At 38.3% G+C, this 144,179-nt stretch overlaps 1 protein-coding gene, 1 long non-coding RNA gene and 4 pseudogenes across 2 annotated transcripts; 1 reads left to right on the forward strand and 5 right to left on the reverse strand.

Moving 5' to 3' along the window:
• Positions 1–36,377: 36,377 nt before the first annotated feature.
• LOC124974112 (uncharacterized) lies at positions 36,378–86,222 on the reverse strand. Its single transcript, XR_007106747.1, has 3 exons — positions 86,094–86,222; positions 78,183–78,349; positions 36,378–36,988 (listed from the first exon to the last, which is right to left on the reverse strand). It is a non-coding gene; the product is annotated as an uncharacterized LOC124974112 (long non-coding RNA).
• Positions 86,223–86,489: 267 nt separating this feature from the next.
• Positions 86,490–96,883, reverse strand: LOC124974098 (Krueppel-like factor 4; annotated as a pseudogene).
• Positions 96,884–97,356: 473 nt separating this feature from the next.
• On the forward strand, positions 97,357–99,723 carry LOC124974099 (lysM and putative peptidoglycan-binding domain-containing protein 2-like; annotated as a pseudogene).
• A 4,082-nt stretch (positions 99,724–103,805) lies between these two features.
• On the reverse strand, positions 103,806–104,833 carry LOC124974110 (SERTA domain-containing protein 4-like; annotated as a pseudogene).
• A 12,739-nt stretch (positions 104,834–117,572) lies between these two features.
• LOC124974111 (G-rich sequence factor 1-like) lies at positions 117,573–123,438 on the reverse strand. The gene is given in 4 exon segments (XM_047537635.1): positions 117,573–119,219; positions 119,257–120,179; positions 120,182–120,356; positions 121,777–123,438. Coding segments are annotated over 3 exon segments (1,506 nt in total). The 5' UTR covers positions 120,342–120,356; positions 121,777–123,438; the 3' UTR covers positions 117,573–118,796.
• Positions 123,439–124,320: 882 nt separating this feature from the next.
• LOC124974108 (centrosomal protein of 57 kDa-like) lies at positions 124,321–125,964 on the reverse strand (annotated as a pseudogene).
• Positions 125,965–144,179: the final 18,215 nt, after the last annotated feature.

A 144,179-nucleotide genomic window follows, 5' to 3' on the forward strand; every position in this document is an offset into this window, starting at 1 on the left:
TCGATATATTACTTTTAAATGGATGAATTCAAAGTATTAATGCCTTGATTCAAGGTGCTTATGTAATAGTTGTTCTGATAATAAATGAGGAAATATGTTGTTTCAATATAAGAATTCTAAATTTGATATATTATACTTTAAAAAATATCACCCCATTTACTCTAAGAAATCTTGAGCTTATTAAATTTCAAAACCAATACAAGATAGAAGACTTCAAATGACATTCTGTTTTTCCAGAATTAAATTTTTATTTGTTTTAAATTGACAGATAAAATTGTATTTCTTTTGTACAGTAGAGTGTTTTGAAGTGTGTATACACTATGTATACATAGTGTGTATACAGACATTGTGGAATGAGTCAACCTAGTAATTAACACATACATTACCTCTTACAGTTATTGTTTTTATGCTGAAAATACTTTCTATCCACTCAGCATTTTTAAGGAACACGACATATCATCAATGGCAACAATCACATGTTTTATAGCACATCTCTTGAACTTATTCTACCTAACTGTAATTTTGTATTCTTTGACCAATCTCTCTCCAATCCACTGCCCCAACTTCCTCACTCCTGGTAATCACCATTCCATTCTCTACTTTTAGAAGGTCAGCTTTTTCAGATTCTTCATAGGAGTGAGGTCATTATGGTATATGTCTTTCTTGGCCTGGATTATTTCACTTAGCACAATGTCCTCCAGGTTTATCCATGTTGTTACAAATGAAAGGATTTTATTCTTTTATTTTTTAAGACTAAATAGTATTCCTCTGTGTGTGTCCTATATTTCTTCATACATTCTTCTATAGGTAGATACAAGATGATTTCATCTCTTGGCTATTGTAAACATGGGAGTGCAGAGGTCTCTCTAACATACTGATTTTATTTCCGTTAGATATGTACCCAATGGTAGGATTGTTGAATTGCTGAATTTAGTTTTAATTTTTTGAGGAATTTTATGAATTCTATAATGGCTACACTAAGTTACATCATCTCTTTTTTATTAGAATTTAATGTGAGCACAAAAATTATTTCAAATTGCCAGTCCATATTTTAAAATGCAAACACATGCTTAAATACATTTGAAATTAAAAATGGCTAAAAGATTAATTTTCTTCCAGAAGTCTTTCAACCCAGCTATAAAAATCAAGTAAAAAAATTCAGTATACTAATGAAACTTGAGGTGAATCTCATGGAATTTGAAACTTGCCCTCCCCCCACCTTAGGTATCTGACATACCTTGTATCATCTGACATACCTATGAATAAGGTTATTCTTCCACAGAAAGAAATGCTAGCTTTCCTAATAGGAACCTGAAAACAAAGTTTTAGAAGAAAATAACTGACATATATTCAAGTGAGACAATTTATAAAAACAAAACTGCCTGAGACCTAATTATGGTGACATGCAAGCATCTTTTTTCACATAAAATGTTATTAATGATATTCGGTCTAATTTACAAAGACATCTGGCTAAAATGATATACTAAGTGCAATCATGAGTAAAGAGATTAGATCTTGAATCTATTTTAATGCTTTGGCACTTTCAGAATTTGTGTTAGGAAAGGTTTCAAAATTGGGATAAGAAGACAAAAATTATGAATAGTAAATAATCAATTCCATATATTTTATTTAAACAATCAATAAGACAACTAATTACTTGAATTATTTCATTTTTGTTGGCTAAAATGGTAAAAGTAATAATATTCTACAAAGTATTAAATATTAATAGTCAATTTAAACAAAGAGAAGTTGCTGAAAAATTCTGGCAGTTAAAATACTACCCTTTCTTTTAGTTAAAGATTATGCACCTTTACGCCATGTACAAACAGAGAAACAACATGTATCCCATTTGTTTACAATTAAAAAAAAAGATTATGCAATGATAGGAAAATATAACAGAGAAATGAGTGTTTCACATTAACACTGTACTTCTATTTTTAATCTTCTATTATTTCCTTCTCTCTGTCAAATAATGCAATGTTGATAACCATGTGTTGGTGCCAGGTTACATGTATGGATGAAGAACATCATTTTATCAGTCTTACAATGAAAATAAGATATTATGAACTGGGAGTTCACTTAAGTTTTAAGTGAGTTCTTTAGAAAGTTGCTATTAATATGCATATGTTTATTTTCACTTACTTCAAACAAAAACTGCTATCAAACTATTGAGGTGACTAAATATATCTGAAAGAGACCAAGAATTTGTTAATAGGTCACCTATTTGCATACTCAGCCCAACTTCAGATTTTTAGCATCCCTCGTGATATCTATCATGATAATATGCAATGGGGTATACCTATGATTTGAATAGCATTTATCACTAAATTATCATCTTTCTGAGGTTAACAGTTTACAGGGGAAAGAACATTTCCAAGTTCACTAAAAGGCAGCAAGGTGTTCAAAACTCTGAAGTCTTTGTTTTGACCCTGAGGTTTCATTTTCTATTTTTGATTGATTAATATTGTTGTCCAGAACTTTTCACTTTATTCAAGTTCAGATATCAAGTTCATTGCTCCAAATCTGTGCTTGAAAAGACAGAATCCATTTGACTTGAACTCCATCAATTTTTTCTCACCCAAATCATGCATTATCCTTGCCCTATGTGTTCCATTTTTGCAAGAAGAGACATTTGCCTTCATAACAAGAGGACTCTATATGTGTTTTTAATTCATTTTTCTTTACTAATATGAGAGTTTTGCTCACTCAAAAATCTCAGAGACAGTGTTTCACCAAGTAAAATTTTCCTTCTTGTGAATCATCAAACTATTCCTACTAACTTGCTTTTTTTCCTCAACCCTAGAACGATAGACCAAACTTCCTTATTATTAAAATAGAAAGAGAAGAAGGATTGATAGAAAGAGAGAGGCAGGGGGAAGAGGAAGGAGGAAGGAGAGAGAAAGACAGGAAAAAAGGAAAAAGGGAAGGAAGGAAGATGGAGAGAATAAGAAGGGAAGGAAGGAAAGAAAGAAGAAAGGGCTGGATGCAGTGGTGCATGCCTGTAATCCCAGTGGCTCTGGAGGCTGAGGCAGGAGGATGACGAGTTCAAAGCCAGCCTCAGCAAAATTGAGGCACTAAACAACTCAGTGACACCCTGTCGAGTGCCCCTGAGTTCAATCCCTCGTATCCCCTTCTCTCTCTCTCTCTCTCTCTCTCTCTCACACACACACACACACACACACACACACACACACACACACAAAGAAGAAAGAAGGAAAAAGGAATGAAAGGAGGAGAGAAAGAGGGAAGGAATTCTATTCTTGATTTTTCTAACTTTCACCCCCTTTGAAGACAAGGTTCATGAAAGAGTATTATTATGCATGTGTATTCTTCATTCCAATTCCCATTATCTATCTTAACTTACTGCATGCACACTGTCTTCCATCCCCTAAATTATTGAATTGGTTCACTCAAAGGTCACCAGTGGTTTCCTAGTAGTAAAGCCCTACAGATCCTCCCTCATAATCCTCTCTCCTTAAGCTACAATTGAACTCTTTTCCCTAGAAAGCTCTAACTTCTACCACACTCTGTCCTCTCTGCTGTCTATCTCTGGTCCCGACCAAGTTGTCTTCCTTACATTTCTATTTTCACTTTCCATGGTGAAGAGTTTCTACTCTGGGATGGAATGAGAGGATGGAAAAGTTTGAGGAGGCAAGTTGTGTGTACACAGAGGAAATGTCACTGAGATATGGAGTGTGAATATTAGAAAGAAGTACCCCTTTGTCTTCTATTTAATCTGAAATGTGATATTCTTGTATCGAGGATGATAGAGAACATAGCTTGAAAGTAGAGTTAAGGGAAGTGGAAAAAAATTTATCTTCCCAATGAATAGAAAACAATTAAAAAAATATGATTGCTAAGAAGTCTTGAATGTGCCTGATTTAGATTGGAAGGCATGACATCTTGGTAGTAATGACCTACAACACTGAGTAGTATTTTCAATAGCAATGTGCACAATTTCAGAGAGACAGAGAAACATGGTCAGATTGATCTTATATGAGATATTCCTCTACTGAATGCATTAGAAGGACAAGACTGGAGGAAATTAAGAGTATTTGTGACCTAAAGTGTTATGCCACCTGCAATTCCCTCAGTGCTTAACAAGGATTCTGCTGAGTAATAAAGATGTTTGCAAAGTCTCATCTCATTGGGAATTTGGGTTGTAGGCTTTCCTTCCTTGCTTACTTAGTATGTGTAGGTTTACTATTAATATTTTATGTGTTTTCCTTGAAAACAGGGGTCTTAACAGAACCAGGGCTAAACATAAAAACCAGACTTCTAATGGAACAGTGACTTCAGATTTAGTCACTTGTAATGAAATTCTGAGTAACCAAGAATGATAAGAGAAAATACAAAAACGGATTCTAGCTGCCAATCCCCTGTTGACAGCTCTCAGATGACTTGAAGCACACAGGCAAATAACTCCAACCCCATCAGGAATGATTAACAGGAACAGAAGAAATAAAGAAAATAGAGTTCCTACAGTTAAAACACCTAATGGCAATGCTTATTTAATTAATGAAAAGCCATGACATCCTGACCCAGAGGGATGCCTCTTAAGCCCCTGGATATAGACCCTCCTTTACCTCCCACGGGATATTTAGATATAAAATCAGGACATGTTATAGTCTGGTTTGAAGGTAAACATACAAGAGTACAAGATATTCCATTTCTTAAAAGATTAGGATTTACTAAATGCTGTAAATACTATTGGCCACCTATCCCCTGGAGAGAAGTTCCTCAATGTTAAGTTCACACAGTATAAGATGATATCATATTATTGTTAGCTTAAACTATCTAGCACTTATTAACCACAGCAGTAGCCACACGACTGACATTTACTCAACCCTGCTGAACTTGCCTTATCCTTTATGATTAGTTAAGCAATATTAATACATTGTATTGTTTAGTTAGGTTATCACAAGCAAGCAATTACTAAGAATAATTAGAATACTTCATTGTCTAGTCTAGTAATGATTATACAAGATTTTTTTTTTCCTTGTGACCTTTTCCTGTTCTGGAAAAACATGTGTAACTGTCAACCTTTTAATGTATAAAAAGCTGGCTGGAAAAAATAAAATTTAGAACTTAGCATCCATTCCTTGAGTCTGTGTTGCTTTGTTCTCCACCGCGCCTACTGTCACCTACTTCCTCACCTAAGACCGCCACAACCCCTGCTAGGGCTGGACCCCAGCACTAAAGCAACTGAATGTTTTACTCTTGATGTAATGACTCCTCCAATGCCTGTCCTGCCCATGAGAGGAACAGACATGGGCGAACTCATCAACATTGTCCCCCAAATGCAGGCAAGGATGGGCATGTTGTGTGTGTGCATTAATTAAAAGCATCTACAAAATGCAAGACTGTTCCTATCTGCAAGTATGGTCTCTCTTATTACTATTTTATCACCATATCACATCAAGGGGAGAGCTTTGAGACTGTTTACTTTATGACTGACTAAAAATGTTATTTTATCCTAACAGAAGACAAAACATTTTGACTGTCAGAGATAAGAAGATATCATATGTTTCTACAGAGCGCCTTAAGAGAACATCTTTTTCTCTTTCCTGAAACCCCTTTGATTTTTAATAATTTTCACTTTCAAACACTCTCTTGTGTTGGTTAATTCTCCCATGTGTGTTTAAATCTGAATTCTGTCCTCTGTATACATCTTATTGGTCACCATCAGATAAAACTCTTCTAAGTTGAAAATATTATGACATTTAATTGTGCTCTTTACTCTTGCATCTTATACAAAATTGTTTTTAGTTTTATTATTCTTATGTGTTTGTTTCTTAACTCTTTGGATGGGGAGGGGGTGATGCTAGGAATACAACCCAGGGCCTTGAGTGTGCTGGGCAAGTACTATACCACTGAGCTATGTATCTAACCCGTTTCTTAACTTTAATGATTTCAATATTTCTCAGTCAGCTCTTTCCCAGGCTTCTAACATCATTATCATAGAAAATAATATTCCACAAAAGCTCTGTTTAAGATGCTGGGAGAATCTTCACATCATTTGCATATCATCTAAGCAATAGTTACATTTCTGTTTCATTCTTTACTTTGAAACCTTGCTGCCAATTTGCTTATATCTTTTTTCTCTTGATTTCACATGCCTAAAATAGATCATTTGGTACAATTTCAGTGTCTAGTTACATCACATAGCATTATTTAACTTTTGGTGGTAACTCCTTGAAACCAGGATTCTTTTTAGAGTTAATGAACACGTAAAGGAAGTGAACATTTGAGAGTCAGCAGAAAGTGCAGGTTGAGGGTGCACAGTGGCATTAGAAGTAGCTGCCATGGGTTCCTCCTACCTAGCCACTGGGGTGCAAAGGGAACACCAGCTGTCAAGCACTTCCTGTTCCACTGTCTGCTCCTACTTCTCCTCTAAAGGGCTTTGTGATATTGCAGGGGTGTGATATCATGAGTTCCAATTAAGGAAATTTTAGTTGGTGTGCTCTAGGCTTGAGAAAGCATAGGACAGAAAAATTTCTAGGCTTTCAATAATTTGTTCCTGTTTACAGTACCATATCAGTGGCCGAGATTTGATTAGGCTGTTATTGGACATCTGTTAGTAAATCAGGCATACTTATCACATTTTGGGGCCCAGTTGGAGCTGGAACACATTAATAAAACTTAGCATGAATGTTCATAAAAAACAAGGCAGAGGAAAGTTACCTATTTCAAAAGGACAGGATGTTTTCCTTCCTTAAAGGCTTCATGGCCCTCTAGACTGAACAGAAATCTCAATGGAGCAATTCTGGGCTCTGTGTGATCCAACCACCCAAGGTCTTCATCTTATCTCCTGCTTTAACCAGCATGAATCTATCATTCCAGAAAGGCCAACCTACTCCTTCTCTCTGAACTGCAGTGGGGAACAATATCTAGAACTTCTATTTTTTAAGCTACAAGTAAGTGATTTGACTTGAAATCATGTTTAAGGAGATAATATCTGTAGGAAATCACAATACTTTTTAATGACTTTAACTTTAAAAAACAATTCTCAGGTTTAAAATCAAAGCATGACCCAAAGTTGTTATTTCACTTGATGTGATATAATTTTAGGCTTAAAGATAAATTTTCTACTAAAGAATTTATTACTTTTATGATTTTTATGAGATTCTCATGATGACCTTGCTATGCCTGGGTTTGGTTTTTTCAGAATGTGATGCCATTTCCACCAAGACATCATGTTTTATTCTAACAGGAGCTACTCTTTACTCATTATTTTACATGGAATAAAAGCAACTTTCTTAGGCTACTTTAGAATATTTAGAACATTTTTCTGCATTTGGCTAACATCTCTTTCTGTTGGGACTAATGACACTTTAACTAACTCAGGCTGACTCCTTACTTCCTGGTGAGTGAGCAGGATCAAGGCCTCAAAGGCAGTTTCAATAGTTAATGATTATAAACCGGACCACCGTCAGGGATTGGTTAACAACAGTTTCGTGAACGTGATCAGCTTGTGTTTGCCATATAGTCCAATGGGACTCTTGCCTGCATGAACCCCCCTGCCTTGCTGACCTTTAAACTGATTGGTTCCCGCCTAGCCCCCACCCTACATAAAAGCTGTGTGACTTCCTCAATAAACGAGTTCCTGCTGTGATGGGTCTCCCTGACACGTCTGATTGTCCTCCACCGGGAGGACTGGGAGCGGGTGGTCAGTCGGCCTTACCTATCCTGGTTTGACCTTGTTGGGGAGTGTCCCCTTCCTCTGTCACTGGTCAAGAAGAGCAAGGGGGCTTAAGACTCCAACATCTTTCTACTTTTACTTAAGGAAAAATGGATTATTTGGAACCTATGGGTGATAACCCTGGGAAGTTTCATTTTCTATTCTACAACTACTTTTTATATCAGGGAGATCTATGGGAATCTAGAACTTTTCACTTTGAGGAAATCTTCAATAAGAGTTTGTACTGTAAACATGGAAAGGATCTCCCTATGTTGTTAAGGGAAATAAAAAAGATAAAAACAACATTTTTGATCTTCGTATACTTCTTGTTAAGCATATTCAGTTCGAATTTATTTATTGTGCACCTAATATGTGCTGGACACTAAATAGGACACAGAAACAGAGTAGGAACAAAATAAAGCCCTTCTACTTACAAAGTGCATGTTCTAGTGAATGTGTTCCAGACTTTGGGAAATGCTAGAAGTCAAACCATTCTATGCCAATGGGGGCACTACCCATGCTTTGACCAACAGTGGTGATGTTTGTCATGTCAAAATGTTCTTGGAAGAGTCGATCTTAAAATGTCCTTGGAAAAGATCAGTCTGAGAATCACATATGAGAATTTAGAAACTGTGACTAAAAGTTCTCTTTTCTCTTTGACTATAATTCACTTTAGACCAGACTGTAAATCTGAATATGTCTAGAGAAATTTTTTGTGTTAGGGATGGTGGCCACCTTCCCTAGTGAAAACCAAAGTTTTCTAAGACTTAAGTACAAAGTACAGCTGGGCATGGTAGTGCATACAGGTAATCCTAGTGGTTCGGGAGGCTGAGGCAAGAGGGTTATGAGTTCAAAGCCAGTCTCAGCAAAAGCAGAGCACTAAGCAACTCAGTGCTAAGTGTCTCAGTGTCTCTAAATAAAATTCAATACAAGGCTGGAGATGTGGCTCACTGGCTGGAATGCCCCTGAATTCAATCCCCATTACCCACCATCCCCCAAATAGACAAGCTGATCTGGACTACAAAGGAGTCATACTTGCTCTGCCCTTGCTACTGCTGTTACTAAGAATCAAGTAAATCTTGAGAAAAGCACAAGTTCAAGAGATCACAGGGGGAACTTATGAGGTGGCATAGGCTTCATAATACCTGGTAGGAGTGATGACCTCCACTAAGGTCAGAACAATGGTAGCTGAAAGTCATCATGCCAAGAAGCAGTGATCTTCAAAAGGGCAATGGAGGACATGGTAAGGATGTGGGCCTCACGAGCAGGTAGGGAGAAAGGGACTTTAGATACTGGTTCATGATTAGCCCATGAATACTACCAGATACAAGGAGGTGGGAAGACACTGAATAGTTCCAATAATAAAGCAAGACGGGGCTCACGCCTTCAAAGACTAGACAGATGTACCATAATTTTAACAATGTCTACCTCAGAGAGCTTTTTATGAGTATCTTTTCTTTATCTGTATTTCCCAAATTACTTAGGGAGAACTTCTAGTGCCTTCTTAGAATCCAGAATATTTTAAGAAAAATGTCTACACTACAAAGTCCTACATATGACATCTGACATCTATCCCTAAGCAAGGGCTGCTGGACCTCTTGACAAGCACTTACTAAGAGGCATTTGAAGAAATACCTAGCAAGTCATTCAGTGAAAGCCAAGGGTATACCAGTGAAGCAGGCAGGAACAGAAATGACCCATCAATTCTCACACAGAAGCCCATGGCTACTCGTGTTATAGTTTAAATATTAGGTGTTCTCCAAAAAGTAATGTGTGAGATGATGTAAGAAAGTTTAGAGGTGAAATGATTGGGTTAAGAGAACCTTAACCTAATCATTGTTAATCACCAAAAAGGGATTAATAACTGGCTGGTAACTGTAGGCAGGTAGGGTGTGGCTGCAGGAGATGGGTCATTTGAGAGTGTGCCTTTGTGGTATATATTTTGTGAGCTGAGCTTAGTCCCTCTCTATCTGCTTTCTGGTGGCCATGTCCTGAACCACTTTCATCCAGCACATGCTTCTGTCATGATGTTCTGCCACACTTGATCCCAGAGCTATGGAGCCAGTCATCTATGGACTTAGATCTCTGAAACCAAGAGCCTCCAAATAAACATTTAATTCTCCAAAACTGTTCTTATAGGGTCTTTCTGTCACAGTGGTGAAAAATATTTTCATAGATGATGCTCAGCAAAGGAAGTATCATATGTCAGGTCTGTGGAAATAGGAGAGTGACCTTGGCAGTCTAAAAACCTGACACTTCCTCTACCCAGGGCCATTCCGTAGAATCAATGACACTTGACAGATCCTCCTCCAAAAATTTGGTTTAAATCAAAAGAACAGTTATTGATAGAAAATGACACTAAATAAAGGTTTATAAGGAAGAAAAAAGCGAATAGGCCAACCAGCCATTATAAGATTTGGGTGATACCATAAAATGATTTTACAAATGAGTTGTGGATTTCAAATGTATTTAAGCATGTGCTTGCATTTTAAAATATGGACTGGCAGTTAAGAATAGTTCAGCTAATTAAAAGTTCTCTGGTCTCAGTAGGAGTGTTCAAGTTCCACAAGAGAAAAGGCAGAAAGTATAATTAGGTTTCCAACCACTCTCTGTATTTTCCTTAACTGTTGGTAACTCAAATAAAAAATAATTTTAAAATAATCCCCATCAGATAAGAATGAAAGAGGGTGCAAAGTTCTGGGATTTGCTTTTATAGGTGCACTTTCTGGCCAGAACAAACCAAAAGGAGAGTCAGAGTACCTGCTACAACTCTAGTAGATATACTGTGTTGACCTCACATCAGGAACATCAGGTATGAATCTCAGATCTACTCCCCATCTCTGCTCAGAGTCTTGGTCTACAATTTTCACTATAAAGTAGATATTTGCTGGAACTGAATGTGTTTATGTTTTGAAATCAGATGTGTCTGGTTTTTAATACTGGTTCTTATTAACTTTATGATCTGAGATTCAGTTTTTTTTATCTACTACTACTTCATGAAATTTCCTTTTTTGTTTAAGATTGAATGACATACAAAGGGGAATGAAGGGAAGCGGGGACAGGAAGAGGAAAGGCAGACTTTCCTATGTTCATATACGAATACATGACCAGTGTAACTCCACAAGAATGGTAGCCTAATTAGAAAAAGGTATATTCAATGTATGTATCATATGCAAAATATACTCTACTGTCATGTATATCTAAAAAGAACAAATAAAAAAAGATTGAATAACATAAATATGGTGCTTGGCACATAGTTGATATTCAGTAAATGTGAGCTTTCTTATCCCCTTTCCACATAACAAATGAAGTAGGAGAAATACAATTCAGCATGGTACCTGGGGACACCCCACTAATTAATGTTCATGTATGATAGTTCTTTTCACTGCAACTGTATCAACATGAGTAATGGAGGTAGGAAGAAAAGATAGTCAAGATCAAACCAGAAAGAATCCTCTATCAACAGTAAAGATGACCAGAAACATTGGGAGGCACATTGGGGGTAATATCCCCTATTTTCATAATGAAAACCTCAATATATGAACTTCAGAAAGACCTTTCAATACATTTTGGGTTTGGAGTTTTAGGTGTATAGAGCACCTGCATAATTATACTAATCCATGAAAATAATAGTCACTTGCTCCATGATGGAAATATGGTATTTAAATGCAAATGCAAACCAATAAATAAATAAGAGAGGGAGAGAAAGAAAATAGTATGACTAGTTAATGTATTAAGACAGTTGTTCCCTATGTCTGGATGTGATTGGATAGTACTCACTGGTATCGATTACTTTGAATGTCAGACTTCATAGACCAACGTTTGTAGACTTTTCACTTTGTGCCTTGCATTCCCAAGGATCAAGGACCACCAAGAGAGAGATTTCTGGTGATATTAAATGTACAAGAGATAGTAGTATCTATTATCTTAAAACTATTTTAAATTAATTGCTCTGTTAGAGGTGAACTTAAAGTCTCTGATCCATGATTTATTGTATATTATTGTCAGTGTTAAATGATGCTGTAAAAACTCAGAATGTTTTAATAGAATGCTTTGTTAGAACTAGAACAATAATAATGAAGTCACTTTTATTTCTTTCCTATTGAAATGATAGACCACAGAATAAAAAATAATGTAAGTTTTTATAGGCTCATAAGTTACTTGGTGATATTTGCAAGGATATTTTTTCAAATTTATTCTTTTTTGTTATATACAACACCAGGATACATCCTGAAATTATCACAAAGGTGTGGAACTCAACCCACTCCAATTCAATCCCTAGCACTCCCCCACCATTCCCCTCCCTTCTCTCCACTGAGCTCTCTTCAAACCACTTACAGTTTACTCACCAGGCTACATCCATGCAGGCACATATGAAAGTTCATTCTGATTCATTCCACCATTTTCCCCTTTCTGCGAAGGTATTTTAAATGCTTCTATATTCTTTCTGTTGAAGTAAGATGGTTGTTTGAAACAATTTGAAGAACACACAGAAAATAATTTAAAAATTTTACCTATAATACATATGTTGAAGTTTACAGGAAATGACTCCAAATGCCTTTAAGTGTTCCCAGAATGCAGTAGGTGAATGTTACATTAATTCCAAGAAAATCAACTGCATTTTTCCAAAACATTGCAGTGGTCACATGGGGCCTTGTCTATCTCATGATAGCCAATCATCTATGAAAAAGCAGAAATCAGGTCTGAAATAACTGTTCAAAAGGGAGCAGGGTAGAGACTTGCATACCAAGGTTCTACTTCAAGGATTTTGTGTGAATTTGGATGATCCCAAGTTTCTCTCTGTTGATTTTCCAATTGTAAAGTGACTAAATATTTGCATGATATTGATGTGATTACAAAAAAAAAGAGTCTATTTGAAATGGTTTAGCAAATCATAAAATGCTTAGCAAGTTCAAAACATTGTCAAGAAGAACACAAACATTCTATCCTTTCTCAGTGCTGATGCACCAATGTTCTTAGGACCATGACCTCACCAACTGTCTAACCACATCTATAATATACAGAGACCATTTATAATGGAGTTTTATTAAATAACAGAATTTAGATTATTTTCTTTAGAAGATTTGTGGCAGTTTTGAAAGGCAAATAACAGAATCTCTCTATAATGATGGAAACATGGATTGATTTAATTCTTTCAGTGACAATTAAGTTACTCAATTCAGTTGTTAATGCTCCAGTGAAACACAGAGTTGAGTTGCTTGAATCCTGAATTTCACTGCTATTTTTATTTAGGGAAGGGTGCAGAAGCAAGGCAGTCAAAGACTAAGCAATTTACCCAAGATGGGGTCAGATTGCAACACTCTCCTGAAAGAACACCACAGTAGTGAGAATGCTCTTGGGGTTATTAATGAAACCCTAAAACCAGGGTGGGAAGGGTAGAATTCAGGAGGGAAAGCAGCACATCACTTGGCATCCAGCTCATTGCAGTAGATCAATACCACCTGAAATCAGCTGGAGTTGGGCTACACCAACAGTAAAACTGCCAAGTATGCTTTCCCCTCTCACGGTGGAGAGAAAGCACCACAGGATATATCAGGAATGGCCACATCTTGCAGGAATCTGGGCAACTGAAAAATACAACATAGGATAGAAATATGTCCCAGTGAAATGGGTCCATTACACTGAATGACAATATATCATGATGGGAGACTGAGGTTAGGATTGCTCACACCACCAGCAAACTTCCCACTATACATAGTCAACAAGCTAATGTACCAATGAAAGTTTATATTCATCAGTAATCCAACTCAAGCTGCAAAAGGGGCAAACTATGGCACTGTATTACAGGAGGAGAATCCTCTCTTCCTCCCAATAACTAAACATCAGTCTTATATAGAGTTTCTCATGTTTGAGAGGTGGTAAATGGGAAAAAGTAATCACAAAACAAATCTACAAACATTTCTGAAACAAAATGATGTGAAGTAAATTTATCACTGTATCTGCCATGTGCACTTAAAATTGTTAAGTGACAAGATGTAATAAAAGAGACAAAAGAAAACCTTTACAACAATACACTATGATTAGATTATAATTTGTTAAATGGTAGGTAGAAACAAAGTACTTAAAAAATAGGTGATGGAAGGGTAAATATGCAATAGATAAATTCTCTGTTAGCATCAGTAAAGAGTGGAGTTTCTAATGAAGAAAATTTGTGAATGCTGTAACGCAAAAAATATTAATCTATACTACAGAAATTTGGGGAAAAGAAAATAATGAAAAAATTATAATTGGGGTGTATAATAAAACACATAAGTAAATGTTTCCAAAAAGTAAAGCAAGACAAATAAGCAGGCAAATAATGTACAAAACTACAAACATAACTACTGTTTTTCAGCATTGAACTTAAAGAACTGTTAATATTTTTAGTTTATTTTTTCTTCTGTATTTACTTCTTGTAAATTTTTTTGGTATCTTTTAAGTTATCTTTGGGGTATTATAAAAGAAGAACACTACTAGCATAATTTTAGAAAAAAATAAGATTAATTTCAAGAAAAATGTATTAATATATTTCTTTCTGAATTTCTGTGATACATTCTTATGATGCTTGGAAAAAGTCTCAGAGCTAGTTATCAGCTTCTGAAAGAAGTATCTTAGACTTAGAAGCATCTCTAAAAAATTTGCTAGGCAGACAGAGATAGCACATATTATTTATTTTTGCATTTTCAAATTGACCTAAGATAACAGGGTTAAGTCATCTAAGGCATCTTAAAAGTTACTATTCAAAATATTTATATGAAGCCAGGTGCACTAATTCCAGTGACCTGGGGGGCTGAGGCAGGAGGATCCCAAGTTCAAGGCCAGTCTCAGAATTCTGCAAGACCCTCAGCAACTTAGCATGATCCTGTCTCAGAATAAAAAAGGAAAAGGGCTGCAGATGGGCTCAGTGGTAGAGTGTATTATGGTTTGGATGTACTGTGTTCCCCAAGAACTCATGGGTGAGTCAATGCAAGGTTTAGAGGAAAAATGATTGGGCTATGAGTGCTTTAATTCATTCAGTGAATTAATCCCCTCCACAACAATGGAAATAATACTTCTGAGTTTGGAATTTAGCAGACAGGGTTTAAATTCCAGTTCACTCATCCACTGAAAGACCTTATGATTGTGATAGATGGTTAATTATCTAATCTCTTCAGTCCTTAGTTGCATCATCTGACAGTAAATTTAATGAAATGTCAGGGAACTAATCACCTTTAGTTAGCTATGGTTTTCACAAGCTGGTTGGGTCAGAAAACCAAGTGATCAGTAACAAAAGAGGAGGCATGACATTTTTTTTTTTTCCCAATATGAATAAACATCAAAAAATTTAGAATAACCAATGACTTAGTTTTCTTCTAATGAAGTCTCTTACTAGCAAAATCACTCCAAGTAATGGAGGTTCAAGACATTAATAGTATGAAAAGTCAAAAGATTTCTGAAAAAAGTTTATTTGAATTAAGTTCATATACTTTCTAAGAGGACAGGGTGAAGGGAAATACTTGCAACTCAATTTTGAAAAAAAATATTACACATGAAAATACTGATTCCAAAGGTTAGAAAAGAAATGTGAACATCTCAAACTAAGACATTATAGTAATACACGTACTATTCTGACTTGAAGTAAATTATGGAAGGATACATCTTAATAAGAGGCACTTACATATTACCTATAAAAAATTCTAAGTAGCTACTTTCTATCACTTTACTGGCCCTAAAATTAGAAACAATTGTATGTATATAGTGCTACATGTTTTTAATCATAGTTACTAGGGAGGCTGATACAGGAGGATCACAAGTTGGAGGCTGGTATCAGTAATTTCACAAGATTCTTTCTCTTTATAAAAAGGGGGGTGGGTGGCTGTGTATGTAACTCAGTGGTAGACGACTTGTCTAGCATGTGTGAGGCCCAGGGTTCAATCCCAAGTGCTGGAAAACAAACAAAAACCCCACATTGGTTTAGCTCTTTTTTTCTCCCAAGTTGGTCAAAATCACTTTCATCTTTTATTTGAGTTCCTACCTAACTGGTTTCCCAAGTTCTCTGCTTATCAGAGCAACATTTCTAACACATAAATCACATCACTCCAATCCCCTGAACAGGATCCTCCAGTGACTAGAGAGTGCATCGAGTAAAATGTAAACTCTTTACAAAAAAAAAAAGAAAAAAAGAAAAAAAGAAAAAAAAATATATATATATAAATTTGTAGAGCCTTCATGGTCAGAAAACATCCTCTTATCTCATGCTTACTGTGTTCCAAGAATGCTAAGGCACATGGATATTTTTCTCTGCCTGAAATGCTATCTGCTCTTCCTTTTCCTTCCCATATCCCTTCCCTGCCACACACACACTTTACCTATTTAGAGACTCCCACCCTGTCTGAGATTTCATAATCTGGACCCTAAATATCTCTATGGCTTCATGCCTTTATATTTACCTGTACTCCTGCACTTCAGTATATGTAGAACAGTATATATCAGTATATGTAGAACTGCATGAAATGACAAGAAGGCATTCATTTCATTGCATTTATTGATTCATCTATTCAAATTTCTTATCCAAAATTTTTCTATCTGGTATTCATAGATCATAATTCATTTTTTTGGGTGGGGGACAGGAGATCAAACCAAAGGGCATTTTACCACTGAGCCACTTCTCCAGTCTTTTAAATATCTTATTTAGAGACAAGGTCTCTCTAAGTTGTGTGAGGCCTTCCTAAGTTGCTGAGGTTGGTTTTGAACTCACAATCTTCCTGCCTCATTCTCCTAAGACACTGGAAGTACAGGTATGTGCCACTGTGACTCAATTCTAATGGCATATATAACTCACATCTTCCCTAACCAATTAGGTAGAATCAGATTCACCTTCCACTCTGCTTTTTGTTCCTATTTTCTAAATGTTGTAACTATACTACAGTGCAATTATGTTTGCATGTTTGGTTTCTCAACTGTGTATGTGGCGAATGCTTTAAATACAAGTCTATTTATCATTTATCTTTTCCCTCTAGGCATCAAGGAAAATATCTTGGCAATAAATTCAATAAATATCGGTTCTGAGTTCAATTGCCTTTAAGGAGAACATATCTGGGATAAATTTTGTTGACTTAAGCAGAACCAGGCTCACTACTTTATAGGCATGCTTGATACATACTTGATAATTTCAACAAAGAATATTGCACGCAGTGAAAATACAGCTCATTTTATTAAATAAGAATATAAGAATAATGGAATTTAAATATATGTATACACTTTTTCAACCAAAGGTGGAGTCATATAGAAATGCCATATAAAAAAGAAAGAATAAAACCCAACAACTAATGTATGATTCTGTTAGTATCCCTTCTACTCTATTATAGACATATCTGAAGAACATGGTAACTTCAAAGATTCTGGTTCCTACCTATATTTTAGTCAACATATTTCTTAAAATAGGAACTTTTTTACATTATATATTTCTTATTCTAAGGATGCTCCTGATTTTTGTAGGAAACATTCTAGACCTGAAAAAAGGACCACAGAACTCACCATAAATAGGTGAGGCACACTTAATCAAAACATGGGTGTATGAAAGCTTGCTGAAATGCTTGTATGAAGAAAAGTCTAAGCCTGACCCAGCTTGAAGGTTTGACCTTAATCATGTCATAAAATGATTGTGGGCTTATCACTCCTCATGCCCAATTTTACTTCATTTTTGACATAATTTCCTCTGTTCTGAAGGACCATCTAAGTTTGTCTAAAATCAAAGCTACTGAATATTGGTTGCTTTATATCTTCACTCCTTCCTGTAAGGGTTTTAGCACACCTACAAATAGCCAAGCTAAAATGAGAGTCATCTTGTACCCACCCTTCCCCACCCTGTGTATCAATGTGATTAACAAATCCAGACTCAATGTATTTCCAAACACCCACAAATTCCTTTCTGTTCTTCATTCTACCATAAGGACCTAACTTACATTCTCAACATCTCTGACTGGCTAGGTATCCTCTCCAAACCATTATTCACAGGCTCCTTAGGAAGGCCCTTCAAAAATACATGTCTCAGTATGTAGCATCATTGAGAAAATAAATATTCCTATGACTAAATATTAGAATCAAGTCTAAAGACCCTTTGTAAGGATAACTGGACATCCTCCCATTTCATTTCACTGAGAGCCGTGTATCCTAGTTATGTCAGACTTTATCATCCATTTGTCGTCACTTTGTTAATTCACTTACTGAGTCAAGAACATATCAGGTGGCTGGGGAGATAGCTCAGTTAGTAGAGTGCTTGCCTTGCAAGCACAAGGCTCTGAGTTCAATCCCCAGCACTGCAAAACAAACAAACAAACAAACAAAAAAACACATTAGGCAGGTGCTAAGAGTTAAGAACTCTCAACCTTGAACCTTCCCTGAAGAGTTCCACGCCATTAAACCCAAAAGGAAGTGATGTTAGTGTTGAAGACTGAACTCCACATCTGATTCCCCAGGTCTAAATCCAGTCCCCACAGCAAACTCCACATCTGATTCCCCAGTCCAAATCTATAATATGTATCCTTTGTAGGGTACTTATTATCTTTTCACTTGGAGTTGCCTGATTACTAAAGAGGTGGTTAATGAAAATACCTAGGTCACATGGATTAAATGAGTTAATTCATGTAAAACAGTGACACAGGGTAGGCATAGTAAGCAAATTTGAAAGACACATCAGAATTACTGGCTAGAAATCTCAAAAATCCAAAGGACAAATGATCTCACTGATAAGCAGAGGATGACACATAATGGGGGGTGGGAGAGGTGCAAGAATGGAGGAAGGAGGGACTGTATAGAGGGAAAAATAGGGTGGGAGGAGTGGGGGGAAAGAAAAAAATAATGGAATGATTCAAACATCATTACCCTATGTAAATGTATGATTATGGAAATGGTATGCTGTTACTCCATGTACAAACAGAAACAACATGTATCCCATTTGTTTACAATAAAAATAACTTTAAAAAAATGAAAACTTGAAAAAAAAAGAATTACTGGCTAGAGGGGTACTTTTCAAACAATATACATGTGGAATTCTGATCATAGTGCTGATTCTGTTGCAATTACCCAACTTTCATGTATGAATATTTTATATCTCTCAGATATATGCACAATATAAATTGTGAACTGAAATAGCCACAGATAGGTTTCTTTGTTCAAGCTTTTCCCCTCCTGGAAGAATTTTACTTATCTTTCAAAGTCCAATTTTAATATAATTTTCCAAGTACCTCTGTTGTATTTCTATCTTATTAATATAAATCTTTAAAATACTGACTATATTGTAGGATGGTTATTTGTATCACCACTGATTCTTTTGTTACTCTATGATCTATGACCAGAAGGCTCAAATACTTTGATTTCTCATTTTCTATTAACTTAATAAACATCATAGAGTGATAGTGAAGATATTAGACTATAAGGACTCAAATTTCTTGCTGCTCTAAATATCATAAATTTTATTATTTTATTAAGAAACAATCTATGTATTAAAATTAATTGTTGCCTTTCTACCATAATTTTGGTAATACTCATAACCTGAAAAAAATGTTCATTCCCTCTGATAAAAAGAGAAAATCTAAAAATCTACATTAAGGAAATAACCACAGCTATAATTTTTAAAAATTATGAATAAGGATATTCAACAGAACATATTTAAGACTAAGGAAACCTGGAAAGAATCTAATTTACTATAAGAATCAAATTACTCTCACTAAATTAGGGCACAATCATGAGATGGATTATGAAACCAACCTAAAAGTTTTTTAGAATATATTAAATGGCATGGGAAAGGTTTCCACTACAATTTTCAGTGAGAAAAAAAAATAAAAGATACAAAAATGAATACAGATGTCCAGTAAATGGAATGAGGAATTCACAGACTGAGTTTTCCCCTTTTTGAAAACACATACCAATGAAAGGTAACATAAAAAGAGGAAGCTAAACAGACATGTTATGTTTTCAAAAATGTAAACATTTCCTTGGATCAAAAATAGTAGAGAAGCCTAAGTTAATAAATAGGACTGAAGTAAGATGATTTTGGAATGTGAATGTGGAGGGGAAGTTGAAGAGCTGAGTTTGCCAGGAGTCTGGGGTAGGGAGAGTGCACCCAGGAGGCAATGGAATCAGCCTAACTACTGGAAACCCTGCTCTGTAACTGGGCTCCCCAGCACATGAAAGGAAGATGAAAATAGCTACAGTTCTCTGCTACAAACCATGAGCAGCTATATGCCTGAGGCACCAAGAGTAGGTGGACAATTTTCCAGAACTGAGCTCTGCCTAGTCATTCACTAGCTTGGAGGCTGGATCTGCAATACAGTGTGCCCATAGGGTAGAAACCCATATCAGGGCAGGTGCTGCTGATGAAAGCTTTGGTTCTCACCTGAGTATCAAAGGCAGTTGAAAAAAAAATCAAAAGACGGTGAAGAATTAAGACATCAAGGAAAGAGAAAGAGTGAAGGGCATCGCAGTTCCATAATTCTACCAATGTAACACAGAAGCAGTCATACGCAATACACAATTAGTTGTAGCTGTATTCCAATTCAAATTTATCTATAAAAAAGCGGTTGAATTTAGCAAATAGGCCATAACTTTCTGATACCTTTAAAATCAACACAACATCACCACATAAGGAACTTATGAGTGAGCACACAATTTATAAAAATGAGTAAATAAATTAATTAAGGAATTATGCAACAGAGCATTGGCCTGTACTCATTCATCAGTACCTGTTTCTGTTGACTGAGTTTTGGTCAACTCACCTGGGAGACACTGAGTGCTTTATGAAATTTGAGTGCTTTATTATAGTCTAGATACCAGCCTCTAAAAGTTGAGCACAGTATTTACCAGGAAGATAATAAATGGAAGAGGAATTCATTTCAGATAAAACAAAAACTAAAGGGGACGTATTCATGAGATAAAGGAAAAATAATATTAAAAATAAAAATGAGAAATTGGGAGGCAAAATAAATATAATAAAATATATTAGAAATTTTGGAAACAAAAATGATAATGATTTCAAAAACTACATGGATAGTAACATAACACCAAATTGGACAAAAATCAAAGAAAATTAAAAAGTGGGAAAATAGAAGACAATGTCGAAGAATGCATGAAGATTATAGTAGAAAGGAGGATTTTCAAAATCTGAAAGAGAAGAGATGAGAAATTAGACCAAGCAGTTCCAATTTATATCAAAAAAGGAGTTGCAGGAAAAGAGAAATGTGATGACAGTTTAGTAGATAATGGCTGAGAAATTTTAAAACATTAAGAAAACCAATCTTAAAACTTAAGAGAACAAAGTAAGTTCAAAACAAGATAAAAAATTTAAAAATGTCTTTATATTATATATGTCCATAGAAAGTCAAAGATGAATAAGAATAATGAAAAAACCTATATTAGTTATCAGAAGTAAGACAAATTATCTACACAAGAATGACAATTAGGTAAGGTATTTTCAAAACTCTGATGAAAAGTATGTCAATATAGAAGTCTATGTCCAGCAAAACTATCATTCAAGACAAAGGAAGAAATTTAATTTTTAGTTAACTGTGAACAAATATTTTAACATCCACTGGATGTTTCTGTTTAGAAAGTATACTATTTGAGAAGGGGAAAAATTATATATAATGATGGAAATATAATAATTGATTAAATATACTCATAAGGGTGATCACCTATTGATTATAATATAATAGCAGTTTCTAAAGGAAATGGCAGTACTAAAAGTCTGGAAAAACATGAAAAGGAAAATGGAAGGAGCTCAATTATTAGCTGAATGTTCTAAAGCTCTTATTTGGAAGAATAAATATATGATATAATAGCATGTTATAAAATTGTGTAATTAAGAAAATGTTAATATGTATAATGAACCAACAATTTAAATAGAATACATGTATATAGTAATACACAGCTTCCAAAATTTTATTGGTGGAGTCAAGGGGGGAATAGTGAAAAAATGTATCAAGAAAACAGACAACTCATAAAGAAAATAGAATGCAAATATAAATAAATTAAATTCTCCTGCTATAAAGTAGAGAACATAAAATTGAACAAAAGTTACAAAAATTACATGTATCATGGTCCCAACTGTATAATTTATATACATGCAATACACATACCAGATAGAAATATAACAAAATATAAATATTTTTTATATTGGACTGTAGGGCTGAAGATAAACGCATTTTCTTCTTTATATTTTTCTGTATTGTCTAAGTTCCTATTTTAAACTGATGCAAATTTTAAAATCATAATAAAAATTTATTTTTAAGGGAGTATAACAAAATAGTGAGGTGTGTGCTTAGCATGTGCAAGACCCTGGATTTAATCCCTAGGACTCAAAAAAAAGTTATTTTCTAAAATATTTTTTTTCCTCTCTCAAAAATAAGGAAAAAGTAAATATCAGCAATTTGCCATTTTGAAATAAGTAGAAAAACCAAACACAGTACTATAAAATGCCAAAATGAGATTCGGTTGTCTTATTAAAGTATCTAAGCCACAACACATTATTTATAAGCCATTCCTGAGAAATAAAAAGCAAGTCTCCAAACAGAAACAGAAGTGATAGTGCCAGTAGATGGGTGACCTCACTGATCACACCTTATGATAAATAGTTGATATTTATTAGATATTTATTATATAAAAATTTTAGAATAAATGCCTTACAAATTATCCTCTTTTTAAATTTAATTTAAGTGTCTGTGTGTGTGTGTGTGTGTGTGTGTGTATGTGTGTTCTGGGGATTGAACCCAGGGACTATGTATCACCCAGGCCTTTTTATTTTTTTATAACTTATGCTAAGTTGCTCAGGCTGACCCTAAACTTATGAACCTCCTTCTCAGCCTCCTGAGTTGCTGGAATTACAGGTGTACCACTGTGCCCAGCCATTACCCCATTTTCTAAACAAATTGCCTCTAAAAAATATGGTCAGGGGTTTAAGTATTCTTAAATTTTCTAATTTGATTACATAAATAATTTCTGATAAGCTACATTGGTCAAATGATGTGAATGGTTATATTCCTGATACTTCTTTATTTCTCAAAAATTAGATTTAAATTTTGTTTCACAAGATTTCCTTCCTCATGTCCTAAGACACCTTATTTTTCTATTAAAATACTTGAATTTTTGAAAAGCAAAACATGAAGTAAATTATTTGTCATTTTTAATTCTCAGAATTTGACAGCCTGATAAATAGCTCTTCAAGCTAATCTCATTTTATAAGAACAGTAACATATAATTACATTACTTCACAAACTGTAGTTTCATTATCCCACCTTCACTGCAAGCTCCTCAGAGGCAAGTGCATACTTCTGTTATTAACATAGCACCAGGACCACATTCCTCAAAATATGTTCAAATGTGTTCTACCATCCACAGAATCCACCACACATTCTGTGAAGAAAGTGCTCTGTGGTCAAATAAATTGGAGAACTATTGCAAATGCTCTTTTGGAGAATACTGTGGGTTCCTTTAAAATTTAACTTAACCCCAGCAGTTTTTATATTCATTTGGTCATGAACTTTCTCATTTCTGTAGATCAAATTTCTACAACCTGTGGGCAAAGTGGGAGAGATACTGAGCTATCAAATGTTAGAGTTGATAGTGGAGCATATGGGAGTTTCAATTTCCTCTTTCCTCTATATGAAGTGTAACCCTCATGGTTAAAATCATCTCCTTAACCTTCTGAGCCAATTAAAAATTGCTAAGATGGTCCTTCAATATTTAGTCTTCTGTAGCTACCACATTACTCAAGAAAACACAAGAGGAAATAGTATTCAGTGGCACTGGGCTGCTTATCCTTCTGAAGTCAAATATCTATGGTTACTTAACACTTTCAGTTAGTTCCAGGTCTTGTGAAAACTTGCCATTTTCACAATTACAGGTGTATTTAATACCTGTAGAAAGAAGACATGTAGGTACTAAAAGAAAATGGGGTATTCCAAAGTGATGCACCTACCACAGCAAATATAATGCCCCTGGTAATAAAGACATTATTCCTCTCATCTGTTAAATCACTGTAAACAGTTGCACTCTAGTCTACAAGACTGAATTGTTGATCAGACTATGAGGTATTTTCTATATCCTCATAAATGTCCTATCACCACATCAGTGTGTTTAAAATTTCATAAGCGAGTCTAAATATCTGGCATAATTTTGAAGCATGATAAATTTGATAAATACTATAACAAGAAAGGTTTTATTTCCTACTGGTTTAAGATTTCACTCTTTTTCTGGGGGGTGGGTGGGTACTGGGGATTGAATGCTGAGCTACATCCCTGGTCCTTTTTATTTTATTTATTTATTTATTTATTTATTTATTTATTTATTTATTTATTGAGATAGGGTCTCACTAAATTGATTAGGGCCTCTCGAAGTTGCTGAGGCTTGCTTAGAAACTGAGATCCTCCTGCCTCAGCCTCCTACATCACTGGGATTACAGGCCTGTGCCACCACTCCTGGCTTAAGAATTCATTCCTCAATACACACTACCATAATGTTATGCAAGTATAACAAGTTTGAAAATTGTTATCATAAAAATAAGGGAAGTCACGGTAATCTTTCTTGGCTTCAATCAATGGTACCTATGTGAAAGACTCGAAGGGGGCTGATCTAAATGACAGAATTTTACCCTCTTCAACAACGGCTGAATCTCTGTGTACCCACAGCACTTAGCAATTGCCCAATATGAATCATACTGCATACAAAAGAACTATAAGCAAACAATATAATTTTGTTATTTTGATTGAAATCATATAAAAATGTCTTTGACTAGAACATGATTACAGATTTGTATCTTTGAATAAACACATCTCAAAATTAGGACTGAGTCTCTTCAAAATTTATGTCTCTATTTTTGGCTCTGGACAGGGGTAACCAGACCTCCTATTTGCATATTATGTTACAATACAAAATGAAAATGTTACATACATTTATTCACTCCCTTTCTGTATTAAATAGAGCTAGAAACAGTTTAAATAGATACTGAGGCATTCTCAACTCTATAACAAAAGTAAACCTCACAAAAAGCAGAAAAAAGGGATTATATTCAGAAAAAAAATTACAAACTATTTGCTTCAGTGTAAATCTTTATATTTAGAAATTTGAAGAATTTCAGACTCTCTTCAAAATGACAACCTTAAGGTTAAAATCATTCTTGATTAGAAATAAAGTAATATGCCCATGTGTTTTGTGACCATACTATATAATAAGATACTCTGTTTCCAGGAAAGTTCACAAGCCACAAAACCTTCTGCAAGCATACTTAGAGAGTGTGGTACGGATTATTTAGCCTTTTTTTGCAGTGCTGGGGATTGAACCCAGGGCCTTGTGCATGTGAGGCAGGCACTCTACCAAGTGAACTATATCCCCAGCCCCTACTTACCTTTTAACAATGACATAATCTGGGTCCAATGGTGACATGATAAGTATCATGGAGCACAAGCTCTTGGCTATAAAATAAAAGCAAGATGCAAACCTGATCCTGATTGTTATTCAAATAATGAAGATCCTGTTAACTAACTATATTTTCAATACAGATATTTTTTTAAACAAAAACAAAATTGACAAAACTTTTCTTTTGCAACATATCCCCAAAATTGAGTTCGATGAGGCTACAAAACATCAATTTACTTCCCTGAAAAAACATTGAGAACACTACCTTTTCTCATTAAGAAAAGCAGAAATAAAACATGTAAGTTCAAGATTATGTTACCTTTTTAAATCTTTCTTCAGTTTTCTGAGATCTTTTTGAAAATCTTCAAACTTTATCTGTGAGGCCTGAAAAAGGTCCTGCAGTTCTGGCATTGGAAAGACACTGTTCTTTTCCAGCATCCTAAATGACAAACATTACTTTTAAACAAATAGGCATCAATATTAAAAAAAAAAAAAAATTATGCAATAGCAGCAAAGGAAAAAACAAAATCAGAACAACAACAAAACATTACCAAATAACCCAAAGAAAGAACAAAAAAACTATATATCTAAAAATGATCTTACCTCGTCAAAATTTCAAAGATAATATGAAACAATATATGACAGAAGGCTTCTGCTACTGTCCTCGGTAGAAAGATCAAATAAGTAATGATATATTTTACAAATTATTAAATACATAGCATTAAATAAAATAAACTGCAGTGAACCTACAAATATACAAGATTGAAATTTTACATTCTTAATTGCCTCACTTATTTTATCTAAAGAGTTATACCTCAAGTGAAAGCAGAGTTGTTTAAGGGCAGTCAAAACTATAAATACTTTCCTAGTTTTACCCTCCTCGATCATAAATTGAGGTCAACTTTTATGTTATTTATTTAATGTTTTATTATGAATTTTTGTTCATTATTTTTATAACTACTACGATAATGAAATAATTAAATATTGCTAGCTTGTCTATATAGCTGGACTAGCAGGTACTACTGCAACTCTAAGTGTGACTTAGAATCATTAGCATGTAGAAAAGTATCATTTCAAGTAAATGGGAGCTTTTAAAATGTGAATGATATTATAATTTGTTATATCAGCGACTGAGATTGAGGAATTAATAATCATGCAGCTAAATAAGATAATGTGTGTAGTATTATATTTTTAAAAAGTGTAAAGTTGTTTCATATCTAACAGTATTCAAAAATAGCTTTTCACTTCCTTTCTAGAGGTATTGAATTTAATTAACTTTTTGCTTTGCTACAAGTTAGCAGTAGATAATTTGACTTCAAGAGACCAAATATGTGTATACGTGTATGTATTTATGTACATGTGTGTATATACATATTTTTAAGCAAAAGTCTATGATATAAACTAATTTCTCTGAAATATTCAATCTGTTAAACTGAAATAACTTTGGCCTAAATCTGTCTCCATACCTGAGTGACACAGTTGGCCCAAAGTGGTCTTACTACATAGTAATCTGAAACCTAATTTGATGCATAAATTTTCACGTAGCCTGAGTATAGCCTATATAACCAAGCAACTGAGTATCAATGCTGAACTTCTACTCAATCAGAGGCTGAAAGCTGCCCAAACAAGGCCACATAATGCAAATAAAAATTCTTGTCAATCAGGCTGTTTTTGTATATCACCTATTTTCTGTGATTACAAATACAACTCGCACTTTGGAGATGTGGCGCCTCCTGAACCATCTTTGATCTGGAATGCTGCCTTGTTCTAGAACTTTTAATTGCTCAAGTAACCTCATAAATTTTAACTGGTCGGTACTCAGATCAAGCCATGATTTTTCCTCTAATTATAAAAGAACAACTGTCCTTCATAGTTGAGTTTGACATGAGATAGTAATATATCTATTAAAGGTTTCCCTCATTAGACAAGATTTGCTTGTAAAATGATTTAAGCAACCTTTCTTTTAACTTGTAAATCAATTGAACAGCAGTCAATGAATCAATTACTGAAATATTTGTTAAAAACCTGCTGGTAGTCATACTGAACAAAATTCTAAGTAACGGTTCTGTCCATGAGGTTTACACATAAAACTGAGGAGATCAGTTACATTCATTTTAAAGAGAAAGAACCAATTCAGGAAGACCTTGCATAGCTTTTCTGTGAGGACATGTGAAATTATTTAAAAGCATTTGCTTCCTGATTCAGTATTTTATTTTTATTCTAGATTACTCCATAATTACTTAAATTAGTAAGATTTAACTTAACAGAGAGTTGAATCAAAGATGTAAACCAATACAAAAAACTCACAAATAATCACTGTTTATCTGTAATCAGGATTACTACAATATATTTTGGATCCATTTTGATAAACTGAATATTATGTTGATGTATTTATATTTCAATGTTATTTGAGAAATTTGTTTCAATAATGTGAAGTTACTAAGAAATATCTGAAAACTAACATACTTAGAAAACTGTTTTTTACAAATGTGATTTGTTAAGTCTATACATTCCTAGAAAATGTTTCTCATACATATATAATAGCATTTGAAATATATACTTGTGGTTATTGAAATAACCACAAAAATCACAAAAAATTACGCCAAGAAAGAACTATGTGCTATTTAATTTTAGAAAAGCATACTGTCTGGCATTTCATAGACACTCAATGAAAAATGGTGGATAAATACATACATATATGTATGTGAATGAAAGAATAAACAAAACCTGATTGACGAAAGAGACCAAAAAAGTCTATCTTATCAGAAAGATAACTGTATTATCTAGGAAGGACAATCCATATATTTTCACTTCTAGAAGCCAATTGTTTACTTAAACTCAGTATTTTAGAAATGTGTTCATATTTCCTTCATCGTAATGTTCTATGTAGTGATTCTTTTATCAAAGAAACATAACTCTTTATTGTCTAAGTTTACCAAATCAGATGTTAGTCTGTGACTCTGCCCATCATCTCTAACCTTATATTTCTACTGACACATTTACAATCACTTAGATAATAATTTTAAACAAACATCTGTAGAAGTAGATTAAAAAAATAACTAGATCTGCAGAGTGGCTTAGACCTTCTCATGCACACCAGTATGAGGAAGGAAATGATATGTAGAAAAGCAAGATCATCTTTCATATTTTATTTATAAATTACTTCCCTCATCTTTGTTTTGTTTTCAAAATACATTAGCTGTTGGCCTCTGTAGACTAACATGGAGAAGATAACAGGTAGATATCTAATTCATAGAAAATGATTCATCCTCACATTCCCAAAAGAAAAACAGTAGCAGCTTGGTAATGATAGACTGAAAAGAATAATTACTTTTATTTAGAAAATACTATAGTTATTCATTAGACATAAAATTCAAAATTACTCCCTTCAGGAGACATCATTATTCACAAATATGCTGTGGTTTACTTTAATCTAGCTTAGAACATAAAGAAACATTTGATCTTGGAACATAAAGAAATATTTACTACAACTGATTTATAGTCAAATCTATTACCAAACAAAACATCAAACAAAATATTCTCAATTTGCCTATATCCATTAATAAAAAATACTTCCACTGCTTTTAAAATCTTTCAACTTTGGGAGAATGTCTAATCCAAACCCATCTGCCTGTCCCCCAGTTTTATTTCCACCTTTCATGTAGTTGCCAAAGGCAAGAACCAAACCTAGAACTTGCATAATCCCTGGGCCATTTTTTAATGTCTGTAAGACAGAATAAAGAACAAATCTTTTCTTATACAAAGTTTTATTTGAATCATCCAAAATTGATGCCAACTATTCACATTATAGCAATAGTTTTGGGTCACAACCAAACTTTGTCCTTCTTCAGTAATATGTATACTTTAAGAGCAGTGTTCTCCAAAGTTAACTTTAAAAAGATGTACCAACAAGCATTCGGGAAAGCTTTTGTAAGTTGAAAGATGCCAACCTAGGCCTTTTCTGTGATGTAATTGCAAGGGAAATAAATATGGCTATAACACTGAGAACTACTACAAAACATCATCATCATCATCATTATCCTAATTGTGCCTATGTCTAAAACAATATAAAATTTTTGGCATAAATTATAGAAAGCCAAAACAAAGTTATAAAGATTCATTTCCAAATGAGTACACACTCACTTCTTCCAGAACATACTTAACTTCAATTTTCATGTCATTTCCTCTGAAGATGTCTTTGATAACATCTCTCCACTTTTCAAAAGGATTTACCACAACTAAAACAAATGGTACTACTGATTTTTGACAATTTATAAAAAAATGTTAATATTAGTCATTTTTGCCAAACATTTATTCTTCATTTTCAAAGGAATTTTTATCTTCTGTTGAACCAAATGACTTCTCATAAATCATTTGGTTGGAATAATTATTAATAATTTGTTGAGGGGTCATTCCAAAGAAATGAAGGGAAGTAAATAATACACCTTCGAGTCACATTCATTTGGAAGTCTGCTATCCAAGGGGACCATAAGAAGTAAAGATTTGGTTTTGGCAAAAGCAGTGGTAAAAGAGCTCTCCAGAGGCCAGCACACACTGGCCACACTCTCTCAATGTGGTCCTGCAGCCCTGTTTGCCAATCTGAGCACGTGCTTTGATCGTGAAGCTCAATCAAAAATGTTCCTGCATGTGGGACTGCTATCCCTCAAATTTAATGAGTACTTAGAGTAAATAAAAATTTTGTAATATGAACATGACTGAACAGAATTAAATATCAGAACTCAAGCTTCATTCACTTTGGACCAGAACCCTCTGCACATAATTTCTGTAGTAATTCCAGTGTGCAATGAATTGAGCAAATACTTTCTGAAAATGTTAACTGGAACAGGATGCAAAAGACTTGCTCTGAAAAGTGGGGGATTAATGACAGTTCATAAAGGCACCTAAGGAAATAAAGCCAAGTTAAGAGGAAAAATATAATTTGTATAAACAGATGTTAATCCTCATCTCATTCATAACAATTACACACTCAAGACACTGTTTTTCCAAATGGCAAGAGCCCACTGTAGCCTTGATGCCCTCTATGGGGCCTGAAGGCATCGCTTACTGTTCAGTTCAGGTTTGTCCAGAGACTTGGCATTTTCCTTGTCTTTGGAGGATCGGCCGTGCTTTTCAATTTTTTCCAATTTATCTGACTGCGCTCTCTGGAGAAACAAAAGCCAAATCTGTTTCTCAAAATCTGGTCAATTGTATCCCTTAGATAACGATGATCTTCATAAAGCAAAACTCTCCATATTTTCATATTTCTTAGCATCTGTTTGTAGTAAAACTTGAATTAATTCACAAGGCATTTTAAGGTGTAAATATGTGTAATACAAACCAGATCATCCCCTAAACTCCCAAATAATGTTACTGAGTATTAGTGATCTGCAAAACATTTATTCATTCAAACATACTTTAAAACAATAGTTTTCCTTTCTTGTTATTGTGGTTGTTTATAATACTCTCTAGAAAGAAAGAATGTCATTTCTAAAATCATATTTCTTATTCAGAAATCAATCAAATTAAACTTAGAAGCAATTTGATCCTTAAGTTTTTGTAACATTTTATCCTATTGCAATCATTGTGTACTCCTTTTTGTATTTTAGGGAAAGGAAAGTACAATTAAATTACTATGACATGGAAAAAAATAAATGGTTTTGATCCCTTTGCTGAATTTGTTTGTGAAACAAAAAATAGCTCCAGGCTAATTTTCTTCCTAAGTGTCTTCTTTCACCTTTTACAATGGCAAACTAAAAATTTGTTTGTTTATAGAGGAGGATCCTCTGCATTTTAAGTGTAAGATAGAAGACCTTATAGTATATTAAGAAGCACAAATCTATTTCTTTTACAGAGCATTTAGATTATTTTTATTTGTATACTTGTCTTTATTTTACAATTCATAAAGATGTTTCAAAAGAGCCCAAATTGTACATTTTCAAAATGCATTAAGGAGTAATAAGTATACTACTATTGTGAGTTTTAATCTATCCCTCAGAACTTAAAATTCCTTTGTTTGTTTGTTTGTTTAAACAGAAGAGCAACTCAGACAAGAACTGCTGCAGAAGATGAAGTCTTAATAGATTTCTAAGGAATAGGTAGGCACCATCAAAACAAAGCTGCATTCTGCTCTGTCCCGTTGCCCCCAGTTTATTAGGACTTCTCTCAGGAATATTAGGAGAGTAAATATCACCTGATTTACTTCTCAGTTACCTGGAGTCAGCCCCATGGCACATTGAGAATGTCACTTACAGCCACATTACAAAATGATCTTTTGAAAATGACAATATTCATTTTACTTGCAAACTAAAGACCAGGGTAAAATTATAAAAGAATATTAAAACTAAGTATACTGACAAGGCAAGATTTACTGCAGGATTCACAAGTCCACACTTAAATCGGGTGCAGAAAGATTTTCAATTTCAATAATTCTTTAAAAAGAAATGGGAGTTTTTATGAGAGCAGTTGTTCATCTGCTTTTTCTAAGCCTCACGTCATTCCATACCTAAAATTTCATCCAGCTTGATACAATCTGGTGAAATATTTCTACTTTTGGTTTGATTTTGTTTCTTGAACTTGAGACACCTTGGCATGGACTAACCTAGCTGGAGCTGAATGACTAGAAATCCACTCCACAGGTCCAGTAACTTCCCTCTATCTTAAAAACCAGACCAACCAACAAAACCCCCATGGGCAGCTACCAGAGAGAAAAAATGGCTAGGATAAATCAGAATAATTGAAGGTACAAAAGAAAGAATAAAATTCCTCACTATCTTCTGAACAAAATGACTTTCTCCTAGTACTATAGTCACTTCCCAAACTATTGAGCACATATGAATTACTAAGTGCACAGTCCTTTATACTCTGTACTCTACTAAGAACTAGATCTGGGCTGGGGAGATAGCTCAGTCGGTAGAGTGCTAGCCTTGCAAGCACAAGACCCTGGGTTTGATCCCCAGCACCGCAAAAAAAAAGAACTAGACCTTTTCCAGATTATAACAAAACAGACCGTTTTTGTTCACTTCAGGATGAAACAAAGCTGCTCTGGACTGACAGTATATTCTAGGGCTAGCACAACGAACTGCCATTTATCCATGTTCCATAAACTCTTTTCTTCTTATCCACAACTGTATGAGCATGATGCAGTACCTTCTAATTTATTTGTTTTTCTTTCTGGAGTCAATCTCTCTCTCTCTCTCTCTCTCTCTCTCTCTCTCTCTCTCTCTCTCTCACACACACACACACACACACACACACACACTCACTCACACAATTTCTCATTCATGGTACTATCACTTACATTAGTCCATTTTCATTGCTATAATGAAATACCTGAAGAAGGCTAACTATAAAGAAAAGAGGTTTATTTAGATCACAGTTTTGAAGTCTGAAAGTCCAAACAGCACATGCTTTGAACAAGGGATGCATGTGTGAGAGTGAGAGATCACATCTCTAAATAGAAGCAAAAAAGTGGTTCAAGGATCAGGCTCATTCCTATTACTTGCTCTGAAGAGAGCTCAGGGGTCCCATGAGAGCCCAGAATTTCCAGAAGAGCTATCCAAATCCCTTCTGAGGGCAGCTCCCTCAACAATCTAAGGACCTCTCACCAGGCTCTACCTCTTAAAAGTTCCATTACCTCCCATACCACCACTAGCTTCTGACAAATGAAGCTCTGGGAGACACACTCCAACCATGTCCAAACCATAGCAAAGATGAATGAGGAAATACTGAACCAGCACTCCTGGGGAAAACCCAGGGTTCCCCTCAGTCTCTGGAGTTCCATTTTCATCAACTGATCAACTGACTGTAACCTTTTATAGGTTCAAAAAAGCTTTTTAGAAACAAATAATTTTGAATCATTAATGCTGAACTTAACAGCCAACAACACCACAAATTCACGCATGAATAAATTTGTTTAACATACAGATTTTCCCATGAGGCACATTATGGCATTCTTATCTTAAGAGCACTAGAAGCTCTTCAATACTATTTTTAGGGGCCATTTTAGCCAGCAAAATCACTAACCAAAAGCACAAAAATGCAAAAAACGTGGCACTAAATAGACTGCCAAAAGAACACTTGTTTACTCTGTGAGAGCTGAAAAGAGAAGGCAGAATGTCACCTTGTTCCACCTAAGCTAGGAACATGCACTTTAGGAAACTCAAACATTTCAGGGCATGTCCTCAAATAACCATAAAATCTCCACGGATATTTATTTTGAAGTTACAAATATATTTTGTATGGGATTTTGTTTTGTTTTTATTTTTTTTCGTACTTGGATTGAACCCAGAGACAGTTTACTATTGAGTTACATCTTTTATTTTTAGACAGGTTCTCACTAATTTGCTTAGAGCTTCTCTAAGTTACTGAGGCTGGTCTCAAACTTGTGACTCTCCTTGCCTGAGCCTTAGGAGTTGCTGGAATTATAGGCATGTGCCACTGTACCTGGCTTACAAACATATTTTAGTGTGTAGATAAATTTACCAATATGAAATAGACAAATGATGAGGATCAAATCTGTATGAATCATCACTTCACAAATACACACCCACAAGGAAGAGAGCGAGAGCATCATTGCATCATGACCATACCCTTGACTTTCTTCAATAAATTACTTCAGAAAAATGTATTTATCTTCATACTAAAACCACAGCAATGATTAATATGCAGAAAGATGGTGGTAACACACCTGAATGTACACATTTTGAAATATTAATCATCTTAAAGAAAAAGGGATACCAAGCTTTAAGGCCTTGGCATATCTCAGGTATAGCCTGTATACCCCTACTATGGCTTGAATGTATTCCCAGAGTTCATGTGTTGGAAAATTCATCCTCAAATTCTTGTTTATGGAATTTGGAGGCAGGGTCATTAGGGGGCAATTAGGATTAGATTATGTCAGAGGCTGGCACCTCCATAATGACTTTAGTGGCTTGTTTGCTTTATGTATGTATGTATGTATGTATGTATGCATGTGTGTAAGTATATATGTATGTACTGGGAGTTACACCCCAACCCTTTTTATTTTGAGATAGGCTCTTGCTAAGTCATTTAGTGTCTTATTAAGTTGCTGAGGCTGGCCTTGAACTAGCGATCCTCCTCCCTCAGCCTCTTGAGCCAGTGGGATTACAGGCATTAAGAGTCTTGCAAGAAGAAAAAAGATCCAAGTTAGCTTGTTTGCTGTCCTACCATGTGTTATTGCCCTCTGCCATGTTATGATGTGGCATAATGCTGGTGCCATGCTCTTGGATTTCTAGAATTTTGAGAAATAATTTTTTGGTCTTTATGAAGTACCTAGTTCTTAGATATTTTGTTACAGCAATTGAAAATGAGCTAAAGTACATTCAAACAAAGTTCAGAAATACAATGAATATTCATCATTTAAATGAAGACTTTCCACAGTGGGAGAATGGTATAGCTGTAATTTTGTTGATGACATATTTTGATGCAAGATTTAAAGTAGCTATTTGTGAGCTACCTCCACTGTGAACCAAACCACTACTTACAGTATAATATGGTTGTATTTTTTTAAAATCATGATTGTCAAATGTCTCCTTCAAAACGACTCCCTCTTTTGTCTGAAAATGTTTCAGAAAAGAATATCGTTATAATGTCATAGGAGTCAATGTTAGAAAAGAAAAATTATCCAGTTGATATATAAGGATATACATTAGGTAGTAGGAACATGAGACAGTCTTCGAGTTTGTACCTTCCATAATTACTATTGCTCTCCTGCTATCATATCCTACTATTAGGGTGTAGAAGAAAACAAAAGCTAGAAAATTCCAGCTTCTGCATTCAGAAAGTTCATATGAGAGGCAAATGAATATATATCATAAAATAGTGTGATGGGTGTTCCTCTAGTGGTACAAAGTAATGGCTGCAGGGCAGTGGTATTTTAGAGAACATGGAGCATTTAGAATCTATAAATAGTTCTGGAGAACTGCTAAGGCAAAAGATAAACAATCAGAAATCAGCTACCTTTGAGTCACAGAAGAAGAGATCCCTGGAGATCAAAGAAAAGTCAGCCAAGGACAGATCCTGCAGAGGAATCGCAAGTCAAAGAAGAGGAGGGAAGTAGAAAAGGAGAAGAGGCCAGAGATAGATGATGTCATGATGCACCAGGAAGGCCCTCCCCAGATGCCAGTGCATCTGGAGGACTTCTCAGCCTCCAGAAGCAAATTTATTTTTAAAAAATAAATTTAAATACCAAAATAAAAATAAATATCAGTCTCGGGTATTTCGAGAAAAAGGGACACTTTTAATTCTCAAGGGCAAAAGGGAAGAACAATGAGAATTTTGATACAGAAAAAAATTAGAAATTTCATGTTTATGACCTTGACTTTGTGAATAAATTTGGAGATGAGATCATCTCCCCAAAGTTGAGGTTTAGAGCAGATGATGAAAAAGGAAGAATGGAAAAGCTTTTTAAGAACCATGTGAGGAATGCAACAATCACCCAGAAGAAAAGGGACTATAATTAAACAGGAATGAACCAGGCAAGGAAAATAAAGTGGGGAGGGGTCCTGCAGTGGGGAAAGATGGGGGAGGGATCAAGTTATGAAAATAAGGTACAATGAAGACAGAGAGCAAGTTTAGAGAAGCTGCAGTGAAGACATGGAGGAAAAACAATGCATCTCCTAAATATCTTAAAAAGGATTGCCACCAGCATACTGGACACTGTTCACCGAAGTCCCCATGGCCCAGCTTGCCTCTTTGCCAGGACCACAGTCACATGACATGGCAGCTCCCTCCCTCCCTCTACAATGCTCTTCCACAGGTGGCTTCCTCAGTGCCAAAGACTTTTATGTATCACATGCTCAATCTTGCTTCATTGGTGAATCATTTTCTGACCCAAAGACCATTTTCCAACCACATTTCCTCAGTAGCAGTTACCACTTGCCATTGTGATTTTACATTTGTTTTTGTGAATCTCTGATTAATGTCTTCCCCACAGACTGAAAGTTCTGTGGGGGCAGAGGGATTATCTAAATCCTATCATCTTAGCCTAGTGATGGCACACCTAAGAAGGACCAGAGAAATTTCTGCACCTGAACTCATTCAGCAAGCACCAGATTAATACAGTATCAGAGAAACACAAAAATCTCAGTTGCAGGTGGTGGTGGTGGGGGAGATAACAGAATGAATTAAAAACTACTACCCTAGGTAAATGTATGATTACAAAAACAGTATGCCTCTACTTCATGTACAGAGAAACAAGATGTATCCCATTTGTTTAAATAAAAATGAATAAAAAAAATAAATATGTGAAATGCCCCACCTGTTTCAATCTCTTTCCGAGAAGATTAAACATAAAGCACTGTGATTAATTTTTTATATTTTATTGCTTCAAATGCTTCAAACTATGGGAAATCTTTGGCAAAAATAAAGACAATAAAGTTTTCACAATAAGTTTACACAAAGCATTGTACAACAATGTTCTTCAGTACATGTGAAATAACATAGGAATGTTCAGAATCCTCAGTGAGGAAATTAACTGTACAATATTCATAGTTCATTGTAAAACAAAACCGTTTCATAAATATTTAAAATATTTCCTAGGGTCTCATCACATATTAACATTTGTATTTCAATCTGTATTGTTGAACTTTTGAAAGTATTTTTATTACTTAAAAATTAATAAACAGGTTTTTAAAAATTTCTGTTGTCTACCACAGCATCAAGACCCCTCCCCCCAATTCTGCTTATTTCACATAAAACTAGAAGGAGGTTACTAAAATAAAAATCAATATGGTTCTCAGTCAAGTTCTTTGTGGAAAAGAGGCAAATGTTTCATGTCTACTATTACAGACATTTCTCTGGTGATTTATTTGTGCAGTCTCCAACTTGACCAGCTTTAAGTTGATCTAAATGAGTTCTCAGCTCAGGATACAGTTCAATTAGCAGCAACTCCATCAGCGCCTTAAAAAAAAAAAAAAAAAAACTCAGTTGCAAAGAAACACAAGGCCATTTTCTTTAGCAGTTCTCAATTTCTTGGAGTCAGGATGCTTTCACTTCTAAAAACTATATAAGATCCCAAGGAATTTTGGGGACTTGTGGATTGTATTTTTCATTATTTACCATGTCAGATATTAAAACTGAGAAAAGTGTAAAACATCTAATTTATTCAAATAATCATAAAAACCTATTACATATTACTATAAATAACATACATAATTTTTTAAAATTTTACTTTAAGGGAATAGCAATGTTTTACAATTGTTTAGTATCTGGTCTAATAGTTGGGACTTGTATCTGATTTTGCATTCCATTTCTTGTGACTTGTCATTTGAAAGAAGTTTAGAAAGAAAATCCAGCATCACGCACCCGCAGGCAGGTAGTTAAAAGGATGAATGTTACTTTAAAAGTACTGTTTGCTACATTAAGTTCCTTGAAATGTGGAATATAAAACTGTTGTCAATTAATATTTTATACTGTGTTACATAAAAATTTACTCTCTCCTACAACTGGAATGATCATTTGCCAAATGTTGGTTTGCTGAGAAACACAGATGCTCCAAAGTTTTAAAATATAATAAACAAAATCAGTTCTTTTAAAATATCACCTCTAATATCATCAAGCCTTACATAATAAAGAAACTGTCAATCTCAGGGAGGGAGACATAAGATTTCAAAACATCTAATTTTTGCTTTAGAACTTGAATTTTATCATTGGCAACAAATACTGTTTTTTTGTTTTGTTTTGTTTTGTTTTTCCCTCTTGAAGTAACAGAATTACTTTGTTCAAGAAAATGTCTGGCAAACATCAAGGCATGCGTAACCACTGTTTAATAGTCATGTTTTCAAATAGAAATGGTATTTATTGAAAACAATGTAAGTTTGAATAACAACTTTAACACATGCTTTTATATAAAAACAGCTATTGTATTTTGCTATTTGTAAAAACACTTCATATGTACTGTCCACGATGTTACAGAGAATATTACAAAGATGCACTCAAGTGTGGAGTTTTCATAAAATGAGTAATTCTGATGGGCCCTTCACAGAAACTGGCTTTTTCCCTGTGAGGGAACAGCAGTGAAGAATTACAATGATAACTTGATTTGGAGCTATCACTTTCATTTATGTTGAGGTGCCACTGACATGTTAGTCAGTTTTCCATTACTATCACCAAAACCTGAAATAATCAACTTACAAAGAAAAAAGGTTTATTTTAGATCACTATTTTAGAGGTTATCCATGACTGATTGGCTCCACTGTTTGAGGCCTGTGGCGGAACATAATGGCAGAATACATAGTGGAGCAAAACCACTCACTTCATGGACAGGAAACAAAGCAGAGTGAGGAAGGAGTCAGTCTTACAATCCCCCTCAAGGGCATGCCCCCATGACCTTAGGACCCTTCCACGAGGCCCCATTTTTCAAGGCTCCATCACCATTTTCTAAAAGTACAACTTTGGGAACCAAACCATTTACTCATAAGCCTTGGGGAGATAGTCAAGACTCACGGCTTTTCTACAATCAGTGCAAATGTCTTTACCACTTAAGAGTCAAACAAGATCTCAGTGTTGTAATGAGAATGGACTTGACCTTGCTGCTCTCAAAAAGACTACAGTAATCCCTGGGCATCCATGGAGCAGACATTGAAAAAGTAGGGTCTGGCATAATTTTCCTATCTAGCTTACCATTCAATTCTCCTCCACCACCCCCATCCTTAAGTGCTTTGGGTGACAAGTTTCAGACTGTTTACTGCATCTTTAAAGAACACTGTCCAAAAGCAAAATCAAAATTGATTTTAAAAAATATTAAACAAAAAGCCAAGTGTGGAGGCACATACCTAATCCCAGCACTTGGGAAGCTAAGCTAGGAGGATTTCAAGTACAGTCAGCCTCATCAACTTAGCAAGGCTCTGAAGCAATATAGTGAGACCCTGTCTCAAAGTAAAATATAAAAAAGGGCTGGGAAATCTTCATGCTGCTTTCCAGAGTGGCTGCACCAATTTGCAACACCACCAGTAATGTAAAAGTGTGCCCTTTTCCCCACATTCATGCCAACATCTGTTATTGTTTGTGTTCTTGATAATAGTCATTCTAATTGGAGTAAGATGAAATCTTAGAGTTGTTTTAATTTGCATTTCTTTAATTAATAGATGTTGAACACTTTTTCATACATTTATTAATTGCCTGTATATCTTCTTCTGTAAAGTATCTGCCCAGTTCCTTGGCCCATTTATTGATTGGGTTCTTTGTATTTTTGGTGTAAAGTTTTGTAATTTCTTTATAAATTTTGGAGATTAGTGCTGTATCTGAAGTACATGTGGAAAAGATTTTCTCCCACTCTGTAGGCTCTCTTTTCACATTATTGATTGTATCCTTTGCTGAGAAAAAGCATTTTAGTTTGAATCCATTTCCTTTACTGGTTCTTGCTTTGATATAAAAATAAATAAATAAATAGCTGGGAATTATCAGGAATACAGCAACATAAAAGTTGGTGAGGATGTGAGGGAAAAGGAATACTCACTCACACATTGCTGGTGGGGCTGCAAATTGGTGCAACCACTATGGAAAGCACTACAGAGATTCCTCAGAAAACTTGGAATGGAACCACCATTTGACCCAGTTATCCCACTCCTCAGTATTTATCCAAAGGACTTAAAATCAGCATACTACAGTGACTCAGTCACATCAATGTTTATAGCAGCTCAATTCACAGTAAACTGTGGAACCAACCTAGGTGTCCTTCAACAGATGAATGGATAAAGAAAATGTGGTACATATATACAATGGAATATAACAGCTATAAAGAAGAATGAAATTATGGCCTTTGCCATAATCTCATAAATAAATGAGTTGGAGAATATCATGCTAAGTGAAATAAGCCAATCACAATAAACCAAAAGTCAAATCTTTTCTCTGCTATGCAGACGCTAATTCACAATGGAGGGTAGTGCTAGGAAAGAAGAGAGTTACTTTATATTAGGCAGAGGGGAGTGATGGGAGGGGAGGGGATATGGGGACAGGAAGGGAAGTAGAATGAAACAGACATTATCACCTTATGTACATATGTGACTGCATGACTGATGTGACACTACAACATGTATAATGAGAAAAAGGAGAAATTGTAACCCATTTATATATCAATGTGCATAAATCATTCTGTAAAGTTAACTAATTAGAAAAACTTTTAAAAATAAAAAAAACAAAAAAGGTTGGATGTATAGCTCAGTGGTAGAACTGTGTACAGCATGAGTTCAGGTTACAGCAAGATGACTGGTTATGAAACAAAGTGCACCATTACCAGACATCAAATAGTCCAGTGCCTTGATACTAAATTTCTGAGGCTATCAAACTGTGAAATATAAATATCTATTGTTTATAAATCACCTAGTTTGTGGTATTCTGTTATACTAGTCCAAACAAAGACAGAGTACATGTTCTACTTTCACAGAGTATGATTATAAGAAGGTAGACAGTAGTGACAGCAAGATGGCAAAAATAGGAGGTAGCTATCTTCACTAACCATAGCAAATTCAATCAGCAACCATATACAAACAAGAACACCTTGATGAAAACACTCAAAATTGGGAATAAGTATGAGTCACTAGTGTGGTCCACAGAATGGGTAATAAAAGACATAAAAAAGATAAGAAAAATGGTCTCACTTTGACCCTGTTTTCTCTCCCTCTCTCCCAGGTTAGCCTAGTATCATATAGAGATGATTCCCTTGGGACTAGTTTCTACAGAGGGAAAACAACAAGAGGTGAACTTCCAGTTTCCCCAGCATTCCAAGATGCTTCCTAGGAATTCTACTCTGGTCTCATCACATGGGGAATGCAGGGGGAAAATGGACTAGATGAGATCAGGTATAAACAAAGCAAGGAGGCAGAGACCGCAGCAACTAGGAGGCAGATCTTGGCAGTAACTCTGTGTACCTGACAGGGGAAGCACTCAAACAGAGGTATCTAACACTACAGTTCTGCAAAGTTGTACTGGTTGCTCCCAAAGTGGTAGAAGTTCACCTGGCTTGCCTCTAGAAGCAGCCTTGAACCCTAAATCTAGGTCTAAGAGAGGAAGACAACCACTGTAGTGAATTATAGCAAAGAGCAGTGGCTAGCTCTGCAGCACATGGGAGTTTAAAATGGGCCCAGTCAAGCCTCAGAATGTGCACCGAGGCACAACTGAGGCATGGAAGCAAACCTCAACTATGTATTTCTACTGAACATAGCAGCTGGTCCCACTTATCCTGATCAGGCATTCCACCTAGCACCAGGGCCCCTCATAGAACCCTTTCCAATTGCTAAACAAAAGTAGTGGTGTCATCTGCCTGGGAACATACCCTGTGGCATGGTCCATCTGAAGTGATTGCAATGCATCCAACAACCCACTTTGACTGGAAAGTGTAAACAGCTGCCTGAGCTGATTTGCGAGCAAAGGCAGCAACATAGCCATCTAGAAAGCTGAAAGCAAGCTCTGCCTGCCCAAGATCATTACCAGCTAGCCCATGAGAATCACAAGCTAGACTAAACAGTGAGGGTTTACCCCTGCTAAAGAACACTGTAAAAGTTGAAAAATGTGGCTATCTCATCAAATGCACAAACACCAATGCAAGGACACATATTGCAAAGACTCAGGAAAGTGCGACACCTTCAAGGAAAAAAAAAAAAAGGAAAGAAAGAAAAACAGACTAACAAATCTCTAACAATGCATCCTAAAGAAAGGAAAATCTATGAAATGATAGGCAAAATTTCCAGAATTATTTTCTTCCAGTTCAGTGAACTATAATAGACAGATAAAAATTTAAATAAGATTTACAAAATACACAAACAAGACAGTATGAAAAAGAAATAGAAATTTATAAAGCAAATGCAAGAGGTGAACAATACAATGACTCAATTCTAAAATGCAATACAGAGCTACGCAGCAGGCTAAATTGAACCGAAGAATCAGTGAACTTGAAGACATTTTCAATCATCCAATCAGAGGAGCATAAAGAAAGAAGAAGAAATCCCACAGGAGTTGTGGGACTCAATCAAGGGACTTAACCAATGAATAATAGGAATCCAAAAACATGAGAAAAGGGGAGAAAAAGCATACTTAAAGAAATAATTGGGAGGTGGGGCTAAGATAGTAAAGCAGCAGTAGGCTTTATTTTACAGTTTCTCTATGGATATTGAAGTAGTTGGAGAACAGTTATTCAAGGGAACAGTAGAGACTGCAGCAAATACTGTGATGTAGTCCTGGCCGGCACCTACTATGAGGCTCAGAGCAGCCCATGTAAAATGTCAGTGAAAGAGGCACAAAGAAGACTATACAGAATGGAATCTGGGTCAGAGATGGGAGTACAGCCGCTTTCCCCTTGAGTCTGGTAACTCTGTGACCACCTGGAAAGGGTCAGGAAACTAAAACAATACATGATTGCATGTAGTAATTGAGCCCAAGAAGGCCACAGTCATGTGTGTGTGGTAGAGTAGATAGGAACCCCTACACCCAGGGCAGTTGGTTACTCCATGCTATAAGTAGGATTTTCAGGAGGCACCAAACATTCAGATGGGCAGAAAAGACAGGTACTGGTCAGTTCCTTGAGGTCAATATAATCTGGAGTATATTCCACCCAAGAACATTTCCATCAGACTTGGCATCAGTTGCTTGAACATTCTGTTTAGAATTCCACCTTTACCCTGGGAGTGCATTGATATAATCTGCCCAAAGTAAACTCCAATAGATGGTACATCTCATTCTGAGCTACTGTGCAGTAGTGAGCAAGGAATCTAAGAGTCATTTCAATCAACTTTGATCCCAGGCCACTCCAGCTGGCAGCCTAGTGAGCAAAATAAAAGGAAAAAGGGCTTAACAACCCTAAGGGGTGCATAACCCAAGAAGAAATGGAAAGAAGTTGTTATAGATTGGATATGAGGTGTCTCCAAAAACTTCCTCTGTTAATGGAAAAATATCCAGAGGTAAAATGACCAGATTATGAAGGCTACAACCTCATCAGTCCACTGTAGCTTGGTAACTATAAGCAGGTGGATCATGGCTGGAGGAGATGGATAACGGGGGGTGTATCCTAGAAGGGTTGCTCTTACATGCAGTCCTTTTTCCTTTCTCTCTGTTTCTTGGCTGCCATGATCTTCTACTACATGCTTCCGTCATGATGTTCTCTCTCCCTTCAGTCCCAGAGCAAAGGAGTCAATCAACTCTGGACTGAACCTCCAAAATCATGAACCAAAATAAACTTTTCCTCCTCCAAGTTGTTCTTGTCAGGTATTTTGGTCACAGAGATATAAAAACCAAACACAGAAATGTAGACTGGCATAGATAGTAAATATTCACACACACACACACTTTTTTTTTTTCCTTTTCCTTTTTGGTGATTACTTTTCTTTTTATTAGCCTTTTTATTTGGGGGGATTCATGTATTTTGGAGGGTTTTCCATTTTTTGTGTTTATTTTGGTTATTCTTTGTTTTCTTCTTCTAATAGGCAAATTTTCTTGCTCTCTCTCTCTGTATGTATATATATGAAAATTTTATCTTATTCATTTTTCTTTCTACTTCTCTTCTGCTTTCTATTTTCACTTTTTAACTCCTCTAAATCTTCTTGTGCCTTCCCTTCCTATTTTCTTCTCTTTTAATTAACTAGATATTTAATGTGCTTTAAAACTGTTTATATAATTTTGCTCCATATCATTCCTGTTGTGGTGGTTGCTAGTGCTTTGTCTGTTACTGTTGGTACCTGGTGTTTACTCCGGATACCTGGTTCAGTGCAGTTTGTTGTTGTTGCTGTTGTTCATTTGCCCTTTCCATGTGAGGTGCTAGGGATCCAGCATGGTTTTTCAAGTTTCTGGGGTCAAGGATCTGTGGCTGAACTACACACCCAACCAAGCTAAGATACAGCACACACTGTACCACACACAACCAACCCCACTTAAATTTCACCAATGCTTTTAACACAAAGAATACAGGAATCTGCTAGGCACAGTGGTGTATACTTGCAATTCCAGTGACTTGGAAGACTAAGGCAGGAGGATTGCAAATTCAAGGTCAGCCTCAGTAACTAAATGGGACCCTCAGCAACTTAAAAAGAATGTGTCTCAAAATTAAAAAAAAAAAAAAAAAAAAAAAAATCAAAAGAAATGGGAATATATATTAGTGGTAAAGTGCCCCTGGATTCAATCTCCAGGACCAAAGCAAACAAATCACAACAGAATAAAGGAAATAAAAACTCCTTGCTGATAGGCAGGCCCCAACAAGGCATGGCTAACAGAGACCTAGAAGACTCACTCCTAGACATCTGCTCCTACAGCAACAGCAGAGAGAAACAACACAAAAACTGTGGACACCACACATACAAAGGGTCTTCAAATACATCTATTTATTTATTTATTTTTTTAGTGGTGGTGGGGATTGAACCCAGGGCCTGGTGCTTACGAGGCAAGCACGCTACCAACTGAGCTATAGCCCCAGTCCCATATACTTTAAAAATGCACTTGGACAAGGTATATTTCACCACATAATCATCTCAAATTTTACATGAATTTTTTTGCAAAAAAAAAATTAGGTGCAAGGGCTGGGGAGATAGCTCAGTTGGTAGAGTGTTTGCCTTGTAAGCACAAGGCCCTGGGTTCAATCCCCAGCACTGCAAAAAAAAAAAAAAAAAAAAAAGGTGCAACAATTATGTGATGCTTTTTAAAATTATGTCACTATTACTCAAAGCCAATTTATTTCTAAACTGCAGCATGAAATTAGGATGAACAGAATATGTGTGAATATATGTTAATACAGTGGTGACAATTATGTGGAGAAATATGGTATACTATGAAACCCACTAATATAGTATACAAGTCACAGCAATCTGTTATCCCAGGATACACCATCAAAAGAATACGTGCTCTAAAATGCCCTCCTTACCTAAAAGTGGAAGAGAAATCCAACGGAATACATAAACAAATCCTAACATAGAAATAGAAGAAATATCAAAAAAATAACGCGACACGACACCTCCTAAGGTCTTTAATCTGCCAGCAACTGATTCCAAAGATATTGAAGTTTATGAAATGACAGATAAAAGAATCACATGAATGATTATTTAAAAATCTATGAATTCTAATCTATGAATGACTTAAGGAAGATCACACAGGACATGAATAAGCAATTCAACAAAGACAGATACTGAAAAAGAACCAAATGGAAATGCTTGGAAATGACTTAATAAGTCAAATAAAATACATAGTGGAAAGCATAATTATAGGCTACATCAAGCAGAAAATGGTTTAAGGTCTTAAGGTCAAAATGCACAAACTATAAAAAATTAAGACACTGATCAAAGAAAAAGTAAGAAAATAGAAACTGAATACACAACATCTCTACCAAAACATTAGACTCATAGAAACAGAATGGTAAAGAAAACTTATTTGGTAAGATAATAGCAAAAAAAAATTCCCAAATTTTGAGAATAAGATGGATACTTAGGTACTGGAGATATTTCAATCACCAAGGACATATGAAAAGAAATGAACCACTCCACAAAATATTACAGTTAAAATGCCAAGAATTCAGAAAACAGAAATCATATTAAAAACTTCAAGAGAGAAATGCCATGTCACTTGTAAGGGCAAACCCATTAAAAGATCAGTAGATTTCAGAACATAAACTCTGAAGGCCAAGAAGGCATGGAATGATATATTTCAAGCAATGGGGAAAAAAAAAAAAACCCACATACCAACTTCAATTACTACATCCAGTAAAACTGTCTTTCAAAAGTGAAGAAAAAATGAAAACCTTTCAGGATAAGCATTAACTAAAGGAATTCATAATCACTAAGCCACCACGGCAGAAGATACTTAAAGGAACCATACACAGAGAAGAAAGAGAAGAAAAAAAAAAAAAAAAAAAAAAATCAAGAGAACATGGGAAAGAAAAGATTTTGTTATAGGAATAGACAAATAAATGAAATTAAGGAATCAATCAAGCATTAGAAATAAAACATGAAATAATAATTTTCACTCTATAGTAACACTCAATGTAAATGTTCTCAATTCTACAATTAAAAGACAGACTTTCAAAGACTTAAAGACAAGAATCACAGGATGATCTCAATAGATACAGAAAAAGCATTTGACAAAATTCAATATCCATTCATACGGGAAACACTAGAAAAACTAGTAGGAATATACCTCAACATTGTAAAAGCCATCTATGCTTAGTCCGAGACCAACATTCTAAGTGGAAAAAAATTGAAAGCACTCCCTCTAAAAACTGGAACAAGACAATGATGCCCTCTTTAACCACTTCTATTCAACACAACACTTGAAACCCTAGCCAGAATAATTAGAAAAAAGAAATTGAAGGAATATGGATAGGAAAAGAAGAGCTCAAACTATCCCCATTTGCCAACAACGTGATTCTATATTTAAAAGATCCAAAATCTCCACCAAAATGCTGCTTGAACTCATAAACAAATTCAGCAAAGTAGCAGGGTATAAAACAAACACCCATAAACCAACTGTGTTCCTATACACTAATGACAAATCAGTTGAAAGAGAAATCAGGAAAATCATTCAATTCACAATAGTCTCAAAATCAAAACAAAAACAAAAAACAAACAAAAAACCTTGGAAATCAATCTTAAAAAAAAAAAAGGTAAAGGAAATCTACAATGAAAACTACAGAACATTAAAGAAAGAAATTAAATAAGACTTTAGAAAATGGAAAGGCCTCTCATGTTGTTGGATAGGGAGAATTAATATTGTTAAAATGGCCATACTATCAAAAGCCCCATGCAGAATTAATGCAATTCCCATTAAAATTTCGATGATGTTATTCACATAAATAACAGAAAAAGCAGTCATGAAATTCATTTGGAAAAATAAGAAGTTTATAGTAGCCAAAGCAATCCTGAGTGATAAAAGTAATGCAAGAGGCATCACAATACCAGACCTTAAATTATATTACAGAGCTAGAGTAACAAAAATATCATGGTTTTGGCATAAAAACAAAATTGAAGACCAATGGAACATAGTAGAAGACACAGAGACAAACCCACATTAATACAGTTATCTCATACTAGACAAAGGTGCCATAAAAAATACGTTGAAGAAAAGACAGCCTCCTAAACAAATGGTGTAAGGAAAACTGGAAATCCATATGTCGTAGATTAAAATTGAACCCCTATATCTCAGTCTGAACAAAACTCAACTCAAAGTGGATACTAGAAGCACCCTGGCATTAGGTCAGAGACTGGCTATTGTGAATTGAGCTGCTATAAACATTGATATTGCTAAGTCACTGTTGTATGCTGATTTTAAGTTTTTTGGGTACAAACCAAGGAGTGGGATAGCTGGGTCAAACTACTAGAAGAAAAAGTAGGCCAACTCTCCATCATATCAGCTCAGGAACAGACTTCCTCAATAAGACTCCTAAAGCAAAATAAAATCAAGAATCAATAAATGGGATGGCATCAAACCCAAAAGCTTCTTCACAGCAAAGGAAACAATCAAGAGCATGAACAGAGAGCCTACAAAAAGGGAGAAAGTCTTTACTACCTTCACCTCAGACAGAGCATTAATCTCCAGGATATACAAAGAACTCAAGAAAACACCAAGAAACAATCAATGAATGGGTAAAGGAACTGAACAGGCACTTCACAAAAGAAATACAATCAATCAACAAATATATGAAAAAATTTCAACATCTCTAGTAATTAGAGAAATGCAAACTAAAACTACACTGAGATTCCATCTGGCTCCAATCAGAAGAATACAAGTAACAATAAATGTTGGTGAGGATGTGGGAAAAAGGTTCAATTATACTATTATGGTACGACTGCAAACTGGTGAAACCAGTCTGGAAAGCAGTATGGAGATTCCTCAGACAACTTGGAATGGAACCACCATTTGACCCAGCTATCCCACTCCTTGGTTTATACCCAAGACTTAAAATCAGCATACAACAGTGACTTAGCAACATCAATGTTTATAGCAGCTCAATTCACAATAGCCAAGCTATGGAACCAACCTAGGTGTCCTTCAACAGATGAATGGATAAGGAAAATGTGGTAAATATAGACAATGGAACATTACTCAGCTATAAAGAATGAAATTTTGGCATTTGCTGGTAAATGGTTGGAACTGGAGACTATCATGCTAAATGAAGTAAGCCAGTTCCCCAAAACCAAAGGTAGAATGCTCTCCAATATGTGGGTGCTAACCCATAACAAGAAAGGGGAGGGAGTAAAAATATAGAAGTTCACTAGAGTAGACAAAGGGGAATGAAGGGAAGGGAGGGGGAATGGGAATAAGACAGTAGAATGAATCAGACATAACTTTCCTATGCTTATACATGAAAACACTGCCAGTGTTACTCCACATCATGTTCAACCAAAAGAATGGGATCAAATTGTAATGGATTGCACCCGATGTATGTACAATAAGGTAAAATACACAGTACTGTCCTGTATATCTTAAAAAATAAAGACTTGCAGCCTGAATTTTTTTAAAAAGACCCAAGTGTATCTTTTCTGAAAGAAACACATTTCATAAGTAAAAACATCTATAGGCTAAAAGTGAACAGAGGGAAAATAATATTTCATGCAAAGACTATGAAAATGAGCACAATGACTATTCTCATATTCTTCGAAGCAGATTTGAAGTCAAAATTAAGTCAGAAGAAATAAAGAAGGTCAATATACATTGGGATAATGAACAATCTAACAAGATAAAATGATATTATGTATTTATGCCCCAAACACTGCTGCATCCAATTTTATAAAACAAAAACAACAACACACACTTTCACTTGAAAAACTTTCTTTTGCAAATGAAGGAAAAATAACTAAGAAGTTGATAACCACTGACTTCCCCTACAGGAACTGTCAAAAGGACTTCGATAAGATGAAATAAAATTGTGTTAATTAGTATCATAAATCATGCAAAAAAACAGAAAATTCAGAGGTATAATACAGAGCCATAATCAGAACCCTCCAAGTTTATAATGACAGTGTGTAAATTTATCCATGGCATAATTATTAAAAGCTATAACTATTAATAACAATTATAGTTAACTAATTTGCAACAGATACATATTATAAAGTGATATAAATTCTGACATCAAGAGTAGAGTATATATTAGCCAAAATATGGAAAGGAACTTTATAGAAAGAAAAAAAAAAAAAATCCAGCTAAAACAATGGTCGAGCAACCTTTTTCTCAAAAGACATACAAAAGGCCAGCAAAAAAAAAAAAAAAAAAAAAAAAAAAAAAATTTGGGGGGGTGGCGCTGGGGATTGAACCCAGGGCCTTGTGCTTGCAAAGCAAACACTCTACCAACTGAGCTATATCTCCAGTCTAAGGCCAGCAAATTTATCCAAAACATCACTCATCATTAGAGAAATGCAAACTTAAACCACAATATGTATCATTTCACAGCTGTCAGAATGGTTATGAATTTAAAAACAAAAACAAATAAAGCTGATGGTGAGGATGTAGAAAAAAGGGAACTCTTGTATACTGTTGGTGGGTATGTAAATTAGTACAACCATTGTGGAAAACTTGAATGGATGTTCCTCAATAAAACTAAAAATAGGGCCGATGGTGTCAATGGTGGAATGTTTGCCTAGCAAGTGCCCAGGTTGTGGTTTCAATCCCAAACACCACAAAACATAAACAAAAGCAAAAAAAAAAAATAGAAATAGAATTACTATATGATCCACAAGTCCTACTTCTGTTTATATACCTAAAAGATTTGAAATCATCATGTTGAGGAGATATGTATGCCCATGTCCATTGCAGCTCTGTTCACAATAGCAAGGTAAAAGAATCAACCTAAGTGCCCACCAAAGAATGGAAAAAGAAAATGTGGTACATATACACAATGAATACACAGTCTTCAAAGAATTTTTTTCATTCAAAACAACAGGGATGGAACTGAACGACATTATGCTAAGTAAATGAAATAAGCCAGGCACAAAAAGAAAAATACTGCGTGTTTATTTTTTATTTGTGGAATCGATGAACTCAAAAGAAGCAGAAAGTAGAATGGTAGTTACCAGGACAGAGTTGTAGGGATAATATGAAGAAGATGATCAGAGAGTACAAAGGCTCAGTTAAACAGGAGGAATAAGATCTTAGATACATTAAACAGTATGAAAAATATAGTAAATATATGGGACATTTAAAAATTGCTAAGAAGTGGCACATGCCTGTAATCCCAGCAGCACAGGAGGTTAAGGCAGGAGGATAGAGAGTTCAAAGCCAGTCTCAGCAACTCAGCAAGGCCCTAAGAAACTTAGTGAACCCCTGTCTCTAAATTAAATATAAAAAATGGCTCGGGGATGTGGCTCAGCGGTTAAGCACACCTGGGTTCAATCCCCAGTAACCGCCGTACACTCCCCCACAAAAAAAAAAAAAAAAGGAGAGAGAGAGAGAGCGCGCACGCGCTAAGAGACTACATTTCTAATATTCTTACCACAAAAAAAGTATTTGAGATCATGGCTATATTAATTAGCTTGATATAATTTTTTCTTATTATATTCACAAATCAACATTATTTTTTACCTCACAAATATATATAATTATAAATTGCCTCTTACAATAAAACTTAAAAAAATTGCACTGGACAAGTTGTTTTGAAGAACTTAGATGCACTAAGTAGCTATAGAGCTTGTCCCAAGTCAGAAATTTATATTTTGTGAAATTAAACTACTTTGAAATGCTAAAAACTACTAAATCAAATATTCTAAATCAGTATAAAAATATATTTATAAATATATTTGTCATCAATGTTGTTTTTCATTATATATTTCTACACATAAGATATACCAGGTTTATATATATATATATATTTATAAGAATAAATATTCACCATAATATATATATGTATATGTAATGTATATGCAGGATAGACAGACACACACATTTTAGCTCATTATGATCTTTTATAGCAATTACTTTCTTATGGTATTTCCTTACTTTTTCCATATGGCCCACATGGTTGAGAAAGAGTTAGTATGAAAGTCAAGAGAAATAGAAACTCTCTGTACCTCCAAACAATTGTTTTAAATATTCATTTCACTGGAATACTAACGTACTGAATACATGATTGGATTTCTTTCAGTTTTTACAGAGAATAACTGTATGATAGTTATCTCAGTCCTTTTTCATGACTGGGTCTCACTGAACACATATGTACACTATGCTTTCTGGGCCACTACTCTGTGCTTGATTAATCATGGTATGATATAAATGAACCATGGGAAATATTTTCTTCCAAAGATCCCAATTTGACAAGGAAGACCCTATATACATATGTTTTAAAAGGATCAAATTCAGGAGTGGACAAGGAGGTTGAACACACAGTCCTTAAGGCAGTGGTCAGAGAAGACTGCCTATATCCTGTCCATCATGTATATCTCCCAGAGCCAGAACTCTTTTGACTTGAAATAGAAAAGAATGCAAACAAGCATAAAGGCTTAAATGTCAATAAGATTATAGGCAAGAGTAGGAAAAAACTGAAAAATGACCTCATAGATAATTCAAGACAAAATAAGACCACCCTGAGACATTTTCCTAAATGTAATAAAAAACACCAAAATGGACATCACTTTCTTATTCCATAGAGCAATATAGTTAAGGCCATATCTCTGCTAAAACCATTTAATATATGAGTGTATAGACTGTAGTTCTAAAATGCCACTGAGTATATCATGCTCTAATACCCTAATCCCCTTTGCCACTTTCTTAAGGAAAAGTGCTACACACAAGAAAAGCCAAAATGTCCTGCCAGTTAGTGAAGTAAACTGTGAGTACATACTAGCTGTGTGACCCTGTACAAACCACTTAACCTGTGTCTTTTTCCTAATGTGTAAAATAGGGATAATTAAGAGCACCTGCCCATAGGTCATTAGAGAGATGCAAATCAAAACCACAATGAGATCGTGCTTCACACCTCTTAGGATGGTGAAGATGTGGAAAAAAGGCAAGACTTGTACTGGTGGAAATATAAACTGGTAGAGTCATTAGGAAAACAATGTCGAAGTTTATCAACAAATAAAAAACAGAACTTACATTTTGTCCATCAATTTCACTTCCATGTATGAATCTAAAGGAAATGAACTAGTATATAGATGAAATATCTGCACCCCTCCCTGTATTCATTGCAGCATTATTCACATTAGCCAAGCTATAAGAACAAGCTAAGTGTCCACTCATAAATGGATGATAAGGAAATTATTGTACATGTATGCAATGAAATACTATTAAGCTAGAAAAGAGAAAGAAATTTTGTCATTTGCAATGACACAAAAGAACCTGGAGAATATTATGCTAAGTGAAATAAGCCAGACATGAAAGACACTCTATAAACTTGAAGAGATAGAAGCAGCAGTGTAACAGTAGTCGTGTAGGGGTGGGAAGTCAACAAAGGGTGATACTGGCTAAAAGGTATAAACTTTCAGTTATAAAGTGACTTAAGTTCTAAGGACCTAATGTACAGCATGGGCAATAAAAGAATGCTAATATGACTCTGGTACCATTACATACTATGTATGTATGTGTGTGTGTGTGTATATATATATATATATATCTTTGTCTCATAAATATATATATATATCTTTGTATCTTTTATATATATCTTTGTCTCTTAAACCAGTTTCCAGCTGATGTCCATGTTTCTGGTACAGAGACTGTTTTTAAAAGGACAGGCTAATTTATACTCTACAGAGTTACCAACTCCATTGGCAGTCTTTGCTTGCTAACTTTCCTATATCACATCAACACATTAGTTGGGATTCTCATCACCACACAAATGGGGTTGAAAGTTTAATAGCTGGTACCATCCCTCTTCCTATCAATATTACATTTCCTTTCCAAGTAATTGTTCCTTAAATATTTACCCATTATTATATTTACTTGTTTAAAAACCCATAGTTCCTGACTGCTGAGCACAAGCTGCATTAAATTCTCTACTTGGGTTATAAAATCTAAATGGCCTATAAAATGTGGATAACCCTTCCCAGTTGGCCAACTGCAGAGGGATACCATAAGGATTAAATAAGATACAGTCAATTCATGGTATTCACATTAGTTATGAATAAAGTAACTGCAAACACTTAAGTAATCAATACTCAAGTTCTGCTCCTACAGGAAACACAGGTGTAGAGTCCTGCAAACCTTTGGCCAAATTTTGTCAACTAATCAGAGTATAATAACCCTTACTTCATGTGTGTTCCTGTTAAAAGACACCATATTTAATATCAATTGCTGATTCCTTAACATTGAACTGATGGCTAGGATCACAGTAACTCATGCCAGAATAGAGCTCATCCAGCCTGCATTTTCTCCACACGGCACTCACAGCCTTCCTGCACTTAGGAACACCAGAGAGCTCTTTAGCACTAAGTTTGGGGACCATTTTCAACAGTAAAATAACCAGGCAAAAATATAAGAAGGTAAAAAACATGGCATTAAAATAGACACAAAAAGACACTTGTTTACAGAATAAAGCTGAAACAACAGAGCTTCCCCTTGCTCAGTAAATATAGTCAAGAAACTAAAAGTTTTAATACTATGTGCATGTTTGCAAATGACCATGAAAGCACCACATGAATATTGATTTGAGCAATACAATAAATTTTAGCAAGTGAGTTTGCAAATAAAGAATTGACAAATAATGATTGACTGTATTATGAAAGTAACTTTCAAATATATAGAATATTGCTCAGATAACAATGTTAAAAAAATAATAGTTAATATGTTACGTGTTTGCTAAGTGCCAGTTCTTCAAAGCACTCCACATAAATGAATGCATTTAAAACCTACCACAACCCTAAAATATAGGAATTGTTAATTATACCCATTTTATACATGAGGCAACTAAGACACAGAGTAAAACAATCTCCCTGAAAAGCATAGTAAATCTCATACTGACTTTAATAACTAACATTTCATTAGCAGTTCTACTAAATTTCTGGTATGGTTTGACTATGTTACCCCCCCTCACATGCAAAATCATGTGATCTGTAAGTAGTTAACTACTTCCAAAAATGGTACTTGGAAGGAATTGGGATTGGATGAGATCATGAGGGTGAGGACCCCATGATGGTATTAATAGCTTTATGAAAGGAAGACTCAGCTAGTGTACTTGCTCTGTCCCTTGAAGTGTTGCACTCTGCCATGTCGTGATACAATAAAAGGCCCTCACCAGATGCTGGTACAACACTCTTGGACTTACCAGCTGCCAGAACTGTAAGCTAAAAAAACCTCTATTCTTTAGAAATTACCCAGTCTATAATGTTCTATCTTCTGTAGCAACAGAAACAAAGACAAGTTCTGACAAAGCTTCTCTCCTTCATAACTCCAGCCAAACCTCTGACCCCTCTTCTTGACTAGGCCTCAACCCTGGCCTACCAAGATTTGAACAAACACTAACATAGTGTCCATACCCCACTTATGTGAGAAAACTCAAGACTGCTCCCAAAATGTACTGTTTATTTTAGCAACACCTGAGGATAGAAACTCTGTTTCCTGGTCCCTGGGGGAAAGAAAGAATCATAACTTCAATGACTGCCAATGAGCAGACATTACTGGCCTAATCTATTTACACTGATGAACCCTTTATAATTTTCACCTCCTTGACTCTCCTAAGTCTCTTCACATCCTCCTCACTGTTCCTTAATTCTCCCTTTAAAATGCTGTTGCCTTTCTACAAACTGAAGTTGAGTTCAGTTCACAATAAACTTGTTCCCCTATTGCAATAGTTATTACTGAGCAATATCTATCCTTACCATCTTTACTAGTGTCTGATTTTGTTCAACTTTGACAGTTCCTCAGTTACAAGTGGAATAACTGGGATTTATGCCCAGGCAAACTGATCCAATGCTCACATTTTCAACCACTATGGTATAAATATAAGCAAATTTTCTACCACTCCCCCAGATGTGCCCTCTGTGCGTGCTCTCTCTCTCTCTCACAGATGTGGTCTCTCACACATTTACTCTTTCATCAAACATGTCCTGTTTGCTGAAAACGTCATCATGTCCATAATGTTAAATCCTGTGTTAGACACAAGAAGGACAAAGAAAGTACCAACAGTCTTATCCTGATAGAGTTCAATTATCTATGCATAACTCAAAGATTATTGAAAAGTGAGATAAATATAGGGTGTCACAGAATGAGGACATCAAAAGAAATCTCTGGACTGAAGCTTCTCAGGTAAAGTGTCTAAGAGGAAGTCAAGTTTGCTGAGTTTAGATTAAGTAATGGAAATTATGTAAATTAAAAGAAGAGAAGTAGGAATGCAAAAGAAACATAAACATAAAGATGAATGCAAAGGACTTTAAAACCTTCAGAAAGTTAGGGTATGTTTAAAGGCTGGAATAAGCCCAACAAGAGGAAACAGTGAGTGATCAGGCACACACAGGATGGCAAGAGAAAACCCTATCAAACTCAGGAGTCTGAATTTTTTCTCAAAACTATAAGCAGTACTTGAATGAATCTAAGAAGATAGATATCAGACATCAGTGAATTTGCATTTTTAGGAAGGTAACTCTGGAGGCATTGTGGAAAAAAGATTAGACAGGATTAAGACTGGAAGTAAGAAGACCTGTCTGTCAGGAGACTGTTGTGGCATCAATGGGCTCTGTATGCATCTTGACAGCTCTCCAAGGGCTGTCAAGATCCATGCAGAGAAGGTTAAAAGGCTGAAAGCAAGTTGCCTCTCACATCACCTGGAATACTACACCCACCACAGCAATGCCATATTCCCTTCCACTTCCTTACTTTACTCTCTTCTCCGTCCTGAAATACTCTTATTACTCCACCTGCCCAAAATAAGGAGTTGATCAAGGAAACTGTCCTAACAGTTTCTCAATAACCTTTCCGTTTATTTTAAGTTCTGCAATATACATTCACTAAATATCTTGGCAGAATTACCTTACCTCTTGCATACCATTTCAAGTACAAGAAAGAGATACACTCCTTCACCTTAACTGCCTGCTTCATAATAACTGAGATATTGTCTTGTAACTCCTTGTATTTCCCTCAATATCTCCCCAAATACTTTGCATACAGTAGGTCAGCAAATGTTTGATAAGGGACAAACATTCCATACAGTCAGCTTTCCACTGCTTGCTGTGACAGAATACCTGAGAATAACAACTTAAGGAAGATTTATTTGGGTTCATGTTTTCAGAGGTTTAGTTCCATAGTACCTTGGCCTCATTGCTGTGGGCCTGTAGTGAGGTAGAACATCATAGAGGAGAAGGTGTGTTAGAGCAAACTGCTTACCTCATGAGGGCCAGAAAGTAGAGAGAGGGGAAGGGTCTGAGAAAAGATATTAATTCCCAAGGGCACACTCCAAATAACCTGCTCCCTTCAACATGGTCCCACCTCCTACAGTTCCACCACCTCACAATAGTACATTCAGCTACGAATCCATTGGTGGCTTAATCCATGGGCTGAGGTTAGAACCCTTATAATGTACTTATTAAGAATCTTAGAATGATCAAACACTGAGATGGACTTTAAGAGTGACTAACCCATGGTTTCTGATGTCTCTCCCTCTAAGCACTATTTTTCTTACTCTGGTTTATATTTTAATTATTTACTACTCTTGTGAATTGTTTTTTTGATCTGTAATCCTTGTAAGTTCATATAGGTTAAAAAGCCTTCATCCAAAATGCTTGGGACAGACATTTTTTGGATTTTTTTTTTTTTTTGCATTTTGAAATATTTCCATATACATTATATATTAGAATGAGACAACATCACTACCTTACGTACATGTATGATTACACAAATGGTGCAGTTCTACTTCGTGTACAGAGAAACAGTTGTACCCCATTTGTGGACAATGAATCAAAATAAATAAATTTAAAAAATACAAAATTAAAAATAAAAGATATCTTAAGAATGTGACCCAAGTCTAAACATGAAATTCATTTGTTTCATATACACCTTATACACATAGCATGAAGGAATTCTTCGTAATATTTTTAATAATTTTGCACATGACACAAAGTTTCATGGTAATGGAATTTTCTACTTGTGGCATCATGCTGGAGGCTCAAATAGTTTCAGATTTTGAAGCATTTCGGGTTAGAGATGGTAGGCTAACCTATATTACTTTTTCCTTAAGAGATGGGAAGGATCTTGCATTAAACAATGTTTTGTATTCCTATTTCTTCCATATGTCCATTCCTACAAATCCACCCTAAATCAAATGGCATCTTGCTTTTCGAAGTATCCATCACCATTTCTTCAAAATAACTTTCACACCACACCTTTCTTTTGATCTGACTTCTTTAACTTTTCAAATTTTTCTATGCCAAGACACTTGTGAGTGACTCTCAGGTACCATCAACTAACTTCTCCACATCATTCTCCTCTGTTGCCTTTATTTGTTCCTAAATTAAGATGCTTCTGAAACTAATAAATTGTACAGAGAGGTCATTGTATAACGAGCACTATACAGATACTTCAAGGAAATCCAGTGGAAAATAATTTTTAATTCAAGTAAATTTGTAACTGAATTGGGCAACATGGGGTCCCTGTACGGCTGATGGGAAGAATACATTGTTCTGACACATGAGAACTTATTAGCATATAAACTGTTCAACATATAGAAGGTCCTTATACTGTTTAATTTATATTTATAGTCTAACACTTTGTAATAAATGTGGCTATTCATAACTAATAAGTATTATTGTATATAATTTCAAAAACAAAAAATAAGTTAAACCTTGTAATGACCAGTTAAGCATGCCACATATATCAATCTGTAACTCGAAGCAAACATTTTTTGACAAAATAATTCACACTTAACTATTTATAATGCTTTAGAGTATAAAAGAACTTAATAATATTCTTATTCTTTGGTATTTGAAATATTAAGAGGCAGCATCAAGGTATCCCTCAGCCTTAGCACTTCAAACTCATATGAAGAAGGGTTAGTTCTTTCATTCATATATAAAAAAAGGAAAAAAAAAGGGTTAGGGATATAGCTAAGTGGTAGAGTACCCCAGGGTACTATCCCTATCCCCCACACAACTAAAGACCAGGCTTGGCAACTTAGCACTTATCTCAAAAAAAAAAAAAAAAAGAGGGGAGGAGATGGGGTGCTGAGGATATATAGTTCAGTGGAGCACCACTGGGTCTAATCACCAGCACTGCAAAACAAAAACCAAAAAAATAACACATCAACAAATTTGTCAAAATCAAGTTAAGTGCAGCATCTAAAACAAATCCAAATAGATTCCACTAAACAGGTATTTGAGATCAGGATCAGTTCATGAATGATTGAGTAGCTATGAACACATACTCCTGCAAGAATGGCTCAGGCCAAATAAACTTGCCTAATTTTTGCAATATTTAACATAGTTATGAATAAAGAAATCCTAGAAAGCCTTATCAATAGATAATTAACAATTATGCAAGATAAGTGGGGCTGGTTTGAAAACGGCTGACAGTGAATATAAGATAGAAAAAGGGATCTCACTATAAATACAGAGGAAAAGCAATATTAAGGGGACCATGTACTGGACTTGTTCTTGCAATATGACCTCCACTCACATGTAAGAGGTAAAAACCCTGGACCCTTGCTCAGCGATAGGTTGAAGACAGGTATGCTTCTCCACAGTGACAGAGCAATGCCTGAAACTGCAAATGATAAGGAATTTGTTTTCTCTAGATAACTTTGGAATAGCTCTAGCTTAGAATTCTATTCAAAATACAAAGCTGGGGGGCAGGGGGACCACAAAAGCAAAAGGCAAATGTGAGTATACTAGCAAAAAAAAGTAAAGTGATAGTTTCTGGAAATAGAATGAAGTATCAGACCGCTTGGAAATAGAATGAAGTATCAGAACATTTATTAGGCTCTTAAAGGATGACAATGTTTATATCTACCAGTCCTTTTGATGGATGAAACCGTTTTAAGTATCCTGGCGCTAATTTTGACCAGCTAAGAAAACCAATATCATTCTACTCCGCAAAAAAAGCTCATGTTTATCATGGAATAAACTAGGTATTAGAAAAAAATAAAAAGAATTTGTTGGGAATCAATCTAACCAAAAAGGTGAAAGATCTCTACAATGAAAACTACAAAACACTGAAGAAAGAAATTGAGGAAGACCTTAGAAGACAGAAAGATCTCCCATGTTCTTGGATAGGCAGAATTAATATGATCAAAATGGTCATACTTCCAAAGGCACTGTACAGATTTAATGCAATTCCAATTAAAATCCCTATGACATTTCTCAAAGAAACAGAAAAAGCAAACATGAAATTCATCTGGAAGAACAAAGACCCAGAGTAGCCAAAGCAATACTGGGCAGGAAGAGTGATGCAGGAGGTATCACTATACCATCTTAAACTCTACTGTAGAGCATTAGTAACAAAAACAGCATGGTATTGGCACTGGAATAGACAGGTACATCAATGGTACAGGATAGAAGACACAGAGACATACCCACATAAGTACAGTAACCTCAAACTAGACAAAGGTGCCAAAAACTTACAATGGAGAAAAGATAGCCTGTTCAACAAATGGTGCTGGCAAAACAGGAAATCCATATGCAGTAAAATGAAATTAAACTCCTGTCTCTCACCCTGTACAAAATTCAACTCAAAATGGATCAAAGATCTAGGAATTAGACATGAGATCCTTCACCAAACAGAAGAAAAACTAGGCCCAAATCTCCATCACATTGGCTTACGAAAGACTTCCTTAACAAGACCCCCATAGAGCAAGAAATAAAAGCAAGAATCAATAAATAGGATAGATGCAAACTAAAAAGTTTTATCTCAGCACAGGAAACAATCAACAATGTGAAAAGAGAGCCTACAGAGTGGGAGAAATCTTTTCCACACATACTTCAGACAGAGTACTCATCTCCAAAGTTTATGAAGAACTTAAAAAACTTTACACCCAAAATACAAAGAACCCAATCAATAAATGGGCTAAGGATCTGGGCAGATACTTCACAGAAGAAGATACACAGGTGATCAACAAATATATGAAAAAATGTTCATCATTCCTAGTAATTAGAGAAATGTAAATTAAAACCACCCTAAGTTCATGTAATTAACTCCAATTAGAATGGCTATTATCAAGAACACAAGCAATAATAAGTGTTGGCGTGGATGTGAGGAAAAAAATACACTCATACATTGCTGGTGGGACTGCAAATTGGTACAGCCACTCTAGAAAGCAGCATGGAGATTCCTCAGAAAACTTAGAATGGACCCACCATTTGACCCAGCAATCCCACTCCTCAGTTTATACCCCAACGACTTAAAATCAGCACACTACAGTGATGCAGCCACATCAATGTTCATAACAGCTCAATTCACGGTAGCTAGATGGTGGAACCAACCTAGATGTCCTTCAACTGACGAATGGATAAAGAAACTTTGGTATATATACACAATGGAATATTACTCAGCCATAAAGAAGAATAAAATAAGTCCATGACAACAGAAAACGAGGGGCGGTGATGGGGGGGAAGAGAAGAATGAAGGAATTTGAATGGTGTAGAGGAAAATAGGGTGGGAGGGGGTAGGGGATGGAAAGACAGTAAAATGAAAAAGACAGTATTACCCTATGTGTAGGTATGATTACATAAACTGTGTGGATCTACATTTTGTACAATCATAGAAATGAAAAGTTGTACCCCTTTTGTGTACAATGAATCAAAATGTGTCTGTAAAAATAAAAGAGATTTTAATTAAAAAAAATAATAAAATAAAATGCTAAGGCTGGCTTTGAACTTGTGACCATCTTGCCTCAGTTTCCTGAGCTGCTGGAATTACAGGCATGTGTCAATCCACCTGGCTCTCTAATTATGTGGCTAGTTTGAAATATTCTTCTGTTAAGTCACCATCTAGTTGCTCTCACAGTTTCTGTTGCCTGCCTTCTTTTCTGGTAAACAGATTCTCTTTTCCTGTTTCTTTGTGTGTGATTGGAGCATATAATTGGACATGAGTGACTCCATGCTGCCAGACCAATCTGACCGTGTAATTTTTCTTTTCTCTCTGTCCTTCCTTCCTTTCTGTGTGAGCCATACTGATATGCTAATTAGGAAACCCTAAGGTGTGCAGTGATATGCTAATGAGTAAACCCTAAGGTTTTACAGTATGATAAGGAATGTGTGCTGTGCCAAAAAAACTATGTGTGCTCAGATAGTTATGCAAATTATGTAACCCTAAGGTTTTAGAGTGTGATAAAGTGTGTGCTGTGATTTTTGCTGATTTTAAAAATGTATAAAAACCCAACGTTGTAACTGGACCGGTGGCAGTCCTCCTTGCTTGCCTCCCGGAGCACGACTGCCCCGTCAGTACCAGCCACCATTGGTCATTGCCTTGCCATCCTCCGAGACTGTTTTGCTGTATGAGAGAACCGTCAATAAAGAGCTACACGTTGGACCCAACTTCTTGGTAAGAGTCAATTCTTGTTTCCTCTGATCTGTACCTCAGGTGAAGGTTCCTAGGTGCACTTCAAGAAGAAGACGCGAGCCGGGTGCTCGCGTCAGTTGGCGTAGTCGGCAGGATCCATATTTCAACACCTTTGCGGAAACTCAATGGACAGTGTGAAGTAAGAACCACGCATCTACTGGACTATATGGTGAGAGACTGGTACCGGTGATGTGCTCTGGGTTTTGCTTGCTTGCATTAGTGCTTGCTTATATTAGCTAGAGAATAATTGTAAAAATTGAAAAAGGTGGAGAGTTGTAAAATAGAAGCCAGTCGATGTCAGACCAAAGTAGCTCTTGTTAATTCATCTAATCGGTCAGATTCAGATATTCAAGCCTGAATACTGACATTGCTCACCGCCTTGGCCTGAAACTCCAAAAGGCACGACCGGCTTGCCTGGTCTAAGACCGGCAAGGGAATTTGCTGTGGTTGTATCTGAAACTCCAAAAGGCACGACCCTATGGTCTAAGACCGGCATGGTCAGCAAACCTCAGTTGAAACTCCGAAAGGCACGGCCGGCTTGTCTGGCTTAAGACCGGCAAGGGAACGTGACACCCGCGTTACCCACGGTAGCGGATACTGAGAGGGCGCTGGCAAAGGTAGCGGATGATCCCACAGTAACCCCAAGGTAGCGGACGGCAAGGCAACAAGAGTATATGTCAGTATAAGCTAATGCTAAATAATTGATAGCTTAAACCGATTCGAATTAAGCTGATAATTTAATTTAAACTTAGCTCGAATTGACATTGAATGGTACGAAACTGAATCCGCTGGCTTTTATTGAGCTATGCTCCGAGACCACTTACTTAGACTGTATTGTCAGGAATTAGATAAAGTATATACTAGCATAGGGAAGGATTCGTATATCGTCTGGAGAATAAGGTGTTTTAGGGTACGCGTACTTGCAAAAATCGTCAAGAAGTTGTATTGTTAATTTTGACTCTAAGATTGTGAACCATGGCCATGGTCAGTCTAATTAGTAAATTTAAGAAATTGAAGGTGACAGATACAGAGCCTGCAGGTTTAAAACCCCAATCTCCATGGAGAACATGTGAAAGGATTATACAAGGGAAATTTCCCAAATATAAGAAGGGAACGGACGTAGCCGTCCCACTAAGTAATCCAGAGACTCTGGAGCCCATATTGGCTCGGGCAGATAGGAAAGAAATCCCGGGAATCTTGTGTAAGGTTATAGATGATATACATAGTGATAGAATGAAAGGAAAGAGGCTAGTGAAAGAGGCAATACAGAATGCAAAAAACCCCGCTTTGCTTGAGCAGCTAACAAAAGTAGCCCACCCGGTATCGGTAACCAAAACAAGCACCCCTAACCGTTCCTGGGTGGGCCAAGAAACTGTTGAGACTCGCGACCTCAACAGACAAGAAATAACCCAAGCCCGTGCTGACTTCTCCCAAGGGGGGAGATCAGATGCGGAATACATGTTCCACCTATATTTTAATGGTGGACGGCACTTACATCTCACTAACCAAGAAATGCAGGCAGTGGCTTTAACCCTAGAAAACCCAGCCCTGCACGAAGCTCTTACTGTAGTATTGGAAAGCGTTGTGGGGACTTACTCTGTATGGTCCTGGGTGGCTATGGCTTGGAGATATGCATTCCCTTTTCTGGACTACTCTCAATTTGAGGGGGGTACAACCTGGAGGAACCCAGAGGAAGGGATCAAAATTCTAAAGAAACTTGGGGTATTACAGTGCATATATGATGAGCACACAGATCACCCTCTAAAAACTCCCCTGACTAACAGTGTGAGAAGGTTAATTTTGAAGGGGGCCCCAAGCTCACTACAATTTATACTCCAGACCTCTATGCCAAGCTACCAGACTCTATTTGACCTTTATCAATACCTTAAAGATTGCAGAGACTTGCACACCCAACCTAAATTGTCTTTTCCAGTTCTCTCTAGACCAGGACCCCTGCGGCCCTTTAACCGCCGAAGCCAGGGACACCTCCTTAGGGACACTCCTCATTTTCAACGTCCCAGGTATAACGAACGTCCCAGGTATGATCAAAGACGCTTTCCACCCAGAAAAAGATTTCAATTCAGAAATCTTACTGCTATAAGAAACCGTAGACCCTTTGTGGATATCCGTCTGGCAAAAAACGGGCCAAGGGCGCTGATCCCTGGCCAGGAGCGGCGCCCCAACCCCCACTTTGCCCAGACTGCACGCCCTCCCAACAGGAATGGGAGGAAGCGGTGGCCCTTACCAGGGCCGCGACCTCAGCAAAATTCACCTTTGCAACGCAACCAGTTGCAACCCCGCTCTTAGAACCAGATAATCGCCCTTACATATATTTGCAGGGCTATTATAACAGCATCTCATTTGCTGCCTCCTTCCTTATTGACACAGGAAGTCAAGTTACTATTGTTGACCATGCTCTTCTTCCCTCCGCCCGCTCAGACGCCTTTATGTTAATTCAAGGCATCTCTGGTGCCCAGGTGAAAGCAATGGTCATAGATGTAACCTTCCTTTGCTATGAGACCCCCGTACCTTGCCAGGTACTTACCTTTGACTCACCAGCTAATATTCTTGGTATGGATGCTTTACCTACCCTTTTTGGTGCCTATTTGCCTTTAAAAAATGTCAAATGTTTGGCTTCCTCCATTATGCCTTCTGTAACTATTGAACCCGTAGTGCTGCCCCCTATCCCTCCCTCCTTCACGGCTCAATATCCTTTAAAGGGGGGCCATGAAGAAGTCACGGCAACCTTACAAACCTTAATAGAACGTGGCATCATAGAAAGAACTTCTTCATTTAACTATAACAGCCCAATCTGGCCTGTTAGGAAACCTAACGGCTCCTGGCGTTTTACGGTAGATTATAGAAATATCAACAAACTCTCCCCACCTATGCCAGGACAATTGCCGGACGTGGAAGCTATTTTTAACTCTATTAGAGAATTTGCCCCCACTATCTTTGTCACCATTGATCTGACGGATATGTTCTTTGCTATTCCATTGGCTGAAGAATCCAGGGATATTACCACTTTCACATGGGACGCCCAGCAGTACAGGTTTACTCGATTACCCCAGGGTTATAGGAATAGTCCTATTATAGCACACAATGCCCTTCAAACTTGCATTCCTTGGTCTTCTCTCCCTACGAATGTTAAGTTGTTTTCTTATGTTGATGATATTTGCTTTGTGCTCACTCTGCAGCAGACGCCTCCACTGCCAAGGAGACCCTTATCAAAGCCTTGCAGTCGGCTGGCTGGGCTGTTAATCCTGATAAGGTCCATGGCCCTGCTGAACAAGTTAAGTTCCTAGGTGTTTTATGGTCAACCACTGGTCCCACAGTGCCCCCTCCTGTCTTAGACAAATTATTAGCTTTACCGGTCCCTACCAACAAATCCGAAGCCCAACACTTGATTGGAATGTTTGGGTACTGGAGACATCATATCCCTTATTTACAAGTCATCCTGCAGCCAATTTATAAGGTTACTAGGAAAGCCTCTGACTTTTGTTGGGATATTCCCCAAAAGACTGCCTTTGACCAAGCTAAGGAATACATCTCTTTGTACTCTCAATTGTTTGTCCCACAACAGGGGGATACCATTGTCTTAGACATACTATTTCTAAATGGATATGGCTCATGGGGCGTGTATGCTAAATCCACCGGTGTAACCAGACCTGTTGGCTTCTATTGCAAACGATTCCCCTTCTCCCCTAACAAATATTCTCTTTTTGAAAAATATGTTTGGACTCTGACGGTGGCCTTACAACATTTTACCTTCGAACTTCATCACAGGGACATCTTAATACGTACTCCTGTTCCCATTTTGGACTGGATCAAGATGCCCGACACTACGTTACAAGGTTTACCTATGGAACCTAAAGTCCTTACATGGAAATGGTTCCTCCAAAATCTGTTAGCTGATTCCACCACCCGTAGTTCTCAGTCTGCTGGCAGACTCACAGAGCTGCTGGCCACTTCTCCTATGGCCGCCCCCCCGAATTTGCCTCCGGAGCGTTCTTTAAAGCCCATTGGTCGTTGGGGTGCTTCCACTCCCTCCACAACTAACGTATGGTACACAGACGGTTCTGCTACCGTCCACAATGGCACTACCTTTTGGAAGGCCGCCGCTTACCGCCCCTCTGATGGCTGCGTCCTCTCGGACCAGGGGACGGATAGCTCCGCTCAAATAGCTGAATTATGTGCTGTACTTCTTGCAGTTAGGCACTGCACTGCTGAAGGACATAAGGTAATTCATATATTTTCTGATTCTTGGTCAGTTTGCAATGGCATAGCCATATGGTCTGCCAAATGGATGTTGACTGATTTTTGTATCAACGGAAAACCTGTTTGGGGACAAGAATGGTGGAAGGAACTTGCCAACTCTCATATGACTATCCTGGTGACCCATGTGGATGCACATACGGGTAAAACCGATGTGCACTCCTCTATGAATGAGGTTGTTGATAAGCTAGCTAAAACCATGACTTTGAAATTGGTTAATACGGCCCCCTGGACTTCTGAAAGTACAGGAGACCTCAAAGTAAAAATTAAGAGGAAACCTAATTGGACGTGTGTTTCCCCTAAAACAACTACCCTGCCAGTTTCGCCTACCGAATTAACTAAGTTACATGTGGCACTTGGCCACACAGGCACTCATGCCCTTTACCGATGGTGCTCCACCCGTAACATTAAAGCCTCTTGGCAGACATGCAAGCACGCGTTTAGGCGCTGCACTTCCTGCCCCAATATGCTTCAACGCTTCAGGCGCAACCCCCCAGCATCTACGAGTACCCCAAACCACTTCAACCATACGGTCCAAATTGATTTTATTGGACCCTTACGTAACAAACACTTTGTATGTACTATGGTTGATACTTCTACTGGCCTGGGGACAGCTATTGAGGCTGCTAAAGCTAACCAAGGCGCCACCATTTTCGCACTATGGAACTGGGTAAGCCATTTTGGCACTCCCATTATCATTGAGTCTGATCAAGGCACCCACTTCACTGGCGCACAGGTACAAAAACTAGCTTTGGAATTAGACATACAATGGAACTTCCACCTCTCCTATAACCCCACCGCGTCGGGCTTTGTGGAACGTTTTAATGGCTTATTAAAACAAAAGCTGGAAGCCCTTAAAGATTATCCTTTCCATATTGCCATCCGCATAGCTTTATATGAACTTAACAACAGATGTAGACTACATAGAAACTCCCCGTTTGCGGAAGTATTCACCAAAGACTTTTCTTCCTACCCCAGCGAACCTTCAACCACCCCGGCCATACCTTCTAAGGTTGTTCACAAGGACCGAAAAGACTCCTCTCTAAAGGTACGGGACATTGTTGCTTCTGGACCTGGAAATTCCTATTGGACTTCTGGATCTAAAGGAGAACTCTCCCTGGTAAAGGCCAGGGACATTACTCCTGTGGAATGCAGCCTCATCTGGTCTTGCTGCGAGTGATTCAGTTGTTCATCTTCCTCGCTTGTGGATACACCATACTCGCCCTTGCTGGACACTTCACTTTTTGTAGCAGCCGCAATTGCGCCCACGACAACACCACTTGCGATGATCATGTACGCTATTGGTCTTGTTTGGCAATCGTCAACCTTACCTTCTGCGTTTTGCCGTAGTCCGTATGTACTCACCTATATTCTACTTTGCCTTTGCCTCTACGATACCTCCGATGCTAATAGTGATCCTCTAAATTCCACCCCTGGCTCTCCTGTCAGTGCTACTAGCAACCCTCCCACTACCCGATGGTACCTTAAGGATATCAAATCCTGGAACATTACCCATGCCCAACATTTCAGACATCTAGTCTCTTCCTATCTTAATCTCCATTCTAATTCTTCTATCGTACCCCACTTCTGGCTCTCTCAACCCTTTTTAAATAACTATACCGCCGCCCAACAACTATTCTGGACTAAATATGCCTTTTGTAATAACAGACTTAGACACATTACTCAAGACTTCGTGTTACCATGTGAGGAATACTATAAGGCTAATGTTACAGGTCTTTTTAGCCCTGTCTGGCATGCCACTGATACTGACACAGGTTGGGATGACTCTAACATCCTTGAAGGGAATCCCCTTCGCTGTCATCGTATGGAGCTTGTTAGAACTACTTGGGCCCACTCTCCTCATTATATCTACCATTTTCAACAATTAGGTTTACAATATTTCCCTATTTCTGTTAGGTTTGAGGAATCTAATATAACTATCCAATATGCTTTCGATAACGAACCCCCCTTCACCTGCAGGGATGCTACCCGATTGTCTTTGATAGCACGTATGTTTTCCCTGTGGGAGGAGGAAGGTCCAATAACTGATTATTCCCCTTGGTATGATGACTATGCAAATGCGTATGACGATGAATATGAGAGTACGGAACCTACTCCAACGACTCCTGCAACTACGTCAGTATCTCCTACCATTTCCCAGCTCACCACAACCACTGCCAACACAAAACCTTATAATCTATGTAAGACAGGAACTAGAGTCCAATATTGCAAACCTTCCTTTCGATGGCCCCCTCTTATACCCGAACCTTTTGGTACTGTTTGTCCAATTAACATCTCTGCTCTCTTTGAGAAACTCAATTTACCTTATAATGCCTCCCATGATGTCAACCTTCTTAAAGACAAAACCAACAAGGCTAAAGTCACTTGTGTAGCTGACTTCCCTAACTTGCCCATCTTTGGTAGATTTGAAACACTTAATGCTTTCAGCCCTTACGTAGTAAAGAATATTTCTTTTCCCCCTATTGATAAATGGTGGGACATAATGGCCCTAGGCACACAAACATGGAGATATCCCCTGGTCATCACTGATCCTGTTCCCCAATCTTTTGCAAATTTATTGAACTCTGCCCCTCAGGCAACTTCTTTCCCTAGGGGACTTTCACCGTTTCAAGTAACTTGCTTGCGCTCCGTCTTTGCCACTATGATTTTCGCCTCAAACGGAACGGCCGAAATGGGCTGGTTCTGCTTCCGCATTCCCCCATTACCTAAAGGTTCTGCTTCTGTCTATATCCAAGGTTTGAAAGACAAGTTTAAATTGTTGGACATAGTCGTACCATCTTCTCGCTATGTCCAAAGGCTCTTCAACTTCACTGGCATAGTATACGCTGGCAACAACACCAATAATGTGGTTTTGTTTGCTGAATATACTGACCTTCACATATACAATAGAACCAGACATGCACAACCTGACCACTTCTCGTATTTTTCTTCTCCTACAGAACAGAATGTTTCTACCCCTTTTTTTCTTAGACGCATGATATGGGAATGGAGGAACGGCTCTGAACCTTTACCTAATGCTATGCCCATTTGGAACTTAACCCATATTTACCTCTTTAATAGTTCCAACTATAACGCTTCAAACCCTGCACAGGCACTATCCCCTTATTATTCTAGCCCTACTGTCCCAGTTTTTATCCTCACTGATTATTCTTCCAAACTCAATGTTTCCCTATATAGACCCGATGCCTATATGAGACCTAGCCTCAGAGGTGCACAAACTGGTGGATCTGAATCTAGACCTTTCCCTGAGTTCTTTCCTGTCCTCAACCTCTCTGATCCTTATATCTCTGACAATATTCATAGGCTACACCTGCCCTGCTTGCCCCCGATACACGCCAATGCTTATAACGATACCTTGGGATTCCCCTTTATCCCTAAAACTGGTCTTTACCGCTGCCATTGGTCCCCCATTGGTCAGAAAAATCTTTATGCCACTCATAGGTCTATATATTATAACCACTCTGTTTATGATGTACCCATGAATATATACAATGCTTCTGTTATAAACTCTACTTAATATCCAGAACGCTCCACTCTAAGCAGGCTTGACCCTGCGGTCACTATCATCAATTATGCTTATCCTGCTATCCAGGAGATTACTTTACAAATTGATCAAAATCCTTTCCCTAATACACCATATATGTACCCCCACTATGGGTGCTCCAATAAATCAATCACTGACTCTATTGTTAGGTATAATGTTGAGGCCGCTGACAACCATTCGGTATCCTGGTGGCTCACGGCTGGCATGGATTTCTCCCGCTGGCCGCGACCCCGTAAAATTGGCTACCTTCCTTACTACTTTTACATGCTGGCACCCGGAAAGAATAACCGTTGGTATGTTTATGACATGGTGTCCCATACTATCCTCAAGAACAACACTGACTTAGTAGATAATTTCAGATACTCTGATGTCTATGAAGTAAAATTGGATCATAAAATGTGCTATAGATCTCTAGGCTTAGAACCTTGCTTGATCCACAGAGGAGGTATTAACTCCTCCTATTCCTGGATCACTGCTCACTTCCCTCGCTCCGTTATCTTCCCACCTTGGAATCCTATGATCTCACAGACTGCTCCTATGTATATGCCTCTTACTTATGCCCCCATACGTGTTCTTATTCAACCCGTCGTTACTCCCATCCATCTTGTTTTGGACCTAGCGGAGATCTCATCTAATCTGGACCCCTGCGCACTCTCTACTCCTGCTGTCCTCCCTGATCTCTATTACAACCTCCAGGGAACTAAATCTATGCGCCGCCCGCTACAGGCCATGGCTATTGGTGCCTTCCTGGCAGGAACCACAATAGGCTCTCTCATCGCTGGCGCTATGACAGCGGAACTCAGAGCTGAACTCACCTCTGTCAAATCCTTGGTAGATCAGCACTCCAGGATTTTGCATGGTGTTTCCAGAAACCTACATACTATGAGTGCCTTACTCGATAAGTTACAAGCTGAATACCACATCCTTCACTCTGAACTGCGCTCCTTACAACAATCATACGCTGTCACCACTAATATGCTCACCTCTGCCGTTAGCCATCTACAAACTCAGCAAGAGTGCCATCATGTTGAAGCCCTTCTTCGTGCATCCTTTATGGATTTAAGGTCTTTGTTCCTTACAGGCATTGGCCAGGAGACCAGCTCTATGGTCACTATTTTAGATCCTACCCACGAGAGTTATTGTGACAATGGAAAATGTTCTCTACACCTTTGGGAAATATCTACCTCCCAGGCTATCGTGGCTTACAAAACCAAACCAACCCCACGCTACGTTGATGGTACATGGTTGATGCCCTTGGAATCTATGTATTGGGCTACCTTCAATAACCTCAATTGGTTTATTCCTGAATCTTCATTGTGGAAATTCGGGAAAAATACAGCCATTTCCTTTGAATTGATTAAGGACGTACCACCTACTACTGATGTCTCGGTACATCTCCCGACCTCGTCTATATCTGACTTGGGAAATTATAGGATCCTCACCTGCCACTCTGGCAATTATTCGGTACAACGCTGGCATAATGCTTCCTTCAATGACTTTGTCGACTTGAACCCCGGCTGTCACCTACACTCCAATGTGATGATGGTCCGCCACATACCTTTGGACAAAACTGCGCTCACCCACGTGGCATACATCTCCAACCACACCTTTGGACTTAATGCCTTTTTCAAGACTCCTGCATACGCTGATAAATTGGAAGCTACAGTACAATCTTCTCTTCAGGCCATGAATAACCTTTTTGCACAAAACGAAAAAGTTTACAGGGCTTATGATAAAGCCATCTCCAAGGACATTAATCAACTCAGCCATTCCACCGCTCACATACAAGCACTGGTGGAACATTCTTTGTTGACCCCTAGGCATATTTTCCAGGATAGTCACAAGGATTGCACCATCTTTGGATTTTTCCGCTGATTGGTTGCTGCTGACTTTACCTGTATTACCAGATGGAATCCTTGGCACTGGATAAAACAGACTATTTCTCTGCTTGTCTTTATTATTGGTGCTCTCATCAAACTCAAACTACTTCTGTTTACCTGCAGACGTATCTCCGCAGAACAACATGCCAAGATTACCAAGCTACAACTCTACCACCCACCGCACCACCTCCCAGCAGAGGCGTAGACGCTCTCATCACAGAAGATTCCGTCCTAGACGCAGAGTGGACCAACTGGAAACCTCCCACGCATCTCTCTGCACTTTGTGCATTTCCTTCCATGTACATGACTTCTTTATCATTGCGGCCCTTCGCACTTATACTCCTGAGTCACTTCATACCCTGGTCTGCCTCGCTAAATCCCTAACTCCTCGTTTATTACCTTGCACCATTTGTTCATATACATTGCCATCTCTGGTCCGCTTCCAACCATACACATTTCCCACACCTCCCTCATTACCTTCTTTATTGACACATTTATGGACTCATAGGAACCCTGATAACTTTTTAATGAAAGACTATCTTTTCAACAAACACCCATATCATAATCAGGCCTTATTGGGCTTACTCACGGCCATTCTTAGATCTCCTACTACTAAACACGTTGATGGTTGTGCTTGGTTTGCAAGCATTGATCTCTTATATCCTTCTTCACTCCATGATTACCTTACCCCCAGTACCCTGCGCACACTACCCTCTTTGGAATTCTTATGCTGGAAGGCTGTGTTACAACCTTATTTATTCCGCTTATGGAAATATGTCTATTTACACTATACTGCCCCTCCTCTCCTTTCTCTCCATGACTACCGTATACCTAGCTTTTCTGACTCCTGCTTTTCCCTACTTTAGGTTTTTCTTCGCCTTTATGTACTAACCTCTGGCTATGGACCACCTCTTCCGGCGATATGTAATCGGCCGGCCTCGCCGCGCAGATTCTACTTACATCTGCATAGATGGCTCAGTCTTTGACCTGAACAAGCTCCCAACATTGCTCCAACCACCTGCATCTCACTCCTCCTTCATGATGGACTACTACAACCAGATACTTCCTGAATACGTGCTTCATTTGCCCGGACACGAAGATCTTCTCCGGAGACTCCTGAAGTACTGTTATGTTGGAGACCTTGTTACCCTCAGTGGAGCGGCGACTCCCCTTTTGGGGAACCCACCGCTCCAGGGGACGGACTGATTGGAGCATATAATTGGACATGAGTGACTCCATGCTGCCAGACCAATCTGACCGTGTAATTTTTCTTTTCTCTCTGTCCTTCCTTCCTTTCTGTGTGAGCCATACTGATATGCTAATTAGGAAACCCTAAGGTGTGCAGTGATATGCTAATGAGTAAACCCTAAGGTTTTACAGTATGATAAGGAATGTGTGCTGTGCCAAAAAAACTATGTGTGCTCAGATAGTTATGCAAATTATGTAACCCTAAGGTTTTAGAGTGTGATAAAGTGTGTGCTGTGATTTTTGCTGATTTTAAAAATGTATAAAAACCCAACGTTGTAACTGGATCGGTGGCAGTCCTCCTTGCTTGCCTCCCGGAGCACGACTGCCCCGTCGGTACCAGCCACCATTGGTCATTGCCTTGCCATCCTCCGAGACTGTTTTGCTGTATGAGAGAACCGTCAATAAAGAGCTACACGTTGGACCCAACTTCTTGGTAAGAGTCAATTCTTGTTTCCTCTGATCTGTACCTCAGGTGAAGGTTCCTAGGTGCACTTCAAGAAGAAGACGCGAGCCGGGTGCTCGCGTCAGTGTGTCTAGTTAAATTTTGTTGGAAAGTGGAAAATAAAAGAATTCAATTCAAGGAAGGTATATAACAAATACAAAGTTCTGTTCTTATATTTTTCTTCCTAAAATTGACCTATCTTCTCCATCCTCAGCAAATGGTACAACCATCCATTTGCCCAGCTATTTCAAACCCAAACCATGAAGTCATCCTTGATTTCTTCTTTTTCCTTGGTCCTCACATCTGACCCACCAGAAGTCTTAACACCAGAAACCCCATCAGATTCACCTCCAGAATCCATCCTGAAATATAACTCTCTCTCTGGCCACCATTCTATCCCAAGCTACTGTCACCACCTCCTACTCAAGTACTGCAACAGCCCACCTGGTATTCCTGCTTCTACTGCAATCCCTACACCCTAGTATCCAAAGACTAGGCAGAGTGATCTACATGAAATATAAAGCAAATATTTTAATTTCTTCCCTGTACAAAGCCTCCCAGCAGCTCCCGCTTTCAGATTTAAAAACAAAACAAAACAAAAAATTCCTTCCATGTGGACTGACTGATGTTTTTTGGTACTGGGGACTTAACGCAAGGGCACTTAACCACTGAGTCACACCCCCATCCCTTTTTACTTTTCATTTTCAGAAGGGCCTAGTTAAATTGCTTAGGGCCTTGCTAAATTGCTCAGGCTGGCCTAGAATTTGCAGTCCTCCTGACTTAGCATCCTGAATCCCTGTATTACAGGTGTGTGCCACCAGGCCGACTTTTCCATGGATTTCAAGACAGTGCTTTTCTGGCTCCTGAGACCTTTCTGTCCCTATCTCACTAAGCTTCAGCTACACAGACCCTCTCATGCTGTGCCCACACAGGTCATGCATGTGCTCCTTCATGGCACTATGGATTTATCTGGAGCTGCTTTGAATGACCCTTCCCCACATTGGGCCTCATAGGTCCCACTTTTCCTCACATTGGGCCTCATAGGTCCCCAGAGAGACTCCACCTTGCATTCATTCTACCCCACCCTATTAGTGCTAGGAAGTTATTCAGGTTTATTTCCTTCATAGCACTTGTTGTAATTTAAAAAAAAAAAATTAACCTATGCTTTCATCTGTTGTTTCATTCCCCCACTGAATAGGATGTACATTTCAAGAGAACAGGAATATCATTTCTCTTGCTTGCTAACAAGAGAAATGATCTTTCTTCTCTCAGAAGCCTAAAACATTGCCCATGTGAACTTCAAGAAAAACTGAATCTTACTTGGGTACAAGGGTGTATGCCTGTAATCCCAGCTACTTGGGAAGCTGGGGCAGAAAGTTTTCAAGTTCCAGGTCAGCCTTGGCAAGTTCAAGAAAAGCCTTGTAACCAAGGCTTTGCAAGACCTTGCCTCAAAATAAAAAATGAAAAGGGCTGAGAGATATAGCTCGGCAAAGCATTCCTGTGTTCAACCCTTAGTGCCCCCCCACCCCCACCCACCAAAGAAAGGAAAAGTTAAATCTCCAACAAGGATCCCAAGTGGTAAACTGTGCCTAAAATTAAAAATGGCGTCTGACAGCCATTTGCTAACTGTGGGGTCATACATGTACTCTGTGTTCCTGGAGGAACCATTCACTGATCTTTGTGGTCCTTACCTGAGGCATTTTACTGGTTGGATAAACAGGCTCCTATCCTCTGGAAAGTCTCATTTTGCTGCTAAGACCTACACAGAGTCATATGCAAATATCGACCAATCAGGAATGGTCATGATTGCAACCCTTCATTTACATAAAACCAATCAATCAGGATTGAACTTCAAACATCCCTCATTTGCATAGGCAGGAGAGTAAGAGCCTGGGCAGAAACTTTCTCTAATATGCCCCCTCACCCAACCTTGTTCCTTCTAGATTTATTTTCCTTTATTATTTTTTTTGGTACCAATGGCTGCTTCTTCCTGCCCTTTGCGGGGCAGCATGAGGGTGGGGACAGTTGCTGCTGGAGATTGAACCCAGGGTCTCACACATGGTTAGCAAGCGACTTACAGCTGAGCTATAATCCACCACCAACCACCCCCATCGCCTTTTTTTTTTTTTTTTTTTTTAATACAGTCTTGCTAAATTGACCAGACTGACCCCAAATTTATGATCCTGCTGTCTCAGCTTTCTCAGTATCTGGGAGGCTGAGGGGTTGGTTACCACACTGGGCTCTTTTCTTTTGTTGCTTCTTTTCGTTCTTATTTCTTGTTTGTTTGTTTTATTTTGTTTTTTTAGGTCTCCCACATTTATTGTATTATTTTATAATGATTTTTGTTACACCTGTCACATAGAATATATTTAATAAACATTTGCAAGTAAATTAACATGATTACTGAAACCTATTTGTGTCTTTTAAAGTTCTTAAAAACGGAAGTTAAAATGTCAGCACAATGGGAATTCCATTCATATTTTCTATAGTGCTCAATAATCCAAAATGTATATGATAACATGGGACTAAAATCAAAAGGTTTAACTGAATAGGCCAGTCCACAAACTGCACCTGTACTATTCCCACATCAAAATTCTTTTTTATTAGCCATGTGTGGTGCAGCACACCTGCAATCCCAGCAATTTGGGAGGTTGAGACAAGAGCATGGCAAGTTTGAGGCCAACCTGGGCAATTTAAGGAGCACCTGTCTCAAAATAAAAAACAAAAAGGGCTAGGGACTTGGCTCAGTAACGAAGCGTTCCTGAGATCAATCCCCAGTACCAAACAAACAAACAAAAAAACACATTTTTACTTTAATTATAGAAGGAAGAGGGGCAGGTTACTGTTAGGAAAGGAAATAAAGTTTACAAAGCTAGGGGTGGGAAAGGTGCCAATTGTGAGCTTATTCCTATGGGGCACTCCTTCTTGAAGGGCAACTAACTACAAGAGAATTACTGGTTAGAAAAGTTCCCAAAAGTTACTTTCAACAGAAAGACTAATTATCTCAAACTTCTCTCCCTAGAGAAAAGCACCTTCCTTCCATCCTCCATTGATACCTCTGTCTTCGTGGCCCCCTGTAATATTACTTCTCTGGGTTTTAAAGAAAATCTTTGTGTTTAATAAATGTATGGTTCCGTTGCTGAACTGCTATTTAAAAGCATTAAAAAACACCCTTGAGAATACCTTTAATTTCTTAGTTTGTGTTCTGTTTGGTGGAGGGAGGAGAGAATGAATGAACATGGTAAGGAGAAAATGAAATTACATCAAAATGGGGTAAAGAAACTCCATTTTGAGGAGTTTCTTGCCTAGGATATTAAAGGATGTTATTTCTGTGTTTTCCTCTCACTATGCTACACCCAAATGTCCCCAAGAATAACAGCTTAAAAAAAAAAATTATTAATCTCTTAAGATAAGGATGGAATAGGGTGAGACTTAAAGAAGTAAGCAGGATAGGATAGTTGATTTTAAAAAGACAAAGTCCCCAGGGTACAGTACAGTGGTAGAGCCTAGCATGCAGGAGGCTCTGGATTCACCCCCCAGTACCACAAAAACAAAAACATAATAAGAAAAAAAAAATTTTTTTTTTTTTTTTTTTTTTTTTTGGTGCTGAGGATCCAACCCAGGGCCTTGTGCTTGCAAGGCAAGCACTCTACTGACTGAGCTATCTCCCCAGCCCCAGAAAAATTAAAAAAAAAAAAAATTAGGGTTATCCTATTTACTCTAATCCCACATTTGACAAGACTACTTCTGAGCTTTAACAGAAGAAAATGTTATTTGGGAATAGTTTTAATCAAAAAGCAAGTGCTAGAACTAGCTAGCATTTACCTTTCTCTGTACTATATTTATTATAATTCCAGCTTGATAAATTGTGTTCAATTTGGTGGGGGAAGGAAAGAACACAGCCCTACAACACTTAAGACACCATAGTCCTCCCAATTCTGTCTCTACAATAATACAGATCTTTCAGAGAAGGGAGGAAAAAATTAAAATTATCCAATTCTTCCAATAGGAAGACAACATCTACCTAGCAATGACTGGCTACCAGGTCAATAAAAACAAACAAACTGCAGTAGGAAATATTTAAATTAATTTTTTTTTTTTTTGAAGTGCTGGGGATTGAAACCAGGGCCTTGTGCTTGCAAGGCAAGCACTCTAGAACTGAGCTATATTCCAATCCCTAAATTAATCTTAAGAACGAAGCCACAAGTCGTAGCATTACCTGAAGATTTTTCTTTCAGATGGGAAGAACCAAGAAGACCTCAGAATATTTTATGCAATTTATTTGGCAAATACTGAAGGGAGATAGAGGAAGATTGCAGGTTGTAGTGGGTAAGAAGAGGAAGAACCATAATAAATGTATGGTTTTACTGCTAAACTGCTATTTAAATACATTAAAAAATGCCCTATTTAAAAGTCCCCATTACTTCACTCCCTGAATCACAGCATATTTGTTGAAGAAGGTTGATAAGAGGGGATAGTTGGCAACAATGGAACAAATAATATTAACCCTTGTGGATGAGAACCCTTGCTCTCAAATACTCAAATCCTGGGCTCTGCACAAGTAAACCAACCAGACTTTCCATTTTCTCATAAGAAATTCACATGTATTTTATGTATCATAATCCATGTCACACATGCTCCAGATACCTGAGAAAGATCAGCAGTACTCTGACTTGACAATGATAATCCAGCTGTGCTGATGTTTATTATGAATTATGGATATACCTTTCAAATTACTGTTTAGCAGTATTAATTCTTAGTGAAAGGAAGCTGAGGGAGAAAGAAGACAATGCTGCTTCATGATAATATTTAGTACATAAATGAGTTGGGAATGCATTGAAACAGCATTCTAGGGCCCATGGAAACAGTCGGCCCACTGGGAATACTTTGTCCTATGGAGCTGCTTCTGAAGGAATGCCTACAACCAGCAAAGTCAGAAATACTGACTAATAGTCATTTTAAAATCTCCCTGATGGGCTGTGGGTGCAGCTCAGTGGTAGAACACTTGCCTAGTGTCTGGATTTGATCCCTGGCCTCACAAAAAATTTTAAATGTCATCTTAAAATCACTGCTGATTAGAGCAGGCTAGAAAATTGTCTGTTAATAAAAAAGGAGGTTTGGCAAATGTACTTAATGCTCTAGTCAAAAAGAAAAGCACAGAAACAGACAAACTGAACTATTGAGTGGCCCAGGGGAAGAAGGCTTGTGTCACATGTTTTTATGAATTATCAGGTGAGCTGGCAGACACACATCACAGTTGCTATTTCAACTGCAATCCACCACACAAACAGAATGAATTCTCCTACTTACATCAAATGGAGCAAAACCTGACTGGGCATTCTGATGACATGGTTCCCTGAAGCAGTCACTAAAAGGAAGTAAAAGACTCATGGCAATGATCCGTGAGCAAAATTTCTCTGCTTCTTCTGGAGGCCCATTCTCCTGCTAACTGAACAGCTTCTCCAACAGAGTTCGCCCTGTGGATAAAACAAAGGCATTAGGCAGGAACACTGGTAGATCACCAGGCTAGAAGCTCTCCAGTGAAGAGAGGAGGTAAACACAAGGAGGGAGCAGCACTGTTTCCAAGACTGCTGACATGCGCAGAAAGGAACCTCTCAAACTGCACAACTACAGTGTGAGGCCTGAGATACCACATAGAAAAGGGTTGCAGGTCTTTCCTCTCCCATCCCAGCGAATAACTCCTGCCTCAGAAGAGAATGGCCCAAGTTACCAGCTATACATTCTCCCTCTAAATGAACACCTTCCTCTTTTAGATTTAATTAGCAATCCTCCTTTCTTTTTTGTTTACCCTGAAGATGTTTCTCTAAGCAAGCAGTTAGTAATCTCAAGGAGCCATCATTTGGACCTAGAAATGTCAGTGACTGACATTCATGGTCTCAGACCTGGGAATGGAGAAGCATGAAGAATGAGGAGACAAGGAGACAGGCAAAGACTCATGGAAAAGGAAAGAGAGTTTTCCAAGGAAAATGCTCTTAAGAGTGTTCCTCAGATGTATAATTCTACAATGAGTCTAGATTTAAGGGATTTTTTATTATTGTGCCCCAAAAAGAGACAGGAAAAGAGAGAAAATAAGACAACACTGTCTGAGGACCCTACAGAACATGGGTCCCCCAGTCCAAGGTTCTCAATCTTGGTTGTCACTGATGCATTGAGGACACAGTTTTGAGAAAAAGGAAAAAGAAGTTTTCTTGCTTTGCTAGCAAAAGAGAAGCAAAGAAGACCCCTGTCCCAGATGCTGTGATTCTGCTCATCAGGGAGAACACAGGATTTTTAAAGAGATTCATGCTAGGTGCTTCCTGTGGGGCATTTTGATTCCCTTGTTAATCTGGGAGACAGCCATTTCTTAAATCTTCTGGCTCTATCCCAGAAGTCTGAATTACTTGGTTCCTGTGGTAGGTGTGTGTTCATAAGCAGACAATTTGGCTAGGATGGGAAAAAAGGCAATCCTTTTCCCCACCCCCAGGTTAGGGAGGAGACAGAGAAAAGGAAACACGTCCATTTTAAAATCAGCCTCACTGGCAGACCAGGGTTATATTCCAAGTATGAGGTGGCCACTGTTACAGCTGTGCCTTAGATCACCTGAAGAGAACAGAATTTTTGAAAGGCTGGGCTTCAGTATTTTATTGGTCACCAGTTGATTTTGTTAAGCAGATGTGAGAACCATGGATGCAATTCCTAATCTATTTCTGACATTAATAGCTCTCTATTCTTCAGAAATATATATAGTTTGTGTCTGTATTCATAAGCTACAGCAAAGGAAATGCAACATCTCAGGCTCCCTTCCAGGGTCACAACTGCTCCTAGGTTCTTGCCCTACGCTGCCCCTCCCTCTCATCTCTAATTAGTGTTTTAAATTTCAACTTTAGATAAAAATCACTGATCCAGAAAAGTCTCCAATGACCTCGTTCCACGCCCTTTTGTAACCCTTAATAAAAGCTCCTTTAGGTAATTAACCATTTTAGTTAATGAAGTGGTTGTGAAACCTTTTATTTTGAAAATATCTACTTGTAAAGGTGGTCCACTTCATGCTTTGAATATAGCCCTTGCTGCTCTGCCACTGTGACTTATTTTTAAAATGGACACATTTCTTTTCTCTTCCTCTCTCCAGGCTCCTCCCTAATCTCCCAGCCCACTCCCCAATCTCAAACAGAAAGGGATTACTTTCTTCCCCATCCTAGCCAGAGTTCTCTGTCCTTGAGCACACCCCCACCACAGGAATGAAGTGATTCAGATTTGGGGGATGGCACTAGAAGATAGCAGAAATGACTGACCATGTCCAGCAGTGCACACCTGTAATACCAGTGACTCGGAAGGCGATTTCAAAGCCAGCCTCAGCAATTCAGCGGGCCCTAAGGAATTTACTGAGACCCTGTCTCTGAATTAAAATTAAAAAAAAAAAAAAAAAATCAGTGGTTAAGTGCCCCTGGGTTCAATTCCCAGTACCAAAAAAAAAAAAGAGAAAGAAATGACTGTCTTGTCTCCCAAATTATAACTCTGGACAGAACATATGGAATATAGCCTTTGAATCAACTCTTTAAAAGCCCCCTGATCCCCTTGATGGGCAGAATCACAGCCTCCAGGACAGGAGTCACATGTGCTTCTCCTTTGCTAGCAAAGCCAAAAACATTTTTTCTCAAAACCGTGTCCTCCTTAATGGACTGGCAACCAGGACAAGGACCAAGCTTTCAATAACAGTGTCTTACTTAAATTGTAAACTGACAGTGAGTTTATATCCTGCAAATCTGGCCACTTGCATGTGAAAAGTACTGACAAATATTTGGAAAAATTCTGGATGTATACAGTGCTCTGATTATGTGACAGATTCATTGACATCATGATCAGAATGTAACAGGATATGTCCTCCATTTCCCTTACTTTTTGTCCTTCTGCCCCTCCCTAGTTCCTTTTGCCTGGTATTATAAATTCTAAAGAGAGACCTCACCTAAATAGTTCAGACATTAACTGCTAAATGAGCTTTCTTTAGAACCCAGAAAATCTGGTGACCCCTGAAATACCCCCTCCTTTCTTTAATTCTATGGTAAGGTACATTTTTTATCAACTAATGCAAAGCATATAAATTAAATGGGGGGAGAAAAATAGTCTATCTGAAAAGAAAATCCAGGGAATGACCCCAGTGGGTGGCTATTCACTGCAAGGCTCTGGAGTAGACACATGCCCTACCTGACAAAGCCTTCAACCAGCCTGTAGCCTCACTGTAACTCCTTTCCCTCCCCATAAAAGTCCTTTTTGCCCTTGACCTCTCTCCCCACCAGAAGGGTTTTGTGACAGTGAAGTCCTCTTCTCCTTAAGTTGGCTTTACCAAAAATCTATTTCCTTGCCTCAATTCCTTCTCTCTTAACTTAAATGGCTGGTTGTGAGTCAAACAGCCAGAACTTAATTTCAGTAATAAGAATTAGAAATGAAATGTCAATCTATATCATCAAATTATTTCCATAAATGGCCAAACAATAAATATTTTTGACTTTGAAAGTAACATAAGTTCACTGTAGCATTCTCCCAAATTCTTCTCTGGTGTGAGTTTTTTGTTTGTGTTTTTGATTTGATACTAGGGATTGAACCTAGGGGTGCCCTACCACTTAGTTAAATCCCCAGGCTTTTTTTTTTTTTTTTTTTGAGACAGGTTCTCACTAAATTACCCAGGCTGACCTCAAACTTGCAATACTCCTGCCTCAGGCTCCAAGTAATTGGGATTATAGGAGAGTGCCACCAAGCCCAGTTTTTTTTTTTTTTAATTATTATTATTTTTGTAGTTGTCAGTGGACCTTTATTTTATTTATTTATACATGGTGCTGATGAAACTCAAACCCAGTGCCTCACACATGCTAGGCAAGTGCTCTACCACTGTGCCACAACCTCAGCCCCCAAGCCCAGCTTCTTCTGGTTTGGTTGATTTAAAAGAACTTTATAAATTTAACAACTATTCTTGCTTAGGGCTGTACAAAAACCCAGGCTACAACTTATACTTTAGTTATAACTAAATTATAACTAGTTATAAATTTCAAACGTAAGTGTACAATTCTGTCAACACAACAATCATACGATTTTATACCTCTCCCTATTTCCGCCTACAAAACAAAACTAATCTCAAAAGCTGTCTTTAATATGTGGAGTGGGTCTGGGGATGTTGCTCTGTGGTAAAGCACATGCTTACCATGCAGAAAGCCCTAGGTTCAATCCCTGGCCAAAAAAAAATTGGAGTAACAAAGCACTCCCCTACAGAACATAAGTTTGCCTGTACCTAACTGGAACTAAACACCTAGGATTCACACCCCTCAATTCTCAAGAGATTATCATAAAAATATATCTGTTGTATTAAAGGAGGGGAGGGGAGTGAAAGGCTACAAGTTTCAGTAAGGACATCAGACATGTACATCAAAGAGTTCACAGGACACAAGACTGGGAGTAACTGGGAACATTATCAAAACTAAACCTCCCCCAATCAGTTAATTACAACCCCTTAAAGGAGCTATTGTTTTAAGATCATGTCATACCCACTCCCTGTGACTAGGTCTTCAACAACCTCCCCTTGGTATTAGGTCATCAAGACCCTCACAAAGGAAATTCCCTGAGGGCTATACAAAGGGTAACAAAACCATATACATGAAGGTTCTTTTTATGTAATTTTTAGTTGTAGATGAACACAATATCTTTATTTTATTTACTTATTTTTTTATGTGGTACTGAGGATCGAACTCAGTTCCTCACACTGAGCCACAACCCCAGCCCCCATGAAGATTTTTTTTAAAAGAACTCTTTAAATATCATACAAAAGTTTATGAATGGGGCTGGGGGTGTAGCTCAGTGGTAGAAGGCTTCCTTAGCATGCATAAGGTCCTGGGTTTAATCACAAGCATTAAAAAAAAAAACCAGAAGAACAACAACAAAAAATTTTATGATCATTTTGTTATTTTATCTTTTTTGGGGGTACCAGGGATTGAACCTAAGGGTGCTTAACCACTGATCAGATCCCCAGTCCTTTTTATTTTTTATTTTGAGACAGGGTCTTGCTAAGTTTGCTGAGATTGGTTTTGAACTTGTGATCCTCCTGCTTCAGCCTCCAAAGCAACTGGGATCACAGAAGGGCAGAACCATGCCTGGCTTGCTATCTTAAACTGTTTTTATTTTTCACTTAATTTTTTTCGTGCTAGGGATTGAACCCAGTGCCTCATGCATCCTAAGCAAGTCTTACTTTACCACTGAGCTACATTACCCAGCCCTGAAAACTATTAATAGGAATCTTGTTTTGTACTTTGTTTTCTCCAACTGATCTAAATTAGCAGTTACAAACTAGTTCTTACTGACCCCTTTTTAAAAGCACACCATTAACTGCCATTGGTGGTTACCATCTTGCCAACATTCATAGATTTTGCCTAACAATTTGGATTATGGCTTCTTAAAAAAAAAAAAAAAAATGGAGTTCAAAAACTACTATTATACCTGCACAGCAACAAAGGTCTGGAGCAGAGCAGCAACCAACACTTTATCTTATGGCCATCATTTCTACCACTCCCCATTGTCTTCTAAATACTAAAGCCAAGTGTCAGTTGTCATTTAGTTTCCCAGTTTGGAGTCTGTGATCCCTAATCTAAACAAAGACCTTCTACCTTTCTTATTACTGCTGATAAATTCAATGTAATCATGTATGATTAATTTTTACTAACTGAAAAGGTAGTGACCCTACAACTGAATATCAGTTCATGCTGTATAAACCAAAGTGAAATAATTTGGAGGAAAAAAAATCATGTGTCTAACTCCTACAGACAGAAAACAAATTATTCTCATTTACAATTAAAAATTATTTCCATCTACTGATAAACAGAATGTAGTAATTACTTCTTATAACCGTAATTACATGTCAGCCCAAAATGAGAGAATGCTGTTTTCATTCAAATTTTTGAATGGATATGAGAACTGCTTTATTTACTCATTTGTTTTATATTTAAGCCATCTAGAATCCTCCTAATACCTATTAGCACGAAGAAAGCCCTTACCATTTGTAGTTTCTATGTATTAAACCATATTTTACAAAGCTGGAAGAAAACAAAATACAAGGTGCATACTGAAACAGACCTAGAAAAGCAGATTCTACTACTTCCTATCTCAAGTGTATATAAGGCTTTTGAGTCAGAAGCTATGTCAAGTACCTTCCAACTTTAAAATTCTCTGTACTTATTCAGATCTTCTTTCCTCCAAATAAAGTAATTCATCAAGTTGAATTGCTTTTCCTGCAGATGGGAAAAGTTAAGAGTATTTGCATTCCATTTCACTTTTATTATCACTTTTAACAGCTAATAAAATATCAACATATAAGATGATTGCTAGAAACAGGTATTCCCTTTAAACCAGGCAAAACAAATTCATTCTTCAAAATCTTTCAAAACAGAAACCAGATAGACCAATTATTTAGTAGGACAGAGATAAATCTCAATATTTCCTTCCAGTCAGCCCATTTAATTAACTTGTCCAAGTATTCTCAAATTTGCAGGTTTTAAAGGACAGTATCACCACCAAATATTAGAAGGTACCATGTAAAATGGCACTACTATCACAACTGCTCCATATTTGCAATTCCTACTCAAGTGCAAAGATACAACTCAACTTCATTTCCAACTGAAATCCTGTTTCTCTTTAAACCTTATGGCAAATAAAATAGGATGTCCTCCCAAAAAGTCCACTAAATTCCTAATGCACACAATAATCTACAACACAAAAATAACTTTTTCAAAAGCGAAAGATTAGAAATAAAAATGAAAGTACAAAATCCTACTAAACTGGTAAAAGTTCATGGAAAACCTACACCTACACCTTGAGTTTCATTCTGTTAAGAGTATAATGTACACTGACTGGAAGGGAATTAGATATGGTTTATACTTTAACTGTGCTTTACCTGTTTTTAACAGTGTTGTCTGATAAAATTTTGTGAAAAATCCTAAGTGTTCTTTACCTGTCCTGTTCAATACAATAATCAACAGCTATTGTGGCTACTGAGCTTTTGAGATATGAATAGAAAAACTATGGAACGCAACTTATTTGTTAAATTTAACTTGCCACGTATGGTTAGTGGTTAACTTACTGTATACCTAATTTGAATACAAAGTATAAACTTTAGTTTTTCAAAATATCAAGCCCTGATGTTACGAACGCCAGTTAAAGTTCTCCTGATACGAAATAATACATAGGGCCAATCATGACTCTAAACATAAAATCACTTTGCAAGCGAGAATTCATGGTATTAACTAGATTTAGAATTTAAGGTACGCTATTTGCTAAGAGTCCCCCATTGTTTTTGTAAAAAGGGGTACTCACTTTTGAAACAGTTTCCCACTGCATGCAAGCTACTTTCCCTTCAAATCTGTTCAATATCTTCTGTTCAGAAAATCAAATGGCAAAAATAAGTTCTCGGCACTATTAAGTTCCCGTGACTCGGTAAATTTCACGTTAATTTCTTATTTACTTAAAAGTCAGATACAAATATCTGAAAACGTCTGCACCTCTTCCCAGGTTTTTAGGTATACGACTCTCTCAGGTATAGCTGAGATTTCATTCCTAGACAAAAAGTAGTTTTTCAGTTCCCAAGTGTCAGAGTCTCTGGCACTTCGAGTATTTGACCACCTCTTCCTAAGTCAAGAAAAGTAACCAAGATGGTGCACAAAATGTAAAACGAAAACAGTCTGAGGACTTGCACACTTGAGTAACAACGAATCCCTAGCAGAATCAACCAGGCTTTTTTTTTTTTATGGTTCCTCCTCCCCACCACACACCACCACCACCTTTCCCGGGGAGAGTTGTGCCTCCAGCTGTACCACGAAGCAAACAGGAGAGCAAGGTGGTGACCCCAAGTCACGGTCGCCAGCACATCTCCAGTCCCGCAGCAGAAAGCCATGGGTGTGGAAGGAAAGAGAAGGCGTCTAACCGGCAGCGCGCCGGACGCGAGCGCGGCCAGCGCGGAACCCGCCCCTCTCAGCGCGGCGGTTAGAACCTGGGTGGCACGTGGGCTCCCGGGGCGCGAGCTACACTGAAAAACAAGACGCCCGCAGCATCGCGCCGGCCCGGGCCCAGGACCCCGCTTCCCTCGCAGCAAGACCGCCAAGCGGACGCCCTGGCAGCTCACACCGCTGGCCCGCCCTCTTTCCCTTCCTCCCCGAGCGGCACGATCCCGCCCTGCCGGCCCTCACCTACCTGGTCGCAAAGTTTGAGAAGCGCCATGGCGGTCGCCTCAGCGCCCACTCCAGCCTCCGCCCAGCCCACTGCTCCCGCCCCAATAGCTTCCGCCGCTGCGCGATGCCGGCGGGTCGGCGAACATCTGCGCTAAAGAGACCGCGGGGCAGGGGGCGGCACCGCCTCCTCGACACCGTCCCCGAGGGAGGAGCTTAGCCGCCACGCCTCCTCCTCTGAGGACTCCCCGCCCTCTTCCTTCCTTTCTCTCTGTTGCCCTCCTCCCTGCCGCGCGCTCCCTTCCCGGAGCTGTGGCGACTCAAAAGAATCGGAGCTCCACACAAAGGCGGTGGCGGCGGCTGCAGCGGAGGGGCCCTGGAGGTCGCTCCGCTCGCGCTCTCGGGGCCCACCTACCTCACTCTAGCCACCTGCCCGGCTCCCCACCCGCGGGTCTAAGATGGCGGTGGCGAAAGAGACCAGACAAGCGGTAGTCTCGAGCGGAAAGCGCCGGAGAGGCCACCGCTGCCCGGCTTCGGATTCCCGGACTTTGGCGGGGCTCGAGGCGAGGCCATTGCTTCCTGGGGCTCTTACCTGTCCGGAGCATACTGAAGGAGATGCGGCTACACGTTCTGCTCAACCTCCCCTTTTGCCGTTGCCGCCATCTTGAGTGTGGCAGGGTCGGCTGGCTCTCACACCTTCCTTGTTTCAGACCCCCCCTCCCCTTCCTTCCGTTCTTTCCTGCTGTCCCGTGCGGTTTTTTTGTTGTTGTTGTGTTTTTTTTTTTGTTGTTTTTTTTTTTTTTTTGCGGTACTGGGGAATCGAATTCCGGGCCTTGTGCTTGCAAGACAAGTACTCTACCAGCTGAGCTATCTTCCCAGTCCTCCCGTGCGTTTTTGAGGAGAGGGAAAACAGCTTTGCTGCCCCTGGGTTGGGGACTGAGGGAGAAGTGAATTCACAAACGCCCTCGCCTCAGTTTCCCCGGAGTACACCAGCAGAGTCCGAAGGACCCGGTTGGGCGCGCTGGGGGACACGGGGCGGATTTGGAATCTTCTGGGGGCTCCGGCTCAGCCGCGGACCCAGGGACGGAGTCCTGGTGACCTCGGCTTAACGTAGCAGGGACCTGGGTCCTAGCCTCCGCGGGTCTCCAGGGCCTCAAACCAGCCTCTTGTACTCCCTGGACCTGTGTCGCTAAGGTACCGGGGTGTATCCCCGCCTTTCCCCGTGCCCAGGCTACGTGCGAGAACCTCCCGTTAGAGGCCCGCACTGGTCGTTCGGGCTCTTCAGTAGAAGACAGCGGTGGATGGGGGGATGAAGATGACTTTGGGCAGAGTTAGGAAATTCCATCCTAAACGTATCTGAGGGTCTTTAGTTAGAGCCCATGGGCCTCAGGGAGGCTGGGAAGTAGCGCAGTGTCGAGCGCTTGCCAAGCATGAGCAAGGCCCGGGGTGCCATCCCCAGCGCCGCAGAAACACTGAAGGCAGCCTCACTGAGGCCTCAAAGCCTAGCAAGGGCACAAGAGCTGGGCAGTTGTTGGGTGCCCCTTGCCCAACAATTGGAATAGGTGCCCTATCCCTCGGGCCTGCTAAGTGAGCCCAGTGCCAGGGGTATCTTGAAAGGACAAGTTTGCCCTCTGCTGTTAGACTAGCGCTTGTGTAGAACCAGTCAATCAGAGTGCAGGTGCTGCAGCAGGGCAGCCTCTGATGCCTGTGACGTTGGCTGCCTGCAGATTGGAGGCCCGGCCAGGGAGGTCCAGAAAAAACGGAGGTAAATAGTATCAAGAGTAACTAGGGATCTCAGCAGTCTGGTTTCAGATCCCTACCCTTCCATACAAGATGTGACCCTGAAGAATTTAACCTCTTTAAACTTTCATTTTCTCAGTGTAACTTAATAAACTCACCCACCTCCTTAAGGTTTGGAGAGCCCACTGAGGTGATGCCAGTGATGTACTCAGCACAGCGCCCTGCACTTAGTGCTTGGTAAATGTTAGCTGTAATCATCTTAGGTTTGCAAAGCTTGTTCCAAGTAGGTCTGATCACCTCTGCGAGCACAGTGGTGCAGCAGTTCCTGTCCTCACCTTTCGATGGAAGATAGTAGGAAGTCACGTGCCTGGGCACAAACCAGTATAGGAGGACCAAGTGGTATGCCTTGCCTGGGACATGGGGTTGTAGTCACTGCAGGTCTACAGAGTACCCAGATTTACAAGCCCAAGGGCAGTGATTGTTACCTGGTCTTTATGTTTTCTTGTTCATTGTTAATTGGTAACCAAGGGACCATACATCCCAAGTACCTATTCTCGATTTACCAGAAGTTCTGTGAGAAATTACAATTTCAGACTCTGTGCATGAGGAAACTGAGGCTAGGAGGGCAGGGATGAAGTAATTGTTCAAGATCAAATAACCATGAAGTAACAGAACTGGAGTTTTAAACCCAGTGTTCTTCAGTATCAGAATCATCAACCTCACTGACTTGCCTCCTGTGGGGAATGGAATATGAACTCTAGATAAGCAGCTTCTCTGACTTCACACAGCAGTCATGGACCTTACCACTTCAGTATCACAGGTGTCCTCTAACCAGAGTGTTCAACACTACTCTTCATGTTTCTGTTCTTTTGTGGTTCTGAGGACTGAACCCAGGCCCTTGGGCCTGCTGTTCATCTTAATCTGCCTCCCCTTCTGATGTATTCCTTATCTCTTCCCTCTACCCATTTTTCACAGAGTCAAAAATCAACCACCTTCCTCCATCTTCATTTCCACTACTGTAGAGAGCATCATTACTTTTTAAACCTTTTAATAACAGCACACATGAGCTGGGCATGCTTGCATGCCCTGTAGTCCTGGCTAGTGGGGAGGCTGAGGCAAGAGGATAGCGAGCCCAGCAGATTCCAGACCAGCCTGGGCAGCATAATGAGACCCTGTCTCAAAAAATAAAGTACAGAAAAGTATACAAAATAAATGTGAAGCTTAATAATGATAAAAAAAAAAAAGATTGTGCATTCCTTTTTGTTATTTCATCTATCCCAGTGAATCTTAAATTTGGTCTTTTAATGTTATCCCAGATTTCTTGAATATTCTGTTCAGTCTCTTAACATCTTATCTCTATGGTCAACTTTATTTTCAACATTATATACTTTTGTCTTCAAAGTCTGAAAAATCAATATTCAGAGTGGTCTAATCTATTGGTGATTCTTTCCATTGAATTTTTAATTTGGCATATTGATTTTTTTCATTTTAAGGATTTCTGTTTGGTTCTTTTTCAGAATCTCTCTTTATTAGTGTGACCTTTCACTTCCTGTATTTTCTTTGATTTTACTCCTTACATCTTATTTTACCTCACAGAACAGTATAACTATGAACTTTCTAAATTCCATCTCCGACATTTCCTCCACTGTGGTGTCAATGAAATCTATTGTTGAAGCATTATGGGCTGTTTGGGATGGTTTCTTCCCTTGCTTTTCCATTGCTTTTTCATCTTTTGGTATAATTCTTTTAAGTGAAGGAGTACTTTGTGAGCTTCCTTTTCTTAAGAGCCCTGGGTTGCATGAATATCCAGATAATGATATTTTAAGTCGATGTGTGTCCTCTGCTGATCCCAATATCAGCAACACTATAAGAGATGCCACTGTGCCCTGTTTACTATAATCACTTCTGAGCCAAGCCTCATTCTATTCAACTTCATACAAAACAAAAACTTGATGCAATTATTCTCTGTGGTTCCTCAAATTCAGGTGTAAATCTATAACGAAGTTGTAGAATAGGTCAAAATATTAGTTGTTAAACTTAGTAAATATACTGTAACCTTACCTGAGGACTAGAAGGGGGCAGGAAGAAGATTAGGCAAATAGGAGAGGGAAAAAAAGAGAAAGAAAAAATCTATAAAAGGAAGGATAATTTACATTAAATTAAGGGGTTATTTATATGTTCAAAGTTAACAATAAAGTTGTTTAGAGTATACCATATCAAGGTGAAGAAAATTCTTGTTGCATCTTGGTTTGGATTTCCTTGGAATTTGGACTTTAAGCAGCTCTCCATCAGTTTTGGGCTGTGGCTCTCTCCTGAGCTGCAGGGCACAGAAGCCAATTCCTTAGCTATTCTGAATCTCCTACCAGCAGCTTCTGGTTTGGCACATCAGGGCCTGCAGCTGATTCCTCAGAGTGTGCAGTGTTGTGGTCTGGCTGTTTCCATTGTGTGCAGTAGTTCAGAATGTAGCCTCTGAAGTGTCCCTGTGATTGCTGTGGGTCACTGTTTACCTGCTCCCCTCTTTGGGATCTTTTTCACAGTAGTGAAGATCCTGGCAGCTGTCTATAAGCACAAGAATGCTTGTGGGTTTTCCATGGGCATTCTGTGGTGCAGAAGTATTCCCCCAGCTGATACTACTCTCCGAGGTATTGTAGTGAAGGGTCTCAGGTGGTTCACCTGGGCTCTATAGTTTCCACTGCTCTAGGTTGCATTGATTTCTTCTGTTAACTTCTGTTAAATTTGATGCAAGATCCCACAACTTGCCATTTGTGATCATGGTTCACCTTGTGCACCTGTTAACACTAGGATCAGACCCTTCCTGCTGCACATAGGTCTCTGTCACTGGATATTCAGGCAGCTTTCCTCTGGTATGGCCCCATAATCCCAGGGACTATCCCTTGGCTTCAAACTGTGTTTCCCCATAGTGTAAGTGCTTGTGCCTAGTAAATCTGCTTTCCTTTGGGGCCAAGTCTGCTTCATTGTTGTCTCTTTCTGAGTCCAGCAAGCTAGAGGAGGCTGCAGAGGGCTTCCCACCCTTGCCTGGGTCACAGAGCCTGAGGAAGGGTTAGGCACACTTCCCCACCCAGGTCCCCACCAGCTTGTTTGTTCCCCTTGATTTCAGTGAGGGGGAAGAGAGGGATTTCAGTGATTCCCCCCCTGCCCCTGGATAGTAGTGGTCCTTCTAGAAGTTCTTTCTGGCCCCTTATTAAGGGGTGCCAGAAAGAGGTGACTTCCCTCTGATTTAATTTGTACCTGTCTGGGCATGGAAAGATGCTGTGCTGATATAAGTGGATGACTGGTCAACTGGGGGCTTCAAAAGATGGTTGTGGACTCCCAACTCCATGTTCTTTTCATGATTTGATTTTAAGTTGTTTGCACTCCTTTGAGGGCCTTTCTATACCATCAAGCTTTAAATTTTATCTGTCGGTTCAACTGTTTTTAAGTGAGTGAACTTAAAGGAATGTCCTCTCCCTTCACCCTCTGTTGCCCCTTCCCCCTTCTCATCTACAGATTTGGTTCCGGATTAGGGAACTCTTGAGTTTGTTTTCTTCTCTAGTAACCACTCTTCCAGTCTCTCCAGATCTCAGACTATATCAAGTCTTAGAACATTTATTTTGTCGCCTCCCTCTCAATTCTGCTTTTCCTTTGCTGCTTTCTGTGTTGTGATGAAATCGGGACTCACTGTCCAGCTTGCTTCCACCATCTTCCAAATTCCTCACTTTCTAAATTTACAGGGAAGACTACAAACAAGGTACATAATGATGAACTAAGTCAATTTTGAAAAAAGGAGTACATCTCTTGGAGTAGTAATCAGATGTTTTGCAGTTATATTTATAAGACTTATGTAGTACTGGCTTAAAACAAAGATACACATTAAAGGAAAACAGAAACCACAGAAACAGATTAATCTATATACAGGTATGACATAAAAGTGGTAGTAAAAATCATCGACCAAAAGACTATTTAGGCTGAGCATGGCAGTGTACACCTGTAATCCTAGCACCTTTAAAGGCTGAGGCAGGAGGATCATATGTTTGAGGCCAGCCTCAGCAAATTAGCCAGAACCTGTCTCAAAATAAATAAGAAGGGTTGGAGATGAAGCTCAATGGTAAAAGGTCCTTGGGTTCAATCCACTGTATATATAAAAAAGTCCATTAATTTGGTTTTCTATATGGAGAAAAAACTAGATTTCTACATTATAATCATACACTAAAGAGGACTCTAGTTCAAAAGCTTAAATGTAAAGGGCCAAGTGATAATGTAAATAGAAGATTATAGAAGGAAGACTTTTGTGATTTAGGAGCAACAATTTTTTAAATGAGAGGAAAACAGTAAAAACTATATCTTAGATACAGATTTTATAATATGAAATTTGCATCTGGAATACAGATATTAGGATGAAATATATATGAAATGTAGGGGGAAAGCAACATCTAATTAGTAAGTGTTGCGTAGAAGAATACCATATGAAGGTATTTAAGTAGTAAAATATATCTTAGATATGTATCTGATTATATGAAAATATTTCTGTTCAACCAACCATACTATAAAATTTAAAAAGGATAAATATCAGAGGAAACTATTTGCTATTTAAAACCAATTCTGTATGTTGAGATTACAAAGAAGTGAATCTACTCCAAATCCATTTAACAGGAAGAGGTTTACTATAGGGTGTGACTGGTTTACAGAATCTTGGAAAACTTGAATAAAAGGGTTCTAAAATCTTTTTAGATATTATTCACAAAGCCATAAGGTAGAACCAGGATATCAAAGAAGCAGTCACCACCTCTATGACCTAAAGTCCCAGGCTCTAAAAGCACACTTCTGCTGCCAGGATCATGAAGCCTCATTGCTACCTCTAGATGTTACCTCTGGATTCAGCTGGCTTCCGACCCATTGCTGTGCCTGCACCAGTCACACCAGAAAGACTGGCACACCATACCTACCCTGGATCTTCATAAAGTTAGGACCTGGACACTAGACCCCTGCTAACACTGCCCCAGAAGAGGTAGAGAGGTCCTCTACTCTACTTGCAAGTAGAAACAATGGACACTAAGTCTGACTGAGACCTTCCAAATGTGTCACAGAATCAAACCTAAATTTCATCTGAAACACAACCTACAAGGGACTCAGAAAAGTCACTTTAGATTCCTAGCTTCTAATAAAAGAAAAGACCAGAAGGAGGCTTTGTGACAATCTATCATATCCTCAACATTAGTAACAGAAAAATATCCAGAATATACTAGGAAACCCTGTAAATAATAAGAAAAATCAGGAAATACTACATAAAAGTAAAATGATATGAACAGGCAATTCATAAAAGGGTAAACCCAAATGACTAAAAGTATGCAAATGTTTTCTCAAAGGCATTGGTCATCAGATAAACACTTAGTAAAAAGTAAAACAATGAGTGACTACTTTTCCCCATTGGATTAGTGGAAATTAAATAACAGCAATTTACTGTGCCGTAGATTATAAAGTAGAGAAGGCAATCTGAAAGGAACCCAATAGACTTAGACAAATTGAGTGAGGCCATTATTGTATGGCCAAGTAATCTTACCTTGTAATACATGTCAGAGAAATTTCCACATAGAACTCAATGTGGGAATAGTCATCAGAGTGTTTTCTGTGTTGACCTGAGAAATAAGGGAATATAGACGGTTATCAATGTGCAAACGTTTGAATAAAATCTGGAGAATGCACCCAGGGCCACCACATTGCAAAACTATAGGGGAATGTTAAGCACATGCAATAAAAGGTGAATAGTGCCCTCTGGTGCTGTACAACTCAGCAAAACTTTCACCCTTTGGAATACTACCTAGCACTACGAAGGAAAAAAAAAAAAAAAAAAAAAAAAACTAGATAGGAATTCACCCAGAAAAAAAATTAGTATTTTTTCCAAAGCCAGTTGAGTTTTAAAAAAATGATATCTACAACTCAAGAGTATTTATATAAGCTAAACACACACAGAAATACTATACACCTTACAAAAATACATATACTTTCAAGAATACCAAACACATAAAAGCATGTGTTCACAAGGCATGTTAGAATGGGAAATGAAAACAACAGTAACAAAATGAAGAGTTCTGTAAGAACTGATGATGTGAATTTGTCATGAAATGAAGAACTGGCAAAATAGATTTTTTAAATATCTTTCTTTTATTTATGTGGTGCTGAGGATTGAACCCAGTGCCCCACGCATATGACTCTAACACTGAACCACAACCTCAACCCTATTTCTTTTTTTTACTGAAAATAATGTTCATGATATCTAAAACTACCTGAAAGATTATATCTGAAGAATGACCAATTGACTCATTTAGGACAAGATGAAGGGTAGGAGAGACTGAGCAAGGAAGGGACATAGTGCAGAGCATTAAATATTAATATATATTCAACTATGTATAACATTTTATGACACATACATAATATGCAATATAATTATTTACATATTATTAAATTAATCCTGATGCTGACTCCATTCGTAGGGAACTATAAACCCAATTGAATATGTAAACAACTTGTAATCTAACTTGAGAGTTTATTCAGTGTCCCCAAGTCTTGGCCAATCACAGGAAAGTCTTGGCCAGTCATAGCAACTGGACATTCAGCCAAACACAGGGTAAAAACTGCCAAAAATATGTCCAAATAAGACAAGAACAAAATTGCAACCAATCTGGTTATTTATGTATGTCACTTCCATTTTCTGGTTATAAATTTTCTCTGTCCATAGCTTTTGCAGCAGAACTCTCTGAACTGCTTTTTGTCCTCAGTGCTACTCAGTTCATGAGTCCTTTTTATTTTCTGCTCAAAGTCTTTTAAATTAAGATTTTTCTTTTTAACAATATAATGGCATACAACATACTACACATATTAAAATATTTAATTTATACATATATATTAAAAAGAATTTCATGAGTGAGGTCACGGGTTCAATACCCAGCATCACACACACACACATGCATGCTCACACCAAGAATTTAGGGCCAGTGGTGTATCTCAGCAATAGAGCACTTGTTTCAATGTGCAATGCATTCAATTTCCAGTATCAGAGGGGAAAAAAAATGTAAATGTTAGCTTTCAGGCAAAATGGGAGCACTGAAATATTTCTAAACTAGGACTAGAGTGTTTGAATGTATATTTTAATTTTGTTTTTAGTTTCTGACGCTGCATATTGAACCCAGGGCCTTACACATGCTAAACAGATATTCTACCACTAAGCTAAACTCCCAGCCCCAAAATGTGTATTTTACTTGTTTATTTTATTTTTTGTACTGGTGATTGAACCTAGGGGTGCTTTATCACCAAGCTACAACCCAATTCTATTTATTTATTTATTTATTATTTATTTATTATTAATTAATTAATTTATTTATTTATTTATTTAAGACAGGGTCTCACTAAGTTGCTGAGGGTGGTCTCAAACTTGTAATTCTCTTGCAACAGCCTCCCAAGTTGGCTGCCTGGCTCCAACTACGCATTTTACATACTTTACTCTTTTGCCTTGTGGAGAATGAACTGGAAAAGAGCCAGACTGAGGGCAGGAGAATGATGAAGAGGTTGGTGATAGTGATCTGAACAATTGCAGCAAAAAACAATGCAAGTAAGAAGTAATACAACAGAAATTAGAAGAGGTTTTGAAGAGATATTTAAAGTGTAAAGATTAATTGAGTATGAGATGTGAGGAGAATGAAGGAATCAGGAAATATGGTAAGACTGGGCAATAATGTCCTCACTGAGAGACACAGGAGGAAGGTATTTAGAAGATGGGGAAAATAAGTGTGGTTTTAGACAAGGTGAATTCCCTAGATCTGCAACATATGAGATATGCCTGATTCCCAGAAGAAAGTTATCAAGTAGGGATCTAGATTAGCAGTCTACTGGTAACTGAATATGGTAAGGAAGCCAAGAGGAGACTTTTTTTTTTTTTTATTGTAAACAAATGGGATACATGTTGTTTCTCTGTTTGTACATGGAATAAAGGCAGACCATTTGTGTAATCATAAATTTACATAGGGTAATGTTTGACTCATTCTGTTATTTTTTTCCCTCCCCCCCCCTACCCCTCCCACCCCTCTTTTCCCTCTGCCACACCAGGGAGAAATCGTGTACGCTAGGCCAGTGCCCATTGCTGAGCTGGGGTCCGGCGCCCAAGTGCGCCTCTAGGGGTCGACCAACCGTGCTCCAGGAAACCGCCTCCTGCTTGATCTTGGGGCACATGTGAGGCGGCCCAGAGCTGTAGGGCGCTACCACCATCGGGTGGCTGCCGTCAGGGCTGCCTTTGCTAACACTGATGACTGACGGGCTGCTGTACTCGCTGCAAGGGGCGCTCAGCGATGCCTTCTGCACAAATTTGCCATTCAGCCCGCCACCTGGCGGCTGCGGTTGCTGCAGCGAAATGTACACTGGGTCCAATTCGGCCGCAGGAGCTCAGCCACGAAGCCGCCTGAAGGGCTCACATCCTTGATGTCTGCCAGGCTGAAGGGAGCCTTGGGAGCGGGTGCAGACTCCGGCCATAGGTAGTTAATGGGCCAAGGTTTGAAGGGAACCTTGGGAGCGGGTGCAGACTCCCAACCACAGGTGGCTAATGCCACCTGGCGTCACACCCGGGTCGCCCCCGGCCAGGATCCGACAGCTGAAGCTGCAGGTGGAGGGCGCGCTGGCAGGGCCGCTACTTGACCAGGAAGAAGAGGATGAGACTGACGCCCACGACATGGTGGGGGCCACCGACTCCTGATGGGACAATGAGTTGGAGAGAATAAAGTCGAGGTCCAGGAGATTGTTGAACTCCTCCGTCTCCCTTCTGGGTAGAAGGACCGGGTTGCTACCACCGCACGCTGGCTCCGCCACTCTCCAGGTCTGTGGCCATGGTCGCCGCCACCAGGTCCTAGGGGCAACCGGGAAGCACCGTGGGAAGTCGCTTCATGTGGGACAGCTCCTCCCACCAGCGGTTATTTGGGGCACCTGCTGGACACAGTGTCCTCTCCCTTCGCGCCTGGCCAGACGCGAACGTGGAGAAGGACTGGAGCAGCGCGTGCTGACAGCCATGTCAGACTCGCCAGATGGCTACCTCATTAATGTGGGGCCCAGAAGGTCCTCAGGTGCCCGAAGTAGCTGGGGTATCCGAACCCCAAAGTCAGAAGGATGGAAAAGCTTAGAAACGGAGCCAAAACCAAAAACCATAAGAAAAAACAAAAAACAAAAATTGCCCGAGATCCTTCTTCTTTGGATTAAATACATATTGAAGACGTCTTTCTTTAAAATTTCCTTTGTATACAAAAATTTTAGAAAAGTCGTGAACTCTTATAAAAATAGACAATCAGCAAGGCGAGTAAGTAGGTTCGGTGGCCAGGCTGAGTTCTCTTCAACTCAGCAGCGTCCCCCCACCACTGTCCCGGTCGCTGCGGTTGTCGTTGTCGGCTCAGGGGCTGTGGCCGGTGCGGTGGGCGGGCAGCACCGCCAGGTGAGAATGGCCTTGGTGGTGCGGAGCTTCGAACTGGCGGCGGCACAGGGCGCAGAGTCCTGGGGGTTTCGCGGACCACGCGGCCATGGGCGCGGACCACCGGCGGGTGGGTGGGTGGGTGGGTGGCTGGGACTCCAGAGGGGCGGGGAGGGGCATTCGGCTACTCCGGGTGCCGCTGCCATCCCCCACCGCCTCTGTTCCCCGCACGCCTGCAGTCGCACTGGATCTTTCCAGCCGGGGAACTCTATTATCCTTTTTTAAGAGATAACTTTTTTTAAGAGAAAACTTGTGCCTTTTAAAAAAAAACTCAATCACTATTACTGCATTAATAAAATCGTCTTTTGGGGGAACTCTGGAAATGGCAGACTAAGGCATCTCCTGCAGACTAGCTGTCTCCAAGACTGAATGGAACAATAGTTCTGTGGCTGCATGATGAAGTAGAAAGACCACGGGAAAGTGCTAGAGTGCAACTCAGAAAGTTAGCAACCAGGTAAAACCCAGAAATACTCGTGTTTAGAGTAAGAGAGTTAGTGAAAGAAATAAGAGTACACAGAACTGGGCCCAGGACAGCTTGGTGAATAGGGGGAGCTCCCTTCTAAAGAGCTAAAAGAAAGTTTCCATTAACTTGGAGAAAGGCAGGCTCCATTTCCAAGCAAAACAAATCTGAGCAGAAAAGATACTCAAATACTAATCAGTGAGCTGGTGCAGGAGGAGATGGTCCCCGTGCTGCCTGGTATATTCACTTAAAGTGGGGAAGGGCACCCAGTTTTAAAAGTGCCTTATTGTTTAAGCTTCTATGCAAGAGATCAGAAACTCCTGCTGTTTTCTTTCCTGTTTTTCAACTCTGTCTAGCTAGCTAGATATCTAAAATTCAGCAACCACCTATGCTTTAATTCTCATCGGATCATTAGATCCAGTGACATCGGGAGTCAATCTGGGCTCTGAAGTGAAACTGTGGTAGAGACCTACAGGTCTCTGGGTGGCCATAGGAGGTATAGCTGCCAGTTACTCTGGATCTGCAGAGCAGAGAAAGGTGGAAGCCTCTTTCTTTAGAAACTGACAGTCTGAACTCTAATAAGAAGCAATGCCAGTAAGGTGTAGAAGTAGGAAGGTCTGGGTTAGAAGGAAAGGTGGCAGCATTTTTTTTTTCCTATTAACTGGTTTTTTCTTGATATCTTTTTAATGTCTTTCCCATGTGTAATCCCCTCTTTTATCTTTCCTCCTCTTCACATTTCTTCTCTTTTCCCTCACTCCCTTCTTGGCGTTTTTAGTTTTTCTTTTCCTTTTGATCTACATATTTTAGTAGTAAGTATTGTTTGCTCTTAAAATACTTAAGTTGACGGGCGGGCAGGGTGGAGCTGCCGCAGTCCACCTGACTGCTGCGGGCGCTCATTTCGCTCTTCCCCTTGCAGGCTTGCCTGAGCCACGGGCGCCCGGGGAAGGCAAGCCTTGCAGCGGGGAGACTCCCGCCATGCCCGGCCGCAGCTCCCTTCTTCGGCTTCCCGCCCGCCGCCCCGGCGGAACCACCAGCCGCAGCTTCTGTGAGGGGGAAGAGGCGGTGGCGGCAGAGGAGGCACCGCCCCCTTGGCAGCTTCCCGACCTGGCGGCCTCGGCAGTACCCAAGGCTGACTCCTCGCCCGCCCGCGTTGTCCCTGCGGAAGGCGGCCCCGGAGCGCAGCAGTCCTCGGCCCCCTGGCCGCCACCGCCGCTGGGCGCAGCGCAGCTGTCTCTGAGCCTGGCCCGCACCAAGACCCGCTCGTATGGCAGTACTGCCAGCGTGCAGGCGCTGCTGGGCGCTGGCATCATCCAGCGCCTGGTGGAGCACCTGGTCCAAGCCGGAGACACGCTGCAGGGCATCGCGCTCAAGTACCAAGTAACGAAAATAAACTGTTGATAGCAGTTTTTCACAAGAGGAGCCTGTGGTGGTTGGGGAAGACCTCCCTCCTCCCAGTCCTCAGGAATCTGAGATACAGCCTGAGGAAGTGTCAGCCAGAGATTTCCTACAGAGACTTGATTTGCAGATTAAAGAATCAACACAGGCAGCCAAGAAACTAAAAGAGCAGAGATGAAGAGAGTCCCTATGCAACATCCCTCTGTCATAGTTAGGTGATTAGTGGCATGATTTTAATCTGGATTAAGAGGTGGTTGGACCATAAAGCATCTGGCAACTGAAGATCCAGAAGCATCCCTTTTGGATTCCCATAGCACTCATCTTAAAATCACGATTAAGTCTACCTACTGCAGTTGCACTGAAGTGACTAGTTTTCTCTGGCTTTCTAGTATTCTATAATGTTAAGTTTTTATTATGGCATGATAGCAAAATTATATTCTGAAGCTTATTACTTTTGTAGATGGTAATAGTTTTTAGACTAGCTTTTGTAAATACTGATGGAGAAAAAGCATCAAAGACTATATATTTAAACTGAAAACAGTGTTTATTTAGCTCCTGATGAAACCCTAATTATGTGAAAAACATGGTGGCTGTTTAAGTGATGCTGACTTTGCTGTGCGTTTATAACTTAAGTGCTATATATATATATATATATATATACATATTTCAATATGTATTACATATTCTGTATGAATATGTAGAACCAAATTTTGTCTGCTATTTTGTAAAAATAAGCTACAAAAGCCTGAGAAAATAAACTATGTTTTCACACACACACACACACACACACACACACACAAAATACTGATGTTACTGGTAGTTACACTTTCCTCTCAAAGTAGTTCTGATGATTGAACCAACCACCAAGATTATTCCACAAAGATATATTTGTGCTGAGATACACCCCCAGTTCAGGGTACATAGTGAAAAGATAACTGATTACTAAAAAGTAGAAGATAAATGAATCCCAACAGATGTGCAAATCTCAACAAATAATAACTGGAAAATGAGGAAATAGCCAACAAAATGACCCCCCAAGAGTTCTTATCTTCCTAATAAGTGAAACCATAGGAATCAAAGTACATGAAATCTCAGGCAAAGAATTCAAAAAATTGATTGTTAAAATGACCCATAAACTCAAAGATGATATGAATAAGCAACTGAATAAATGAAAGAAGGCAATACAGAATACAAATTGGAAATCTGAAGCAAGAGATTCTGAAAAAAACTAAACAGAACACTTGGTAATGAATAAAACAGTAAATCAAGTAAAAAACTCACCAATACACTAGATTAAGCAGAAGTCAGAATAGTGAGACTTGAAGACAAGGTGTTTGACAGTAATAAAGAAAATAAAAACAAGAATCAGAGTATATAAGAAGTCTAGAACGACATTAAAGAGACCTAATTTAAGACTCATAGGTTTGAAGAAGAAAGGAGAGATACAGACTATTGAAATAGATAACCTATTCAGTGAAATAATAGCAGAAAATTTCCCAAATATTAGGAACAATATGGACATTAATAAACTGGAGCATTTCAAACCCCAAATAGACAAAATGAGAAAAGACCCTTTCCATGATGCATTACAGTTAAAAATACCAAAACTCCAGAATAAAGAATTTCAAAGCTGTAAGAGAGAAGTTCCAAGTCACTTAAAATGGCAAACCAATCAGAATAACAGTAGATTTCTCATATGAAACTCTAAAGGGTAGGAGAGTTTGGAAAGATATATTTTGAACCCTGAAAGAAACTAACTACCACCTTCAATTGGTACATCCAGCAAAGTTATCCTTCAGAACTAAAGTAGAAACAAAAACCTGAGATAACCATAAGCTAAAGGAATTCATGGCCATTATGGCAGCATTTTGAAGGATACCCAAATAAAAACATTGAAAATAAAAAGACATGAATACATACCTATGTATAATAACACTGAATGTAAATTGTTTTAATTCTTCAATTAAAAGATATAAACTGGCAGACTGGACTAAAAAACAAAATGCAACTCTGTTGTCTTCAGGAAACACACATCACTCAGAAAGACATTCACAGATTGGAAGCAATAAGATGGAGAACAATATTCCATGACAACTGAATCTGAAAGCAAACAGGAGGGGCTGCTGTCATATCTGACAAAGATGTCTTCAAGCCAAAACTAATCAGAAGAGACAAGAAGATAAAGGGAACAATCCAACAAGAGGATACAACAATTGTATATATTTATGCCCCAATCTTTGGTACATCTGAATTCATAAACAAACATTACAGCTGGGCACGGTGGCCCACGCCTGTAATCCCAGAAGCTCAGGAGGCTGATACAGGTGGATGGCCAGCTCAAAGCCAGCCTCAGCAAAAGTGAGGCACTAAGCAACTCAGCGAGACCCTGTCTCTCAATAAAATACAAAAAACAGGGCTGGGGATGTGGCTCAGTGGTTGAGTGCCCCTGAGTTCAATCCCCAGTACCAAAAAAAAAAAAAAAAAAAGAAAGAAAAACCATTACAGCTGGGTGTGGTGGCACACACCTGTAAGCCTAGCTACTTGGGAGGCTGAGGCAGGAAGACTGCAAGTTTGAGGTCAATGAGGGCAACTTCGTGAGACCCTGTCTCAAAATAAATTCTTATAAAGGGGAGCTAGGGATGTAACTTGGTGCTTGCCTAACACATGTGAGCCCCAGGTTTAACCTTTCATACTGCCCAAAATAAGAACAACAGAAAAATTACTTGACATAAAAGGATAGCTAGTGCCTAATAAAATAATAGTGGGTTACTTCAATACACCACTCTCACTAATAGTCATCAAGACAAAAAAATAAAGATATTACAGAATTAAGCTACTCCTTAGATCAAATAGACAATACATATCTATAGAATATTTTATCCAACAATAAATATGCTTTCTTCTCAGCTACTCAAGGAACTCTCTCCAAATACATTATATATTGCACTACAAAGCAAATCTTAACAAATAAAAAAGAAATAATTTCTTGCATCTTATTAGATCATAAATAAATTTAGAAATTAATAGAAAGAAAAACTACAGATACTGTACAAACACATGGAGATTGAATAATACACTATTGAATGATAAGTAGGTCATCAGAGAAATCAGGGGAGAAGTTAAAAATTACTAAAATCAAATGAGAAGAGAAACACAACATACAAGAATCTATGGGATACAATGAAGGCAGCACTAAGAGGGAAGTTTACAGTTATGAATGCCTACATAAAAAGCAGAGCAATCCCAAATATAACCTAATGATACACCTCAAGATCTTAATAAAGCAAGAAAGTCAATCCCAAAAACAGTAGAAGGAAAGAAATAATACAGATCAGAGCTAAAGTTTATTTAAATGTACAAATTCAAGATATTATTGAGAAGACTGTTGGTCAAATACACAGTAACGATTATAGATCAAATCCCATTTCTCTAAAATAACTTTCTAAACACTGAAATCTTTACTTTCTTTAAGAAATCTTATCAATTGCCACATCATTTATTAACATTGTGCTTCTTAATCAACAGCAAAAGTCATATATAAAAACCCACATGCTTTTATAACGAGTGAAATGATGCAAAACAGATTAAAGTATAATGCATGCCACGGGTTCATGAACTTCATTGGACAAGAAAACAAAACAAAACAACCCAAAACCCAGAAAACCCAGAGTCCAGCAACAGACCTTGCCATAGAAAAAAACTCAAGCAGCTAGTGCTGGTTCCTAACACCTTTCTCTATTGTGTCCTCCATTCCTAACCAAAAATGCCAAACCCAAAGCAACCGGGCATCCAAAATAAAGGAAGAATAGAGGTGTTGAATCAAAAGCTGAATGCAATAGTTCAAAGTTAAATTTCCAAACCATATGGATCCACCGTGTGTTTTTATTCCTGTTTGTTAAATCCCTGCTATAACTCTGATTTATCCTTAATTTTCACACTGGCAAAAATTAAGATAAAGTAAGGCACCAAATATCGCCCTGTATACCACCTCCCTAAAAACCTCATCCCCCTTCACAGGCAAGCCAGGAACTTGCAGGGAATACCCTCTCCACAGAGTGTCCATTGCCACCCATAGACAGGTGTTTCATTCCATTCCATCCCATTTTCATCTGTCACAGAGACTGTTAAATACAAATACTTAACAGTACCATGAAGCCTTTTCATAGCTCCCTGTCTTCACTCTTTTATTCAGAAAAAAATACTGTATCGTAGCAGACATCTTTTGTAGGTTATATTGATTTGCTTACCAAATATCTACCTAATGAACTGGCAAATGTGTTGAACTTTCTAAGCTAGTGACAGGCTCCTTGGGGGGCCATGGAACTATCACAAGGGCAGGTTGTCCCCCAAACTAACCTACTGGCCTACTAACCTACTGGCATTTTTCTGAAAGAAAACTAAGATAAACTTTTAAGTGCTAAGTCAACTGCTTTCTTGGTAGAATCACCACATTTATAAGTAGCTCACTGATGCCTACTATACAGATGTTTTATGCAATCTGCTCTCCAGGCATTAACATGACACCGTATGTTCGCAGCATAATTTTATCAGTTGTACAAAACTATAAAATTAATTCAAAATAAAATTCATGAGACCTAATTGATCATGCTGTGCATACTTCCAAGTTTCAGTGAAAAGATGGTTCATATTTTACTTCCTTTGCTGCAGCAGAGTTTGTTGCATGGTGAAGGCTCCTTTTTCCTTACAGACTTTTTCCAGGACTCACTTACATTGTTTTTTTCATTATATCCAGTCTTGAAATAATCATAAAATTGGCCTTTGTACTCAAGATGAAGGTCATTGCCCACAGGTTCACAGCTGAGGGGGTCACCATCTCTGTTGGTGTTATTCACTTTCTCCTCAACCTGGCCTTTTCCTGAACATCAAGCGACCTGACATTAGTGACAAAGATTTTGTTGGCAGGTATCTGGTCATCACTCTTGTAAATGGGTGCCCCGCCTATATCAAAATCCACCTGGTGGGAACAACTTGGCAAAAGCAGAGGGGAGAGGAAGAGGAGGAGGAGGAAGAAGAAGAGGAGGAGGCACTTCCCACACTGGCATTGACAGAAAGGGGTAAATTCAGGTAGTGACCACCGCATTCTTGGTAAAAGCAGCAGGCATGAAACTTTTCACACTCCTCTTTGCCCATCCGTGGTCGTTTTCGGTAAGGACAGTCTTGAGCTATAAACCACTCCTGGGCAGAGGTGCCACTGAAGGAGCAGGGGGGAATGCACCAGTTATTCTGCATGATGATTTCTCCGTGGATTCTTTTCATCAAGTTGTTTATAAGGACAGATCTTTGGAGGTACACTTCAGGATCATCGATAAACTTTAGTTTTTCTAAGGACATGTAAAGGATGTGGGCTCCTTCCTCAAAAATTGAGATGGTTTCATAGCTACAGCTGCTGAGTGGTGGGGGAAAGTCCTCTTCTTCCACATACGTCCTCTTAAAGTATGTGGTCTTGGATGTTGTGATCGGATTTGAAATTCCCCTGTAATGTGATCCTGCCAAGGAGGGACCAGCTCCCCGGGTCTCCCTGCAAAGGATCCTGTGCTGGCCCTGGTTGGCTCTGGCCTCTGTAGCTGTCAGTCTCCCATAGTGTTTGGTACCCGGCAATTTCAGCATCTCCTTCGGAGAAAATGAGCTCGCAGAATCTATTCATGGACAAAACCAGTCATTTCTGAAAGCCTCAGATCACTGGGTCAGTGGGGAGACGGCAGCCACAGGGCCCGGGTTGCCAATGGTCCGCTCTGGGCTCGGTGTCAGCCCGACCACCGATGCACTCTAGCGCCGGTCCCTGCCGGCCGCACGGTCTGCGGGGGCCGCTGGTGCGCTGCGAGCGAGGGTCCCGCCACAACCACAACGACTGGGGCGCTGCGCCGCTGTCGGTGCAGACGGATATGGTAATGAGCGGCTCTGTCTAGGGAGGAGCGCGTGAAACCCGTCAGTCCTGTTTGCCATTTCCCTGTGGATTTCCGAGGAGAGGTTCTGCAGGATGCCCCCAGGGTGAGAGAGGGACCATGACAAGCGCGCCCGCTCTTCCTCCCTCCCTCTGCTTCCGCTGCCACCGCTACCCCTCCTCAGGCAGCACAGGGGCGCCTTCCCCTCACCCCCACCCCAGCCCGCCCCCTCTGAGTTAAAGTTAATAGAGAATAAAATAACAACACAAGGGATTGATGAAACAGAGTAGGTTCATTGTCACAATAGTCGGGACTGAACCCAGGGCATGCTAAGTCCTCTACCATTGATCTATATCCCCAGCCCTAAAAGTTCATTCTTTGAAAAGATAAATGAGACTGAAAAACTCCAAGTCAAACTAACCAAAAGAAAGGGAAAGATGAAAAACAGTAATATTACAATAGACATGACGATCATCAGGGATTATGTTGAAGACACATATTCTAATAAATTGGAAAATCCAGAAGAAATGAATTAATTAATTTCTAGATGCAGATGATTTACCAAAATTGAACTAAGACAGACAACGTAAACAGATCAATAGCAAACAATGAGATTGAAATAATAAGAAGTCTACTAACAAACAAAAGCCCAGGAGCAGATGGGTTTACAGTTGAATACCAAATCTTTAAAGAAGAACTAACAACAATTCTCCTCAAAATATTCTGTGAAATAGAAATATAGGGATCACTTCCAAAGTCATTGTTTGAAGCCAGAATCACCCTGATACCAAAATCAGACTAAGGACACATCAAGAAAATAAAAATTACAGGCCAATATCCTTAATGAACATAGTCACCAAAATCCTTAATAAAAGACCTGCAAACCAAATTTCAGCACACATTCAATTAAGGGATGCAAAAAGTGTGGTTCAATATTGGCATGTCAATAAATGTAATAAGTACAAAATTACATGATCATCTCAATAGATGCAGAAAACCTTTGAAAAAACGTGACACCCCTCATGGGAAAAAAAAAAAAAAAACTCTGAAGAAATTAGGAATAAAAGGAAATTACTTCAACATAGTAAGTGTTATAAATGACAAACCCAAATCCAACATCATAGTGAATGGGGAAAAACTGAAAACATTTCCTCTAAAATCAGGAATGAGACAAGAATGTCTGCTCTTATCAACCTATTCAATACAGTAATTGACATTTTAACTAGAGAAATTAGGAAGAGAAATACAAGGGAAATATAAAAAAATAAATAAAAGAGATACGAATAGGAAAGCAAGAAGTCAAATTATTCCTATTTGTAGATGACACGATCCTATACTTAGAAGACCCTAAAGGTTCAACCAAAAGACTTACAGATCTGCTAAAAAAAATTAGCAATAAGGAAACAAAATTAACATATAAAAACCTAAAGCTTTTCTATACACCAATAATGGATCTACTGAGGAAAAAAAAAAACAAAAAACAAAAAACAAAAAACCAGGAAAACCATTCCATTAAAAATAGTTTTTAAAAAACTAGGAATGAAACTGAACAAGAAAGTGAAAGACCATACAATGAAAATTATAGAACACTGAAAAAGAAAATTGAAGGCAACACTAGAAGATGAAAAGACCTACCATGTTCAAGGCAAGAGTAGACAGAATTAATATCATTAAAATAGCCATATTAACAAAGGTAATCTACAGACTCAATGCAATACCCAACAAAATTCCAAAAACATTCTTCCTGAACTAGAAAAACAATCCTGAAATTAATATGAAAGTTCAAAAGACCCAGAATAACCAAAACAACCTAAAGGGGAAAAAAAGCAATGCTAGAGGCATCACAATCTCCAATTTCAAATTATATTATAGAGCCATATAACAAAACATGGTACAGGCATAAAAACAGACATGTAGAACAATAGAATGGAATAGAAGATGCAGAGAAAAACCTGCATGGCTACAGTCATCTGTAAGGTTCCAAAAATACACACTGGAGAAAAGACAGCTTATTTTAACATATGATCCTGGGACAACTGAATATCAACGTGTAGAACAAAACTAGATTCCTATTTCTCACCCTGTATAAAATCAACTCAAAATAGCCTAAAACCTAGGTAAAAGACCAGAAATATTACAACTGCTAGAAGAAAACTCAGGATCAATACTCCAATATGGCACATCCAACGACTTCTACAATAGAACTCCTAAAGTTCAGGAAATAAAACCATAAATCAACACATGAAATGGCATAAAATTTGGAAGCATCTGCTCAGCAAAGGAAAAAAGAGAGTGAAGAGACAGCCTACTGAATGAAAGAAAACCCTTGACACATATTCTTCCAACAGATGATTAATACCTAGAATATATAAATAAAAAACTCAAAAAACTCAAGATCAAAAAAAAAAACGACAACAAAAACAATAACAAAAATACCCCAACCCATTCAATATTTGGGTAAATTTACTAAACAGATATATAAGAAGTATTACAACATGCCAATAATTATACAAAAAATATGTTCAACATCTTGGCCATCAGGGAAATGCAAATCAAAATTACATTGAGATTCCATCTCACTTTAGTAGGAGTGGCAATCATCAAGAATACAAAAACAATAAAAGGAGGGTGAGGATAGGAGAAAAAGGTTGTCTTATAGATGGTACAAATGTTTAGAAATCACTATGGAAATCAGTATGAAGGTTCCTCAAAAAACTAAAAATTGAAATATCATATAATTCAGTTATACCAGTCTTCTGTATTTACCGAAAAGAGTTCAAGTCAGAATACTTCTGAGATACATGCTTACGTGTTTAAAATAGGACAATTCTCAATCACCAAGTTATGGAATCAACCTGAGCAACTATTAACAGCTGAATGGATAAAGGAAATGTGGTATATACACAATGGAGTCCATCAACATTTAAAAAATATTTTTTAAAAAAAGAAGAGGTGAGGGCTGGGGTATAGCTCAGTTGGTAGAGTGCTTGCCTTGTAAGCACAAGGCCCTAGGTTCCATCCCCAGCAACACACACACACACACACACACAAAAAGAGGTAAAAGAGTTGGAGGCATAGCTTAGTGGTTGAGTTTTTGTCCCATATGTGAGAATCCCTGTGTTCAATCCCCAGCACCTCAAAAGAAAAGAAAGAAAGAGAGAGACAGAGAGAGAGAGAGAAAGAAAGAAAGAAAGAAAGAAAGAAAGAAAGAAAGAAAGAAAGAAAGAAAGAAAGAAAGAAAGAAAAAGAAAAAGGGGAAAGGAGGAAGGAAGAAACCCCCCATGTCTTATAGGAAAACCAATAGCAAAACTAAAAGGGGAAGTAGATTGGAAGGCTTCTGTCTGCCCTCTTGCCATAGGGCTGTACCCACTTACTGATAAGCTTTCTTTTCTCTCCTGAGTGCCTAAAGCAATCATTTAAATTACACAGCATCACTTTCTATACATGCCCACTGTGACATAAAGTACTACAACAAGGAACCCTTCAGTTTGATGTGCAAAAAGAGACCAACTGGATAGTCTAAACATTTTTAAGCATAATTTTACTGCACAATAAAGACTTGATTTTCTCAAAAATATTATTTTCTTCCTCCTGAAAAAGACTATTTCAGCACATCACAACTCTGGCATAATTGACAATAAAACTTCCAGTGGCTCCATAGTATGCTGGGTCCTTACTGGATCACAGAAGAATAGCAGAAAATTTCCTACCCAATCAACACTTTCAAGCACATCTTTGTAAAGGAAGAAGACATTACTTTTTCCCTCTTGTGGAGCAGGTTTTGAAGCCAGAATTAAGGACAGGTAGTTAGTGTAGAAATAGGGAATCGGGTCAATTCAAGGAAATGAAGCCATGAAGCCATCTGCCTCTGGAAGTTGGAGACTGCCCCTGGAAGAATGGAATATCAAGAATCTCTGGAGCCCATTGATTACCAAATTTACCTGCCTTTATCAAGGACTGTAAGCAAGGAGCTGCTAATTAATGCCCCCTGGGCCCTTACCTGCCTGAATCACCTTGGCCCTCCCCCTGCCCATGACTTTTCACTTAATGCAAAACCAGGCCTAGTCACGTAGGCAGGAAGGAGAGAGAAGGGGGGAGAGAACTGGAGAACAAAAGAGAATTTAACCTATAAAAGATGTAGGGTGTGCTCACTTCTTGGGACTTTAGAACATCAGTCATGGCCCCCTTCTTCCTGCAGGGAGAAGTCTGTATTATTACCTTTAAATAAAACCTGCTTAATCTGCTGGTCTTGGCATGCTTCTCTAGTGTTCAATCTTCAACATTAGAAGGAGCAGAACCTCGTCACCAGTAAAAGGTGGTATCAGTTTCAAAAAGATAATAACTTTCTATAGTGTGGTTATCATCTTCTTATATCATCCAATAACTGTTATTTGTTCTTATTATTTTGATGTTATAACTACTCTGTATTACTACCATTCTAAGTTGATTAGCAGTCATATTGTTTATATATTTATATTTTTAATACAAAAAGCCTTATAAAAGTTTTCAGTCACTAAAATTATATCCAGTAATATTAAGTCACAGGCAATGCTTATGAATTTCTTCCTAATGGTCCCTTAATGCTAAATTTCATTACTACTAATAATACAAAAGCAGGAACAGATACAGGAATAATGTTTTTGTATTCCCTTTACCTCTTCTTTCATTACTGATAAAATTTATATAGAGAGCTAGAGATGTAGCTCAGTGGTAGAATGTCCTTTAGCACATACAACCCCCTGGTTTCAATCCCCCGAACAAAAATAAATAACATATGCACACACAAATATGAATATATATGTATAGATGTGTACATATGCATATATATTGGGAAGCACTATTATTGTAATATCATTACTATTTCAAAATTAAGCTCTAGAAGAATAGATGATGTTCTCTGAAAGCAAATTCTACCAAAGTATCATTCTGCTTTCATTAATTCAACCTCATCTCACTGAAAATAGTTAATTTCAACTGCCCAAAAGAGTTAGCAATTTTCAATCTTACATTTTACTAGGTTTAGTTGCCAATTTAGGAAGCCTGAGTACGCAATGTGCCTATATTAATTACCACCCAAAAAAAGTTGGTGAACAAGTCAAGTATTCACTAAGACCTCAGTACATTCACAGTATCACAGTGACTGGCACACAGCAAGACACAGTACAGATATTTGTGGATGGATTGATGGAAGAGCAGATGCTGCCTGCAAACAGGCAAGGCATAAAAGAAGAAAAGAAAGAAGAGTGAAAGAATCCTATATCCAGAGATATATAAATAGAATGTAGATAATAAACACAGAATCAGTGAGGTGAGGACCAGTAAGGACCAACCTGAAAAAATACAAGGAGGAAATGGGAATTCAAACAGTTCTTTTCAGGTGCTAAATCAAGAGAAAAAAATTATGTGCTCTAAGAGGGTAAAACTGCAAAAGAAAGGCAAAAAGTCAGGAAAAATAAATGAAATGCATGTTCATAGAACAGTAAGCAGATTATTTAGGAAGGGAATCCTGGGAGGGAAGGTTGCAAAGTCAGATGGTGATGGCCAGATGCTATGCAGAGTATAAACACTGAGCCTGTTAGCTGTCACCTCTTCTTCCCCATCACTTTTTTAGAAAGCAGTACCCTCCCCCAGTCTCACAGTCACACCCTCATCATATGCTTTCCTCATCCCAAATCTCAGAAAACCAAAATTTGCAATAAAGTGAATGCTTAAAATCACAGAAATATTAAAAAAAAGAAAGAAAGAAAAAGAAAAACATGAAGCATAAGCAATTTGAAAAAAAAAAACACAACAACTAATGGCTAGAAATATTAATTTGCAATTCATATCTAGTCAATTTATATATTGCCAAATTTTTGTATACAATTTTTAGAGTTGCTTGGTTAAAGTTTAATTAAGAAAACAAATCAGTTTACAAAAGGAATCAGTACAAATTAAGTGCTCCTTATGCACCAAGCAAACTCATAAAGACTTTATATATACTATTTCATTTAACCTTAATATTATCAATGTGTAATTGCTCCTCTATCTGCATACATATAAGGAAAAACCACTTGAGAGTAAAATGGCAAAGCTAGGATGCAAAAAATCTGAGAATAACCATGGTTAGAATAACTACTGCTACCATCAGCCAACATATTTTCAGTAACTTTTACTAGGATCAGGAGGAAAAGCATGAAAAGCACCAGTTCTATTTCAGATAAGCAAGGCTTGTATCCAAATACTTAAACACACTTAAAATTAGGCCAGTCAGTCCTCAGTTCATAAAGCACTGAAGCTACTTGACTTTGATCCAAGCCACCATCCCAAAGAACCATGAGAAAGGATATTTCAGACTAAACTAAAATAACTTAAGAACAATGCTCTCAGCCCAGTATATGCTGTCAAATTCTATTCTGATATATGGAACCCAGTAAGGCAATTCTTTAGGAAAAGGATAGAATTCCTATAATCAATCCTCTTTCCTTTTACAGTTAGATTTTCTGGCCTTTAAAAATTCAATGAAATGACTTAACAAATCATTGTACTCCTAGAGTGGGTCCTTCTTCTACTGATACTGAAATCAAGTTAACCTTTAGAAAGGCCAACATGAGTATCACAAAATCAAAGTTTTAAAATAGAAGCTTTCAATTAATTACTAGTCCTACAAAAACTCAATAACCCACTCGATTTTATTTTATACACACTAGCAACAGATTTGGTTTTTAAAGGACATCTCCTAGGTGGGTCTCATAGTAGCTTAATACCCTTAGGCAAGTTACTTGTCTGAGCCTTGGTTTGCTCATAAGAAAAATGAGCATGAGCAGTTATACTTCAAGACTGTTGAAAGGATTAGAGATAATTATGTAATGCACTAACACAAAGCCTGGCATTCAGAAGTGCAATAAATACAGTTAACATCACAATTCTAGACTTTACAAGCCAATAACAAATTGATGAGAAAAACCAAATTATGAGGAACTGGGATGCTAGGAAAGAAACTAAAGATATCTCTAAAAAGAAATAGCTAGCCACAGGGAAGAGTCAAGAAACTACACAGACACAAAAACTGAGGCCACTAGCCTACACATTTAAATAGCTGTTGAGGTCATCACTAATATTTTATAAGATGTTAACAATGATGTGCCTGAAGATGGCATTAAGTCATTTAAAAAAGATTAAATTTTTTAATTCCATGTGTTTAAAAAAAAGACAGATAAACATATAATTGACTAGGAAAGATTTTTATCAAAAGTGATTTAACAGGTTGGGGATACAATTCAGTGTTAGAACACTTGCCTAGTATGCAGGAGGCCCTGGGTTTAGTCCCCAACACATTTAAAAAAAAAAAAAAAAAGAAAAGGCAGCAAAACAAATGAAAAACGATTTAGCATCACACATTTTACATGTTAGATATCCAAACTTTAATTAACCGAAAAACTCCATTACTGGGATTGTAGCTCAGACATAGAGCAAATGCTTAGCATGTGTGAGGCCCTGGGTTCAATGGCCAACACCACAGAAAAAGAAAAAGAAGAAAAAAAAAAAAAAAAAAAAAACCCTCTGCTACAAGCTTCTGTTATACTTAATTTGTAAATGAACCTCTTTTTTTTTCTAATGATCATTTTAAAACATGCATTTTGAACAAACTAAATGAATATTTAAATACAATGGCCTAAACATCATCAGTTCTTTTTTCTTTTTTCTTCTTTTTTTTTTTTTTTCTTTTTCTTTTTCTTTTTTCTTCTGTTTTTTTTTTTTTTTTTTTTTTTTTTTTTTTTTTTTTTCCTCCTTTTCAGTACTGGGGACTAAGTCCAGCAGGGGAACTCTACTACTAAGATACACCCCCAGCCCTTATTATTATTATTATTATTTTAAAGATAGATTCTCATTAAGTTGCCAAGGTTGGGCTTAATCCTTTTGTTTCAGTCTCCCAAGGAACTGGAATCGCAGTTACAAGCCACCTTGCCTGGTCATTGATTTCTTTTTCTCTTCTCTTTTCTTTCGTTCTTTCTTTCTAACATTACAGCTATTGCTTCATTGGCAAAGCAAAAAGGACATAATCAAAATACCATAGAGAAAAGACATTTTTGGTAGAATGATTTTTTTGTAGGAATCATTTTCCAGATTAAATAACAAAAACAACATCATGCTAGGCCCATTTTTCTGGGGTCACACAGGTTTGCAACTAAGTGGAATAGGTTGAAACATTCCAATTTCCTTTTTGTGCATTTTTATTCTATTTGTACATTTTGATAGATCATATATAAATAGAATGTAATCTCTTTTTCTGATTATACATATTGCAGGATCACATCATGCAGTTATACACATACATGAGGTAATAATGTCTATTTCACTCTACTATCCTTCCTACCCCCATACCCCTTCCCCTCCCTTCACTCCCATCTACCTAATATAAAGTAACTATTCTTCCCTCCCCCCTCCTCCCCCCACTTATTGTAAATTAGCTTCTGCTTATCAGAGAAAACATTCAGTCTTTGTTTTTTTGGATTTGGCTTATTTAACTTAGCATGATATTCTCTAACTCCATCCATTTACTAGCAAATGTCAGAATTTCATTCTTCTTTAAAGCTGAGTAATATTCTTTTTTTTTTTTTTTTTTTTGGTGCTGGGGATCGAACCCAGGGCCTTGTGCTTACAGGGCAAGCACTCTACTGACTGAGCTATCTCCCCAGCCCCTGAGTAATATTCTTAATAGCTAAAACAAGATAATGCTTTGGTCTCCCACATTGCTAAAGGTTTTTATATCTATCAAAGAGACACAAACATGTGCCATGGAAATCCCTTCTAACTTGAATTTTCTCCCTACATTTTGAAGGAAGTAAAAGTGAGAAACATCTGTTCCTTCTTGCAGAGCTGACAACTCTCATCCTATGGTTTAAAAATAAAACATCTTTATGGAAGGCTACAGATAAAATGATCACCTGCTTTAAAGGCAACTGGCAATTAAAAGATCCAAATACATGCACAAAGTCAAAGAACTTTTTCCCTAGGGACAACCGTAGCTGCCCAAATCCCTGGTAATTTCCAAGACACCCACAAAATAGTAGAGGATAGTAAAGAAGCAAATATAATGGCAGATAACAAGAAAAGAGTCAACAACTGAGAAACAGGCCTGTATCTATCTGGAGTCTGTCTACCACCAGAAGAACAGTTTCAATGAAAGTTACCTCAAGAAAATCTGATTCGCTTTGGCCAACAATCGCCCAGCCCAAGGAAAAACAGATGTTCAGTTATTAAAGGATTATACCTTATTATCAACAGAGTACCTCATCAGTGAAGGCCTTAGAGCCTTCAACAATTTTTTAACAGTTTTTACTCTATTGCCTTACAATGCTGAATGTCCAAATGCAAATAATAAAGGGCACTCATATACAAATCAGTAGACTCAAGTTTCTATCTCTAGCTATGATTCTAATGCATCCGAGTGTGACTGTGAGAAAGTTATTTCACCCTTTTTTTATCTTCATTTCCTACCAGTTGTAAGATTAGGTTAAACCCACTGATTTTTTTTCCCCTGAACAAGTCTGAGTGAAGATTAGTACACATAAGCTACTATACAAAAACATATCTGCTGGTCACTGCAGCTACATCTATCAACAAATATTAAGTAGGCAATGTCCACATTAAAACAACAAATTTCTGTTTGTTATTTTTTTGGTACTGGGGATTGAACTCAGGGTCCCTCTACTACAGAGCCACATCCCCAGGCCTTTTTAATTATTTTTATTTTAATACAGGGCCCCATTAAGTGCCAAGGCTAGTCTTGAACTTGTGATCCTCCTGCCTCTGCCTCCCCAGTAGCTGGGATTATAGGCGTAGGCCATCATATTCAGCAAAAATGACCCTTTACTTTTACTCTGTATAGTTAAAAAAAAAAAAAAGAGAGAGAGAGCCTGCCTGGAGACATCTAAAAGACCCAGGTGTTACCTAAACAGGACTCTTTTAAGAGTTCCAAATTTCAGATTTGAAAATATTAGCATAGCAAATTAAAATGATACACAAGTTCCAAGAATATAGTTATTTTTTAAGAGAAATAGAAACTTCAACCTATTTCAGGTCCTATGATGTTTCAGAAGTCTCTTCAATTCTCCCCTGACAATACTTCTTATTTCACTCTACCAACAAGATAAACCACAATCCTTGATGTTCCAGCATAGTATCCTGCATATAGACAGACAGGTAGGTAGATAGATTCCCGTGAAGTATACTTTTTTTTTTTTTTCCAATACTGGAGAAGGAACCCAAGGCCTTGCCTATCTACACAAGAGCTCTAGCAATAAGTTCCCCACCCCCAGCCCTCTGCACTTTCAAGTACCTTTTCTTCACTCATTGAAACTTAGAAAAGCAGAACTATAATTTAATAGTCCATGTATCGGGCTGGGGATGCAGGGCACTGTTAAAGCTCTTGGCTGGCATACATGAGGCACCGGATTGGATACTTATCACTAAAACAACAAAAACAAAAACAAAAGAAAGTCTATGTATAGTCTAGCATATTTCCTGGCACAATGTGACTGCCCAGTATGTATGTATGTGTGTGTGATATGTATATATGTGTGTACATGCATACACATAAACCCACACATATATACATGCATATCCAGATGTATGTATATACACAGATGTGTATATATACATATCTATATCCTAAATGAATGAAATAAATTCTTAGTCTAGTAGGAATAGCAATCACTAATATTAATTATTGATCTGTTTTTAGTGAAAATATTTTTTACTGGTTCTTTCTAGTTACACATGACAGTAGAATCCATTTTGATATAATTATACAAGCATGGAATATATCTCCATTATGGTGAATAATTTTTGTTTTTAGAAAACTATATAAATGAATGCTATCTAAAAAGAAGATACATGGGGGCTGGGGTTGTGGCTCAATGGTAGAGTGCTCACCTATCATATGTGAGACTCTGGGTTCTATCCTTAGCACCACATAAAAATAAAATAAAGGTATTGTGTCCACCTACAACTAAAAAAATTATAAAAAAGATACATGATTTCTCACCAACACTAAATCCAAAATATTGGACTGGGGTGTAGCTCAAATGGTAGAACACTTGCCTAGTATGCACAAAGCCCTGGGTTTCACCCCTAGCACCTGTAAAAAATAAAATAAATGAATTCAACAAGACTCTTAAAGTGCAAAAAGTAAAATCAAGAATCAATAAATGGAATGGATTCAGCAAAGGAAACAATAATGTGAAGAGAAAGCCTATGAATGGGAAAAAATCTTTACCACATGCAGCTCAGATAGAGTGCTAATCTGTAAGATATACAAAGAACTCAAAAAACTTAACACCAAAAAACAAATAGCCCAATCAATCAATGGGCTAAGGAACTGAACAGACACTTCACAGAAAAACAAACATATGAAAAAATGTTCAAGATCTCTAGTAATTAGAGAAATGCAAATCAAAACTAGTTTAGGAGTTCATCTCACTCCAGTCAGACTGGCAATTATCAAGAATAAAAGCAATAATAAGTATTGGCGAGGATGTGGGGGAAGAGATGCATTCATACATTACTGGTGGGACTGCAAATTGGTGCAACCACTATGGAAAGCAGTATGGAGATTCCTCAGAAAACTTGGACCATTTGACCTGGTGATCTCATTCCTTGGCATATTCCCAAAGGACTTAAAATCAGCATCCTACAGTAACACAGCCCAATTCACAATAGCAACTCAATCCACAATAGCTAAATTGTGGAACCAACCTAAATGCCCTTCAATAGATGAATGGATAAAGAAACTATGGTATATATACACTATTGAATACTACTCAGCCTTAAAGAAGAATAAAATTATGGCATTTGCAGGTAAATGGATGGAGTTGGAGAATATGCTAAGCAAAATTAAGCCAAACCCAAAAAATCAAAGGCCAAATATTTTCTCTGATAAGCAGATGCTTATCTATACTGGGGATGAGGTAGGAAAGAATGAAGGAACTCTGGATTGTGCAGAGGGGAGTGAAGGGAGGGGAGGGGGTACATAAATGGGAAGGACATTATTACCCTATATACATGTATGATTACACTACCGGTTTGACTCTACACCATGTACAACCAGAGGAATGAGAAGTTGTACTCCATATATATACAATGTGTTAAAATGCATTCTATTGTCATGTATAACTAATTAGAACAAATTTTTAAAAATCTATAAAAAATGAATTCATTAAAATTAACTCAAGAACTTTTTAATCCTTTTCCATCAAAAGTGGTTTTTCATGAGTGTGTGTGTGTGTGTGTGTGTGTGTGTTGCTTTTGGTTTTCATTTTGTTTTTTTTATGAGTAACCTAGTGGGTTTAAGACTATAGACATTCCTTTTTTTTTTTTTTTTCAACCTGAAACAAGCCTCCATTTATTGACTACTTACAGTACAGTGATTTCATATCTTAGCTGGTAATCGAAGATGGTTATATATTAAGTGAGAGAAAACATAATCTCTCTTCCAGATATCACCTCTCTGAAATCTGGGGAAATTCAATTTTAAGAACTAGAACTGCATCTCCTGGTGGCAGCTGTCACCCTGAGAACAGGAACAAGGCAAAGAAAGTATATAGAACTTTGATTCTCTACACAGGTGCACATAAAGTTAGTTTATTAATGACTACATTTTGAAGCCAGCCATTTGTCCAATATTTAAATAACAAGTTAATATTAAAGCAGAAGGTACTGCCACAATGTGGCAGAAGTAGCTTTATCCATAAACCCTTCACACAATTATACAGTAAATGCTATTTTTATTTAAAGCAAGGCACCCCTACTTGTTCTAAAATACAGGATGTGCTACTGCACTGAAAAAGAAAATGAGGAGACTTAGATTTTTTTCCTGTCTTAGAAAGCAAATGAGGAGACTTAGATCTTTTTCCTGTCAAGTGAAGCCATTAATGTCCTTACCAGTCTGGACTATGGTGACATATCACTTTACAGTTTCAAGACTAACAAACACCCTTAAGCTTACCCAAAACCAAAAAAAGTGGGGGGGAGGGGGGGAGTCAACTTTTAAGTTGAGACTAGACTTCCCCTTAAACAGACAGGCACCAATATTAAATGCCTTTAACCACAAGGTTTAGAAAGGCAAAACATTTCTAAAGATATAAAACTGCCACTTGTCGTTTCTCACTAACCTGCAGTATTTATTTTAACTGCTACCCCTAAGTAATCAAATATAGCTAAAATTAAAACTATTCTGCCACACCATACTGGTTAAAGGTCTGAACCCTTTCCTTGCTTTGGTGTTTGGTTACAATAAAACATTATTTCATCCATAAGATGCTTTACATCAGAGCTCTCATTCATAGGCAAAATCGAAACCTTAAACAGATTATTTTTTAAATGAGAAAAAGATTTTAAAGATAGTATTGAATAAAAATATGTAGTCTTTACAATGGGTAACATATCCTCTATAAAAACAAACTGCTTAATTATATAAAATAAGGAACTAATCAGATTTTCTTAATCAGATCTTGAATGGTTTAAACAAAAATTTAAGATTTGTGGTTTATTTCATAATACCAAACTGATTCTCTCTCCTTCTCAACAGTTCACTATGAATTTTTCTTTAAAGCAATTAACCCCAAACCCCAAAATCCTTTCTCTAGCAGTTGCTGCCAATAAACAGGAACTTTATAGCCCATGTCCAAGAAAGATGTGCAAATGAAATGCTTCTTGCTTCATCCTTACTATCAGGAGTCCCTGGAAGTCTTATTTTCCTTTTGGACATGAATTCAGGAACAGTTCAATACACCTATGGTGAATATGGGACCGATCCTTGAGCATAGCTGCAACAGCATCCTCATGGGTATCAAAGTGTACATCAGCTTCTCCAGTAGCCTTTCCACTGGAACTGTATTCCATGGTGATTCTCACAGGCTTCAGTGGAGCAAAAAAATTTATAATGTCCTGGGCATTAGCTTGAAAAGGTAATCCTCTCATGTGGACAAAATGCAATGAAGGCATAGTTCCAAAATCAACAGCCTCTGGAAGCTTTTCTGAGATCTCCTTAGGCAGTTCTATCTCCTCACTTTCAAAACCTGTCATGGGTCGAATGTCCTCATTTACTTCATGTTCTTCAAAGACCACTTCTGGTTCAGTTATATACTTAGCAGTAGGCGAAGATACCATTTTCTTTCCCTTATGAGAGCCAACATGGGTGCGAAGATACCATTTTCTTTCCCTTATGAGAGCCAACATGGGCTCGAACTTCATTCCTTCTGCTTGGAAATATCTCTATATACCGGTTACCAATTTCTTCCCTGTGTTTCAACAGGGCTTGGTTGACCATTTCAGGTTCTTCAAACTGCACATATGCTTGCCCTGTTTTTCTTCTCCCTCGATAGTCCATCGGAAAAGTAATGTCCACTATATTCAGTCCTGCAAAGAAGTCTACGGAGTCTTTCTCATTGCAACTATAAGGAAGTCCTCTTAAACGAACCACACCATCATTCACCACAGGTGAAGACTTGACCTGCAGGCTCTTCATTAAGGCATCCACATCTTCATTATTTATCTCATATATATCCACATATCGCTGACCCATGTACATGCGGTGCTTTTCTAAGGCTTTCTGCACATCCTGCTCTGACTCCATTTCAATTAAGGCATCAGCCCTTCGTTTCCCAACTCTATTTAAAAGGAAATGTATTCCATTCTCACTATTGCGGATTCTGCAGTCTGCGAAAAAGTTAAGCACATCTTCCACCGTGCACGACCACGGCAATCCTTGAGCTCGAATGAGATAAACATCATCCACTTCCTCTCCTAACTTGGATGGGGCCAATTCATACTCAGGGAGTTGTGGAAGGTCCTCCAGGTAGGTAGTTTTGGACCCCTGGCTGTAGCCCCGCGCGGAGCCCGCGGCCGCCGCCAGCGACTGCGGCAGCAGAGGAGCGCGCAGAGCCGGGTAGGAGGTGGCCGCCGCGGCCGTGGCAGCCGCGGCCGCCGCGGAGGTGGCCGCAGGGGGAGGGCCCGCCAGCCTCCCGGCGGGCGCAGGCCGGATCTGGAGGCCCCGCGTCCGGGAGGCGGCGGCCGCAGCGGCCCCGAGTAACAGGAGCAAGCGGCGGCGGCCTGAAACGCCCGAGGGGAAGAGCCAGGGGCGGAATAAAATGGCAAACAGGCGGCGCCGATGCGCCGGCAGCTGCTGCAGTTACAGCCGCAGCCCCGGAGCAGCGCCCTGAGTACCCAGCGCCTCCTGGCCATGGACTCCGGAGGCGGCGCGGGGCCTGGAGGCGGCTGCCGCTGCGCAGACATTCCTTTTCAGTGAATCTATACAATAAAGAGAAGAGACCAAAGGAAAAAAACAAAAAGCATGTGAAGTGAATAAAAAAACTACTTTTGAGTTCTGTAAATGCAAAATAGAATATAGCCCAAAGATGAAAATGAAAATGTAGTCAATAAAAGAAACTACCACAAAAATAACAGCATCTAACTTCATATACAGAGAAACAAGTTGTACCCCATTTGCTTACAATTAAAAAAAGAAAAAAACAAAACAGCATCTATCCTATTAAGTGTAGGCTTTCCTCATTGAGAAATTTCACTAAAGTATGTTCTATAGATGACCTATTTATTAAAATAATAGAACATAAAGTTTTAAAGTGCCTCTGAAACTTTAGTCATTCAAATATTTATCACAAACCTACCAGCACTGTCATTCATTTTCATATTTCCCCCCTACCCTTTAAATTCTAACACTATTTCATTCAGAAATTAAGAGTAGATGTTAAACAGGAAACAAACTGACACTGCCAGTGAACCCTTAAGGTAAGGCCTTGGACCTATAAGCCCAGAGAAAAGGATAAACTCATTCTGCTATTTGATTGGGTGCTTTACCACAATAAACTGATCCTTCCACTGTGCATTCCATGTGTGAGTCTATAACAAATGGCTAAGGAGGAGAGCTATCACTTGAACTGGATATGCTATCACTTGAACTGGTCTTCTGATCTTTACTACTTCCAAGTTACAACCAGTTCTGGCTGAATCACAGAAAAGAAGTTACTCCTAATACTCTTATTAAATATTCATTTTCTAAAAGAATGTTTCAGATTTTCTTGTCTTTGCAAGCAGTAGTGACTGTTTCACTTCACAAAGTAGTCCTACCCAGATTACTGCAATAGACACTATATATATATATAAATATATATATATGTATATATATATATATGTATATATATATATATATATATATATGTAAACTCAGGTGTATGGGTATGTGTCTATACTAGAGCAGTCAGAGATCAACTTTGGAAAGTACTGGAATAAATGTTTTGTGCCTCCAACACTGACCCTTGAGAAGGCCCATGAACATGTTGTTCTTTTAATGCTATGGGAATGAAGAAGGAAAAAAAAAAATGATAGCTTAGCTAACAAGGTGCAAAAGGAATTTATCTGCCTAGTGGGGTTCTAAAAACATTAGGAACAACAAATATTTGGGAGAAATGAGCCGAACGTAGGACAGACACAACTAAATTTTTCTCTTCATCACTCTGAAAGTAAATAAAAAAAACAACAAATATATCCAAAGCATTCACTGAGGGAAGAGCTGGGTTGAAAAGTATTTACTAGGAAGAGATGAGCCACTATCAGGCCAGGGCCTTTCAGAGCCCAGGAGGGCGGGTGACAGGGTAAGGTCCCCATTGGCAGGCGACCTGCCACCTGGAGACCAGCAGTAAGGTGCGCTTACCTGTGAACACGTTCTGGAAGCCATCCGCAGTCCCAGGCACTCCAGACACCTTGGCTGCCAGAGCCGGGGACAGGCCACAGTTACTGTTTGCAGCTGCGCGGTGCTCCAGCAGGTTTGCTGAGCCTCCCGCCCCCGGAACGCCAGCACCCAGTTCCTAGGTCCAGTAGGCTGAACAGCTGGAGGACCCCGGCGAGGCTATCTTCGGTACTGTGCTTCTTGGCTGGGGCGACTGCTGAGACCAGGGCGGTTCTGGGGTCCCGACTCAAGGAGGGCTCCAGTCGCCTCTTAATCCTGGGGCTCTGACTGGGGGACTGAGACCTGGCGTGATTGGGTGAGTTGAGCTGACGGGTGGTGGTCTTGATGTAGCAGGGGGTAATGAGGCTTGAGGCAGCGGCGGGCTGGGCTGCCAGGCAGGGAGGCGGCTGCTCGGGGGACACTGGGTCCTGCGTCTGCTCCCCCAGTTCTTCATCCAGTCTCTGCGTGACGTCTCCCACCTCTGTGCCCCACTCATCCCCTGGAGAGCCTCGGGGAGCATCCTCAAAAGCATCCTCCTCTGCTTCTTCATCCGTGTCCTCAGCTTCTCTCACTGAGGCTGGGACTGCGTCCTCCTCCGGCCCGGCCTCGGAAAATGGGAAGGCTGTGGAAGAAGGCGAGTCTGCGGCTGGCGACTGGGCCGGAGGTAAGCTGGGCGCCTCCGAGGCGAGGAGGCCATTGGGGGACGGCGGCTGCTCCGGCACCCTGGACTTGGTGGTCTGGCTTTCAGGAAGGTCAGAGAGGGCGGACAGTGCCTGCTCTGTGTCCGGACTGCCCGGGGCCTCCCCAGCTCCTCCACTCGGTCCCAGCAGAAAACCGTGGAGGTCCAGGAAGGCCCGGGGCTGAGGGCAGGCGGCAGCGGGGTCGCTCCAGGCTCCGCGGATGTCGGAGAGCAAATCCTCTCAGCCAAAAGGAAGCTAAAGGTGTCCGTGTCTGAGCCCGAACTGGTCTTTTGTCTATCCTGCGCCCCTGTCACAATTTCCAAATCCTCGGCGACCAACGGGACCCCCTAACCCAGCTTCAGCAGGCCTAAGACGACCAGGACGGGTTATCTCAAAAGGGTCCTCACACTCGGTATCCCACAGGCCCGTCTCATCAGCAGACAGGCTGAGGTCCTGGGTCTTGGTGACCAGGGAATAAGCGCTGTCCTGTTTCCCGTCTGCAGGGTCTGGGAGTCCAGCACATCCTCGCGGGAGCCGCCAGAACCTTTCCCCTTGGAGAGGTTCTTCCTAATTCGCAGGCTGGAAAACACCAGGCTCTGGAGTCGGACTTGCTCTTCTTTTTGCCGGGTTCCCCGCCGCTACCCCCTCCCCCCTTGTTGTGTCTGCCCAGCGGCTTCTTGTCCAGTCCCCATCTTTGTGGCTTCCACATCCCTGGGCCCCACAGCATCCTTGGCGCCGCAGCCACAGCCTTCGTGTAAGGCATCACCTGCGCTTCCCATCCTGGTTCCCCATGTTGCAATCTCGCGCTGCGCCGCTGCACCTCCTGTACGCAGGCTCCAGGGCACGTCAGGCAGCTGGGCGAGTCGCTGGGAGAAGAGGCCAACAAGCACCAGGCTGGCCCCGCTGACATCTGCTGCGGCTTTGCATAATGCGCGGCAGTTGGGGTGGCTGCGTTCGCTGCGGTTGCTGCCCGGCGGCTGGGCGCGAACACGCTCAGTACAGCGCTCTGCCCGCCAATGACTCTGCGGGACGAAGCTTAGGCATGGCTCCCCGCCCGCTGCTGCGAGTCCCTTGGCCCCCCTCTTGGCTCTTCGCAGAACCCAAGCGCGACAAACATCTCCTCTATGCTGGGAACTTTAATTTTCACGGTGCAAATAGAATGCATTGCCTCCTTCCCAATAGTTCCTCGGTTGGAAGATGCACGTGAACTTCAAAGTTCTGGACCTGCAATGAAAACAGTTAAAGAGAAAAGAAAAAAAAAAAATTAAACAGAAAAAAAAACTGAAGCCCAGTTCCAATTTAAAGGTGGCATTTTATATACATATATATATATATATGTATATATATATATATATTTTTTTTTTCTTTTTAGTTGAAACAAAGTGTATTTAATGTTTGTAGGGGAAAGGGGAAGTGGGCACTTCATGATGTCAGGGGGAGATTTATAAAAGACTTTTCAAGCAAACCCTGCTATGGGAAAGCCTTATATTTTGAAAATTTAAACCTAATTTGTATGAAGAGCTATTTTAAAAAATCATACCCACAAGTAAAAAAAGAAACAAACAAACAAAAAAACCCGCGAAAAACCAAAAAAACAAAAAACAACCAGTAATTTGTTTACAAGGTGCAATATATCAGTACAGCAAATTCATTTCAAAGAAATGGGGGGGGGGCTTCTCAGGCTTTAAAACTTCCTTGGTTTTTTCATTAAAATGGTTTAACATTTGCACTGCATAGCAAAAGAAGCCTGGAATGAAGCCTGGGCCCCTTAACACCTGCTATTAATTAAATCTAACATAAGTGAGTGTGAAACCTGGAAAGTGAATTGTCAACATCTGGTTGATGAGGTACAGGTTATCTGAATAAAATTTATGACCTGGCATGAGGAATCAGTAATCCCAACACAAGTTACTGCTTTGTAATGAATTCTGTATGATTTGCATGTCCTTCAATAACTGAAGATTTTTCCTGCTTTTTTCTCCAGGTCTCTGTTTGACAAAATCCTTTTTACTTGTGGTCCCTGTGACTCCAGAAGAATGGCTGCTGCTATTTCCTTCTTCTTCAAGAGTCTTTTTGTTTGCTCTTAATTCTTTCTTCTGATTCTCAATCTTCTGTTTGTCCAGCTGGGCTTGGTATTTTCTAACTTTAGTTATTTGGTTGGCTTTTGCTTCCATCTTTCCCACTAGTTCACACTCTAAATTGTCTTTCAATTCAATTGTTGGCAACTCCTGGATAAGTTTTGTAAGCTGCTGGTGATCAAAGCTCATTTGCCCAAATTCATCCTGTAAAGTCTGCAAGACTTCTGACAACTCTTTATTAATGATGCTGGAGGAGGAAGGTGTTACAGACTTCTTACTTTTACTACTTCATGAAGATACAGATACTTGCTTTGCCAAAGGAACACTGTTGACTACTCGATCATTACACAAGGCTTTACTGTGTTGCTTCATCAGATGCAAGACATGCTGAACATTGGCTACTACAGCATGGCTAGGACTGTTGGACTTTCTGGCAACAAATGGCGTATCACCCAAGCATAGTTGATAGTGTGGTTGTGCACCAAAATAGTTCCTAGGACCTTTCTTTTCTGGTGGATTTGACTACTTCTTAAAATTTTTTTTTGCACTGGGAACATATGAAGCTGCATTATCTTCAAAGATATGTTTATTTGTTTCCAGACCACTCTGCAACTCAGCTGCCTTAGCTTGCATACGTTTCCTTTCCTGTTCTTCTTCATGGAGTTTTTCTTCCAATTCTTGCATTTTTTTTTTTTTTTTTCCTGCAATGGTCTGCATTGTGGTAAGTTTGTCATACTCCTGTTCAAGAAGATCCAGTTTTTCAAGCTGGGTTTGAACATGTGTTTGATCATGTTGTTGTTCTCTTTCTAAGGAAACCTGTTTTTCTAAGACGGATGTCCTTTCCATTTCTGCATGCTTTATCATATTTCTCATGTATTCCAAATGCTTTTCTAAAAGATTACATTTATTTTCTGCAGCTAATAACCGGGCTGTCAGTTCTTGATTGTGTTTTGATTCTTCATTTTTTGAATTCTCCCTTTCTTGAATCTGTTCATCCAGTACTTTCTTATACTCAATGGTTTCTCTTGACAAGGTTTTCACACTTTCTTCTGCCTGAATCCTTTCAAGTTCCAAGCGGTGAATCTTATCTTGAAGATTCTTGAGAGCAGAAAAGATGACTCTACTATTGCTTTCTGGAGAGGCAAGTGTCGGCTTATTTGGAGAGCGCTGTAGATCACTATTAAGGAAAGGCTTATCTGGTGAATACTATACATATGGAAACCAAGAATGGCGAACCACACCCCGATTAGACCTTGATGGTTCAGTTGAGATGTTCGAGAACTGAGAATCAGAAACTGCAGAGACCGACGCTGTCCCCATTTTTCTGCCTGCCCAGCACGGGTCTCCGCAGCTCCGGGGCGGCCTGGGTTCCCTTCTGCTTCAAGACTTGAGAGCCGCCCACCAGGGGCGACTCTAAGCCGAACCCCTGATGGGCGGCAAAATATTTTTGTCATTTACACAACCCTTAACCCCAATTTGCCTGCTTCTGTATGGTTCTTCAATAAATATTTGCTGAATGAATGGATTGCTGTTTCTTGAATAATTGATTATCTCCTTGAACTCTTTAATGTGCTTGAGAATATGGCTTAGGAAAGGTTACCTTACATGGTTATACACATATGTTTTACACAGACCTTGCTTCTCCAGAACAGGACATTAGCTGCCCTTTCCAAAGTTGGTATTTCAAACTTTAGACAAAGAGGAGGTGGGAGAAGCAGAAAATACTGAGATTAGAGTTGATTAAAATGCTAATCTCTAAAATTCTATGTATTTATCATATAAATCAAACAGCATTTGTATTCCAAAAGAGTACATATACTATAACTCCCAGGAGGTAAACCTCATCAATATTAAACATGTCACCATTGTGGTCATCTACCAAAAGGAAAAAGACAAAAAGGAAACACCCTTGGCACAAATATATGACATTAGATATTATGCTCTAATATCTACCACTTTCCCAAGCAAATCCTTCCAGGCACACTTTATTCTGTACCAGGACTTCTTAACATTCTAGCCTCAATATTACCATAAACACTTTCCTTCACAGTAAATTTTCATTACTTTAATTACTTATCACATTTAGTTAACTTTGTTTTAAAAAATATTCTAAAACATCATTGGTGTTGAAAGAAATTCCAAGCAGTAAATTGAGATAAAAGTGTCATTAATCAATAATTTTATAAGTATTTAAATTAGAAGTTCTGTGTTAACTACTTTGAAAATATGGAATAGTAAATCCAGAGAAGGGAAACATAGAACATGTTATATGATGCATTTTAAATGCAGCAAGAAAATGTATAGTCTTCTGTTGCATACTATGAACCAACATTTTTAAGGTCTCTCCTTTAACATCTTTATAAAGAAAAAGAAAGTTGATACTACAAGTCTTTGATGGAAAAGCAAAGTACTATCTGTTTTCAAACCATAATCTTAAAAATAAATGTAACTTCAGGACAGGTAGCCAGTTGTCCTTAGGTGGCCCTTTTGAGCAAATGGTTTGGAGAAATCAACTTTAATAACTTTACTAGGGTAATATCCCAGTCTCCAAGCAATTCCAGAATGCTGTGTTTCACCTCTTTCACAAGACTGTGCTCTTCTTTCTACAATTCAGGCTCCCAAGAGGGCACAATTTACCTGTGGATATTAGAATTTTCTGCTTCTTTGCTGACGTACTTTGAAACTTTATTTTTGCTCTTTCTTTAACAGAACATCTTTGATTCTAAATTATTTGTTCCCTTACTATTTTCTTCTGTGATATATTCTAGAAGTTCAGAAGACAAAAGGCAGGGAAGAAGGGAGAATGGGAGGAGGGGAGGGAGTGAGAGGGCTGCTGATTTTTTTCACATCCTTTGAATGTGAGACAATAGGCGGGAGTTGTGCAGCAGGTCACAGTTGACAAAGCTCTATTACATGCAAAGTCTCATTTGAAACTCACAATTGTGGGTATCAACTGTAGGTAGATATTCTTACCCCAATAATAATTAAAGCATAAGATCAAAGAAGCTAAGAGATTTGTCAAAGTTCTCATCAGGAGAGACAATATTTGAATCTGCAAATTTAGGTCCCAAATTCTTTATAACAAATACCACCATATTGTTTACTTTTTGGAGGAATGGTAAGAGTATCACAAAGGGAAATCTGGATGGATTGCCAAAGCATTCCTTTATGTTCAGTAGGTAGTTAATAATCCCAAAAATGCCTTTGACAAGGCCCAAGCTTAAATTCATCTGATGGAAAGAGCATCAGGGCTGATGACATACCTAAGCAGTAGAGTACATGCCTGGGTTCGATCCCCAGTGCCACCAAAAAGAAAGAAGGAAAAGAGAGAGAGAGAGAGAGAGAGAGAGAGAGAGAGAGAGAGAGAGAGAGAGAGAGAATATCATATTTCTGCTTGTAAAATTATGTTTAACAGAAAATTAGAGATACTATCTTATACACAGCCACATACCAGGTGACAAATATATAGAAGAGAAAGACCAGCTCCTACATTTAAAGATAATAGCACTTTGTAATTGTTGGTTAAAAAAAAGTCTTTATTATTAGCATCCAAAAAAAGGGCACAAAAACTGCACAAGAAAGAAAAAGCAGTGCTACCTGTTTTTCAATAGAGGGAACTGGATATATACTTTATTATTATTATTATATTGATTGATTGATTTTGGTTGTACAGGAGATTGAACCCAGGAACATTCTACCCCTGATGTACATCCCCATCCCCTTTTTATAAAAATTTTTATTTGAGATATGATCTTGCTTAAATTGCCCAGGCTTGCCTTAAGCTTGCAATCTTCCTGCCTCCACCTTTGGAGTTGCTGGAATTACAGGCATGTGCACCCCACTGGATAAGGATTTTTTTAAAAAAATATTTTGTTTTAGTTGTAGGTGAACACAATACCTTTATTTTATTTTTATGTGGTGCTGAGGATCAAACCCAGGTCCTCACACATGCTAGGAGAGCCTCTACCACTGAGACACAACCACAGACCTGGATAAGGATTTTAAACAAAAAAATTAGTGCACTGATGTATAGGTCAATGGTAGAGCATATGCTTAGCATGCACAAGGTTCATGTTTGGATCCCCAACACACAAAAATGAATGAATATATAAATAAATAAAATTAGCAAAAGTTGGTAAACTTTAAATAAATATTGAACTCTGGTTCATAATACGTATACTGCATAGTCAGGTTAATTATCCTAATCTCTACAATTTACTCTAAAATACATCAAAAATAAAATGCTTTAACACATGCATAAACAGATATATGATAACAGAGTTTATATATAGAGATATATTATATATATATATATATACACATATACACACACACGTATATATGTGTTAAGTGTATAGTTTGTATGGTAGATATATGGTGCTTACTTGGAAATTCCTTCAACTTTTCTGTATGTTTGAAAATTTTCATACTAAACCATTGAAGAAAAAAGCAGGTTTCAAAAGTTGTGAATTTCTCAGCTTTTTTGACATTAAAATCATGTCATGGTTAGTGGCACTAAGTAAACTCAAATGGGGACTTGGAAGTATAGCTCAGTAGTAGAGCACTTGCCCCACCTGTTCAGGGCTCTGATTCAATCCCCAGCATGAAAGAAGGAATAAAATATAATGAAATGTTTTTAATAATTAGGTTTGAGAACTTTTCAGTTTTTCTTAACCTTACTTCAGCTTACTTAACCTTGGTGAAATGTAGAAGGATTAGGTTGCATTTTAATTATCCAACTCATCCTTTTCTCCAGCAAATGAATGATCTCTCCATACAAAGGACATATTTTCTCTTCTGGTGTCAATTACTAAGGTGCTGCCACTCAAATTCACCTCTCCATTCTGACCTTGCTCCTGGACAACAGGTCCCTGAGCCCAAGTTGCATCTGAACTACAGGTCTGAAATTCAGCTCTTCTCTTGCATATTTCTTCCTTATTTGATTATTTATTTGTTTGTTTATTGATTCAGTGAAAGTGTCACAATCATTCCAGTTGCCCAAACCAGAGTTATTTACTGATTCCTTCATTTCTCCCAGTCATCACAATTTTCCAGTCTCAGAGATTTCTCTATTCTCCCTCCTTAATGTCTCAGACCCACTCATGTATCCCATGTGAAATGTTACTTGATTTGCTTCTCTCCCACCCCCACCTCAACTCCCATCTGTTCTGTTCCATTATCACCAATGCCTCTCAACTGTGGTGAGGGTTTCCTCCCCAGGGGACATTTGGCATTGTCTGGAGATATTTTTAGTTGTCACAATGGAGGAAGGGTGTTGCTAGACATAATGCATAGATTAGCCGTCCACCCCCAAACAAAAATGATCCAGCCCAAAATGTCAATCATTCTGTTGTTTGGACCCTTGCTTTATCATGAGTCACTCATGGTTGGCAGTCAATAATTATTTATTAAATGACTGAAAGAATGAAGAAATCAAAATTCTATCTTCCAGTTGATCAAACTAATTTAGAAACTTGAAGGCAGGACCTAACAGGACAAATAAGATTTTATACACTGTATCTATAGTGCCAAATATCTTATACAAGGAGTTAACTTTTCTCTGAGACATTTAAAGTCCCATGAAACTGAGACAGGAGATAGAAATAGGGGCCTCAGAGAATGTGATCCCACCACCCCAAATTAAAAACCTAGGTTAAAGCTTGTTTTTTGTTTGCCTGATTGGAAGGCTTCACTAAGGCTTGGATGCCCACACATTCTGTTGTTGCCCTGGCTTCCTTGATTACCTTAAGTCAATCCCAAAGAATTGTTTTGTATCCAAGCAATTCTTTTGTTTTAAAGAACAAGTACAGGACAAACTCAGGTTAAGAAACACATTAGATCATCCCATTATGGGAATAAGAAATTAAAATTGCACACCTTCAATCGAGTCAGAAAAAGAGAACAATTAAGAGAGACCTTCTAATGAAAGATTAATTCATCAAAGCAGTATAAAAACTACTAGACAGAGAGTCTCCCATGCTCTAGGAGTTTTCCTAGCTTGCTTCTATTAAATCTGCTGAATTCTCACTCTCCATTGTCTACATACTTCATTCTTTAAGTGCATAAGAAAAGAACCCTCTAGTGCTCATGAGACCTTGTGTTATAAAACTATATAATCTGTATAAATATTCCAAATATTCACATACTTGACACCATTATTTAAAGTTCTTGTGAGTACCAAAAAATGTTCAGGTAAAGTCTGAATTCCTAAATTCCCAGAGTTCTTGTTTTTCATTTCATGTTGTTTGTTGTTTTGGTGCTGGAGATTGAACTCAGGGCCTGTGCATGCTAAGCAGGTACTGTAGTACTGAGCTGCACCTCCAGCCTCCTCAGAGCTCTTTTCACAGAGGTGATTATGTACACTACAAAATAAGTAGTTATGTAGCTTTCAATGTTTACCACCATCATTCATTTTATCTTTAGTGTAGCATTTGGAAATAAAATGTTTACAAAACATAAAAAGTCAATTATTACTTTCCCAAGCAATATGGAATGCACTAGAAATTTGTTTCTATATTAGAAAAGAGTTAAGCGAAAAGAATTCTAGTTTACTTAAGTTCCTCCCTGCTGCAAAAGAAACATTATCTCCCAACCTTGGAAAACTCAGTAGCTTCATCTGAAAACTTTCCTTTTAGGAAAGACTTGTACTATAGTTTGGATCTTAAATCTCTTCCAAAAACCCATCTGTTAAAGGCTTAGTCCTGGCTTAGTAAAGGTAATATAGGGAGGTGGTGGAACCTTTAAGAGGTGAAGGCATAGTGGCAGGAAGTTAGGTCATTTGGTGTGTGAGCTCAAAGGGGATATTGGGAGCCCAGTTCTTTTCTCTTTCCTTAAGTCCAGACCATGAGGTGTACAATTTCGCCATGTACTTTCACCATGATGTACTGCCTTATTGTAGGACCAAAAGAAACTGGGCCAAGCCAGCATGGACTGAAAACTCCAAAATGATGAATCCAAACTTTCCTTTTTAAGTTTATTGTCTCAGGTATTTTGTTACAGTCACAGAAAAGCAACACAACTTGTTTTTAGCCTTCAGCACATATTAGCCATTTTCAAAAATTATTTGCAACTGGGAAACAAAGGAAAAAAATGAAACATTTATTTTGTTCTTATGTCACAGAGAAATTCTTACAAAACTAGAGTTTGGGTATTGGGTCTCTAAACATATCCTTGATAAGTAAAGACATAGCCTTTCTACCTAAAAGGGACCAATCAGTTTCTCGTGAGTTATCAAAAACATTCAGAACTATGAATAGAAAGCCCACTAAAAGAAACTTAGCCCATGTACCTTGTTCAGTGGCAAGAAGCAACAAAAAACATTCTAAGGACAGAGACAAAAAGAAACTAATTGCCTTCCAGGAAGGCAATTCTTGGCCTTAGAGCAATGTTCTGCAGTAGAAATGTAGTGTCAGCCTCATGCATAATTTAAAATCTTACAGTAGCCACATGAAAAAGGTAAAAAGAAACAGATAAAATTAAATTTAATAAAATTATTCAGCTAGGCTCTATGGCAAGAACCCATATAATTTAACCCCATATATGCAAAATAGTTCAATTAGAAATATTATTAAAAATTATTGATGAAATGTTCTACATGCTCTTTTTCATCCTAACTCTTTGAGATAAATGCATTTTATACTGAAACCTACATCTCAATTCAGATGGGTCACACTTTCATTGTTCCATATAGAAATGAAAAGTTGTACCTCATTTGTGTAAAATAAATCAAAATGAATTCTGTAAAAACAAAAAAAAATTGATTTTATACAAAAATGATAGTCACATATGGCTAATGTTACTGTTTTGAACAATAGCCTTATATTTTTCAGAGCTCCTATAGATACTTGGTAAAGCTTCAGTGATAATCTAAACTTTGTTGAGTTTTAAAATAGCACTTGATAGACTTAAAAGCATTAGAGTACTATATGCTTTCAAATGCACGCAAAAAATATTTTACTCAATTACATTAGGGGAAAAAGATTAAAAATAAGAATTAGGGGGAAAAATCCCTTTTGTTGGGGTAAATACCAGCAAGTGCCCAGGAAACTCTGTGGTTCATGGTGAGATAGGAAGGACTTCTAAGGCTTTTTCAAGATGATGAAATAGAGGAGGTTGTTTTCCTGGTTGCTCCCTGGAGTAGCTTTGTTAAGAAAGCTGTCAAAGGCAGATTCTCAGCAAGATGGGTGAACAAAAACAAGGGGGAGGACTTTATTGGAATTTAAAACTGGACATTCAAAGTAGATTGGGGTCTCAGGAAGTTGGATATAGTAAAATAAGGAAAAAATTCCTAGTGGCACGTCACTGCCACAACCTGGCCAGAAGCACCAGTCAGAGTGGTTCTTCTGTGAGCATATTGGAGGGATAAGGGAATTAAAGGAACCCACATATTTGGGAGGCCCAAGGCCTGTCTGGTTATGGAGCATTTAAAGATAAAGGACATTGCTTGGCAAACCTGAAATATGTGCTGCACAATTCTGAGTGTGGAGAAAGAAGCTACTATCTACCCAGGAGGTGTGTGAAAGATGAAGGAAGGAACAATTTTGCAGTGGCTGCGAGGGGTCTGCCATCTGAGGGGGCCCGATTCCTGGCAAACCTGAGTTTGACCTCAAATACAGGCCCAGTAAACACACACTGCACAACACAGAGTTCTTAAGTGACCAGGAGAAAAATCAAACATGGAGAGAGGTTTTCACAGGGGACAACTGGTTGTGTAAACCCACCAACTCTACTCATCTCCCTCCAACTGCTTGTAGGACCAGCTGGGAGAGACACAACTGGTTGGGAATTCGTAAGGACTGGGCAGGAGAGATTGTTTGGAGACCAAACCCAAGAACAGGAAAAGTGGTGTCTGAAGGTGATGTGGGAGACTAAGGATTGGGTCCACCGCTGCACAAGTGGAACCCAGGGAGATCTCTGGGGAACAGTCTTCCAGTGTGGACCAGTAAGTACTGAGGGCTGGAGATGCACTGATTTAAAATCTCCAGAACAACTGGTACTCAGTGAAGAGCCTGGAACCCTCCTAAACCTAAATCCTACCTCCAGGAGTTCTGCCTGTGTGTTACCACTCTCACTGAGGAATCCAGAGGTAAAGCTTCATGCTCCAGACAACCCCACTAAAACTTATGAGAACAGAACCCGAGAATCTTTTGAACACCAATGGAAAAAATTCTTTAACTTTTCATCAATACCTTTTTAAAATTTTTTTAATTTTTTTATTATTGTAAACAAATGGGATAAAGGTTGTTTCTCTGTTTGGACATGGAGTCAAGGCATACCATTTGTGTAATCATAAATTTACATAGAGCAATGTTGTTTCATTCATTCTGTTATTTTTTTCCTTCCAACCCCACCCCTCCCACCCTCTCACCCCTCTTTTCCATCTATACAGTTCTTCCTTCCTCCATTCTTACCACCCTCCTTATACCTAACCCTAACCCTAACCCTAACCCTAACGCTAACCCCTCCCACACCCCATTATATGTCCTCATCCACTTATCAGCAAAATCATTCGTCCTTTAGTTTTTTGAGATTGGCTTATCTCACTTAGCATGATATTCTCCAATTTCATCCATTTGCCTGCAAGTGCCATAATTTTATCATCATGGTGGAGTAACATTCCATTGTACATATATGCCACAGTTTCATTATCCATTCATCAACTGAAGGGCATCTACGTTGGTTCCACAATCTGGCTATGGTGAATTGAGCAGCAATGAACATTGATGTGGATGTATCTCTGTAGTATACTGATTTTAAGTCCTTTGGGTATAGGCCAAGGAGTGGGATAACTGGGTCAAATGGTGGTTCCATTCCAAGCTATGTGAGGAATCTCCACACTGCTTTCCAGAGTGGCTGCACTAATTTGAAACCCCATCAGCCATGTATGAGTGTACCTTTTCCCCCACATCCTCGCCAACACCTATTGTTGCTTGTGTACTTGATAATCGCCATTCTAATTGGGGTGAGATGGAATATTAGGGTAGTTTTGATTTGCATTTCTCTTATTACTAGAGATGTTGAACATTTTTTCATATATCTGTTGATTATTTGTATATCTTCTGTGAAGTGTCTGTTCATTTCCTTAGCCCATTTGTTGATTGGATTATTTGTATTCTTCGTGTAGAGTTTTTTGAGTTCTTTATATATTCTGGAAATTAGTGCTCTATCTGAAGTGTGAGTGGAAAAGATATTCTCCCACTCTGTAGGCTCTCTCTTCACATTACTGATAGTTTCCTTTGCTGAGAGAAAGCTTTTTAGTTTGAATCTATCCCAGTTGTTGATTCTTGCTTTTATTTCTTGTGCTATGGGAGTCCTGTTAAGGAAGTCTGATCCTAAACCAACAAGTTGAAGGTTTGGACCTACATTTTCTTCTAGAAGATGCAGGGTCTCTGGTCTGATTTCGAGGTCCTTGATCCATTGTGAGTTGATTTTTGTGCAGGGTGAGAGATAGGGGCTTAGTTTCATTCTGTTGCATATGGTTTTCCAGTTTTCCCAGCACCATTTGTTGAAGAGGTTATCTTTTCTCCATTGCATATTTTTGGCACCTTTGTCTAGTATGAGAAAATTGTATTTATTTGGGTTTGTGTCCATGTCCTCTATTCTGTACCATTGATCTACCTGTCTATTTTGGTACCAATACCATGCCGTTTTTCTTACTATTGCTTTGTGGTAGTGTTGAAGATCTGGTATTGTGATACCCCCTGCTTCACTCTGCTAAGGATTGCTTTAGCTATTCTGGGTTTTTTTATTCTTCCAGATGAATTTCATAATTGCTTGCTCTATTTCTGTAAGGTACATCATTCGGATTTTAATTGGAATTGCATTGAATCTGTATAGCACTTTAGGTAGTATGGCCATTTTGACAATATTAATTCTGCCTATCCAAGAACATGGGATATCTTTCCATCTTCTAAGGTTTTCTTTAATTTCTTTCTATAGTGTTCTGTCATTCTCATTGTAGAGGTTTTTCACCTCTTTTGGGAGATTGGTTCCCAAGTATTTTATTTTTTTTTTTTGATGCTATTGTAAATGGGGTAGTTTTCCTAATTTCTCGTTCTGAAGATTCATCAATTATGTATAAAAATGCATTGGATTTATGAACATTGATCTTGTAACCTGCTACTTTACTGAATTCACTTATGAGTTCTAAAAGGTTTCTGGTGGAATTTCCAGGATCCTCTAAATGTATAATCATGTCATCAGCAAACAGGGATAGTTTGAGTTCTTCTTTTCCTATTCGTATCCCTTTAATTTCTTTGGTTTGTCTAATTGCTCTGGCTAGAGTCTCAAGGACGATGTTGAATAGAAGTGGTGAAAGAGGGCATCCTTGCCTTGTTCCAGTTTTTAGGGGGAATGCTTTCACTTTTTCACCATTTAGAATGATATTGGCCATGGGCTTAGCGTAGATGGCCTTTATAATGTTAAGGAATGTTCCACTACCCCAATTTTTTCTAGTGTTTTGAGCATGAAGGGATGCTGTATTTTATCGAATGCTTTTACTGCATCTATTGAAATAATCATGTGATTCTTAACTTTAAGTCTGTTGATATGGTGAATTACATTTATTGATTTCCAGATGTTGAACCAACCTTGCATCCCTGGGATAAAACCCACTTGATCGTGGTGCACTATTTTTTTAATATATTTTTGTATGCAATTTGCTAAAATTTTGTTGAGAATTTTTGTGTCGATGCTCATTAAGGATATTGGTCTGAAATTTTCTATCCTCAATGTGTCTCTGTCTGGTTTAGGTATCAGGGTGATATTGGCTTCATAGAATATGTTTGGGAGGGTTCCCTTCTCTTCTATTTCATGGAATACTTTGAGGAGTATTGGAATGAGCTCTTCTTTAAAGGTTTTGTAGAACTCGGCTGAGAACCCATCTGGTCCCGGACTTTTCTTTGTTGGTAGGCTTTTGATGACCTCTTCTATTTTATTGCTTGGAATTGATTTATTTAAGTTGTGTATGTCCTCCTCGTTCAGTTTACGTAATTCATATGTCTCTAGAAACTTGTTGATGTCTTCAAAGTTTTCTGTTTTTTTTGAGTATAGATTTTCAAAATAGCTTCTAATTATGTTTTATATTTCACATGTATCTGTCGTGATATTTCCTTGTTCATTCCGAATTTTAGTAATTTGACTTTTCTCCCTCTTTCTCTTTCTTTAGTGTGGCTAAGGGTTTATCAATTTTGTTTATTTTTCAAAGAACCAACTATTTATTACATTAATTTTTCTGATTCTTTCTTTTGTTTCAATTTTGTTGATTTCAGCTCTGATTTTAACTATTTCCTGTCTTCTACTACTTTTGGTGTTGGTCTGCTGTTCTCTTTCTAGGGCTTTGAGCTGTAGTGTTAAGTCATTTATTTGTTGATTTCTACTTCTTTTGTTGAATGTGCCCCATGAAATAAATGTTCCTCTAAGTACTGCTTTCATAGTATCCCAGAGATTTTGATATGATGTGTCTTTGTTCTCATTTACTTCTAAGAATTTTTTTATTTCCCTCCTGATGTCTTCTGCTATCCATTCATCATATAATAGTGTATTATTTAATCTCCAGTTATTGGAGAAGTTTCTCTTTTTTTTCTGTCATTTATTTCTAATTTCAATCCATTGTGGTCTGATAGAGTACAAGGTAGTATCTCTATCTTCTTGTATTTGCTAACAGTAGATTTGTGGCATAAAATATGGTCTATTTTAGAGAAGGATCCATGTCCTGTTGAGAAGTATTCGTTCTTTGTTGGATGGTATATTCTATATATGTCATTTAAGTCTAAATTGTTGATTGTGTTATTGAGATCTATGGTTTCTTTATTCAATTTGTGTTTGGAAGATCTATCCAGTGGTGAGAGAGGTGTGCTAAAATTGCCTAGTATTATTGTGCTGTGGACTATTTGATTTCTGGAATTGAGAAGGATTTGTTTGACATACATGGATGAGCCAATATTCGGGGCACAGATATTTATGATTGTTATGTCTTGCTGATTTATGCTTCCCTTGAGCACCATGTAATGTCCTTCTTTATCCTTTCTGACTAGTTTTGGCTTGAATTTCACATTATCTGAAATGAGGATGGATAGTCCAGCTTTTTTGCTGTGTCCGTGTGCATGGTATGTTTTTTCCCATCCTTTCACCTTTAGTCTATGGGTATCTCTTTCTATGAGATGAGTCTCTTGCAGGCAGCATATTGTTGGATTTTTCCTTTTAATCCAATCTCCCAGTCTATGTCTTTTGATTGATGAGTTCAGGCCATTAACATTCAGGTTTATGATTGTGATATGATTTGTATTCCCAGTTATTTGACTCATTTTTTTTTTGACATGATTTGGTTTCTCCTTTATTTGGCTATTCCTTTAGGGTAGTTCCTCCTGTTGCTGATTTGCATTGTTGTTTTTCATCTCTTCCTCATGGAATATTTGCTGAGAATGTTCTGTAATTCCAGTTTTCTTTCCTGGATTTTCCATAAATCCTTTAGTTTTTGTTTCTCATGGAAAAATCTTATTTCATCATCAAATCTGAAAGTAAGTTTTGCTGGGTATAAGATTCTTGGTTGGTATTCATTTTCTTTCAGGGCTTGGTAAATATTGTTCCAGGCCCTTCTAACTTTTAGGGTCTGGATTGAAAAATCTGCTGATTTTCTTATTGGTTTCCCCCTGAATGTAATTTGATTCTTTTCTCTCACGGCCTTTAAAATTCTGTCTTTATTTTGTATGTTAGGTATTTTCATAATAATGTGCCTTGGTGTGGGTCTGTTGTAATTTTGTATATTTGTAGTCCCATAAGCCTCTTGTACTTGGTTTTCCACTTCATTCTTCAGATTTGGGAAATTTTCTGATATTATTTTATTGAATAGATTGTTCATTCCTTTGGTTTGTTTCTCTAAGCCTTCCTCAATCCCAATAATTCTTAAATTTGTCCTTTTCATGATAACCCATAATTCTTGGAGATTCTGTTCATGATTTCTTACCATCTTTTCTGTTTGGCCTACTTTGTTTTCAAGATTAAATACTTTGTCTTCAGTGTCTTAGGTTCTATCTTCCAGGTGTCCTATCCTATTGGTTATGCTTTTTATGGAGTTTTTAACTTGGTTTATTATTTCCTTCATTTCAAGGATTTCTGTTTGTTTGTTTGTTTTTTCAGTATTCCTATCTCTTTATTGAAAAGATCTCTTGCTTCCCATATTTGGTCTTTTAAATGTTGATTGGTGCCATCATTTAATGTCTGCATTTGCTCTTTCATCTCCTCCTTCAATGCCTGCTTTTGTTCTTTCATCTCCTCATTTGCTTCCCTGATCATTTTAATTATGTACATTCTGAACTCCCTTTCTGACATTTCTTCTGCTGTGCTGTCATTGGGTTTTATTGATGTAGTGTCTAGGTTTGTTTGGGACATTTTCTTCCCTTGTTTTCTCATATTGGTCAGATGCCAGTGGGACTCTGAGATATTGGAGATTTCCTCTATTGACTTATAGTGTCCCGGTAGATTTCCAGTGTATCACCTCCCAACCTTCAGTAGCCAGAATCTTGGAGGAACTTGGTATTGCAGTGCTTCTGAAGAAAGCTGCCCCTAGCCCCGTACTGGTTCCAGGGCTTGGATCTGGCTCTGTGTGGAAAGGCTCTCACTGGGGGGCCTGCTCTGAGAAATTGGTCGTGTGGGAGGATCCCACCGCCGGAGTTAACAGAGATACCTGGGGAAGACTCTGGCTGCCCTGCCCTGCTCTGATAAGTCGCCCCTATCCGGGCCTGCCGCCCAGGCCGAGCTTCACCCGGTGGGGAGAATCACCCTGGTGCTCTTTTTAGTCTGAGTCTCTCAATGCCTCCCCTTCATGAGTCCTGGGTTCTTGAGCGACTGGAGATGCAGTCACCCTCTAGTCGCCATCTTGGATCGCCCCGTGGAAACAGCCTATGGCCAAATGGGGCAGGGCTGCCTGGAGAAGTCTCTGGCTTCCCTGCCCTGGTTCCAGAGGATGCCTGCAGTTCAGAGCTCTCCGCTGGCTCAGGGACTTGGCTCTGTGTAGAAAGCCTCTCACTGGGTGGTCTGCTCTGAGATGCTAGCCTTGAAAGGCACCTCCCGCTGGAGGGAGCTGGGCTGCTTGGGGAAGTCTCTGGTTGCCCTATCCTGGTCCCTGAAGCTTCCTGTGGGCTGGAGCTTACCACACTGGATCCAGGACTTGGAACTTGTTCTGTGCAGAAAGGCTCTCACTGGGGGGCCTGCTCCGAGAAGCTGGAGAAGTTGGCCTCTATTCTGTACCTTTGATCTACCTGTGTGTTTTGGTGCCAATACCATGCTGTTTTTGTTACTATTGCTTTGTAGTATAGTTGAAGTTCTGGTATTGTGATACCCCCTTCTTCGTTCTTCCTGCAAAGGATTGCTTTAGCTATTCTGGGTTTCTTATTCTTCCAGATGAATTTCATGATTGCTTGCTGTATTTGTGTAAGGTATATCATTTGGATTTTAATTGGAATTGCATTGAATCTGTATAGCACTTTTGGTAGTATGGCCATTTTGACAATATTAATTCTGCCCATCCAATAACACGGGAGAACTTTCCATCTTCCAAGGTCTTCCTCAATTTCTTTCTTCAATGTTTTGTAGTTTTCATTGTAGAGATTTTTACCTCTTTGGTTAGATTGATTTCCAAGTATTTTTTCTTTTGAGGCTATTGCAAATGGAGTTATTTTCCTCATTTCCCTTTCAGATGTTTCATCGCTTAAATGCTTTAGATTTATGCGTGTTATAAAAATGCTTTAGATTTATGAATGTTGATTTTATAACCTGCTATTTTGCAAAATTCATTGATGAGGTCTAGAAGTATTCTGAAGGAGTATTTTGGATCCTCTAAATATAGAATCATCAGCAAATCATGAGCTTAAGTTCCTCTTTTCCTATTCGTATCCCTTTAATTTCTTTAGTCTGTGTAATTGTTCTGGCTAGAGTTTCGAGAACAATGTTGAAAAGAAGTGGTGAAAGAGGACATCCCTTGTTCCCATTTTTAAAGGGAATGGTTTTAGTTTTTCTCCATTAATAATGATGTTGGGCATTGGCTTAGCATAAATAGCCTTTACAATGTTCAGGATGTTCCTTCTATCCCTATTTTTTCTACTGTTTTGAGCATGAAGAGGTGTATTTTGTCGAATGCTTTTTCTGCATCAATTGAAATAACCATATGATTCTTATCCTTAAGTCTATTGACATGATGGATTATGTTTATTGATTTACAGATGTTAAACCATCCTTGCATTCCAGGGATGAACTCCACTTGATTGTGATGATTTTCTTAATACATTTCTGGATACGGTTTGCCAATATTTTGTTAAGGATCCTTGCATCTATATTCATCAAGGATATTGGTCTAAAATTTTCTTTCCTTGATGTGTCTTTCCTGGTTTGGGTATGAGAGTAATATTAGCTTTATAGAATGAGTTTGGTAGGGTACCCTCCTTTTCTATTTCCTGGAATACTTTGAGAAGTAGTGGAATGAGTTCCTCTTTGAAGGTCTTGTAGAACTTGGCTGAGAATCTGTGTGGTCCTGGGCTTTTCTTCTATGGTAGGTTTTTAATGGATTCTTCTATTTCATTGCTTGATATTGATCTGTTTAAATTGTGTATGTCCTCCTGGTATAGTTTGGGAGGAGTATATGTCTCTAGAAATTTGTCAATGTCTTCAGTAGTTTGTATTTTGATGGAATACAGATTGTTGAAGTAGCTTCTCATTATGTTATGTATCTCAGTGGTGTCTGTCATGATATTTCCTTTTTTCATCATGAATTTTAGTAATTCAAATTTTCTCTCTCCTTCTCTTTGTTAGCGTGGCTAAGGGATTGTCTATTTTGTTTACTTTTTCAAAGAACCAACTTTTTGCTTTGTCAATTTTTTGAATTGTTTCTTCTGTTTCAATTTCATTGATTTCAGCTCCGATTTTAATTATTTCTTGTCTTCTACTACTTTTGCTGTTACTCTGTTCTTCTTTTTCTAGGGCTTTGAGCTGTAATGTTAGGTCATTTAGTTGTTGTCTTTTCATTCTTTTCTGGAATGCACTCCCTGCAATGAGTTTTCCTCTTAGTACCACTTTCATAGTGTCCCAGAGATTTTGATATGTTGTATCATCATTCTCATTGACCTCTAAGAATTTTTTTTATCTCCTCCTTGATGTTTTCTGTTATCCATGTTTCATTCAATAGCATATTATTTAGTCTCCAGGTGTTGGAGTGATTTCTATTTTATACTTTGTCTTTGATTTCTACTCTCAGTCCATTATGATCTGATAGAACACAAGGCAGTATCTCTATTTTTTTTGCATTTCCTAAGGGCTGCTTTGTGGCATAACATATGGCCTATTTTCGAGAAGGTTCCATGTGTGCTGAGAAGAAAGTGAATCTGCTCATTGATGGATGGAATATTCTATATATGTCTATTAAGTCTAGGTAATTGATTGTGTTATTGAGTTCTATGGTTTCTTTGGTTGGTTTTTGTTTGGAAGATCTATCTAGTGGTGACAGCAGTGCATTAAAGTTACCCAGAATTATTGTGTTGTGGTCTATGTGATTCCTGAAATTGAGAAGGATTTGTTTGATATACATGGATGAGCCATTGTTTGGGGCATAAATATTTACTATCATTATGTCTTCCTGATTTATGGTTCCCTTAAGCAGTATGAAAAGTCCTTCTTTATCCCTTCTGACTAACTTTGGCTTGAATTCCACTTTATCTGATATAAGGATGGAAACTCCCGCTTTTTACTGAGTCCATGTGCGTGGTAGTTTTTTTCCCATCCTTTCACCTTTAGTCTGTGGATGTCTTTTTCTATGAGATGAGTCTCTTGCAGGCAGCATATTTTTGGGTCTTTCTTTTTAATCCATTCTGCCAGTCTATGTCTTTTGATTGATGAGTTTAGGCCATTAAAGTTTAGGGTTATTATTGAGATATGATTTGTATTCCTGGTCATTTGGCTTATTTTTGGTTTCTAAGTTGGCTTGGTTTCCCCTTTGAGTGGTTTTTCTCTAAGGTAGTTCCTCCCTTTGCTGACCTACATTGTTGTTTTTCATTTCCTCCTCATGGAATATTTTGTTGAGAACATTCTGTAGTGCAGGCTTTCTATTTGTAAATTCTTTTAACTTTTGTTTATCATGGAAGGATTTTATTTCATCTTCAACTCTGAAGGTTAGTTTTGCTGGGTATAGGATTCTTGGTTGGTAACCATGTTCTTTCAGAGCTTGAAATATGTTGTTCCAGGCCCTTCTAGCTTTTAGAGTCTGGATGAGAAGTCTGCTGCTGTCTGTATTGTTTTCCCCCTATATGTAATCTGATGCTTTTTTCTTGCAGCCTTCAAAATCCTATCTTCATTTTGAATGTTAGGCATTTTCATTATAATGTGCCTTGGTGTGGATCTGTTGTGATTTTGTGCATTTGGTGTTCTGTAAGCCTCTTGTATTTGATTTTCCATTTCATTTTTCAGGTTTGGGAAATTTTCTGATATTATTTCATTGAATAGGTTGTTCATTCCTTTGGTTTGTATCTCTGTGCCTTCCTCAATCCCAATAATTCTTAAATTTGGTGTTTTCATGATGTCCCATAGTTCTTGGAGATTCTGTTCATGATTTCTTACTATCTTCTGTTTGGGCTACTTTATTTTCAAGATTAAATATATTGTGTTCATTGTCTGAGGTTCTGTCTTCCAAGTGGTCTAGTCTTTTGGTGATGCTTTCCATTGAGTTTTTTATTTGGTTTATTGTTTCCTTCATTTCAAGGATTTCTATTTGTTTTTTTTTTTGAGAATCTCTATCTCTTTGTTGAAATTATATTTTGCTTCCTGCAGTTGCTCTTTCAGCTTATTGGTATTATCATTCATTGCCTGCATTTGCTCTCTTATCTCATCCTTTGCTTTGTGCGTCATCTTAATCATGTATAATCTGAAGTCCTTTTCTGACATTTCTTCTAACATACTCTCATTGGTTTCTATTAATATAGAATCTAGATTTGTTTGGATCATTTTCTTCCCTTGTTTTTTCATGTTGTTCATGTATCTTCCCCTCTAGCTGTGCAGATCTGGGGTATTGCAGATTTCCCCCTATAGGCTTATAGTGGCCCTACAGGTTTTCAAAAACTTTTCTTTAAGGGGAAATCAGTATTACCAGTGCCCAATTCAGACACTCTGCAATCCTAGACCAAATAGCCCCTATGAGGACAATAACAATATTGTCATAATAAACAGAATGAGTTCAAATATTATTTTCAGTAAAACAAACAGATTTGCAATAAGGTCTGCAGTTTCTAATGGAGGACAAAGAGGATGCAGAGGGATGTAGAATGTAGCTGTTAATAGGATAAGAAAAGAATATACAGAAGTTCTAGATAATAGAAAGGGTGAGAGTGTAATCAAAAGAAATTGGATGTTAACATGCAAAAAAGGGAGAAAGAGACTCTGAGGGAACAGGGAAACAAAAGAAAAGAGAGAAAGAAAATTAAAGAAATAAAAACTTAAAATTTTTCAATAAGGAGAAAAAAGAAAATCTAGTATAACAGTCATATAGTAATGAAACCTCCCAGTCTTAAGTAGCCTGATGCATGAGAGGTACCTGACAATGAGCTTCAAGTCTCCAGCAGGTGTCTCAGGATGGGATTTGCCCCACCTAAAG

The sequence above is a fragment of the Sciurus carolinensis genome, unplaced genomic scaffold (assembly GCF_902686445.1).
Source record: "Sciurus carolinensis unplaced genomic scaffold, mSciCar1.2, whole genome shotgun sequence".
Lineage (NCBI taxonomy): Eukaryota > Metazoa > Chordata > Mammalia > Rodentia > Sciuridae > Sciurus > Sciurus carolinensis.